Source organism: Gadus chalcogrammus, chromosome 4, assembly GCF_026213295.1.
Source record: "Gadus chalcogrammus isolate NIFS_2021 chromosome 4, NIFS_Gcha_1.0, whole genome shotgun sequence".
In the NCBI taxonomy this organism is placed as follows: domain Eukaryota; kingdom Metazoa; phylum Chordata; class Actinopteri; order Gadiformes; family Gadidae; genus Gadus; species Gadus chalcogrammus.
The window spans coordinates 21,226,421-21,370,599 of record NC_079415.1 but is presented as its reverse complement, the minus strand read 5'-3'; the positions used below and the strand labels follow the sequence as shown (position 1 = coordinate 21,370,599).

At 43.6% G+C, this 144,179-nt stretch overlaps 2 protein-coding genes across 2 annotated transcripts; one reads left to right on the top strand and one right to left on the bottom strand.

The window, feature by feature from the left end:
- The first annotated feature begins 25,918 nt into the window (after window positions 1-25,918).
- fndc4b (fibronectin type III domain containing 4b) lies at window positions 25,919-129,549 on the top strand. Its single transcript, XM_056588701.1, has 8 exons — window positions 25,919-27,240; window positions 99,235-99,450; window positions 116,387-116,502; window positions 120,678-120,779; window positions 122,829-122,931; window positions 123,116-123,205; window positions 123,804-123,976; window positions 128,339-129,549. Exons 2-8 carry the CDS (start codon window positions 99,336-99,338, stop codon window positions 128,378-128,380), a joined length of 741 nt encoding a protein of 246 aa, XP_056444676.1. The 5' UTR covers window positions 25,919-27,240; window positions 99,235-99,335; the 3' UTR covers window positions 128,381-129,549.
- LOC130381218 (poly(rC)-binding protein 3-like) lies at window positions 53,526-62,834 on the bottom strand. The gene is made up of 12 exons (XM_056588697.1): window positions 62,760-62,834; window positions 62,295-62,318; window positions 62,136-62,168; window positions 61,931-62,047; window positions 61,270-61,401; window positions 60,555-60,683; window positions 59,370-59,444; window positions 58,109-58,150; window positions 57,225-57,303; window positions 56,155-56,207; window positions 55,420-55,589; window positions 53,526-53,580 (listed from the first exon to the last, which is right to left on the bottom strand). Exons 1-12 carry the CDS (start codon window positions 62,832-62,834, stop codon window positions 53,526-53,528), a joined length of 984 nt encoding a protein of 327 aa, XP_056444672.1.
- Window positions 129,550-144,179: the final 14,630 nt, after the last annotated feature.

Here is a 144,179-nt window from a genome sequence, read left to right as displayed (position 1 = left end):
GACACCCAAGGTCAGAATACCTCCCTACACACTCAGTAGTAGATTAATGATATTTAAATTATTATGACCATGAAGTCTTTATTTGCATGGGTTTACATTTCGTTGTGTAGCATGGAAAAATCTGAGAAACACTCCCATTCAGAATGCATTGGTTTACACTTCGTTCTTTGGAGCACGGTTATTTTTATTTATTTATTTATTTTCCGTTTTTGAGGAGTTGAGGATTTTTCTGCAATAATCCAAAATCCAATGGAAAACCCGTTGCCTTTTTGTCAAGGGAACCGAGGGCGACGCTCACTTCCGGGTTTGCCAACATACATCATCCCTCCACCACTCTATACTGTAAAAACACATGTTCAAGTTGAATGATAATGCATGAATTTATTCTTTATTCTGCCATAGTAACACGGTAAATAAATGGCAAAAATAGGCTGAGAACGAATTCGTATTTACGATATTGAAGCGACCCTGGGACAGTTAAATAGTTTGTGTGTTAAGGTGCGGCCACACCAGACGCGTATCTCGCGTACTTCGCGTCTCAAATCGCCATTTTCTCCATAGGGAACCATTGGTTTAATACGCGTATTACGCGTATTACGCGTATTAAGCGTATAAGCAACATTGTACGCGCGTATAGCGCGTATGTGGCGCGTATATTTACGCGCAATACGCGCTATACGCGCGTATATCGCGTATATCGCGTACATTTCAAGAGTTCAAAAAATTGAACTTTTTACGCGAAGTACGCGAGATACGCGTCTGACGATTGCCGCCTTGCCCAATCAGCGTTGAGCTTGACCCGACGTCACTGGCAGAGAGTAGTGAGCTTGGACAGAAGCATACGGCCGACATTTTTCTTTATTCTGTGTGGAAATAGTAACATAGTTAAGGCATTAAATGCTTTTATGGAAACATTTCTAGCGAGAAATGTGCATTTTACTTTCATAATATTCGCTCGGTGAATGTGAAGGATGTTTGGTTTGATAGTTATGACGAAGAGGGAACGCTCCGTTCACTTGCATGGACATTGGACTCATCTAGGCGAGTGACGTATGCGCGTATGGCGCGTATTGCGCGTATGTGACCATTTTTGACACAAAATGGTCAAGCAACATTTTACGCGCGTATCTCGCGTAAAAAGTACGCGAGATACGCGTCTGGTGTGGCCGCACCTTTATGTGTTGCATTGTATTTCTTTGTCTGTTATGCCAGTTGTTCTGTGTGCATGTATTGTAATGTTCTTCTTGTCAATCAGTGTGGGGGCGAATCATTAGGTCAGCTGGGGGAGGGCCTTGGAAGAACACGAGGGTGGGGGCCTGCACGTGAGTGAGACCATAGACATCATATAGGTAGACGCCGCCTCCACTGCGTCAGCCCGTTGCCTAGGCGAAACGCGGCGCCGCCATATTGGTACGGGAGCTCTCTGAAGCCGGAGGTCTGTCAGACGCGTCAAAACAAGCGCAAGTTGCCAGGAGCTGCGGTTTATCTGGATAAAAATCACGATAACCTTTTACATTTCGCAACCAATTTCATGGAGTATTCAAGGGTTTATGCTCTACGTGAAGTGTGTGAAAAAGATTTGCCTCTACGTTACTTTGAATCTCGCTAGTTAAATCGCCAGTCATACATGTGCATGGGTCTATGATAAACGCTCACTTTTCTTGCACAGCCCGTGCACTTTGAAAATACTGAGCTCTATGAACTATCGAAATAGTGCTTCTTTAGTTACTACGTATTGACCATCATTAAGAGAAATATATTATATATATTAAGAGAATATATATATATTCTATAGCAGTAGAAATATACACATCTCAATATATACATACACATCTCAATAGTTGAACTGTAATATAAATAACATAGCATATATATAATACAATATAATATAATGACTCAGTATAATGTGCAATGGAATAACATATATATGATATATATAATATGTGAAACAATATAATATATTTTAAGTATAGGTATATATTCATATTATATAATATATATATTTGTACAATTTGACATAATATACAATCATGCTCATAACATTTTCACATCTATGCAGTGCAATTGACACAATATATAATTTCACACAATATATTGTGGCGAGCAGCGCGGGAAGGACGAGACGGGAGCCCAGGTTTAAATGGCGGCGCAACTCTCGTGCCTCAATACACCGCACGACCCCGAGAGCTGCCTTTATTCAAACACGCACACATAACAGAAAACACGGCACACCTGACCGACGGACATACGACTCCGGGTAATGGTTGCCGACAACACTACACACAATAAACACACAAACAATAGAGACCCCAAACCCGTTAACCCCACTTAACCTAATAACATAAACAACTTATCTAAAGACAATAAACCCCCTTTTCCCCAAACAACGTTATGAATACCCCATTACCCAGACTCCCCAGGGGTAGGAGTCGCCACAATATGATATTATATAATAATTTAATCTAGGCTAGAACCCTTTAAAAAGTATAGTCTTGCTGAGCTTTTTTCGACTGTTGCCAGTCTGTAATTGCAGCGTGCTCAGTTTTGCAATGTGGTGCAGCCTGATTTTGTGAAATACAGACACAACCAAGGACAACAGTGCAAAGTGGTGGTTTTCAATGCCAAATTGTGTGTCCTGAATGTGCTCCTTGAGGAGAAACACATCATCTGTCCAGATGTCAGCCCGGACAAACTGCTGGATCACAGACACACTGACAGCTTGCCCTGATGCACGCTGGCGAATGAACCGCTCTGCTGACCTGACCACCTTCACTGTCCCCTCTGAAGGAATCATCAGCCCTCCTTTGTTCTTCAGAGTCAGCAGGTGGTAGCTCTCGTCGAAAGATGCGCGTGCAGCATCTGTCACCAGGCTAGCACGGCACTCACCACAGGACAGCTTTCTCAAAACCTGCCGCACCACAAACCCTGCAATGTAGACCAGTGCGTTTTCCACTAGGCCACCAAAGCGGGTTGGCAAGTAGCTGTGGTCCCCAATCAACGCAGACACATTCACGAAGGGCACCTCAAGCTCTTCCGTTTCAGAGGGAGAGGACATCTCTACAGCCGACAGAGACACGGTCTCATCCTGTGGTGCCACATTCCCTGAAGTGCTCGGTGTGACACCACATCGGACCATGAGCCGGCGGAAGATGCCCTGGAACTGGCCTGCGGAGGGATTGTTGTTCCAGCCCCCTAAAAACCAAAAACACACAACACTTAATACCGATATTTACTCTTTTCAGACGTCAAAGACTTTTTTGGAAAGACAATTTAATTAATTTAGAAACTTCTGAGATCCTTACCTGATGCCCTGATGGAGTTGAAAAGGAGCTCCAAATGATCCTGGCTGAACCGGTAGGTGCAGATATATTGCTGACTCTGAAGCAGCTCAGGACACATCAGCATTAGGGTGTCAATGTTGATGACAAACCCCATGACAGACAGGTACCTTAAAAAGAAAATATTTTGTCAGTTTGAAAGTTGTAGATGGACATTTCATGGACATTTCCACATTCACCTGTATGAACTGAAAAATCGCAGACAGCAAAAAGATCGGAACAAGAGAACAGAGCATCATATGCATGCATAAGCAGAGCATGCACATATGGAAGAGTCACTATTTAAAATACCTCTTTGAACGATGAAGGGGAGTTCCATCCTTCATCACCAAACTGATTAAGTACTCCCGGCCTCTGGACAAGAGTTCCACACTCCTTGTCCAATTCAAAGATCCCAGGGGGGCTTTGAATCCTTTGGCACGGGGATTGCGGCTGTTCATAATGTCAAACAGCCTGTCAATCATCTAAAATAAATTGTTTAGGAAATAGAAAGGAAGAAGATGAAGATGAAGAAGATGGCCAGGACCCTTTGATAAGAAAACAATGTTTGAATCTAGTCTTACTTCAATGAATTCGGCTGTCGCTAGAGAGAGGGTGAAGCGTGGATACCCCAGGTCCCTCAGCGTTCGGAGCGCTACTGCCACAGAGCGACTCAGCGTCTGTGCAGCCAGGGACACCTTCATCTTCTGTGAGTCAAACTGAATGTGCTTTTCAGTGACCCTGTTGGCAGCATGCAGTCCATTCTTTGTTTGAATATCGTTCAAACAAACAACGTAGTCCCAGTTGATGAGGCCAGTTCTGCTACAGATTGGGCTGTACGCTTGCAGCATGTTTCTTGCCAGCTTCAACATGTGGCAAGCGTCCATCATGACAAACACCCTCTCGCCAGTCGCAGGATGGGGGAAAAATGTTTTCAAAGGCTCACAAGGGTTGGCCTTTAGCTGGCACCCCAGCTGGTTGCACATGCTTACGTTTGATGCATGCCCATCCATTGTGAGGGACATGACCCGGATGCCACGCTCATGCAGGGCCTCCAGCGCATGTACCAGCAGGACCTTCTGTGTGTCGGGCGTCAGAGACTTGGTCAGGTAGTAGGCAATTGGAGCCTTCCAATGGCCTTGTAGGCCAACCACCATAAAAACCAGAGCCTCAGTGGCAATATCTGTCTCGTTTAGGCCATCCCCCATGTCCACAAATCCGGTCATTTTCTGGGAATGTGGACTGTACTGGACATGTTTCCTGATGGCCATGCCATCCAGCATGAGCGCCACACGTCCATACTTCACTGGATCTTCCTCTCTTTTTCTTCTCAACATGTCCAGCATCATGGTGTTGAGTCCAGGCTTGGAATCCACAGAGATCATCCACCTTTATCAAATGAAAAAGTAGTTATTATTAAGTAGCAATAATATAATACAAATGTATTTGAACCAGTAATTTCCTATCAATAAAGTGCAATTAAATGTAATGGCAAATACCTTTGCAATGTATGTGGATGTGGTAGGTGGAGGTGGAGAGACTCTCTCAGGTAAGAGTAGGCTTTGGGCCCGTGCAGGTGGAGAGTGAGGGCAAACTCCCTCTGCTCTTTAGTGTACTCGTGGCCCTGTTTGGACAGGAGGCCTAATGGAAGATCTGAAATGCAGATAGCACAGAGTAATTAGTAAGTGACTGAAAGAGTATGAATGTCATTATGAAAACACCAATAGGCTAATGTGTTTATTTCCAGGCAAGGCCATATGAATGAAAAATGTAATCTTGTCGTGGCTGTAGACCAAAGCCAACAATCATTGACTTAATAGCTCTAGCTTAAAGATGCACAAAAGCCAGGAACCATGACTGATTGCTCTAAACAGGTGCCCATAAACACCTGCCAACAAAGGTACCTGGCTATTGTGTGTCTTGAAGCTAGAGCTATCAGACTATGATTGTTGGCTTTTGTCTGTGCCAGATGCTATTCAAACTATGAATGGGGGCATATTACAGACGTCAGGTATTTGGAGTTTAAGTCTGATATATGAAATTCAGACAAGCCAAGCATTTTAACACATTATTGCAGTTGTATTTCTTTGGTTACAGCCCCAAGATATAATTGACATTCAAAGTTTAATTTCAATGTTACCTGAGTATAAGTCAAGCCTCTCGTGCAGCTCTTCATTTATGAGGTTCTTCCCCCTGAGGTCCTCCAGAAGACAACGCACTGTTTTCTTCGCCCTCCACTCTCGGGCCTTTGAGTTCCTCATCTCTTTCTCAAGACTCTCCACCCTAGCCAGGGCTTCACTGAGTCTAGTCTTGAGAAGAGTGGGAGATGGAGGCAATGCATAAGGGTGTTCCTAGTAAAAAAGGACAAAACAGTAGTGAGTAATGTTTATGATGCCATGATGCTCACTGCTGTTTTGGGGCATAGCTAGTGTAAATACTCACAAGGTAGGTAGGTGAAGGTTCAGTGACTTGTAATGATTGTAAAGAACAGTCAATTACAAGGCTCGCTTCAGCCTTCCTTGAGGCTTGTGTAGTCCTGGCTGGCACTTTCTAAAACCGAAGAACAAAATACTTGAACAGGTGTATCTCATTCTCAATCATTCCAAATGAACACACACACACACACACACACACACACACACACACACACACACACACACACACACACACACTAAAACCATTTTCAGCAAGTTTAGTGATGCACTTACTCTTTTGAGATGTGTTGGGAAACTGAACACAGATGGTTTAGTTCCATCCCTGAGCCTGACAATTTGGCCTGTCCGGTCAAAATCCTCCAGCTGAAAGTGCTGGCTACAGAGCATTGACCTCTCATTGGCAGAAAAGTCTTCCCTTTTCACAGCCACTTCCCACTGTCTCCTCAACTGCTTCTCTTTGGGAAACCTTAAAATTGCGAGAAAGGTTAGCTAGCCAGTCAGTCAGATTCATAATACAGATGTATCTTTAAAAAAGAAAAACATTTAAATAGAAATAACGTTTAAAACGTCAATTTCGGCCGGCGACTGACTGCACGTGCATCTCACAGGTGCATGTAGAGTATCGTGACATTTTTTCCGTAGTTTCATTCATTACGTGACACCTTCATATATTGTAGAACCATTACATATACAGTGGCATGTTTTGAGCCTTTGTTTTAATCTAGTCTCTTTTTTAAATACATCACAGAGAGAAATTAAGGCCAGTCGCTCAGCCGAAACGCAGCTTTCCGTCGCGACCATAAATGCTATATAATTACATTATACATACATTGTAATTACTCACAAGCAAGTAGTGGTAGATTATATATATATATATATATATATATGTATACTGTATATCCTATATTTCTTGACAATATTATCTCCTGTTGACGAACGATAGAATAAGGCTTTGCTCACCATGTCCATTTCACGTTAGACTAGCTATAGTCTGATTCTGGCGGCAACTTAGCTGTCTCAACAGCTCTTAGCTCTCAACATAACACATGATCTACGTGACATGACTGAATTTTACAATTACAAATAGAAACAATTGTTTAGTCTTACTTGTGAAAGGTAATTCCTTGCGATCTCGTTTGAATCGTCCTGACGGTAGTGCACCCCCAAGCGGCGCATGAAGTAGGCATCTTCACTCCGAAGACGAAATAACTCCCGTACCAAGATGGCGCCGACGATTTATGCCGCCCAAGGCCGAAGGGGGCGTCTACCTATATGATGTCTATGAGTGAGACCGTGTTGGGGGTTGCCGGGGTAACCGGGGTTTGTTTTGGGTGGGATTACTGCCGTTGGTTACGGGTTTCAGTGACCTGGTTTTGGTTCATTAAAAGTTCCTTCAATTACTAATGACTCGACATCGTTATGTCACCGGCGAGGTCATTACAATATGTTCAATAAAACGTAATCACGGACAAAATACGTTTTTTAGACAAACGTAATTGAGAATGCCGAATAGTTCTCTAGGAACGTAATTTTGATGAGAAAGGGTTGCTCTGTCAGTTGTCAAAAAAAGCGCACGGACGTGGCCTCTATAGCAACGACCTCAGCTACCCAACACTGATCAAAAAACGATTTTTTCTCTCAATCAAAACACAAAACAGGACAACTGATGCCCATAAACTTAACCCATACATGTTTTGTAATTAACAAGGACACGTTGGTGTAGTTGTGTTGAGGAATGTCACAGATTTCACTGTAATGTGGGGAAAAACGGTCTGTCTAGCTACTGGACCAGATAAAATGAGACGGAGAGGTAATAAAGTCTATCGGCACGAGGACCTTGGATTTATTAAGTAAAGTGGCAACGGTTATACAGAGTCATAAAGCGTGAGAAATCGAATATGTCTAAGTCCCTAATCAGCGCTGATGGTTCGTCCGGAGCTTCGCCTCCGTGGAAGGTCTGCTTCAGAAGAAGGGGTGAAGAGTCCCTGTGTGGTACAGTTTTTATGCTGTATCCTCCTCTCGATGAGGTGTGTGCGTTTGAGGTGTGTGTGGTTCTGTGTGTTTTGCTTGGTCTTGGCTCCCAGGCCCTGAGAGAGCTTCGTAACGGGGGTGAGTTCCTCGTGTCTCCGGTGTGATAAATTAAGACGGGGAATGCCCCGCTGAAATGTCTCGTGTGTGATAATTTAATGTGGCTCTCAGGCCCCTGGTGTGGGCAGGGGTATCTTTTGGTTCCTTCTAACGGGGGAGAGCTTCAAAATGTCTCCTGTGTGATAAATTAATGTGGCTCTCCCGTTCTTGAGGATGACTGGTGCATTGTCTGAGTGTCCACCATCTGCCAGCCTGGGAGATGGGGCCTTCAGCTCCGGCCTTGACCTGACTATATATTATCATGTTTGTGTTTGTTGGGTTAGAGCAAGAGTTGACTATATTGTAATGTGTCTGCCATGTGATGTGCTCATCAGGTTATTTTTCCCAACATATCCCCCTCAAGTCGTCGCAAGACGACTTTTACTCATTAGGGGTACGAGGGATAGGACTCCAGCGCGGGACTACCATTAGAAATTACAGAAGGAAGGCAAAATGGTCATAAAAACAAACAACCATGAGCATGGGACTAAAACAACTCGCTGGGCCGGGTGTATGGGGAAACCACGTGGGAGAAACGCTACCCCTGCCTCAGACATGGGTATGCCATACACACCCCACCTAGGGGGTGGCATCCACCCCGGCCTTACATCGCGAGCAGACAATACCAACAATACTGGCAGCAGATGATACACAACAAAACCAACACCAAACCATAACAACAACAACAAAATGCAACAACAAAACTAACAGTAAACAATAACAATATAAACAAAATGCAACAATCACACAAACACTACACAATAACAATCACATGAAAGAAATGTAACCATGAAACGTGTCCCTAAATAATAATAATAATATCAGAAAGGTATGAGGTACACAACGAATGGCAATCCCCCTCAACCCATCCCTAGATGACCACACACTAAGGATGTGAGGAGGAGTTAACCGGTCGTGTAACAATAAGCAATCACACGCATGGGGTATCCAGGGTAGGCCCGGGGCACGGGAACAACGGAATAGTCCTGAGCGTCATCACGGGCAGGTGGACGCAAGGCGCCACCTGAGCATTAGACCCTTTTATTCAACTGCGCTCAGGACCTCATCTGATAAACGGGCAATCAAGGCCCCTGGAATCTCGCCCGTGTGTATCCCCGAGCTCCATCTAGTGGGACAGCGATATAAACAACAACATTTGCATTCCCGGCGTCGGTTGCGTAGACGCGGGCATAGATATGGGAGCGGCTAAAAACAGTGAAGCGTACAGAAGCGAATACAGCCAGGGGCGCCCTCAAGCCTTAAGGGAACGGGCCGCAGCCCCTGGTACCGGAACGCAGATCCCTGGTCCGGGCGACGTGGGTGCAGCAGGTGGGTGGGGGGTGGTGCCGTTGGCGGGGACGGGAATGGGGCAGCCCACCTGGAGAGGTTACTAGCACGTCACAGGCGGGGGGGGAGGGGCGTGGTGGTGGGGTTTCAGCATACGGTGGTGGAAACAGGACGCCGGGGCCGGATGATCTTCATGTATTGGTGCGCTGCATTGCGTGGGGGCTCTTGGACAATGGTGCAGGGGGTCTATTCTATGTTCTCCAGCCAGATCAGGTCGGGCCCCTCTGGTGGTCCCTCGTCCAAAACTCCCCGGTGTATACTCGATCCCCAGGTAAGCCTGGACGGCACCCGCTGCACCTGTAGTGCCCATCGCTCACTGGGCTCTCCATCCATCCCTGCCGAAATCTGATTGCATCATCCTTGGGTAGTTGGTCGGCTCCGGGCGTGTCTGCATCTGGCTCCTCCTCTGGCCCTAGTACTTTGTGTTTCTCTTGCTGGAATTACAAACTTATGTACAACAGTTAGATGTTCAAACATATTTTCCTTAATTCTATTTCTAATTACTCTAATGGAAGTCCCTTTTGGGACCCTCGAATGTTAAGTGAAGGCATGGGTCGACCCTAAAGCATTTCATGCGGGGTTAGATGTGTCGTTCTGTTAGTTTTCACGCGATAACTCATTAGTGTCAGTCGTAGTGCATTAGTCCTTTAATTTAGTACTCTAATTTAATTTTGTTAATCTTTGTCTTAAGCGTCCCATTCCTCTCTCCACCATATCTTGTGGTTTGAGGATTGTAGACACAGACTAGTCTTTATTTGACATGCAGATGTTAAATCACTTGTTTGAGTGTTTTCTGAATAAACGCTGCCCTATCGCCCAAGCTAATTTGTGACGGAATTCCAAACCTTGGCATGACTTCTCTAGTCAGAAACTTGATTACTGTAGCCGCACTTTGGTCTTTTGATGGGACTGCTTCCACCCAGCTGTTGAACACTGTTTTGTTTTGTTTTATATTTCACACTCATTTAGCTGGATGTCAATCATTGTTTGCAAGTATGGTGAAGAAAAACCTTGTTTTCAAAAAATGTCCTAATTCTCCTCAATACCTCCCCCCTTGCGCAATGGTCAAATCCATGCGCATTAAATGATAAGCAAATCCAAGAACGCCGTTGGTGCAACCAACGTCGAAACGTCTAACCTTAAGCATCAGCAAACTGAAACCAATCTTTTGGGAAGGGAAATCGAAACCAGTATGTCCAAATCCAAAGCCCAATATGGGTGGGTTTACCATCAGCCGCCTGAAACCACGCTGTTCCAAAGTCATGCACTAAACCGAAAAAACGTACATGCGTTAGTGGCCTTCTATACCACAAAGGTAGCTCGACAAATGGGGGGGGAAATGTGTTCTCTCTCTCTCACCCTTCCTCACTCCCCTTAGGGTCAAGCAGCAGCTAGGACCGTTAACAGATAAGCCTGGAATGCAACACCCTCAACTCCCCATCATGGAACAAGACCTAATAACTATCTCTCACACACAAAAAGATCCTTCTGTCCCTTCATTCACAATTAACTTTTCACTTTATTATATATAACTTAATACTGCTCCCCCTTTCCAAATTTCTATATACACAAAACTAGAAGCTGACCACCGAAATTGGTACAGGCCTCGTCAGGCCGAACCAAAACACCCTCACAGGTTCTAACTTCCATACAATTCTAGGGAGGGGAACTACAACATGATGTGGAGTAGAGGACTTCAAATATGGTGGACGGGGACCTCAAATGGGAGGACTACACATATGGGAAAGGGGATTACACTCTGGGCCTGAAAACCATACAGAGTCCCTTCTCGTGGTCCTGAAACAACCGTTCATTGTTAGAAAAACACGCACTCTATCGCTACCTCCAACTTTCTAGAGGGAAAATGGTCCCTCTCGATCGTCCTCCGACTTTAGCTCTCCTTGTCTATCTCTCTCGCTCCCTCTCACACACACACCTAAACAGACCTTTCTCACTCTGTCTCCTCTAAACGCACACACAGAGACATATCAACAGACTTCTCTCATTCTGTCTCCCGCAGACGCACACAGAAACATATCAACAGACCTTTCGTTCTGTCTCTCACAGACGCACACAGAAACATAACAACAGACTTTTCATTCTGTCTCTCGCAGACGCACACAGAAACATATCAACGGACCTCTCATTCCGTCTCCCACAGACGCACACAGAAACATAACAACAGACTTTTCATTCTGTCTCTCGCAGATGCACACAGAAACATATCAACAGACTTTTCATTCTGTCTCTCGCAGACGCACACAGAAACATATCAACGGACCTCTCCTTCTGTCTCCCACAGCCTCTTACACACACAGAAACATCACCTCTTGCGTACACGCGCACACACAGAGTCGCTCACAGCCTTTCTCTCACTCTCATGCGCATACACACTGTCTCTCTGTCTCTCTCTTTCACCCATGCTCTCCTATTCTTCCACCCACGCCGACTCTCGTTCTCGACTCCATACACACGCACTTTGGTCGTGAAGGTGGGGGTGAGAGGTCTCTGCTATCCCTAGTCTGCGTCAGTTCAGGTGTCTGTCCGTTAGTCCCCGCATATGCAATGAATATATGGCCAAGAAATCGTTGTGCTTCTTCGGGCGCCTCAGATTCACTTATCAAGGGCGGCGAGCCTTAGTCCTCGAGGGTGTTCTTTCACCACGCAACGAGCCTAGTTTATCTTATTCTCTCTGTGTGTCACTCATGCCCTAGGCACCGTTTACTCTGCAAAGGGACTCTAACCCTGATAAAGGACTCTAACCTTCTTACCACATAGAATTATTTAATACACAAACAAAGAAGGGGACTCTAACCCCCCCCCGAGGGACTCTAACCCCCTTTAAGACATAGGTGGGGACTCTAACCCCCCCCCCCCCGAGGGACTCTAACCCCCTTTAAGACATAGGTGGGGACTCTAACCCCCCCCCCGAGGGACTCTAACCCCCTTTAAGACATAGGTTGGGACTCTAACCCCCCCCCCGAGGGACTCTAACCCCCTTTAAGACATAGGTGGGGACTCTAACCCCCCCCCCCCCCCCCGAGGGACTCTAACCCCCTTAAGACATAGGTGGGGACTCTAACCCCACCCGAGGAACTCTAACCCCCTTAAGACATAAGTGTATTTATTACACATCCATTACTTGGCCATCGGTAGTCTTGTATCACTATGCCCGATTCTTATAGGCCCTATGGTCTCGAGGGTATTCTTCCACCATGCAACGAGCCGATATTCGATGTGTCACGCGTTCAAGGTCAATCGGGTTTATGGGGAAATGCTGGGATGCAGTCCTATTCGTCCCCACGAGATATCCCGTAGCGAACCGCTCTCACAGTCTCACCTCCTAATGTGGTTCCTATATAACTATGCAGAGTTTGGATTTTATCAACAGGTTCTGCCTACCTTTTGTTGGGCGGCCGCGAGGTGAGACTGCAGGAATCGGTCCGGTGCTCCGGGGTCCCGAGGTCGCGCCGCTCTCCGTCTCTCGTTTCCCAGTTGCGGTTCAATTCAACGAAAGGTCACGTCGGGGTCACCAAATTGTGGGGAAAAACGGTCTGTCTAGCTACTGGACCAGATAAAATGAGACGGAGAGGTAATAAAGTCTATCGGCACGAGGACCTTGGATTTATTAAGTAAAGTAGCAACGGTTATACAGAGTCATAAAGCGTGAGAAATCGAATATGTCTAAGTCCCTAATCAGCGCTGATGGTTCGTCCGGAGCTTCGCCTCCGTGGAAGGTCTGCTTCAGAAGAAGGGGTGAAGAGTCCCTGTGTGGTACAGTTTTTATGCTGTATCCTCCTCTCGATGAGGTGTGTGCGTTTGAGGTGTGTGTGGTTCTGTGTGTTTTGCTTGGTCTTGGCTCCCAGGCCCTGAGAGAGCTTCGTAACGGGGGAGAGTTCCTCGTGTCTCCGGTGTGATAAATTAAAACGGGGAGTGCCCCCCTGAAATGTCTCGTGTGTGATAATTTAATGTGGCTCTCAGGCCCCTGGTGTGGGCAGGGGTATCTTTTGGTTCCTTCTAACGGGGGAGAGCTTCAAAATGTCTCCTGTGTGATAAATGAATGTGGCTCTCCCGTTCTTGAGGATGACTGGTGCATTGTCTGAGTGTCCACCATCTGCCAGCCTGGGAGATGGGGCCTTCAGCTCCGGCCTTGACCTGACTATATATTATCATGTTTGTGTTTGTTGGGTTAGAGCAAGAGTTGACTATATTGTAATGTGTCTGCCATGTGATGTGCTCATCAGGTTATTTTTTCCCAACAGTAACTTCGCCGTTAATGTGCAGCCACCGGGTCTTCCGTTAGCCAATGGGATGAATGCTCATAGCTTCATATATTGCCGTGGAGGGATTACATTGCAATGAGTGGAAAACCCCCTACGTCGAAAAAAGAAGCACATGGTCCTCCGTTAGCCAATGGGATGAATGCTCATAGCGTCTCTATGTGCAGCCATCGGCTCTTCCGTTAGCCAATGGGATGAATGCTCATAGCTTCATATATTGCCGTGGAGGGATTACATTGCAATGAGTGGAAAACCCCCTGCGTCGAAAAAAGAAGCGCAAGGTCCACCGTTAGCCAATGGGATGAATGCTCATAGCGTCTCTATGCGCAGCCGTCGGGTCCCCCGTGAAGGGGTTACATTGTAACGAGTTGAAAACCCCATGCGTCGAAAAAAGAAGCACAGGGGTACCCTTTTGCGTCAGAAACTGAAGCCAAAGTCACTGACCGTTCGTCAAAAATCGACGCGTTCGGAGTGAGAATGTGTTTAAGTGATTCCGTCAGACCAGCACGGATTTTGAGTCAAGCCCCCGCCGTGGTCAACTTTGGCACACACACAGATTGAAACGGGAATCTGTGTGTGTGTGCCACGTAATATCAGTGTCATTTACTTGCATTGAAGCAACTTCCGTGGACACATCAAGGAGAATTTAAGTGTTTCAGTGAGACCACCACGGGTTTTGAATTAATCCCCGTGGTCGACTCGCTCGTTGAAACGGGGATCCGTGTGTGAGCCACGGAACATCAGTGTCATTAACTTGCATTGGAGCGAATTCCGTGGACACATCACGGAAATCGGCGTGTTTCCGTGATGTGGCCACGGATTTCGAGTTAAGCGTCCGTAGTCATTACACAGATTCCTGTGAGACCAGGTTGCTCTCAGAGCACACCGCTCTGTGTCGTAGTCCTCACTGCTCAACCTCCCTATCTCCGCCACCGGGTTGCCGGGCAGCGACTTGAGGTAGTCCATGTGGCGCAGGGCGTCCTCCCGGTTGTGGCGCACGTAGCACACCACATAGGAGATCACCATGGAGAACCAGCAGAACATGGCCACGAACGTGGTCCGCCGGTGGAAGTCCGCCGGCGAGGTGCACGCAGGCACGCACGCCGGCACGCACGCCGGCACGCACGCCGGCGGAGGCATCCGCGGGAACCCCGGCCAGCCAGTTGTCGGAGAAGTCCACCGAGCGCAGGGTGTTGGCCACGTCACGGAGGTGCCCACCTCTACTCTCTCCAGGGCGTTTTGCGACAGGGCCAGCTCGAGCAGGCCACCCAGGCCCTGGGGAGGAGAGGGAGTCACATTTTAGGCCTTTTGCAGAGGTTTATGAAATACAAACTTTGGAAGAGTTTATCCACAATTCAAAGAGAATTATTTCATTTTTTGGAAACATTTAATTCAATTCAATTCATTTTTATTTATAAAGCCCTTAATCACAGGTACAGTCTCAAAGGGCTTATCAGGCCATATATGTATGACACCCCCCTGACCCTAGCCCCACAAGGGCAAGAAAAAACTCCCTTAAGTGGAGTTAAAAAAAACACTTAACAGTGTTAAGTGGTTTATAATTTACCCATGTTCAACGTGGCGATTGGTAATCCTTGGAATAGGTCAAACCGAGAGGGGAATACAAAAGCTGTATCGCGGATGCAACCCTACCTTCAAGGCGTCAGCAGGGAGGTGGTGGATCCGATTTGAGGACAGCAGAAGGACGGCCGTATCGACAGGCAGGTCGGTCGGGACGTGCTCCATGTTGCGCGACACGCACTGCACCACGAGTGAGGTGTAGCGCTCTACACAGTGGCAGCTCCGGGGGCAGCCGGCTAGCCGGCCACGAACATCATCATCGCTGTAGTTGTCATCATCATCATCATGGCGGACACCACACAAGGCGTAGCCAGCAGCCAATGAGTGCTCACTGTCGCTCCGGTTGAACTTGAGCTTCACGACAGCTAAAGTTTATTTTCATGCTCCCCGTTGCCCATGGCTCACCATGGGAGATTGAGCAATAATCGATGATGATGACTGACATGACATGACTGATATCGGTCTGCCCAGAAATCATCCGATGTAAATTGAAAATTCCAGGGGTCAGCGGTTTGTATTTCACCTTACCAAGTTCTTACATTGTTGACCGCTATCAAAAAAGATCATATATTTATAGGAGAGATGGAAACGGTCTTCTTTCTTTGTGAGACAAACAGACAGGAGAGACAGACATAAAAAATATAGAACAGAATAGAAAGATAGACCATATCAAGCTACTGAAGTCAATTTTGATAACAACTAATATAATTGTAATGGAGATGTTGATTCAAACCAACACCAGCTCCTTAAAGTGTAATTCAGACGAAAATTTAACCCAAGGTCTTTTTGGGCATGAAAACCCGTAAAATAAGCTCTCCATACACTTTTTTTCGTTGGTCAACGAGTATAGAGCTTGCCCGGAGCTCAGTTCAAAGAGGAAAGTTGTGGAATTGATAATTCCATGGAAATGCATGTTAAACTCAAAATAGGCGTCCCTCTTGATACATGGCTGTTTGTGACAATATCTATCTTGGAATAGATGGAATAAACAAGTTGTGCAAGAACAATTATTGGAGTTTAACATGCGCTTCCATGGAATTACAGATTCCACAATGTTCCTCCTTAAACTGAACCCTGGTACATTCGGTAAACGACTTCTATGGACTTCCTATAAACATGGACCAACCGGTAAGGCAAAGACTTGTAAAACTGTATTTTTTAATAAACACCCGTTACATTAACTAAGTTGTTGATACTTTGTTTCATGTGTAGGGTCCCCTAGTCACGCTACTGGAGAGGCTCGGTGCTATTTTGAGCAATATTAGTAGTTAAAAAATGCAGATTTGGAAGCGTTCACACTGCCCCTAGACAATGCAATGTAAGCCATTTGGGCTGTTAGCGTTGCTCGGGGGAAGGTCTATGCTTGTTGATCAACGAAAAAATGTGTGTCTGGATGGCTTATTTTATGGGGTTTCATTCCAAAAAAGAACCTGGGTTAAATTTTCGCCGGAATTACCCTTTAAGCAAACACCTTTCAATTCCATACACGTCGCCATCTGAGAAGCAAGCACCATGGTCCGACTGATCAGGGCTCCAATCCCTCAGTCTGAGATTACCTTTTTAACCTACATAATTTAAATTAAATTATATTAATATATGTTAAGTTATTGTTTTCTAGTATATTATTGTTATATCCTTATAAATATTATTCTAGAATATTATGTAGCTAGTTGCTGGTGACTGCCGCGTTCTTGAAGAAAGTAGTCCAATCCGGATCGTTTTTAACTCACTTCATTTGTTAAAGTATTTCGGTATGGGAACTATGAAGCAAAAGGAGGGGAATTGTATCGTGCACGCGTGTGAGCGACAAACAGCGGGCCACTATATCTAACTCGCAAGTCTGGACTGCCGGATGTTTCTGAACACCAATCTCACTGTCGCGCTTGTTAGGGTGAAGTGGGCGTGGTCTATGTGAAGTGGGCGTGACCGGTGTGACGTAATGGCTACGCCTTCCTCACCTGTCTAAAGGTGCTGCCATCTGTCGCTGGAGTAGTTATTGCAGCTTATGTGTTCGATCCTGCTTCCTAGTTGCTATGTGGGGGCAGCTTATTTGCTTAAAATACGTAACATAACTTATCTTAAGAATTTAGTTCATCGATCATATTTGATCATATACCCACAATGGTATCTTACCGTTCATTGCTATTTTGGTTATTCATTTTAAACACATTTATTTCGCCTCATAATCATTCCTAAAGAAACTTGATATCCGCTGAGACCAAGATAAGGTAAACATCCTTATACTGGCACCTCTAAAGTTACACACAGTTATCTTCTGCAGGGTATCTGCAGGTTTCAGCAAGTCAAATTTAAGACTTTTTAAGACCTTTTTAATACCACCTTGAATGAAATTTAAGACCTTAAACCCGCGATGGTGGGGGGGATCCCGCTGTATTACAACCCAAGCATAGCATGTGTGTCACTCAATGAGACTCATTCAAGTTTACTTTCTGTCTGTTTATTGAACATAAAGTGATACTCCAGGGCTCCAGACTAACTTTTTCCTTGGGTGCACTGGTGCGCCTACATTTTTAATTTGGGTGCACCAGCACGTATTCATGGTGCACCCAAGTTGTAAGTTGTTGAGAGGGGGGTGACAGCGTCTGGGCCCCCGGGCAGCTGCACCGGTTCAATGCACGTTCACATAAAAGGGACGTTTCTCGCGTCATTTGACTCACCCTTATGCAAAATAAATCGCGCAAGAGCGGTGTATTTCATCCAAGGCGAGCAATGTATTATTATGAACTCCTACGAGGAATTCAAAGTTCAAATCACAGCCAAGGGGAACACGGTTGCCCATAATATGGCTAGGGTGGCGTGCTGGCAAAAATAGCCGACCGTGTTAATTCGTAAGTGAAAAGATTCTGCATATTGTCTAAAAAATATTATGTATCATCATCCCTTTTACCCCCATATATGTGGGGCCCCATGAATTGCGAGCCCAAGTACCGGGAATGCACTCGACCCAATATCGGACGTGCACGTCAAGTTGCTTGCTTTTAGTGGCGTGGTTCAACGTCTCAAATATCAAAACAAAAGCCTTGTAGACGCTGCAGATTCGCTCGTTTCGGATGAAAGGCGCTGGTCCGAAGTGAGTTATATACGCCGTTTTGTCCCTTCCAGCAGTAAAGGTGCTCGCGATTTGAGAGTCAGGGAACATCAAACCGAAGAGATCTCCTATCCCCTCATTCGAGTTGTAGGACTGGTGCTTGACCACTGTGTTTAGAATCCACAACACCTCCGCTTTCAGTGTTGGTGTCGCACCAAATGCTACCCTCAGGTCAGTGCTAGCAGCGCGGACCGTCTGGCAGAGATGCAAAACGTAGAAACGGCTGGGGTCTGTGTGTGGCTCCTGGCAGAGGTTTTATGTTTTTGGCTCTGCATATGGCTGACGACAGCCTTAATCCCCATGGTGCCGCGCTTGAATGTAGGCTACTTTTGCACGGAATGCATCTGGCCTGTTCTGGGTTGGCAACGGACGCTAGCCAACCTCGGAAACGGACGTCTTCCAGCCAACTGACGTTGCATTGCATTTACCCATTGTTGCAGACTAGCTAGCAAGCGCGCAGACATCCGTTTATATATGCAGCTAGCAAGAAAGTAGCCCCTCGTACATCTCCTTCCCGAAAAGTCCCGCGAGAAAAATAAAAAATTAAATAACCCTGCCCCGACCAATTTAAGACCTTCGAGTTATAAATTTAAGACCAGCATATGACATTTTTGACGAATTTAAGACTTTTTAAGGCCTTAAATTTAGAAAAATGAATTTAAGACTTTTTAAGACTTTTAAGACCTCCGCGGACACCCTGTTCTGCTCGGGACGCACGGGATGGAACAAGGTGGAGGTTTACACACTGGATGGAACAAGGTGGAGGTTTACACACGTTATCTTCTGCTCGGTACGCACAGAGTTGAACAAGGTGGAGGTTTACACTAGCCTGGCACCGCCCACCTACCTACTTCCGCTCGATTTTCATTTCACTGCAGTACTAGGTCTGGGTCTGCTTAATGTAAATGTGTTCCATGTAAACCAGTTTTCTGGCGGTCCAATCAGCGAACAGAGGGAGGGGCTGAGAAAGATGACGTCTAGGTCGCGCGCCAGTTTCATTTGTAGTCAGAGGAAGACAATGGAGAAGGATACGAGAGAAGTTATTCGGTCTGTTGTGGGATCGCTGCCGAAAATCGATCAATTAAAGCCGGAGCAAGACCAAGCTTTGCAGAGTTTTGTTGGTGGCAATGATGTTGTGGCGCTTCTCCCCACCGGCTTCGGGAAAAGTTGGATTTTCCAGCTGGCTCCGTTAGTGGTGAAGGAGCCGGTCCCGTCGCATGACATACGTCACGACCAAACGCTATGCGATTGGTTATGGCAGATCCAGAGTGGCACTTGGCAGATCCAATCATTTTAAAACTTCTACAGACACCCACCGCCAAGTGAGTGAACGTTTGTCAATTGAGCAGTTCCAGACCTTCTGTACAAATGAAATGAGGTACGATGGTCTGGTAGGACCAGGCTAGGTTTACACGAGGAGTGGAACAAAGTGGAGGATTACACACGGAGAGGAACATGGTGGAGGTTTACACCATTATCATCTGCTCGGTACGCACAGAGTTGAACAAGTTGTAGGTTTACATGCACCATCAAACCAGCTGCAAAACAGAACTAACAGGCTTTTATACGGTTGTCCTTTGGCATATTGCCGACTAACACTAACGTATATGCCTACTGCAGGCAGTGGGGTAGTGTTCTGCCCTGAATAGGTTTGATATTAAACGACACTTAAAGGCACCCAGTGCAACTTTATGTAAACATTCAATGAAAAATAAACATTCAATTTCTAGTCTTTTTTACACGTAGTAAGTTTCAATAACTCCATACCATTACATATCGACATTCAAGGAGCAAAGATGAGACGTTGCTGTGTGGTGAGAACTGATAGAAAATCGTAAACAACAATCGCCGGTGGGGAGAAGCCATTTTTTTAAGCTTTATTTATTGTAGGTTACAAAAAATAAAGAAAATGGCGGCATTGTTGTTGTTATCGATTTTCTATCAGTTCTCACCACACAACGACATCTCATCTTTGCTGCTTGAATGTCGGTATGTGATGGTATGGAGTTATTGAAACTTACTACGTGTAAAAAAGACTAGAAATTGAATGTTTATTTTTAAGCCTCGAAAGTTGCACTGGGTGCCTTTAAAGTTACTGTTGAAACGTTTTATTGTTGCAAAGGTATTGTGGAGCCTTTATTTTGAAAGCAACCTAGTAACAGGAAGCAGGAAGTAACAGTGTAAGCACAACGAGAGAAGACATGATGGCGTGTTTGTATCACCTCATGGCTGTTAATCCTTGAGTAATCCTTTGTGTGTATCCCTCAGAAAGCAATGACTTTTCACTCCGATTCAATGCTGTCATCCTGACTTACCTGCTGTTTAAGAAGTCAATAAAGGAGCATGCACACTCACTTCCTGGCTCTTGAAAAGGAGTTTGGCTGGCTGTTTATCTATGTTAACACTTTAGAAGTAAAACACATAGAGAGAACAGTACAGGTAGTCTATTTTATTGTAGTGGGTATACTGTAGGGATGAGTCGGTCGCGACCGATTCGTTCACAACGAACGAATCCCGAATTTGAACGACAAGAACTGGTTCCCCAAAACAAGAAGAACTGGTTCTTTGATTCTTTTTTTTTAGCATAAAACAAAAATATTGTCACGTAATTAAAATATACGAATGAACAGAGCTTCGTCTCCCCGCGACCTATTGATTGAGTCTACAACGTTCTCAAAGATTCAGCCAATGATGCCATGGCACCTGGGTAAACAAATGACAAGGTGGTACTGTCGAATTTGCGCGCTTTCTCTGTCTGACGTATCTTGGGTCATACCATTCGACGTTGGGCCACTCATATATCCCCCTACATTTCCGAAAATAGACTTGACCTCCATCTGTTTATTGGATAAACGCATTTCCCAATCCCAGGAGTCTTTGCTCCATTCTACGTCAATTCAAGAACAAACAAAGAAATTAAACTGCAGTTCGTATTTTTTATTTATGACCATGAAAGTTCTGTAGTGCCTGAATAATGAAGAGTTAAAATATAAAATTATAAATATAAAACCATGAATGACATATAGAGAGTAAGCAAGTGGTATAAATTTTGGTGGGACGTTTGGTTATACTATATAGTGTATCTTGTCGATTTTCACGGGGGGGTAGAGCCTAGAAGTCATTTAAATTATGCTCAGGGCCGTCTCGCGGGGGGGGGGGGGGGGGCAGACACCTGTGAGATTCCCTGTCAAATGACATAAACTGACGTAACGAACGAATCAAAACGAACAAATTGTTATAGTGAACTGAACTGAAATAACTAGTTCCCGTAAAAGAATAATTTTGCCCATCCCTAGTATACTGGCCAACCTCTCATCAGCTCCCTCTCTGACTTCACCCCAGTAACAGAACAGACCGTTTCAGAACTCATCCGCAAAGCCAAAACCACCACCTGTCAGCTCGATCCTCTTCCCATCTCCCTTGTCAAAGCATGTCTTCCGTCCATCTCCCCCATGATCACCAACATAATTAACTCCTCCACTGCTGGTACTGTACCCCCCACTCTCAAGCTGGCTGCCATCACTCCCATCCTGAAAAAACCTGGTGCTGACCCAACTGACCTTAACCATTACCGGCCCATCTCCAATCTCCCTTTCATCTCCAAAACATTTGAAAGGGTGGTTGCCACGCAACTACAGTCCCACCTTGATGCAAACAATCTCCACGAACCGTTCCAATCTGGCTTCCGTCCAAAACACAGCACTGAAACAGCCCTAGTCAAAATCACTAACGACCTCCTCCTTGCAGCCGACTCTGGATTACTCACCATTCTCATCCTCCTCGATCTCACCGCAGCATTTGACACCATCTCCCACCCTCTGCTCCTGGACCGCCTGGCTGGCATTGGGATCACTGGTGCTGCACTCTCCTGGTTTACATCCTACCTCACCGGCCGTCAACAATTTATTCAACTAAGCCACCACAAGTCTGGGTGTTCAGGTGTCTCACTGGGTGTCCCCCAGGGGTCAGTCTTGGGTCCACTCCTGTTCACCACTTACCTCCTCCCGCTGGGTACACTCCTCCGTCACCATGGGGTCCATTTTCACTGCTACGCTGACGACACACAGGTCTACATCTCCACCAAACCCACCGCTGCCATCCCCCCCACCTCCCTCATCACGTGCCTGGAAGAGATCCGGAGCTGGTTGAGCAGGAACTTCCTGAAACTCAATGGAAACAAGACCGAGGCCCTGCTCATCGGATCCAAATCCACCCTCACTAAATCACAACACACCCCAGCTCCACTCATAATCATCGATGGATTCCCTGTACCCTTCTCCTCCAAAGTCAAGAGCCTCGGCGTCATCCTGGACAACACCCTCTCATTCGCACCCCATATTCACAACATCACCCGGACTGCATTCTTCCACCTCCGCAACATCGCCAGACTCCGCCCATCACTGACCCAATCCAGCACTGAAATCCTAGTTCACTCATTTGTCACATCACGCATAGACTACTGCAACACCCTCCTCACCGGACTCCCCACCAAACTCATCAACAGACTGCAGATCATTCAGAACTCAGCCGCCCGGATCATCACCCGCACCAAATCATCTGACCACATCACCCCTGTCCTCATCCAACTTCACTGGCTCCCAGTACACTACCGCATCCAATACAAAACCCTACTCCTCACCTACAAAGCTCTCCACAACCTAGCCCCCAGTTACCTCTGCGACCTCCTCCAAGAATACACTCCCTCCCGCTCCCTCCGCTCAACCTCTGCTGGACTACTATGTATCCCCACATCACGACTCACTACAATGGGTGCCCGGTCATTCAGCTGTTCAGCACCCAGGCTCTGGAACTCCCTCCCCCCACACATAAAACTGTCAGACACCATTACAACCTTCAAGTCACAACTCAAAACTCACCTGTTCAAACTCGCACACAACGTCCAACTGATCACTGTTTTGATTTTTTGTTTGTTTTGTCTTGTTGTTTTATTTTTTATTTATTATGTTTATTTATTTATTTATTTTTTCCATAATGTCTTTTTAAGCAATTTATGATGACTATATGCTCTGTAAGGTGACCTTGGGTGTCTTGAAAGGCGCCTCTAAATTAAATGTATTATTATTATTATTTATACTGTGATGATTCCCTCCCAGCCTTGAATACACTAATCCGCCGCGAAATCTACGGGGGCCGCCATCTTTGCCTGTCGCCATTGCTGCGTTGCTGGAATGTTACTTGCCACTGCCCTCTAATGGTTTTTCAGTGAAAAGCATCCTGCTCGTGGAATTTTCGTAGTGACAGGTGGAAACAACATGAACAATTGGGTAGATGATGTCAGGCACTGGCCAAAACTTACAGATGAAGGTAATTTATTGACAGCGTAATGTATAAAGATGTGTATTGATTAATGACAACAATAAAAACTAGCTGCCATTATTAACTCTGTTTGGTAATATGTTCACAAGCTTCACAAGTTGCAAATAGCTAACCATGACCAGTTGTAGCAGTTGTAGGAATAAAATACATGTTCTTACAGGTATTCAGGATTATTTCATTAATCGTCTGGCATGCGATGAGCTGCAGAACTCAAACTTCAGGGCACTGATTGAAGGTCAGAATTATTTGAGCTCTGGATGGATTGGCCAGATACTACACGTCATCGCAGATCAGCTCATCATGTTAAAATGTGTCGTGAGGTTTTCACAGGCAGTGAACTCGTACCATAAGGTATCAGTAACCATACAGAGAGAAGATGGCAAAATTCTTGAATGTGTGTGTGACTGCGTGGCCGGCCGAGGGAAGTGTTGTAGCCATACAGCAGGACTACTGTACAAAATTAAAGATGCAACAGCAAGAGGATTCACAGGCCTGGCCTGCACAGACACAGCATGTGCCTGGAACCGGTCTACCTGTGACAATGTAGTGCCAGAGACTGTGGAAAATATGCAAACAGGTCCCAGAAAATGTATGAGTGTAATTTCTACTGCATTTGAGACAGATGAACATGTTATTGCACATTTATCAGCACCAGACATGGTTGGGTTATGTATGATTCCTGGAACCATTTTGAATCATGTGTTTACTGCTCAAACACAGACTGCACACACTGCAATAGGTCCATCTATTGAGCATACAATGTGTGCAGAACAAAAATGCACCCTTTGCAACACAATATTTGAAACTTCAAAATGTGGGCAGAGAGGCAGAGATTAGAAACGGAGACCAAGGGCCAGAATAGTCAGCTGTGGCTGGACCAAAGACAAGTAAGAAACACCAGTAGTGAGGCATCTGACGTACCAAAAAAGGCAGACCCAACAAACTGGGTTGAAAAAAAACTGAACACTAGGTTGTCTGGAATTGAGGCTACTAGGTACGGTCAACAAGTTGAGCCTTTGGATATACAATGTTTCGAGCCGATAACAGGGTTTACAGTGGAGACTACAGGCCTGGTTGTGCATGATCAAGAAAATTGGCTTGGTGCCAGTCTCGATGGCATAATCACAGATACTGACAGAGATACTATTCTAGAGATGTCCCACAGCAAAAAAGCTTGAAGCACATGGTGGCAGTCTACTGAAAATGATAGATTCCAACAAATACGATGTTAGATTGAGTGATGGAAAGTACATTCTGAGGGAAACAGCATATGGGTTAGGGTACTACTATCAGGTCCAGGTGGCAATGCACTGTGCAAAAAAAAGGAATTGTAAATTTATGGTGTGGACCCCAAATGAAAATGTGATCGTAGATGTACCCTACAACGAAGAGTGGACAATGAACAAAATCTGCCACCTGAAGAGGGTGTACTTTCAGCATCTGCTACCAGCCGTAGCAACAAGAATTGCACACAGGGTCATGAAAGTTTGTGGGCTCAAGTAGCTATTACACTTTAGATTAGAGATTAGATTAGGCTTTATCGATCCTTTTGGGATGACTCCCTCAAGGAAATTGATTGTCCAGTAGTTTACAGAAAGAAACAACACAATATTAAATTATATACAATATAAGATAAACAATACACTCTTAGATAACTATAAAAAGTAAAATAAACAGTAAAAAATAATTATAATAATAATAATATAAGATAAACAATAAACTCTTAACTAACTAACTAACTATAAAAAGTAAACAAAAACAGTAAACAGTAAACAATAAACCCTTAGCTAATATAGAAAGTAGAGATAATAATAGAAGTAAAGCAGGATTCAAGTAAAATAAAAGATAAATGTAGAGAACTGTATAGAGGATTAATATAAATATAAATAAATATAAATAAATAAATTTAAACATATATATACTGACGTGTGTCCCGATAGGACTCACTATATTGGTGCACCTAGCCGTTCCAGAATCACTCCAGAATCATGCTGTGACACCATGCTTTCAACAAGATCACCATATATATTGTGTATCTCATATCTTATGATAAAGAAAATTGGTTTCTTTATAACTTTTTGTGTATCTCTTATGATAAAGTAAATTAATTGCTTTATAACTTATTGTGTATCAAATATATCCTAAGATAAGGTAAATTGATTACCTTATAACTTCTTTAATGCTTGCATATGTTTTATGATAAGGTAAATTGATTACCTTATAACTTCTTTAATGCTTGCATATGTTTTATGATAAGGTAAATTGATTACCTTATAACTTCTTTAATGCTTGCATATGTTTTATGATAAGGTAAATTGATTACCTTATAACTTCTTTGATGCTTACATATGTTTTATGATAAGGTAAATTGATTACCTTATAACTTCCTTAATGCTTACGTATATTTTATGATAAGGTAAATTGTTTACCTTATAACTTCTTCAATGCTTACATATATTTTAGGATAAAGAAAATTGGTTTCTTTATAACTGCTTGTGTGAAAGTAAATTGCTTACTTTAGATTTTCTTATGTGTTAAGATTATGTGCCTTAAAATGTCTTACCATAGGGCTAACTGGTTACATTATATACACTTTTATGTAGTAAATTGAATGCTTAAACATGTCTCCTAGTGGAGAAACATTGGAGGAATACAAAGAACATGTGTCCCTTTAGACCCCATGATGTACGAACACAACTTCAAGCTCCTTGTGTTGCCCCTCGGGCAAAATAAGGGAAACTCTGGAACGTTTATCAAAGGATCTTTTGTTATCAGGAGAGTAAAACAGGGAAATCTGCAGAGAAATCTCGCTCTCTCGTTCTTTTTGGTTCTTCTGCTGCTGGTGTGGTGCCGTGTGTTCTCTGCTCTGCCCTTGCTCTTCTGCTTCCAAAAAACAGCGGCCTTCATAGCAATAGGTTTTTAACTTAAAGACTCCGACACCGTAAGCGCTCGGTTCAGACTCTATTTCTTTTTAGTTTAGATTTAGAAAATCCAACCTCAAGCTCTTCTTGACGAAATGTTGGTAGATTAGTCCTAGGACCATCTTCCCTAAAAGAAAGAGGCAGCTCTCGGGGTCGTGCGTTGTACTGGGGCACGAGAGTTTGCTTCAACGTTAAATTCCTGGGCTCCACTCGGGAAACGTTGGAAGTTTAGTCCTAGGACCATCTTCCCGAAAGAAAAAGGCAGCTCTCGGGGTCGTGCGTTGTACTGGGGCACGAGAGTTTGCTTTAACGTTAAATTCCTGGGCTCCACTCGGGAAACGTTGGTAGTGTAGTCCTAAAAACCCACCTGCCTTGAGCTCCTCTCGAGAATTGTTGGTGGCTTTTTAGTAGGTTTAGTCTTAAAACACCGTCCTCGAGCCGCTCGAGTGCATTTGGTAGTTTTAATAGGATTTCCCTCCCCTCCTTACAAGCGCTGCCTAGTACCCGTCCTGGGGAAAGGCTCAATTAGGATCCCCTCTTAGAATTAGCAATAGTTTAGGTTAAAAGTCCTGTCCACTCTTCATCTATTTTCTTCTTCTTTTTACTGTCTTTTCTTTTCAAATCTATACTCAGTAGTAAAAGTTATTGTGTTTATTGGACCTAAAAATAAATCTACCTGACTACATTTGTAGTAGGTTAACTCAATCGTTCGAGTCCTTTTCCCTGTCGACTCCTCGACACAGGCAAAGCAGAACGACACACGCTCTCCCAGCTGATCCCCTCACGGTAAGTGGCGCATAGTACAAGCAATGGTTGATTGTGACTGACGTATATAGGGGTTGACAAGGCAAAAAAGATACATCATCATTTCGTATTAACTATTATTGTTTCGAGAGACTTTGGTCCAGCCAAACGGACGGGTCTGAATTCGTATTAAAGTAAACTGTTGTGAAGGGACTTAACAGAGTGACCTGGGTCGGACCGGATTAAGACTGAGCCGAGCCGGACCGAGCGCCTCCGTGAAACCGACGATTCACGGAGACAAGTGGGTCTCGACCTAGGTTGGTCCCGGGGAGCGTACGTGCGACACCCAGACTCACACACACACAAAACACCCCCCCGCGGAGCGGTGTGTGTGTGTGTTGTACGCGATCGTTCCCATAAATCACCGCGCGTGCGGTGTCCAACACTCGACAATACATATACACATGCACACACATACACATATACATACATACATACACACATACACATACGGCATTGTGGATAAATATCATATCATATATGAAATGACAGTGAGCAAGGGGTGGCTGACAGTTAAATTAAATAGATTAGCAGTTCAAATTAAGCAGACCTCAGTACAGTCAATGATGCATGTAGCTTTAGGATAATTTTGGTGAAATGACTTGGGCCTGATTCTGTTCAACGCATCCCTGGGCAACCAAGCAATCACCTTTTTCCTCATAAAGCTGGCAAGGATTGGTCTCCAAAATGTAAATATTTCAGATGCCGTGCTTCTACTCACCCCAAATCGTTTACCCAAGTCAGTAAACAATAAACTCAAACGGAGTCTCATTAAAACAAGCAAAAGCTGTTGATGGACGGCCAATTTGGTATTAAGTGGTTGTGAGCAAAAAGTCAACAAGGCTAGCAAAAGTTGCCAGAAACTGTCAGCACATAAACCTGTATAAAATATAAAGTCTTTCTTGTTTAAATCATGTGCTGATACTGACGGTGTTGGATCCGTTTGAGTGCCACAGTCCTTCAGCCGCTTGTTACCGCTGCTGAAACTAGTTGTGATCACATAGATCTGGCCACTGGGTTCCGACATCACAATTCTGCAGAGGCATATTCTCCAAATTCCCAACATCCACATCTGTTTCCATAGCTTCAGGTTCAGCTTCAGGTTCAGTAGTTGAGTTCAGGTGCAATGGCTGAAGACATCTTCTTTTGGGGGGAGGTCTAGCTGGTGTTACCTAAAGGGATAATAAGAAGAGAGATGTGCATTAGTTAAACATGACAATCAAGCATATTTAAATCAATGAAATGCAATGCAATAATATGGCTATCCAAGAGACCTACTTACATGACATTCATAACCCATGATCAACACAGGATAGGGGTTTTCTCTTGTGGGTCGTCCGTCAGGAAAATGTATCCCACAAACCTTAGAGTGATGAAGATAAATACATAATGAGCAATGCATTGGTTGTAAAAGTACTTCTCAAATAAGTGTGAACAAGCAACCCGGTATCACGCAATTGCGTGCTCCTGCGCACGAACGTTAATCTAATGAAGCGTGTTCCCGAGCACGATAGTCCGACTTTTTGCGTGTTACACAAAACGAAATGCAAAACAATGCATTCTGAATGGGAGTGTTCTAAGACAATTAACGTGCTCCACAAAACGGTACGAGAGAGAGAGAAAGAGAGAGCGGGAGGGACAGAGAGAGAGAGAGAGAGAGCGAGAGAGAGAGAGAGAGAGAGAGAGAGAGAGCGAGAGAGAGGCTTCAGAAAGGGTGTGCGCAGATAGTACAGTGCACCCTAGTTATGTTTATGCCAAAACCTATATATATAATTAGGCTGTGGAAATTGCAATAAGTTAAGAACACAACTTCGCACGTTGAGCACACAGCCGTGTGACTCGTTTATTTTGTAAAAAAGAAAACCGGAAAACAAAGCGTGCTGAAGGTAAACAAATCCAGCATTGTCTGTGACGTCATGAGACGCACGTAATCCTTAGGGACCGCGATTCCTGAACCACCAAGAACGCAAATGACATGCAGTAAACAACAACACAATTGAAAGAACAACACATAACGAAATACTGTAGGTGAATTATGTTACGGTCACTACAAGGCTATAATTATATTATTTAGCGTGTAATGAGACAATCTATAGCCAAATTGTCGAAGATGCCCGAGAATCTTTGGGGATATCAGCATGGGAAATCGGCGAATCAGACCCATGAAGGGGGGGGGGGGGGGGGGGACACGTTAGTTGAAGGGGTGGGGGGGGGGGGGGACACGTTTGTTGAGGGGGGGGGAGACACGTTTGTAGGGGGGGGGCACGCTCGACAACGAGAGTTGGTTTTTATTGAACGCTCGACAACAAGAGTTGGTTTTTATTGAACGAGACTTCAACACGGAACAGCTGCACGAAACGATGGTCACGTCACTCTCGGTGACGGTGTCGACAATAATGAACACACGAACAATGTTAATAGAACAACACACAACCACATAACATCCCGAACCCATTAACCCCACTTAATCCTAACAACAAAACAAGTTAACAAAAGCCCCATTTGTCAACTGAGAACCCCAATTCCCAGAATCCCCCGCGGCTCCGGAACACGGCGTAGCTTATATTCATCTTTATTATCTGAATGGGAAATGCAATATTTTAGGACAGATACACCATTAAACGCGTTTCTAATGACATTTCTAGCGAGAAATGTACATTTTCCTTACATAATCTTCAGTCAGTGAATGTGTATGATCTTTATTAATCTTTATTATCTGAATGGGAAATGCAATATTTTAGGACCGATTCACCGTTAAACGTGTTTCTAATAACATTTCTAGCGAGAAATATACTTTTTACTTGCATAATCTTCAGTCAGTGATTGTGTCTGATCTTTAGTTTTATAGTTATTAGGATTTGATCGGCTCGCTCGCATGTTTCAACGACGTCAGGTTGCTTTTGCTAAACTAGCAGCTCACGTGCTTCCTGCGTTTGTGTTATTAAACTGTTACTTTATGTAACTTTTAATGATATCATCTTGTTAGAAACACGTATATCTGAGAGCCAACCCAGTCGCCAAAAGCATATGTTGACAGTGTACTTTTCGTGAACACTGGATTACGTCGCATTTCAACATAAAATAGCGTGTTATACACACACACACACGCACGCACACGCACAGACACACACACACAAGCACACACAAGCACACACAACAACGCACAGACACACAGACACAGACACACACACACACACACACACACACACACACACACGCACACGGTGCATTTCGCTGCTAAAACAACAACAAAAAAATATTCCCTCAAATATTATTACTTTCAAAACGTTGGCCAAAATGGCCAATAATATCATTTTTTATTTGGGATGCTTCTAGGACATTTTGGGTGGATTTTGAACGGTATGTGGGGGGCACGTTTTTTGCAGGACCTGGCAACCCTGCGCTGTTGCCCGAGATCTGGATCCACCCCGGCGTGGTGCCGTCTCCTTTTGACCTTTTGACCCCAGACTTCTGGGGGAATAGCTGAATCAAATCATTAGTCAATCAGAAGCATGTAAATATCTTCCCGGTGGCGTAAGAGGACGAACAAGGTGTCCTTCAACTTCTACGCTTCCAGGAGATTGCAACGGTGCCACACATGAGCATATTCAAACATGTTTAATGGTAGTAATTAGCTGTCGAAATTGGAGGCCTTAATCAATACTGAGCAGCTATTGATTTGCTTCCCGATAAAGATGTGTCACAAATGACATGTTATTTAGCATCTACACGTTGAGCTGAGTCCAATGACACCAAGAACGACACTCTAGCTAATGGTAACATGTATTTTACATGGTACACCTAGGTCTAGGACATGATCTCGGTGTAGCAAGAGGCCGAGCTTGATCTCATTGGACTCAGCTTAACGTGTAGATGCTAATTAACATGTCATTTGTCAAAAATCTCCATCGGGAAGCAAATCTATAGCTGGTCATTATTGATAAAGGCCTCCAAAATCGACAGCTAATTACTACCCCGAAACATATTCAAATATGATGTGTGGCACTGTTGCAATCGTCTCGAAACGTAGATGTCAAAGGACACCTTGTTTGCTCTGTTGCACCACCGGGAAGATATTTTCATACTTCTAATGGATTGATTCATATTTTAAGGTTCTCGGAGTGAGACTTTAAGTGGCTGCAGCAGAAGTGTTGAGACGAAAGATGATGTCAAGAGATTTATAGAATATTCCCATTCACATCATGATTCTTCGTCGTAACATCCGACCAAACATCCTTTACATTCACAGAGCGAAGATTATGAAAGTCCAGCCTCAGCAAGTGCTCCATCTCGTTGCACCTGCACCCAGCGGCTCGCTTGCAAGATTTTGGCCTGAAGTTCTTCCCAGACCTACACCCTAGCCATCCAACATGCATATCTGAGAATCAGGCCTCTCTTTAATAATGACAAAAAGTTATGAGAGAAACACACATTAACTTTTTGTTATCTCATAAGCGGCGTGGTGCCGGCTCCTTTTGACCTTTTGACCCCCGACTTCAAAAACGTGGCCACAGGCCAGCTGTGTCTACACACCTTTAGCCACAAATGTACACCTCCATCCCACAAAAAATGGGGACTAGAAACTAACCTCTGTCTTATGTACATTTACTGTACTGTTGGAGGTCACGCCCCTTTGCCGACCTTTTCGAGATAGCTAGGGATACTAAAATGTTTACACACATTTGCCGGGGCCCCGTGTACGACATAGCCGAGATTTGGAGTTCTAGCCCTTAGAGAAAAAAAGTTTTCCCAAATGGAGTGTCATTTGGACAAAGCCCCTCAGAAGTGTAGCCTGCAAGACCTAATGGTTCAGAATGTGGTGGAAAAACAGTTTTTGAGATAGGAAGGTCCTACCGCCCTGAAATTGTAATACCTTATTCTAGGGCCTAACTGGGACCTCCGCACCGAAACTTGGCCCGGTCGGACCCCGAGGGCAGGAAGGGGGAGCCTGCCCTCGGGGTCTGACTGGGCCAAGTCTCGGGCAGGAAGGGCCCTCCCTTCCTGCCCTCGGGGTCCGTCCATTAGAAGTATGAAAATATCTTCCCGGTGGTGCAACAGAGCAAACAAGGTGTCCTTTGACATCTACGTTTCAAGACGATTGCAACAGTGCCACACGTGATCATATTTGAATATGTTTCGGGGTAGTAATTAGCTGTCGATTTTGGAGGCCTTTATCAATAATGACCAGCTATAGATTTGCTTCCCGATGGAGATTTTTGACAAATGACATGTTAATTAGCATCTACACGTTAAGCTGAGTCCAATGAGATCAAGCTCGGCCTCTTGCTACACCGAGATCATGTCCTAGACCTAGGTGTACCATGTAAAATACATGTTACCATTAGCTAGAGTGTCGTTCTTGGTGTCATTGGACTCAGCTCAACGTGTAGATGCTAAATAACCTGTCATTTGTGACAAATCTTTATCGGGAAGCAAATCAATAGCTGCTCAGTATTGATTAAGGCCTCCAATTTCGACAGCTAATTACTACCATTAAACATGTTCGAATATGCTCATGTGTGGCACCGTTGCAATCTCCTGGAAGCGTAGATGTTGAAGGACACCTTGTTCGTCCTCTTACGCCACCGGGAAGATATTTACATGCTTCTGATTGACTAATGAATTGATTCAGCTATTCCCAGAAGTCTGGGGTCAAAAGGTCAAAAGGAGACGGCACCACGCCGGGGTGGATCCAGATCTCTGGCAACAGCGCAGGGTTGCCAGGTCCTGCAAAAAACGTGCCCCCCACATACCGTTCAAAATCCACCCAAAATGTCCTGGAAGCATCCCAAATAAAAAATGATATTATTGGCCATTTTGGCCAACGTTTTGAAAGTAATAATATTTGAGGGAGTATTTTTGTTGTTGTTGTTTTAGCAGCGAAATGCACCGTGTGCGTGTGTGCGTGTGTGTGTGTGTGTGTCTGTGTCTGTGTCTGTGCGTGCGTGTGTGTGCTTGTGTGCGCTTGTGTGTGTGTGTCTGTGCGTGTGCGTGCGTGTGTGTGTGTGTATAACACGCTATTTTATGAAATGCGACGTAATCCAGTGTTTACGAAAAGTACACTGTCAACGTATGCTTTTGGCGACTGGGTTGGCTCTCAGATATACGTGTTTCTAACAAGATGATATCATTAAAAGTTACATAAAGTAACAGTTTAATAACACAAACGCAGGAAGCACGTGAGCTGCTAGTTTAGCAAAAGCAACCTGACGTCGTTGAAACATGCGAGCGAGCCGATCAAATCCTAATAACTATAAAACTAAAGATCAGACACAATCACTGACTGAAGATTATGCAAGTAAAAAGTATATTTCTCGCTAGAAATGTTATTAGAAACACGTTTAACGGTGAATCGGTCCTAAAATATTGCATTTCCCATTCAGATAATAAAGATTAATAAAGATCATACACATTCACCGACTGAAGATTATGTAAGGAAAATGTACATTTCTCGCTAGAAATGTCATTAGAAACGCGTTTAATGGTGTATCTGTCCTAAAATATTGCATTTCCCATTCAGATAATAAAGATTAATATAAGCTACGCCGTGTTCCGGAGCCGCGGGGGATTCTGGGAATTGGGGTTCTCAGTTGACAAATGGGGCTTTTGTCAACTTGTTTTGTTGTTAGGATTAAGTGGGGTTAATGGGTTCGGGATGTTATGTGGTTGTGTGTTGTTCTATTAACATTGTTCGTGTGTTCATTATTGTCGACACCGTCACCGAGAGTGACGTGACCATCGTTTCGTGCAGCTGTTCCGTGTTGAAGTCTCGTTCAATAAAAACCAACTCTCGTTGTCGAGCGTTCAATAAAAAACAACTGCCCCCCCCCTACAAACGTGTCTCCCCCCCCTCAACAAACGTGTCCCCCCCCCCCTTCAACTAACGTGTCCCCCCCCTTGTCTCATTGTCTCATTACACGCTAAATAATATAATTATAGCCTTGTAGTGACCGTAACATAATTCACCTACAGTATTTCGTTATGTGTTGTTCTTTCAATTGTGTTGTTGTTTACTGCATGTCATCTACGTTTTTGGTGGTTCAGGGATCGCGGTCCCTTTAAGGATTACGTGCGTCTCATGACGTCACAGACCATGCTGGATTTGTTTACCTTCAGCACGCTTTGATTTCCGGTTTTCTTTTTTACAAAATAAACGAGTCACACGGCTGTGTGCTCAACGTGCGAAGTTGTGTTCTTAACTCATTGCATTTCCACAGCCTAATTATATATATAGGTTTTGGCATAAACATAACTAGGGTGCACTGTACTATCTGCGCACACCCTTTCTGAAGCCTCTCTCTCGCTCTCTCTCTCTCTCTGTCCCTCCCGCTCTCTCTTTCTCTCTCTCTCGTACCGTTTTGTGGAGCACGTTAATTGTCTTAGAACACTCCCATTCAGAATGCATTGGTTTACATTTCGTTTTGTGTAACACGCAAAAAGTCGGACTATCGTGCTCGGGAACACGCTTCAATAGATTAACGTTCGTGCGCACGAGAACGCAATCGCGTGATACCGGGTTGAAAATTCTTTACCAGCGTCAGTCTGCAGTTTCTCGGGGATACGCCCTTCGTTGAGAATATCTCCAAAAACTTTACCGACGTCGATATCCCTCTTGGACGGTGATGTACGAACCTAGGCGTGTTTTGAAAACACATCGATACACGTCAACAGAAAATGCACACCATCATTTTCGGGTGCATACTCAGACGCATCCACTAAATCAGCCTGGAACTGTCTATCTACCCCGCTAACCAATACTCTATTTCTATGCAAATGCATCGGTGCAGGTGCATGCAGTGTGTAGGGGTCCTGCTTCAGCAGCCATTTCTTAATATATTTTAGCGGAGGTATTGCCCCCTCACTATGCTTCAGGGCCGTTCGTAGTTTATTAATGCCTCCGTAACCCCCTGGTCCAGCGGGGTCATAATAAGTCTTATGCATCAGTTCATCCATGTCGTATGACTGTGACAAAACGAATACTGAAACACTGATCAGAGTTGTCCCTCCTTTTATTTAAAATGTCTGCCCACTCTCAACAATGCTTAGATATAACTTACAGGCAGTTTTACTTTTCTGTAACATTTTACAAGACATCATTCGAGCAGTCCTAAGACTCTCTACTTTTTCAGCCTTATTCAACTTCAAGACATTCGATACAAATGCACATATACACATGACATGTCCGACGGTAAAACACTCCCCATCTGAGAAATGGTTAAATAGGGCCTATTTCAGCTAGCATTAGATGGGGTCATTCCTATGTTCCCCGGGTCCGACCCTTTTTAAAAAAAAAGGTCCTTTGTTCCCCGTTTTTCCCAAAAAGGGTCCTATGTTCCCCTGTAGCCATACATACCGGGGAGCATAGGACCCTTTTTGGGAAAATCGGGGAACATAGGACCCTTTTCTGGAAAAAGGGTCCTATGTTCCCCGCAATCTATCAATCTTTAAAAATATTTAAACTTTGACGCGACATTCGCGTGATGACAGCCAATCGGCGTTCAACAGCGTGGCCACTGAGTGACATGTGTAACGTAACAGCCGATCAGCGTTCAACCGGCCAACTCAGTGCAGTGCAGTCCGGGGTGAACTGCAGCATCAGCATGGAGGAGAAAGTGATTGTTGCCGTTTGCGACTCCCGGAGCTCTTTATATAATAGTATATAATATAATATAATTGAATAATAATATCACGGCCAAAAGCTCTGTGCGTCTCCGGATGGCCGTAGCGCGGGGAGCTCTCGTAGGGATTGGGCTTCTCTGGGTTTGTTTACTGGTGTATGAATAGACTGCGTCAGGTTCTCCGACGTCTCTCCCTCTTCCAAAAAGGGTAAAGACATGCAATGGTAGTTATCTCGGCCGGAATTTGGCAGTAATGGTGGAAAATGTAACAGACCGGGGAACATAGAACCCTTTTTTTTAAAAAGGGTCCTATGTTCCCCGGTCACATACATATCGGGGAACATAGGACCCTTTTTGGGAAAAGCGGGGAACATAGGACCCTTTTTTTAAAAAAGGGTCCTATGTTCCCGTCTCATACAAAGAGGGGAACATAGGACCCGGGGAACATAGGACCCGGGGAACATAGACATGCTCCCCATTAGATCAGTAGGCTTATCATACGAGAATTTTATTACCAAATCATTCCAATCCTTATACATACATTTGATGGCAGTATATGGCAGTATACATCAAAACGGCTAGCCTATTTGATACAGACTCGCTATCCGCATCATAAGCATAAGAAAACAAAATGCCCATTATAAACGACGGTTGACACCCTGCCATGTACTACCTAACGACAATGTACGACGCCACATTTGTGTGGCTTCATATATCATACTCTGATGTTCAGGGGTCACCCCCTTAATGCTTACCATATCCAGTTCATCCATAACATAGGTGTCGGATAATAAATCACATAGCATAGCATAGAATCTACCACACCAAAGGTTTTTCCAGGGGCCACAGACAGTCCCGTGGTGTTCTTTAAAATAGTTTCTAAAAGTAACTGTAAGGGGTATCTATCCAAAACAACACATATGTCATCGTAATGGGATTCGTAGTGATGCTGTGTCGATCCATACAGGCATGTATGGTGGCGTTGACTTGGACAGTTACACGCACACCCCCAACAGGCTGCTTGGTTCTTCTGGACCAGGGGTCGGCAACCTATGGCACGCGTGCCACGGTTGGCACGCCACAGAATAAACACTGGCACGGCACCTCAGTGTTATTACGATACTCACTTTATCTGTCCCGTTTAAAAAAAACCCCGGCTTTTGTATGCCGGCACTAGGACCCGGAGGACACCACTGGATTTGATGTTGGAGTGTGGCCATTGGTCAGGTTGCAGCGGGAGAATTTCAAATCAAATTGTCTGAAATTCAAGCGCACTGTCCGCTGTCTTCGTGCTGACATAAATTAATGACAGAGCGTGATATTGTGAACAATGGCCACACCCGCTGCAGCTGAAACTAGGCCATTCCAGTGCTGCTGGACACAAGAGTTTGGTTTTGTATTTGTGAAGGACCGTGCTGTGTGCATTTTATGCTGTGAGAATGTTGTGTGGAGAACGTCAAGTGTTAAGGTACGAACACACCAAACGCGTACACGCGTAAGATTTACGTGCGTAACGCAGCTAAAATGTTGCTTGACCATTTTGTGTCAAAAATTGTCCTACGTACGCAGCTACGCGCCTGTGGCTGCGCTGGATTCAGGAGTCCGAGGAAGGAAACCCAAACGCCGCCGTGTTTGGGTGCATGATAGAGCTTGGATCGGGTTAGATTAAATAATCTCGGATATAAATAACAATAATCGGGTTAAATAACTTCACATGGTGTGTCTGGTGTGTTTCCAGCATTCGTAGTGTTGATCAGCAGAGAAATAGTCCGCCAAGACGTTGAGGTTGCTTAGCAACCAGAGACTCTGTCCATGCAAGTGAACGGAGCGTTCACTCTTCGTCATAACTATCAAACCAAACATCCTTCACATTCACCGAGCGAACATTATGAAAGTAAAATGCACATTTCTCGCTAAAAATGTTTCCATAAACGCATTTAATGGCGTAACTATGTTACTATTTCCACCCAGAATAAAGAAAGATGTCGGCCGTATGCTTCTGTGCAAGCGTCACTACTCTCTGCCAGTGACGTCGGGTCAAGCTCTACGCTGATTGGCTATCGCGGCTAAGCATCACGCGTATGAGCGTAAAAAGTTACATTTTTTGAACTCCTCGCGTACGCGCGTATATGTACGCGCGTATATATACGCCGCTAACGCGGGTAAAATGTTGCTTTAGCGCATGTAACGCATGTACGCAGCTCATACGTACGTAAACCAATGGTTCCCTATGGAAAAATTGCAGATTTTATACGCGTCCATACGCGGGGTACGCGTTTGGTGTGTTCGTACCTTAAAGCGTAATTTTGAGACGAAGCACGAGAAGACCTTCAAAGACCAAGCAGACTAATTAAAGTCAATCAAACGTGCTGTGTCCAGATATGAAAAACAAGCTTGCTCCTTCAAGGTTTTTTACCACTGCTAAAGATCACGGGACAGAAGCAAGTTATTGCATTGCGCATTGCATTGCAAAGCATGGGAAGCCGTTTACAGATGGCGAATTTATTAAGGAGGTTAACAATGGAGCACTCTGAGGCATGTTTGCAACTCAAAGTAGGCCTAACTAACTACAAGCCACAGATCACAGAGCTCAGTCAAGCAAAGCAGGGCCAGGGATCACACTGACTGTCTGGTAGGCATCTGATAATTTGATGTTGCTTCAGTTTACACTAGTTTTAGTTCAAATGTGTAGCTGTTTTTCAGTCTTTGAAATGTTGATGTGGCTATTTTGTTAAGAATACAGATACTGTTATTGTTGAGAATCAAATTCCAGGTATATTGGGAAGAAAAATGTATTTTGTGTCATAATTTATCTTTGCGTTATTGTTGATAAAAGCCAGGGATCACACTGACTGTCTGGTAGGCATCTGATAATTTGATGTTGCCTCAGCTTACACTAGTTTTAGTTTAAATGTGTAGCTGTTTTTCAGTCTTTGAAATATTGATGTGGCTATTTTGTTAAGAATACAGATACTTTTATTGTTGAGAATAAAATTCCAGGTATATTGGAAAAAATAGAAAAATTGTGACATAATTTAACTTTGCGTTATTGTTGATAATGGCACACTAGATGAGAAGAAATTTTCAAACTGGCACTCCATGTCACAAAGGTTGCCGACCCCTGTTCTGGACGATGATGGCTACCACGCAGATGCCAATGGTATATCGCAGAACAGCCAGCGACGCAGGGTTTAAACGGATCTGTGTTGATACAGGCCATCCATCATCCCCCATTAACGTGTCCACCTCCAACTCACTGTCCCCTCCTAGGTGAAGGAAGGACAGATTCAATCCAGCCAGATAGACGGCATACTCAAGAAGCCAGTTGTGTCCGGGTTGTACAGCCTTTAAATCACCAGTCTCCATAGCCATGCTCCCACTTTGTACATGCTCATCATAGACCTGTTCTGCATAACGTATCAAAATATACAATTATAATAAAAAATAAAAAAACACAGCACACATAGGCCTAATATTATTATACATAACATATATAAATATACAATAAAAATGAATAAAAAAAACACACCCCCTTAATACTGCTAATATGTCAACCCATTTTTCTACCGCTAAGACATTTCTAATGCTAACATAACCCTAAATATACTCCAACACACCATTTACCCCATCATCAGCCCCAGTTGACTCAAACAGGCACATTCTATGTTCATCAGCAGTTGTGCACCGTGGATCTTCGTACGCCTTAACCATAGGATCAATCTCCGCAGAAATTGCACGTAGTGCAGACAAATCAGCCCACTGAATGAAAAAGACATTGTACTGACTAAGCCCTAAACTTAGTAGTACTGGTTGTTGATTCCGTTTATAGTTTCCGACGTGCGCCCAGAGCGCTCCAATTACCGCAAAAACGAAGACAGTTCAGTTTATTTTGCTGGTTTATTTTCCTTCCAATAATACACAGCCGCAATAATTCTAACTCAAAATACATGTGACAAAACAATAAACCCGAATTCCTCACTAAACTAAGATGCATTAACACACGGGGACACGGGCACACGGGCACAGTCGAAAAACTTTTGCTTCCCCATTAACAACAACCCGGATCAGGTTCAATCAGGTTAAATGCCTCACTCTGCTGACCCGAGGTCAACTGAACCACACAGCCCCCTAGTGGCACGGGATAAAATTACACGAAAATAAAGCACATTTAATATGGCTCCTACAGACATTATCAAAATAATCAGCAGATTTTAAAGCACTGGCTCGTAGAGGGGAGCTACCGCTGCAATGCATGTCATAGCACTGTGGTAGTTCATCTGTATCAACGCTGGGTCTGAAAAAAATTAACTTGTGTGGTCTCTTCGTATGATAGTTGGCATCCATGCGATGGAGCCTCGATTCATACAGAAAAGTCCATTGGAATATATAGGGTCCTGCATTCCATGTTTTCCGGACGCCGTCTAGCATGGGGCATAAATCCTCAAAGAAAAACCCCCACTCGTGAGCGTTCAGCCGCCACTCTGCAGCACAGTCTTTAACTTTTAATATGACCGACCATCGACCCATGATATTACGTACTCAAAGCCATATTCGCCGACGTGTGTGAATGAATCCCTGGCACTCCAGTCTCTTACACCTAAAACAGGCCTCATTCTTTTGAGTGGAGCATTAAGCAATGCCTCATCTCCATTACTATATGCATAGCTAGACACAGGCGTACGAAAGCCGGACGTACCCCCAGGCGACTGATTTTAAACGTCCTCAATGTTCGATGCTGAGCCGACCGTGTTTGGAGAAGACAAGGCAGCCATGGAACGAGGGTCCTTAGCGGCACAACTAGCGCTGTTTGATCCTCGGGTTTCTTCTGATGAGCAGTCCATGTTGAGCAAAAATGAGCATTGCCGACAACAAGAAAACACACCCACCAAAACACACACACACACAAGCACCTACAAGCACACACACGCACGCACATGCACTAATACATTCCTTTCTACAAGCACACTCGCGACAACATTCCTTTGAACAAACAGGCAATAATAATAATACCACTACACACCCGCCTCCCCGCGCCCCCTACAGGCCACCGGATGCAACTTGTTTTGCAAATCGCTATATAGGGAGTATATTATATACTACTCGGGCCTTCTCTACTTTGAGTTCTATTTCCCTCTGAGCGTAGGCAAACTTGGAGCAACTTGCTTCTGCCTTTGCTCGGGCTTTAATGGCGGTCTGGGTTGATGAAGAACTGCTAGATGCTTTTGAGGAACGAGACCGTATTGACTTGTGGTCCTCTTCTTCGAAACGTTCTTCGGGCACTGTGGTATATTCATAACCAGTGTTGTGCAAGTTACTTCCAAAATGTAATATATTTCATATTACTAGTTACTTGCATTTGAAAGTAATACGTTTCTTCACAATATTACCTTCTGTGTAGAGTAATAAGTAATAAGTTACTTATTACTTTCACCAAAATAAACATTCAGGACAAGGCGGAGGGGGGGGGGGGGCAAATATTAAAGTCTAATGAGGTCTATATTGCATCTGCATGTAGTGTACTGTGTACCATGAATAGCTGAATTACAATAATGTTCTGATACAGAATAATTAAACAACCAAAACCTTTACACGACATGACACAAACTCTTTTTCTATGCCTCATTTATTAGCTCCTTAGTTACAAAGTGCAGCCACACATACATTTAACAAAAAAAAGTTGCATTTCCATGAAATCAAACATGTTAATAGTTTATACTATTTCAATAATAAAATAAAGTGCACTTCAAGAATGACGTCTAACAGCCACCAGACAGGGCATGTTTTGTAATTAAGTATTTTAGAACCTGAGCATATATCCTGCCCTGAAATAGCAGTAAATAGCAGTAATAAAAAAGAGCATGAGAACAGCATAAATAATGAAACACATTCAACATTTCAGTCCCACAGAGACTTTACAAGGAACTTATGCTTAGAGCCTATTAATGTTTTGGTTAGGACCAAACAACAAAGTCTTAATAGACAAAATATACAGCCAAACAAGGGCTGGAGTCTGTGTGGCTCGGATTGTAACCAAGCCCCCAGGAACACTGCATACTTCCGCAACCCACCAGTGCTCAGCGGCCAAGCCTGATATTGCAGCTGTTAAGCGGGCTGTGGACGGGTCCCTCAAATCATGGGACCCAGAAGTAGATATCTCCGTTCACTCCAATACAAGTGGGGAACAGGAATGTGTCTCCGCAAAAAATGTCTGGATATCAATCAAAGGCTAATAATTACCTTCATGCCATGTCCTCAAAACGCCACCTCAAGCGTTTTATTAACCCTTATCTCGCTGGGGAAGAGGGGTGTGCAGCTGAAAGGAGTCGGAGTGAAACAAATGGCATCCGATAGGGCCTAGTTCAGTGCTCCGTTAACGTGTTCGATTTTTGGACTGGTTCATCTGCTGCTCAATAACTCTCACGGTCCTCTGCTTGCGATCATTGTGATTCATCATGTATTGATCCATTTATTCAAAAGATCCAAAGACAAAGAACAGGTGCATTACGGTATCATTTTATATTGTTGTTGGACCGGAGTGGGGGGATGGGCACGCATGCGTTCTATATTTCTGCATCCGGTACGTCACGGACTAGGCCACGTGTCTTGGCCCCATAACGCGGAAGCAAATCGCTCCTGTATGTTACCCTGCGCCACTGAGCAGTTTGTATAGGAATGAATTGGCGGCCACTTTCCAGTCCGTGGTCGATCCTTTATTATGTCCATGATTGTAACGCGTTACCGGACTCAGTAACTGTAATAATATTACCCAAATATAGTTAGTAACTCGTTATATTACTCCGTTACTGACTAAATGTAATATATTACGGTAACGCGTTACGCCCAACACTGTTCATAACCCCCTTCTGCCATGGTGAACGGAGGTGTGTGTGTTCACTTTGGTGAAGACGTTGGGGGAGGGTGTCGTGTAGGCTTGCTCGGGGCCTGTATGACGGTCCTTTAGTCTTTCTTCCAGCCGTTCCTTTCTTACAGCTTAATGTTATGCTGTTTTTTCTAGGGATGCACCGAAATGAAAATTCTTGGCCAAAACCGAAACCGAACATACTGTAACAGTTGGCCGAATACCGAATACCGAATGTGGCTTTTGCTGTTTTTCATTCATTTTGCTTTAATTTTTCACCATTGCATAAATCAAACAATTAAATGTCCTTTATAAACTTTTTTCAATAAAAAAAATCAATTACAAATTTGATACAAAATATTTATTTAATACTGCAATAACATTCCAGCAGAAGAATTTAAGAACAATATAACTTTTAAATAAATGAGTAAAACAAAATATTTTTATTTGGCCATCTTTGAGCCCCCCTAAAATTGGCCTTAAACAAGAAATTAATTGTATTTGCTTTGTATGCACACAACAAAAAAAGTGCATTAACAACTGCTTGGAAAAAATAAAAATGGGGTGGGGGCTGGGGATGCAGTGCCCTATTTCTGACAGTGAATTTAAATAACAGGCAACTTAAATAAACTAAATTAAGTCTACTTCAGGAAAAGTGGCAGGTTCTTCTTGATGAAAAGGAGCTTCTCTGCTTTGTCACATGAAAGTCTGTTCCTCTTCCATTCGATGACATGAGAAGCAGCGCTAAACAGCCTCTCGCTATCGGTGCTTGTGCATGGACCAGACAAGTATCTAGGATGGGAACGGAGAATCGAAAAAAATTATCTCATAGCATCGACATTGTAGGCTATCCGTTTTTGTAGTTTTCTTTTTTTTTTTATAGATGACGCCATGTTTTTCTTTTCTGCTTAAGAAATAATTACATTTTTGAATGCTGGTATATGCCTTCTATTTTTCCACACTCAGTATAGTATAATAGTTGAAAATATATAGCCTAACAAGAACTTTATGAATAACATATTAAATTCCATTTCCTAAATAGCTAACCTGCGTGCCATCTGTGCCAGGTCGGGAAAGCGGCCTTGATTGGCCCTCCAATATCCGAGAGGGTTATTGCTCCTGGGGATGGGGACGTCTGATAGAAAAGCATCCAGCTGTTGAGCTGTTGAGCTTGTCGTCTGACTGGTTTTTGGATTGCTCTCTTGGAGAATCTCTTCGAACATGTCAGACAGTAAGCGTTTGCGCAGCTGATCATCTGTGTGTGCCCTTTTTTTCTCAACGCAATCTCCCCGTTCTGCTGCGCTGTGCGTCGCGCGACCGTCTCCATCACACAGCGGCTTTTGCAAATCCAACTCAGCCTGTATCATGTCCCTTGTGCGCTGCTTTTTCCCCACATCCAAGTAATGATCCTTATATCTTGGATCAAGTACTGTTGCGATGCAGTACAGCGGTTTGGAATCTGCCTGGCTAAAACGAGTGTTCACAGCATCTAAGAGCGCACTTTTTGTTGTTCTCACTCCGTGGTCTGTTTCAGCCTCTTTGCCTAAAAGACGCTTTAATGCTGCAAGTAAGGGGATAACGTCTGCCACAGATGCACCCGATGAGCTTATCTCCTTCGTTATGCTCAAAGGGGGCAAGGAGAGAGAGAATGTTCTCTATTAAAACCCACTGGTATGCGCTGAATGTCGCGGAGAGATCATGATCGGCAATGTATGTAGCCAGGACTCGCTTATGTGCAAAAAGGCTTTCCAGCATGTAATACGTACTGTTCCACCTTGTGCACACATCTTGTTGGAAACGTTTTGGTGGCATTCCCAATTGCTCTTGGATTGCTTGTAGGCGCCCATAGGCAAGCGGAGAATGCTTAAAATGGCCCAAAATTTTCCTGCCGGTCGCAATTACATCTGCTATACTGCGCTGACTCAACACTCCCTCGTTGACGGCCAGTTGAAGCGTGTGGGCCATGCACCGTATACCTTTAAGGTTGCTGTCTTCCATGGCTTTGGTCATATTTCTTGCGTTGTCACTCACTATTGCATGTACTTTGGATGGGTCGATACGCCAAGTGTCAAACATTTTGGCAAATGCATCGGAGATGGCTGCAGCTGTATGGGACCCTCTGAACTCTTGCGAGTGAAGAACAACCTTTTGTAGGTTGAACTCAGTGTCTATCCACTGTGCCGTTAAACTCAGCATGCTGGTGGGATTGACATCCGAGCTCCATATATCTGTGGTGAAGCTAAAGGTTGAAATATCTGTAGCCAAGAGCTCGTGGACATGAGTTGACACAACGTTATATATTTCGGGTAAGCATACATCCGAGAAATACCGTCTACTTGGGACGGTGTAACAGGGCTCAACATGTTCCATTAGCCTACGGAATCCTACGTCCTCTACAACTGAGAATGGTTGGTCATCCAAGGCAATGAATTCCATTATTTTAGTAGTTATGCCCTTAGCTTTAGCACCGTCACTGGCAAACTTTTTTGCCTTTTCAAATACGTCAGCCACAGATGGAATGTGTGAGCTGGGTAGGCATGCTTTTCTTTTCGTTGCTGCCACCGCGGTGTCTCTCTCGTGCTCCGCATGTTGTCCGGGGTGTTTTGACTTTAGGTGATGGATCAAGCTTGTTGTGCTGAAAGTCTTCGCAGATGTTCCCCCTCTAGAAAGTTCAACAGAACACTGTCTGCAAACGGCCTTATTCACTTCGTTTTCCGAAACTTTAAAATGCTTCCACACTGCTGACATGTTTGCTGCATGAAGTGTGCGCAGATTTGTTTCTGCGCAGTGCGCACACTTTATTCATTTTTTTTGAAACACGGGACGATTGAAACACAGCGATTTCCTCGGAAACCACGCAAGGCTTCCACGTCAAATTTCGTGACTACGTTCAGCACGCAAGACTGACCAACCTCGGGAAATTTCGTGTAATGACGTCCCACCTTCAAATGTTATCCCCCGAACAGCTGTTTTCGAGAGCGCTAAGTAAAATCCTTCCTGCGGTAGTTTTTTTGTAATAAATAGTTGTGTTTTTTGTTTCATGCCATAATAATATGACTATACAACAGATGAATTAGTACTTAAACCTAAATGTTCGTTTTATTTTATTCAGCCTTTTTACTCCTTCGGCCGAAACCGAAAATTATGTTTTGGGCCATTTTCGGCCGAACATGTTCGGTGGCTGAATATTCGGTGCATCCCTAGTTTTTTCACTGTACTGGTCTGGGTGGATTTGAGCAGCAATCCCACTATCAAGTTCAGCTAAACTAATTGATAATGAATAACTCCAAGAAGCGTGGTGCCGATTAGGAAGGTTTACTCAAATTCAAAGAGTGAAACTGAAACACAAACATAAATATATATCAGTTACAAAACGGGATGCACTCAAAATGCAAAAACACAATATAACATATTGCAATAACTAAGTGCACGATAGTTGGAGCTTTACTGTATCTCTCCACAGGCAATAAACAGATATGGAAAACGTAGCTGGCGCCATATAAAATGGTACAAATCGATGATCCAACAACCAAAATAATGCTGCTAAGGACCTACAAGCTGCAGTACTTACAAACATTGCGATCATACAGCTAGCAAGACTAAGAAGGAGGGAGATGCGATTTCTCTAGTGTTAACGCAAGTAGTAGTCAGCGGAATCACTTCCGGAATGGCCACTTCCGACCAACCGGAAGTACCGTATTGGTCCGAATATAAGACGACCCTAATTATAAGACGACCCCCGTTTTTCAACACAAACATTTAGAAAAAAAGATTTGCAGACCAGATTTGCAGAACAAAGAACTTAATTTTATTTTAAAAACACAGTGAATTAAACACTTGTTATATTAATGATAATAATAATAATGCCAGTAAAGGCCACGGCACTTTCAAGGCAAAATATGTACAGTATGATTCAAAATTAATATCAAGCGATAATCAAGCAACATTGTGAAATTTTTTATATAACAGAGAAAATACAGGCCACATATTTAATTAAACTTAACTAAAATTTGCCAAATTTCTCCTCCGATGTCTCTCTATCCCTCACACACGTCCTCTGCCCCGCTGTGTTCGCTCTCGCTGTCATCGCTCCCCAGCTGCTCCGCTTCCAGCGGCTCCTCCCAAAGCGTGTTTTCTCTGACGTATTCAAAAACTCTCCGGTCAACCTCACTCAAATGACCAATTTGAGGACCATGGTAGGATTTGCGCTGACTGTTGGCATCTTTGAGACGTTGTTTTGGTGCTCGCCATCTTCTTACGTTACACTCCGTGACCCCGAACTTCTTGGCAGCTTGGCATATCTTACTTGACTCTGCCTTATTGACGACCATTATTTAAAAATTGGCATCATAGCTCCTCCGCTGTTGTTGATTGACCTAACCCACAGATATTTTGGAACTGTAATCTACATATGCAAGTCCTTTAATTTACGTGTCAACACTTGCTATATATTTATAAATATAAATTATAAATTCCAAAACTTTCCTTGTTGAACTGAACTCCGGCGCATTTCGGTCACTCTATGCGTCGAACTTCTGTCAGCAACGTGCCATGCTTGATTGTAGCAAACAAATATTTTGTAACAGTAACTAACAGATGCACGTCCTTTAATTTACGTGTCAACACTTGCTATATATTATTTAGAAATATAAATTATAAATTCCAAAACGGATTAGTTTCCGTGACCCAGTTCGCGTGAGTCAGTTCGCCAAGAGGAGTCGTTCGCGAATCGTTTGTTTGTTCGTTCAGTCGAGTTTCCGGTAGCACTGAGTCTGACTGACTCAGCTGAGAACCGTGTAATGGCGTGCATTCCATGATGCGATTTACCGCTACCGGAAACCAGGCTGAACGAACAAACAATTCGCAAACGACTCCTCCCAGTTCAGTCGAGTTTCCGGTGAATCTATTCACCGGAAAATCGACTGAACTGGGAGGAGTCGTACGCGAATCAGCCTAGTTTCCGGTAACGGTGAATCGCATCATGGAATGCACGCCATTGCAAGGTTCTCGGCTGAGTCAGTCAGACTCAGTGCTACCGGAAACTCGACTGAACTGGGAGGAGTTGTTCGCGAATCGTTTGTTCGTTCAGCCTGGTTTCCGGTAGCGGTAAATCGCATCATGGAATGCCCGCCATTGCACGGTTCTCAGCTGTGTCAGTCAAGTCAGTGGAGTTTCCGGTGAATCGAATGGTGAACGAGACGAACGAGAGAAACAAACCGGTTCGGTTTGTTCGTCCTAAAGACTCATTCATTCGAACCGGTTCGCGAACGAACGAGTCAACACTACTGAACACTGTCTTTTTAAATAAACTCTGGGTTTGCAAACTAAGTTGTTGGTGCTTCGTTTTATGTGTAGGGACCCTAGTCATGCTACTGCAGAGGTTTGGTGCTATTTTTAGCAATATTAGTGGTTAAAAAATGCAGATTTGTAAGCGAAACTCAATGCCCCAATCCAATAACATGGACGCCAAACATTGCGCCGGGCAAATTCTAATGCTTGATTTTCAATGAAAAAGGTATCTGGAGGGCTTATTTTATGGGTTTTCATGCCAAAACAAAGACCCTGGGTTAAATTTGCGCCGGAATTACGTTTTAATATGGGAGGACTGGACACAAACGCACACACACGAACAAACACACACACACACACACACACACACACTTTTCTGTTGTGTCTTTGCTAGTCTCCATAGCTCTGGGAGTGGCATCTGCTGCTGCAGGTTCAACCGAAGCGGCAGCAGTAGATATTGGGCCAGGCTTATAACTAACTAAAACACTGAAATAGTCTAGTTTGCTTTTCATATTGTAATGTTCAATGCTATTGTAGCATGTAGCCTGGGACTCTTTAAGTGTTTGTGTTGCGTTTTTTTTTTTTATCGTTGTAACCAGTTGTTTTAACTGTTAACTTTCAATCTGTGTGGGTGACCAATCACAGCGCGAGAGGGAGGGGCTTGGCCCGCCAACTAACATGCAGAGATGCAGGGGCAGCTTCGCGCTTCGTAACAGAGACAGGGCCGAATTTTATGTATGGTGAATGTAGGAGATAACTGCCCCTGCTAAAAGTAGTTTAATGCAGTTATACCCAACCGGTATTTGCGAATAATAAACACAGAAGTGAAAGTTCTGTCACATAACGATTGAAACCTATCCATGCACATTTTTAAGTGGGTAGGCCTATACTGAAATCCTGGAGCATTCCTAGTGGGTAAACGGCGTATACCTGCGTATCACGTAGACTACACCACTGACTGCAAGTATAGTTTCGAAAATACTAGCGAGTATATACCAGGCTATATAATCGTGGACGTGGTAGGCTATCTATATAGACAGGAATGTGGAAATAGATGGAAAGTGGAAACCAACATTGCAACAACAATTTAATTTCAAAGAGAATGTCTCCTTACCTTATCAGAAACGGAGCGCAGATGCCGAACAAGTCCAAATCCCCACCAACTTTCTCCTTTTGGTGAAGAAAAGTGCAGTCTGGACTATTTCCACCTTTATTTAGCGCAGCGGACACACAGGTGTGTCATCGGGCTCCAATGGGAACACAGGATCCTGGCTCAGGATCTCAGGCTGCCTGCTTATCTTCCCTCCCTTGGTAAAGCAATAGTTGTTTATTTCAAGCAACTAGTTTTCTTTCTTTCTTTTGTAATTTTTTGTTGCATTATATTTAGTTTCTTTATTTTATTTTATTATAAATGTTTTTAAACCAAACAAGAAAAATCAAAACAAATTATTTTCTACAATGGTGGCCTGTTTGCTTGTGTTGGTGTCGTTCGAGTGAAGGTTACGTTTCTAAGCATAACGCCAAGGTACGTGGCACATTTTATGTACAACGTTGCCCATTAGAACGCAATGTGTTTTGGGCTGAGGGTTCAAGGAAATAGGAGGGCTTTCATGAGCTTTATAATGGGCGACGTTGTACATAAAATGTGCCACGTACCTTGGCGTTATGGGGGAATAGCCGGCTATTCCCCACTATTCACGGAGCCTGAGGTAAATATTTGTTTTAGTATATACTACACTTGTTATAAGCGTTTTATTGATTTTTTATTAGCGTGACGAGACAACCGTCACATAGGCGATAACAATATCCCGAGTTAGAGATCTCAATCATGGGATATTGCCCAATATCCCATGCATAATATATAGATAGCGAACCAATCAAATTGCGTCATCTTAGGAGGTTCACATGTAGCATATACTAAATGATAGTATGACACACTACAAGCAGACAAGTTGATAAATATGCGATTTGTGCTTAGTATTTCTACTTATTTTGCATTGCTTGAGATATGCTGACTTTACAAGAGTGAATTAAAGGATATGGCTTGCTTTTGGGTGGGGCAGTGGTATTGTGTTCTGTTCCTTATTACTATTTATAATTTACCTTTTATCCTAAACTGAGACCCAGTGCATTGAGATACAAGTAAGTTAGGGGCAAGAGGTTAAGGGTTACCCTGCTCACAGATGCCTAGGTAAGGCTGCAAATTGGGGGGCCAGTGCCAGTGCCGCAGCCCAGGAATGATGCGAATGAAAGACCAAAACCCAAAAGGTCACAGAAAGAAACAAATCTTTATTTTTTTTGCATAATTACCAACAATTTTTAAATGTAAAACTATGTAATTACTTAATTACTCACAACTAATATAGATCTGCACATTCCAAGCAAATAAAATAAATTTAGTTACCCAGCTCTAGTACTTTTTTCCCCAAACTGCAATGCACAAAAAAACATCAGTAAGTCTGATTTCGTATTAATTTGCTGCCATATAAACCAGTAAACCGTTTTTTGTCTTGAAAAAAATGTTTGATTAACAACACGATTTCCCAGCAATCTAAGCTAATAATAAATAAACAACAATAAATAATTGCACATTGCACCCTATTATTGCATTTGTTGCAGTTCATTTTTAAGCTGTATACTCAGGCATATACAAGTGTTTTCAAACACTGAGCAACACATTAACATGAGTGTTTCCTTCAGAATAACACCGTCATCAATCCCAGATGTACATTATATCCATGCTTAGCCTAGATAGATCAAATGTGAGTTACGAATGGTTTTGCTTGTTAGCAGAGTTTTAGTTTACAAATGTTCTTGTTTACTTAACATTTTTTCAGAGGCCTTGTTTTATGTCACCCAAAATGTTTATATTAGATTATATTAAACATATTTAATTAAGTGGATGACTCCAGGTTAACAAAGTAAAAGTTCTGATACATTTTTTAATCCATCCATGCAGTTATCCAGACATCACACATTAGTTGTTGTTGTTAGGATTACTATAAAATAAAAGTCTTGACTTTGTTTTTGAACAATGTTTCATGTTTGAGTCAGTGTTTTATATGCAAACCTTGTTCCACACTGCTTTCCTATTAACAAAGTTAAGATTGGTATAACTGATGTATATTGTGATTGGTTCCCAGAAGAAATGCTAAATTATCCCCAAAAAAACCAGTTTAATCTGGCTCATATGACAAATATCTCATAAAAGTACAAGCTATTACAATGTCTTTGATAAATGAAACAGATAACACAAAACCATAATTTCACCGCTAAGCACTACTTCAGTTTTACATCAAAATGTTATTGCAGAATAAATCGTCGGCTATGCATCGTTCGGTATATCATTAGTACAGCGTTTTGGTCCTTTAATGTATCCCTCTGTCAATATCATCAAAACTCTTAAGACCCCACTGTCAGCTTGGTATACAGAAAATATTGACTTATGTGTGAACAAATTTAGACACATACATCCAAACTATAGCACTACTATATCGTTACTTTAGCACTATGTTGAAAATGCAGGAATGTTTTCTGTGTTGGGAAAAAAAAGAAGGGTGTAACGACGTGTAAATAGACAATAACATTCAACAGCTGTTTGTTTGTGTCCATGCCAACCACACCCAACCATGTTTAGCTGATGCTAAGAAGTACCGAATACTTAGGCGCCTAGTGTTTTTGTAATTTTGCCTCGCAAATTCCCTCACTAAATCCCATTGCCCGAGATTTGTAGTCAAACTAAATCCCTCTAAAAACCAATACTGTACATCGCAACGGACGAAAGTCCATTAAGTCACATTAACCCACAAACAACAGTCTTGTGCGCACAACTGTACCATGATTAAATATATACAGGTTTTGCCACTGTGTGCCACTTTTGCCAGCGACGCAGGAAATTTTCATTAAACCTGTCTGTTTTTCTTCTAAAAACAAAAACATGTACGTTCCCAACATAGCCGCGACAATGAAAGACATTCAAACCGAAAAGTATTAAAATCGACGGCATGACGGAAATTAAAAATAACGAACATAACCGATGAACAATCGTGAAAAAAGAGACTGAGTGGTCACGTCCGCCCAGATCCCACGGGTTCGAACCCAGAACATTCTACGGCCTGGAAGGAAATACTGTTTGGCTTTGTCCAAATGGTTCAGGCCTCACTGCTTCTTCTTTCTCTCCTTTTTGACACCCATTTGAAACAACCACAACAACACCAACAATGTACATTTTGAATGCACTTTCTAGAAGTAAGAAGCAGCCTTTCCGCCATTTTGAAATGATTACTTCTGGGTCTTCCAGAGAAAAATGAGAGAAAGAAGAGCAGCTCTAGGAAATTTTTGGTCCAACTTTTTCCTCCCACTTCAGAGGCTGGAATTATAAAGTCAAGTATACTCTTACTATACTCTACTAGTAAAGTAAAGTAGTAGTACTAGTAAAGTAAAGAGTAAAGTAAAGTCCTTCGTCATGTATTGCATGAATGCCGCGTAGTTGACTATCGTGTGGAGCCACAGTAGTATGAGCACAAATCAAAATCATATAATACGTTAGCGAACAATCATTTCAATTCTTCAATCAATTGCGGATAGTAGTGCTTTTTCTGAGCAAATTTCATTCATGCATCTATACTAAGAATCGGTATCGATACAGGGACTCTATGCCGGAAAGTTATTTTTACATCGGGCAGTGAGTAGGATGAGACGTGAATGGTTCAAATGGTTGAAAAGTATGTGGAAAAAGTAATGGAACAATTCAATAAACTTCAAAGGAACACAGATACAGAGCAGGTATACGCAAAACTACACAGCATTACTTCACAGAATACATGCAATATAATTAATTATGTAAATAGTAAGGAAATGAACATGAGAAAGGAGGCTCTAGGAGCGGTACAATTGGCCTAAAAGGGATGCAGCAAAGCATTAAGGGTAGAAATTGGATGAAAGCATGAAAACTAGAATGGAAGCAGAACATTTTCTTTCCCAACAGACCACTGCACAATTCAATCAAAATAATCTGCTGTGTTGTGCATTTATCTATATATTCTACGAAGAAATCCACTTTATGCCATTACTTATTTTATTTTAAATGGATACTGATGTTCTATATGAAGCAGCACTGAAAGAGAGTAACATAAATAGGAGTAAAATAAAAAGTAAGATCAGCGATCAGAAACTTTGTTCCTATAAAACATTCAACATGCTTTGACAGTTCTCTAAAAGAAGAAGAAAAAAAATACAACCAAAAATTTAACTGGCTCCCTGAAAGTAAAAGTTTACCCCCAGCCCTCCCCGATAAAGACTGGACAATGTCGGGAGAGAAAGGGCTGTGTAAGGAGAGAATGGGGTGTATTCAAGTGTTTTTCTTATTTTTTTCTTATTTTTTTTAACGTTCATTTTCAGAGAGCCAAAGTGCCAGTGTCCGCCGGGCTGAATCAGGGTGGTCCGCTGGGTGGTCGGTTAAACATTGGAGGGGGCCGAAACGGAGACGCCAGCCAGGGATCTCAGGAAGTGGTCATGGAGGAAGGGTCATTCCACATGGCCGCCACATCTCTGAACCTATGATGGGTGAGGGGCATGAGGGCAATTTGAGTGGTGGGGGAGAAATCGAGGAGGTGGTTTAGGTTAAAGGTCCCATGGCATGCTACTTTATGGATGCCTTAATATAGATATTAGTTGGCCCCTATCACAGTATTTCAAGACGTTCCCGACATTCAGCTGTGGTGCAGAGTTACAGCCACTACGAGCCAGTGGCACATTGAGCTTTCCCCAAACGCGCTGTTTCAGTGTCCGTAGCTTTAATGCAAATTAGGAGGAGAGAGGCGGGTCAAGGAGGCGGGTGGTGGTGTGGCCCTGAGCAGCTTGCGGCCATGGTACCATGCGCTCTGTTTACAGTGGATGTATTGCAATGGCGAGGCGCACACAGCCTTTGGCCGTGTTCTGTTATATTCTAGAATACTCCGGGTGCTCCGGCGGGAGTCCTGAAGCTCTGTATCTAAATAATATCATATTATACATAGATATCTATATCATATAATATATATTATCACGGCCAAAAGCTGTGCGCCTCCAGACGATATTATGAATCTCAAACGACTGCGTCGGGTTCTCCGACGTCTCTGATTCTTCCACGTCCGCATCAATATGAAGTAGACTGAACCACGACATGGAGGAGAAAGGGATTGTTGCCCCCGATTGCTTCCCGCTTGAGCCCTTCTTCTCGCTGCCAAGGGACCACAGCCTCGGCAGCGGGCAGCACTTAGGCACCACCGCCTCCTGCAGCGGGCAGCGCCGAGGTGGTGGTCCCTCGGCAGCGGGGAGCAGGAAGCTGGGCTCAAGCGGGAGACAATCGCTAGCAACAATCCCTTTCTCCTCCATGTCGGGTTCATGTACTTCAGGGAGTCAAAGCCAAAGTTCCTTTCCCCCAATTTCTTCTCAACCATGGCTGAGATAACCCCACTATGAGTCTTGTTGTGGAAATACCAGAGGCGAGAGTCCGACGTGTTATGCTCCATAACACCAACAGCAGAACAGTTATCCAAATAACAAGGAAGTGTACAACACTTGCGTTACAGTCCTGGAGCTCTGTATCTAAATAATATCACATATATATATCTATATCATATGATACATTTTATCACGGCCAAAAGCTGTGTACGCCTCCAGACGATATTATGAATCACAAACGACTGCGTCGGGTTCTCCGACGTCTCTGGTTCTTCCACATCCACATCATTCTGAAGTAGACTGAACCGCACGCTGCGCGGGCTGCCGGGTGGTGGCGCTTTGTGGTGGTGGTGCCACGCGGCAGCGGGCAGCGGGAATCTGGAGGGAGACAACCGCGGGCAACAATCCCTTTCTCCTCTCCTCCATGTCGCAGTTCATGTATTTCAGGGAGTCAAAGCCAAAGTTCCTTTCCCACAATTCCTTCTCCACCATGGCTGAGATAAGCCCAACTACAGTCAGGTTGTGGAAGTACCAGAGACGTAAAAGTGGTTGTCTGATTTTGACCACTGCAGTTGTTTTTGACAAGATCGAGTAAATTAAGGCATAGTCAAGTCTATTTTATTTTCTATATCTGCTAATCACAGTTACAGTCTCACACACACGTTGAGAAAAAATATACAATAACACCAACTCTGTTTCCATGAAAATATGCTTGAAAAGTTTGACTATTTCGTGTCACTGGTCTGGGATTTGTGTACTCCAAATGCGACCAATAATGTCAAAGGTTCAAAAATGTCAAGGTTTCTTCCCCGAAAATAGAGTTGGTCGTTGCAGACCAAAATTCTTCCCAACAGACTTAGGAAGGAGATCTCTCTAATATTAGATCAAAGCCAAGCTTCAACACAGTTGGAAAATCTGTTTTTATTTTTTTAGATTTTTTTGTTTTCTCACCTGGCGTTGATGAGGTACTGTGCCAGGCTGATGTTGGCGGGGGTTCCTGTGATGGTGATCTGGCGCTCCGATGACCCTTCCATGGCGTTAGCAATTTTGATCTGTGCCCCAGACATCTGGCGGATCTCGTTGATTTTGGTGCCCTGGCGCCCGATTATGCAGCCTATTAGCTGGGAAGGAAACGGTGGCTGGACTTAGTATGGAGGAATGTCTGACAGGAGAATGAGAATGTGGCATCACACCCAACTCAAAAATTGTTTGGTCAAATCCTCAAATTCCTGGGTCAATCATTTTTTATTGATCCATTTGTATCGGTTGCTATGGTAGCATCTATTCACATCCATACATTTGGATACATGTATTTATTGGCTTATATTATTTGATATATACATTGATATATGAACAGGCTGTAATATAACTTAAGAAATATGACCTTCCCCGACTCTCTTTCTGTTATATTAGAACGCCCCGGTTTGGCCAGGAAAATGGAAGGAAGTGATGCCCAAACATGGATAATGGATGTAATGTTCTTTCTGTGCTTTCATAACTTTTCCTTTTTAGAATGTTTATTCATGATTATAACTAACATTCATTCATGATGTTAACTGTATCATTCATCTGAGCTCACACTTCCTTACTGAATCCCAGAACAAATGATTTCCACCACGAGTTACAATGTTATAGTGAGTATTGACGCACCTCATAAAGGAGATGAGCACACGTGTTACTACTCACATCATTGGGAATGGAGAGTTCATGACTACTGGTCTGGTTACTGGCATCCAGACCTGCTGCTGTGCGAGAGAGACATGGAGACGGAGAGAGAGATGGACAGAGAGAAGAGGAGAGAGAGAGACAAAAGAGAGAGAAAGACATAGAGATACAGATAGAATGAGTGGGTGGCATAAAATAGGGTTTGGAAAATTGACGGATGATCCAGCGACAAAGAACTTGAAACCTTTTATTTTGAAATAAATGAGGCTCAAACTTTCTGTTCTGTGATACAGAAGAAAAGCATCTGTGTCCAGCCTAATAAACCGAACAGACATGATTTTGGCATCATTAGTTCACCAAAAATAAGTACAGTTCTAGAAGCAACTCATACAATTTTGAATCTCGGAACCTCAGTTTTATTTGTAACTATTTTTTCTACAGCTGCAGTACACCGGCTAACTATCAATTCTCACCAGGGAAAATGTATTTTATATAAGACCTGAGTTCCCTGTCTGGAATCATGAAGAAACATCTCATATCTATAAATTATTCTATTTTTGGGAGAACTGTTTCCCTTCCCCAAAAACAAATAAACATACAAACAAAACAAAACAAAAAAATATATCAATACACATATATATATATAAAAAAAATATATTAAAAAAAATAAAGTGGATCCTATTTTTGGGCGAACTGCATCCTTTCCCCAAAAATAAATAAACATACAAACTAAACAAAAAGAAAAATCTATAAACACACAAAGGAAAGGAAACCTCAAGGCGAATCAGAGCAGACCACCAGGAGGCCTTCTTGTGACGAGCAACAGAAAACAGAAAATAAAGAGAGAGAAAACGCAAGAGAGGACAGGGAATAACGACGCAGAAGATAGAGAAATCGAAAGAGAAAGACAGAGAGAGAGAGAGAGAGAGAGAGAGAGAGAGAGAGAGAGAGAGAGAGAGAGAGAGAGAGAAAGAGCGTGTCTGCCTCTAAAGGTAAAAAAACTAAAACAAACAAAGAGAAGTGAAGGATTGTGGGTGAAGAGAGGGTGGTGGTGGTGGTGGTGGTGGAGTGTCGAGGTGGCGGGTACGTACCGGGGAAAGCAGGGGTGGTCTGTCCGAGAGGGGTAAAGGGGGTTTGCTGCATAGCCAACTGGTGGAGCTTGCTCAACTGCTGAGGTGGGGAGGACGGGGGCAGGGAGGCGGAGGAGGAGGTGGGGAGGAAGGGAGGTGGGGGGAGGGAGGTGGGAGGAGGAGGAGGAGGACAGTAGAGCTATGAGGTCATCGCTTAAAAACAGAGGCAAACACACGCATAGGCACACGCGTGCAAGACACGCATATATGCCATGATCTGGGCTCGCAGAAATACTGAGAGAGAGAGAGAGAGAGAGAGAGAGAGAGAGAGAGAGAGAGAGAGAGAGAGAGAGAGAGAGAAAGGACGTGGTGGAGATGTGCTGGTAGAAGTCAACGTGGACTCAGAGAGAGATGGGCCAAGGGGCTTCTTAAGGAGCAAGTACGGGGCATCTCGGCCCAAGGATCCATGTCTGCAGACACTAGGGGGATGAATCCCGGAACCTTTAGGTCGGGAATCAAACCCTAAGCAGAATATCCTTACCCCTGGACGCTCTGGTCAAAAGAGGACAGTGGGATGGAACCCAGAACCTCTTGGCTCAGAGCCCCCACACGGTCCTCTTTTATATTAACGGGATTTCCACAGCACGGGGCCAAACCCCGGGCGGACCGGTGCCAAACTAAGAGACAGAAGATAGATATATCTATCTTCCTATTAATATAAAGTTTGATACAGACTACAGATAGAGGAAGGAAATGGAACGGTATTTAGAAAAATACGTAGATAGATAGACAGATTGAGGAGGGTGATAGAGGAAGGGATTTGGGAAGTTGGGATATGTGGCGGACATAGAAGAAAGAAGAGATATAGATCTAGAAAGTGTTCAGATTTGGAGGAGAGCACTCACATCTGGATGGGGGATGGCGTACTGTCCCTGAATGGTATAAGCCTTTAAACAAAAAACAATAGCATGTCAATAGCACGTATGGAAATATACAACATTGCAAGTGAACACCTCATAAGGTAGACCTATCTGATTGACACCGAATCGTCAACTAACATGCCATTTGAGTTGTTCAATCGTTTTTCATGTCGAGCGATGCTTTAGCATTGACATCTGGTTAAGATAACGTCAAATCTAATTGATTAAACCCAGAGAAGAAGTCATACAATGAAAGCAATGGGAAATTTTGAAAACACTGCAAAAATGAAAGTCAATGCAGAAACTAAATGTGAATATACGTTTGGTTTTTCTATTTGATGTTCATTTTCAGGGCCCCAGTTGTGTGTCTTAATCGCTACGCTTGAGTCAACACAACGTCACAAGCAATCGGCGTCCATCTTGACATCATCCGTCAGATACGATCGATAGGAAACAGAAGGAGACGGACAGTGGGAGAATGGCAGGGATGTGATGAGTGGAGATGGTTCGGATCCCAGATGTCGTTGGCATGTACGGTATACGGGAGACGCAAATGTCACTGCAATACCTGGCTGGCTTTGATGGAAAGATATTTTGATTGTGTTTCCTCATGTGCAAAGACATGTTACGAGTTTGAAATATGATCTAAATCCTTTCATTGTTTTTCCTCTTCTCTTCCAATGCCCCTGTTCAAATACATCATTAAACCATTAAATATATACCTCCTGGGTTCTTATTAATCGTTCTTGTTGCGTTGCTTTAATGTTTCCTGACCAAAAGCATGTTATTATCCTTTGTGTGACGCATTTTTTAAAAAGTTCGATTTAAACAACTAAGATTGGGTTTGAAACAACATCAGTCGTTGTGTGTAAAGGTAATCAATGGTGAAACGGTTAACTATATGTCCTACAATATACCTTACACAATGGTTATTAGTGGGTGGTGTTGAGTGGATGTGTGTTGATAAGTGGGGGTGTGTGTGGTGATGAGTGGGTGGTGTTGAGTGGGTGGGTGGTGGTGGGTAGGTGGTGGTGGGTAGGTGGTGTTGGGTAGGTGGTAGTGGGTGGGTGGGTGGTGATGACCGGGGGGGGGGCTACAGTCGGGGATGGGAGTGATTAAATGGAGAGGGACGGCGATAGACAGCGACAGTAAAACCTGGCGGCAGTAAGACACTAACAGGAAGTGGCTGGTGCTGCAACAGCAGGCTGAGGTTGGCAGTGGAGGCCCCCAGCGGGTCAGCCCTCACCTGGCCCCCCGAGAAGATGACGGGGGCGGAGGCGGGCTTGGGGCGGTAGGGGATGGTGGCGCCTTTAGGTGGGGACTGGAGGGGTGGGGGCGGTAAAGGGTGAGGAGGGGGTGGGAGTGGGGGGAGGTGGGGGTGGAGAAAAAAAAAGGCAGAGGTGAGTTTCGTGAAGTGTGCGGAAAGAAAGGTCTGATAACGAAGGAAGATAGATTGAGGATCAATAGACCGATAGAGATATCCAAACCTATCCACAGAGATCTGTCTCTCTCTCATGTATAAAAAGAAAGAGACGGATAGAGATCTCTCTGTATCACATATATAGACAGATAGATAGAGATCTCTTTTTCTCTCTCTTGCTCATATATATAGACAGATAGATAGAGATCTCGCTCTCTCATATATAGACTTTATCTCTAGATAAAGATTGACAGATATATTGTTTTATAGAAAGAGAGAGATAGAGAGATAGAGATACATAGTGAGAAAGAGAGAGCAGTATAGATAATGATCAGTAGACAGATACAACTAAGATATAGGGAGGAAGAGGGTAGGAGAGAAAATCTTGAGTGCCAGATCAGAAGCAAGGGAGAGAGTAAGAAAATAAGAATGCAAGGCAGAAGATTTCCTGAAGGGAGACAATAAGAGCCATTAAGGTCAGATTCAAAGGAGAATGAACGGGAGAGAGGGAGAGTGGGACAGTGCTTTAGGATAGAAACCATCAGGGGCGGTCACTACTAACACTGCAGAGATACATGTGTGCATCCCTTGATTACATGCGGCAAAGCACACGTGACGGTTAGATGCAATTTGTCAAAGGGTGGCGTTTATTCACGTTGTCAACTCGACCCCAACGCTGATCGCTCAAGACTTCTAGCAGGAATATATGAATGCACACTTTGTTTAATCATATTGCTATTGTTTATGCTATCCCAAACCCTAGCCATCTTCACCCCCAAAACCTAGCTATACTCACCCCGAAACCCTAGCCATCCACACCCCCAAAACCCAGCCATCCTCACCCCCAAAACCAAGTCATCCTCACCCCCAAGACCCAGCCATCTCACCACAAAAACACAGTCAATCTCAGCCCCCATTAGCCAAACCTCCCCCTGTCCTCCCTCTGCCCCATACCCATCCATCCCCATCCCCCCCCCCCACACACACTCCTCCCATCCCCAGGGCCCTTACCTCAAGCATCACCACACATATCTGCTTCACACACTGTATGATGGCCTCCGGAGCTCCGGAGATGGTGACGGCCCTCTCGGTGGAGTTGGGCAGCATGTCCCCTGCCACCTGTACCTGGGCACCAGTCGACTGGAAGGTGAGCAGGGAGGAAGGAGAACGAGGGAGAGATGTTGGTCAGTTTGACGGCAATTTTTGGATTGTCTAGCCCGAGATGTCCCCTTGTTCTGACCGCTGTGCTGGCAGAACGCTCGTTAAAGCTTTTAGTTTTCAGAGAACTTAGGAAACAATGTATTATGATAAGAAGTTTTGACTGTACTTGACGAATTGGCAGGATGCTAATCAAGGCTTTTTGCTTTGTAGAATGACAATGCAAAAAGCTGTGAATTGAAGTGCCATTTCTTTTCAGATGGTGGATTTTTAGAACACACATTCATGTTTTGATTTTCCTCACATTGCACCACCTCTATGGTGGTGCAATGTGAGGAAACATTGCACCACCTCTATGGTGGTGCAATGTGGTGGGGCGTGAATTCAAAGCATTGGAACATTGAATTTATTCTGTTTTAGAATAAAATAGATTTATTAAGTATAATTCCCCAGATGGATTGACTTGCAGATGGGCACGTTCCATTCTTGAGAAGCTTTCCTCCTTCAAATATGTTAAACGGAGAACATAGACGAGGTAGAAGAGCGACACCATGGACGTTCTAGGTACCTCTCGCATCTCTTTGATCTTGGAGCCCCCCTTCCCGATGAGGGAGCCACACTGGCTGGCCGGGACCACCAGCCTCAGGGTCACGGGGGGCTTGCTGGTCGCTGGGCTGTTGCTCATAGAGTTGATGATGTCCTGGTGGACAGTAAAAAGACACAGAAAGAGGGGGAGGGGGGGAGAGAGAGGGTGAGAGAGGGAGAGAGAGGGGGGAGCAGGAGAGAGTGGGGAGAGAGAGGGGGGTGGAGGAGGAGAGAGTGGGGAGAGAGAGATAGAGTAAGAGGGGACGAGGAAGAGGGGGAGAGAGGTGGGTGGAGGAGGAGAGACAGGTGAGAGTGAGGGAGATAGATAGAGTGTGGAAGAGAGGGTTGGGGGAGGAGAGAGGGGTGGAGAAAGAGGAGGAGAGAGAGGGGTTGAGGAGGAGAGAGGAGGGGGGGGCGATCCGTTAGCAGAACATATTTTCCACATCCCACATCCTTTGCTGTCCCTGCTACTGTTGACTCTGTAATAGATATAAATATATCACATTTGGTGGACACTTTAATCCAAAGAATCCTTATCCAAACAACTCCATCGGTATGTACATGTCTAGTGAGGGCTACCTCTAGTGGGAATCAAACCCCTGACCCCTGACCCCTAACTGGAGCAGTGCCATAGCGACCCTCACCTCTTCAAACTTGTAGGCGATCATGGCAAAGGCCTTGAAGATGGCGTCGGTGGGTCCTGTGATGGTAACGATACGTTCCGGGCAGTTTCCCTCCGAGATGTTGATGCGTGCCCCGCTCTGGCGCCATAAAAAGAAGAGTTAGTTTGTTTTATTAGTTAGTGAGCCTGCCAGGTATTTACTCAAAAGAGTTTGGAAACAAACATACTTCCTCGCGCATCTTCTTCACCGTTTCTCCTTTCTGAAAGGCAGAAGGATACATGTGGGTCAGTTCAGAGCTGTAATGTGTGCGCCATTATACATTTTCTTCTGGTGTTATTTTTTTATTCAATTTGCAATTAATTAGTATTTATTTGTTTATAAATACCTTTCCGATGATGCTGCCGACCTCCTGGAAAAACATAAATCAATCGTTGATTGATTGAAATTGAAACATTTCAAAGAAGGTCTTTACTTGGGTTCTGTTTTTGAGCGCGTTTCCTTAATTACTTTGAATAAAACAACCTTCTTCTCTGGGTTTGAACGTTGTTTGATTCAGTGGGGATAATGTAAGCACACAATATATAACATTGGTCTAGTGGTTTTTAGATATTTTAATGTGGCAATGTAACATAGTATACTTTGCATAGTATACATTAAGTCAACTTAATGTGTATGCCCTCCATATGAAAAAGAGAATTGACAAAGTCGAAAGCTGTGGTATTTGTGTCACTGTACCAAATAAAAAGGTTTAACCATTGAAAATCAGAAGAGTTTTGTTCCACTGAGCCTTGAAACTGTGATGGAGGGTTGAACTAATAATGTGGACCAGACAGAACACAAACACCCGTACCTTTCCATGCATCAGCAGGCGGATGGTGAGGGTGACGTTGAGTCCGCCCTCTGATTGGACCTTAATGGGTTCCATGTTGAGATTGGATGTTAAGGAAGGGGCGTGGTCTCGTGAAAGAGGAGTTCCAAGGGCCAATGAGAAGCGGCGAGGGTAGAGTCAACAGCCAACCTGAAGAGAGGGAGAGAACGGAAACATAAGCCACGCCCCCTTTCTTTTCCCAGTGTCTAAAAGTCTTATATGTTATGTGTAGAAATTAAGAAGAGTCCAAATTCCAAAGCATTACAGGATTACTGCAGAAATGTTTGACAACTTGCATTGTCAGCTCCATTTTCGTTATGACCTAATTTTGTCTAAATTCTCACCGTGAACACTAGAGGGCACAACAGCCTTTTGTAGGGTGGATGTTAAGCAAATCTAATGAGAATGAGGGAGGAGAGGGAGGGTGAGGGAGCGAGGGAGACTTTGGAGACTTTGGATGAGGTAATGTAATGTCTGCCATTATCTATCTATCTGTATATATTTATATATATATATATATATATATATATATATATATATATATATATATATATATATAATATATAATGATATCTGTTTTCCTACTCTTTACTGGCTTTATTTCATTACACCTACTCCCTACCTTACTTCCTCTAGAACAGTTCAGAAACCCACAAAATTACGATAATTGTAAAAAATGTAATCAGATAGGCCTACTATGAGTTGGGGTTTTCCCAAACCTGAGGGGGAACCACCTGACAGAAGAAAGACAGTGAGGACCTTGAACAAGACATTTTGGATTGGAATGTAGGTGTGTGAAAGCCAGCAGAGAAAACTGACCGATCCATTTGCTAATTACCTTTTTAATAAATAAAACAAATGAGCATTAGATCCTAGCATTAGTTCTTGCTCAGTTAACATGGAAGGTGGAATCGTTCCCTGGAATTGTTTTTGCCAAAGGGCACAGCAGGGGTCGTCTGGTATGCTAGGTCATTCGTAGCTGCAGTGCTAATAGTTCTCCTTTGGCTTGGACACCCATGACCTTGCATACCAAATCTAATGCTTATTGAGCCGGGGCCAGACCTTGATGGCTATCGGGTTTGAATAATTGGGACGCACACCAAAACAATATATATAGTGATGTTTAACTGGAGGGACAGAATGAGAATAGCTGAGAAAGGAGATACACCTTTATCTGGTTTTTATTTGAAAGAATTACTGCTACAGGAACTGAACGATATCGTTGGACGATATTTAATTCATCCATTCATTTCGGTCACTCATGAGTTCATAAAAAATACAAGTTTCTGGTTCCAGGACCGCAGCCAGGGTTTGAGAAATAGTGAGATCCAGGGGGATCTAAATTTAGATGCTCTCATCTCGGAGGAGCACTATAGCCTTGATTTTTTTACAGTTGAATTTAGTATGTCCAATTTCATATTCAGCCCTGTAGAAATGACTTTTGGTTTGGTTGCTGATTAATTTGTTCGATATAATATCTTCATAGTGTTTGAATCTCAAAGAGGGTCATGAAATAATTACATTTAATTGATTAAAAAAAAAAAAATCTTGATGATTTCCAGAGAGGCCTGTTTGAGTAGTGGGCTTTTGAGCACATTCTCAAATTAAATATGGGTATTTATATGTTGCCAACATCAAAGGACATATTAGACGACCGATTTATCGAGTACTATGAATATCATGTAAGTATATAAATACAGATAATACCAATGGTGGTAGCACGTCAATTAATTCCAACAGATGTTAAAAAATGAAATGAGATGAGACATAATCGATTTAAATTTGAAAAATAAAATGAAAATTTCCTCCGAAATTGCAAGAATACATTTGTGAAAAGATGAAAGCCTTAAGGTAGGGGGGGAGAGGAGAATAAGAAGTGAAGGAGAGCGGTGGGGGAAGAGGAGGTGGAAGGTGATGAGAGAGGAGGTGTTAGAGGAGGATGGAGGATGAAGAGAGAGGAGGAGGAGGGAAGTGGGAAGGAGGAGAAGGAGGAGGAGAAGGATGAAGAAATGGTTTGTCAGCCGGCCAGGGTAGATTCTGGAGATAAGAAGCAGGGATTCAGTCACCAGCTGTCTCCCACCAATCACCCAGCAGAGCCCAGATTACATAAAAAGCTTTAATCTAATAATCTAATCTAGCTTTAAAATCCAGGGCCAGCGGTGTAGGGTGCCACCAACAGAGAGAGAGTGAGAGAGAGAGAGAGAGAGAGAGAGAGAGAGAGAGAGAGAGAGAGAGAGAGAGAGAGAGAGAGAGAGAGAGAGAGTGTTGTGTGTGTGTGTGTGTGTGTGTGTGTGTGTGTGTGTGTGTGTGTGTGTGTGTGTGTGTGTGTGTGTGTGTGTGTGTGTGTGTGTGTGTGTGTGTGTGTGTGAGAGTAACAATCAAGTTCTATCTTTTATTTTATTTTATGTACTTCTGATTTAAATCTAGAAGAAGATATTTTGTGATGTTACATTTTTACAGAGTAAATATTTTTTAACAAACAGAATGATTATTGAGATGTCTTGAGGGAGTCAAAAACAGGGGACTCTCTGGATTTAGGTCAACAACAATAAAAGATGGACAAACGGGGTCAGAGATAAGAGCCTGGGTCTGAATAGACTCACACCGAGGTTTGATTTTGCTCATACAAGCTCACAGCCATAATAGAACAAGGTCATGGCCCAGTGAATCATGCGGCAGACTGCAACAAAACATTAAGCAAATTAGACTTATTTTCAGGGCTCTATGTGGCAGATATCGAGGTTTTCTAATTTTTCGGCCAAAACCTTGTTGGATGTTTAATAACGCTAAGAACGACGCAACGTTACTAATGAATTGACTGTCCATTCCTCAAAAACATAGATTTTTAAACTGCTTTGGCAATGTAAATGTTTATTTTCCATCCCAATTAAGCTCTTTGAATTGATTTGAATGAAATAGAAGACCCACACACCCTTCATTATAGCTAATCATGAATTGCACCAATCAGACTCAAATATAAGTTCATTTTGAACTTCCAGGTGCAAATGCTTTGTTTAAAACACAAACTCTGGGGGCATCAGGGCGGCATAGTTGGGGTGTTGGGCAGGGTGGGGGTTGAGAGAGAGAGACAAAGCGAGGGAGAGAGAGTGGGCGCTACAGAGATGACATCCGACGGGGAAAGTGGGTCAGGCCTGCCGTTGCAACGCTCCTAGCCCTCTCTTCTACGGGCGGCTATTGAATTAATCACGCTTTACGCATGGCTGGACAACACAGCCAACAAAATGGCTACCTCCATCTCAAACACCAACACAAATACATGCATACGCACTCCTCTCCCTCCTTCCTTCCTTCCCTCCCTCCCTCCCTCCCTCCCTCCCTCCCTCACTATGTCTGGCCATCGCCTGCCAGAGAGCTCAACTTAAATCAAGACTCTCGGTTTTCTCTCTCTGTCACTCTCTCTCTCAGTCTCTCTCTCACTCTCTTACTCTCTCTCTCTCTGTCCTTCACCCTTTATCCCTATCCCTCTCTGCCCCCCCCCCCCCCCACACACACACACACACACACACACACACACACACACACACACACACACACACACACACACACACACACACACACACACACACACTCCCAGTCAAACAATGCAGAGATGCTCCTGTTATGCACAGTCGCTGGTCTGTGAATGATGGAAAAACACTCACAGAGGAGGACAGTGAAATTGAAAGGTGGTTTGGCGAAAGGGAAGTGCATTTCCTGAGACGGATGGGCTAAGGGGAAGGATTTTTTTTCTTCTGTTGTCCAGGGGGCTTTGACTGTAGAGTGGGCTTTTTGAGTTTTAAAACATCCCTCGCCCATACACATCTATGCATTGTAAAATGATAAATATGGGATTTCATTTGAGAAATTTGGTATCGAGGGGTGAGTCTCCCATGAAGGCATAGATCTCCTGTCTGACTTTAAAAAAAATGGATGAATTAAGAAGAACAGAAAATATATGTTTTACAATTTGTCGAACCAATATTCCCGATTAATATTTTGAATTTTGTTGTATGAACCAGAAATCTCCTGCCAGTCTGTTCTATTTATTTTCTAATCTGCTCTTACAGCAGTCTAGCAAATAAGGTTAATGAGGGGGTGGACATAACCATAGTGGACATTTGGACATTCACTTAATGGATTATATGCGTGTTTGTTTGTTTGGACACATTGAGAGGCCGGCCTGAGATCCGTAATGTTAGACAAATCTCAGGTCTTTAAGCTATCGCTTCAAGTTTACCACAGTGTGCCAGCTTTGTGAATCTGGACCTAGTTTGGCTAGAGGACTGCATTAAGAAATTTGGGAGATGGCACTTTTGGTGCAATTGTATAACATCATTAAATGGGATGGTTCAACAACTTTAAGTCTATAGCTATCTATGTTTTATTTCATATTTTAGGAAATGTTTTAATTATTTTATTACAAATAGGTTATTTATTATTTTGTATTTCAATTCTTGGAATATTGGGAATGACATTTCAATAATTTCCGTTGATCACATGCCATAAAATACATAATTGGGGATATAGGCTTTCTCCAGCGAGCATCTCCAGGCATTTGGCAAACATAATTATCATTAATATAGCCCAAACACCATCATCTGTGTCTGGAAGCTAACTAGCTAGCCGCAGCTTACACAGATAACGGCTAATGCAGTAACATTGTGGATGGTCCATGTCGGGCTCAGTCAGTGAATGATTGAGGATATCTGTAAAATACTTATATAATATATAATATCAAGAAGAACTCCATTTTCTAAGGCTCAATTTGTTCCCTTCTAAAATTGAGTATTTTTCCATAATCGTTCTCTCGTCATTAGAAATGTACTAAGTCATTAATTTTAGAAAATGTATATGCCATTGAGTCAATTGAAACAAACAGCATGCAACAGGAATCTGTAATGAGTCCAATGCAATTTTTGAGATGGCATTTAGGTTAATCAATTTGGATCCTGTCACAGTGGACTCTGTGACGGGATGAGCAAAATGTATTGGTAGATACACTCTCTCTCTCTCTCTCTCTCTCTCTCTCTCTCTCTCTCTCTCTCTCTCTCTCTCTCTCTCTCTCTCTCTCTCTCTCTCTCTCTCTCTCTCTCTCTCTCTCTCTCTCTCTCTCTCTCTCTCACTTAAAAATCTATCGCTCTGGGTGGTTCACCTTCACCAACTGCAAAGTCATCCATCTTACCAGTGGTAAACTTAGTTTGCGTTTGTCAGTTTGCCAGTGGGCGACAAACACAACCGCCAATAGTGTTTGGCATATCAACTAAAATATCTACTTTAGCTATTTCTGATTAAGTCTCTCAAATAATTTGAATAACGACAAGCAATCAAGTAAAAAGAGTATATTATAACAACAAAGTTCAAACTCAATCATATTAACAGTTAACGGATATTTGATAGAAACATGATGAAAAATAGATAATCAAATGGTGATTTAGTGATATAATCTAGGCCACAGCATCATCTGCTCCTCTTTAATCCACGTATCCATGGACATGTTATTACCACAGTTTGATATAAACCTGCATCTTAACCGGATGGCATAACAACAGACTGAGAGGCAAGGCCATGCATAGAGCTCTGAAGCATACAATTTTGCAGAAGGACTCTGATGGTTTTTAGGGAATTCTTCACTATTTTATGAGATCTGTTTTATTACGCAAATACTGTTGAGATAATACAAAGGGCTAAATATAATATTTTCGATTGACAACCTACATTTCCCACCTTTAACATTTCTCATGCTGAATGCTTTTATTATGAGATTTAACAAAACAAACATAATTTTTCCAGTTAGACGATATATTTAATGTGAGAAGAAAACAACAAATCATAATTTTGTATATTTTCCCCTATTCCCAATATATCTTTTTGTAAAAGCTTAATGAGATTGGTCCTATTTGAAACACTGCATACCACTGAACAGAAAAAACAGCATCTCTACGTGTTTTTCGTTCTATGGATCGTACTCGTACAATCAAAAGTCCCACGGGGTATTTCCACCGCAACATAAATGGACGCAATGGCCACGAGTTGATCAACTAAGGCCAGCATCTAATCTCCTTTTACAGATTCAGACATAATTGATTCTCTCTTTGCGGTTGGCCCATCAGCACAATTATCACGTGGGTGTTATGTTACCAATATTCATGTATAAGCCTTCCATCACACAAAATTTGCTTGATTTAATTGCTATTTAAAAAAAATAAATAAACATTATTTGATTGTAGTCATAAACTACTAGTCATAAACTACATATAGGATAGTTTGACTCATGTGATAAAGTTCAAGTAAACTTCATAAAATAAATTTAAGCCTGCCATCTTTCGGGGGCTTGGAACATCATATAAAACTTTTCGATAGAGTTGTTTTTGTAACACAGACGTTGCTTTCCAATAGGGCTTTTTCACCAACTGCCCATCCCGCAACAAACTCCTTTTGACCTTTCACCTATTTCTCATGAGGTAATGTCTAACACCTTGTAGTAGAAAGTGTTTACTACTGCATGGAATGTCCGAGCATGTCAACATCACCAATACCGACGGCTGAAAATGATTGTATTTTGCAAAGCAGTAGCTTCAATATATCCTCAAACTGCTTAATTACTTTTTCATACTGCAATATTTCATAAGGCGTGCAAAATAGTTAATAAGTGAGTCCATCCCAAACTGCTAATTACAAAGCATTCAATGATAGGCCTATATCCAATGTAACTCTGATCGCCAGTCATCATTATCCAGCCACTAAAACCGGGGAAGTCGGTTACAGGAGGTGACCTAATTCAACCATATGTTTTCCTTTAAAGGCTCGTTCAAAGCATTTACTTTACGCATGGAGGAACCTGTCACAATCCTGTTCATCGTGCTCCGGAGCCTCCCCTTTCATAATTTCAAGCCAAAAAACTAAATCGCAAAGCAACCGACCACATTGAGGAAGTAGAGACGGCATCAATGGATGGACTGAAGTGATTGGATGCTGCCACTGCGGTGACTTAAATCTGAATATCTTTGGGGAGGAGCGAGGAGCTTACAGACCTCTATGATTATCTGAATATGAGCCGCTTACTTCTCGTCATTCCGCTACTGCAGATCAGGGTGATGCAGAGGAGCGAAGAATGTGGTTGGGGTGTTGGGAGAGCGGGGGCTACATCAGTATGACTGTACATTCAAAACCTGTCAGGCCAAATCAACGGCCCCTCATCCCGGCAGCTCAGCCTAGATCACAATCAAAGACTGCCGCGAATCAAATCGACGCTCGGAACCAGCCGGAGAGGCCATGGAACTGTTGCAAACGATGGTGGACCCCGGCTACTACGAAGCGCACCCTGATGCATTGGTCCAAATATAAATCCAATGTTAAATATATACAGCATACATGAGATTACGCTACAAAGAAATGCTAACATAAGTCACGTCAAAGAATTGCAAAAAGGGGGGGCCACATACAGCAAAGGTTTGCAATAGAAATCCTACATGAAAAAATAAATAATAATATATATAATATATATATATATATATATATATATATATATATATATATATATATATATATATATATAATTTGTGTACATGAAGGCCCTGCAAACAAATTGCATTTGAAGTTAATATGCAGCCACTGGAGTAGGGGAGGGTCTATTGCGCCACAGCTGGCCTCATAGCAGTGAGAAGCCTTGTACAACTTGAGCACACATACACCATGTTGCACTGCAAACGCGGGCGCTAAGAACTGACCGTCAAGTCGGCCATTTTAGAATTGCCACAAATTGAAATGTGAGATCCCTGCTTGTCACAAAGTCATGGCCATATGCAAAGGGGGCTTTCATTGACCGGTCATGTTGCAACAGAACCAGAGCCCACACTTTCCGATGTTCGTCTCGCACAAGCTGCCGTCTATGACAAGCTAGCAGACAAAATATTTCTTTCAACTGTAATGCATTATAATAGTATTTCGAGTGTATAATGTATTCCACCACATTTCAGCCGCAAGGTATGACACAAAATTCCCTCACTAGCCAAATCCACGGAATGGAACAAAAGAGATAAGCTAGTTCCATGGCTAGCTTATGAGGTAATGACAAGTGACATTATTGGACTTGACAAAAATAGGGCTAGCCTGGGCGTAATTTCTATGGTGATAATAATTGGTGTAACGACATTGAAGGCATTCGGTAGATGACCCTGTGTATATCAATGTCCCTCGCTATCCTCTTTAGTTGTCGTTCCTAAATTGAATCAGGTCATCTTCACTCTCTATATTTTAAATGAACGTTGGCAGTATTTCTGATACGTTTTTATCCTTGCCTGAGTTTTCATTGTTGTAATTATCAAACAATTGAAACACAATGGTAATCGCTCACTCAAGACGACCAGCTTCACAAAGACAATCGGCCGGCCTCTCTTAAAAATTATCTCCACTCACCATGAAATTAGCCATTCTTTATAGAATACTGGCCGTCTTGTTTTTACACCACATGCAGGCGTCACATTTTGAATTTGTCAATTAAGTTTGAAAGAGCTAAACTGGACATAACGTGTGAAATTGAGTGTTAGGTCAGTAGGTCGTCATTTTACCCGATATAGTCGGTATAATGTTGAAGCTTTGGAGGGGGGAAGTTCATTAATTATTGACGTTTGTTGCTCAACTCATCCTGCAGTAAAAGTTTTTCACAGATCTTTCCAATTATTATGACATTAATCAGGCCTGAGACCATTATTCGATATTTCTATCTGAAAATACAGATACTGTTTGTGTAAATAATAATATCAGACATAGTGCCCTGTAGCAATCTCAAAGTCTCACACACACATGGTTCATATCCCGATAAATAAAAAAGAAGATTTACCTTCACCGGTAATTGTGCAGGACTATCTCGATGGCGACCACTTTGGACGATGTGCAAAAGATCAAAAATTGCAGAGAGGAAGGTGATTTTTTTCCCTGCCGTTTTCCTTTTGGTCTGCCTAGCACAAACGGTGGCGTTCTATTGGTCGTGGCAACAGAGTCACGTGACAGACACGATGACCATGTGAGCTTATCTTGGAACTATACGACGAAATGACCCTGGCCGTCTAACATCCACAAGCTTAACAAATTAAAATCTCGCTTTTTTGCTTGTTGCGGTGCGATAGAAAGCAAACTCCCGAATGTACCAATAGCATCCGGATGCTTTGTAAATAGGCCGTAGGATGAGGTTGTGGGTGGAGGGGCATCACCCAACACCCCCCAATCAGAACAATAGGGGTTGGAGGGTAAAGGGGGGGTGTATCGGTAAACTCAGTCAGGCAAGCGGGCAATATGGGGGCACGTCTATTGGGATAGGGTGGCCTGGATCAGAGCTGGGAACCCTCTAGGGCATTCATCTGTCTGGGGAGTCGGTTGAAACAAGCCCCAACCGCCCTGCACCCCCAGCCCGCCAGGCTAGGTCGGGAGAAAGGGAAGAACGGGAATCAGGACTTGTGGTCATTTGACATTTAACGTTTGATAAAAATCTTCATTAACCGAGATAGAGCGAGCATATTCTCTGAGGGTCGACGTGGTTGCTCATTAAATGTGTGTCTGGGTTGCGGATGTGTTGGGTGGTAGTGAATGTGGCTGGATGGTGCAGACCCTTAAGGCGAAGGGGGTCATAGAAAGGAGATGATGATGCGCACACACATACACACTACACATGTAACACACTAGCACCGCCACCGCCAACACTTGGCCTTCACATCCTCTCTAGCATCACTAGCTGCCGCAGCTTTTTAATCTGCATGTGTGTGTTTATGTGTGTGTTGACGTTTGTGTGTCAATGTGCATGTTGATCCGGCTTGCATTTATGTGTGTGTGTGTGTGTGTGTGTGTGCGTGTGTGTGTGTGCATGTTTGGTGTTTTTTGTGCGTTACGAAGAGCTTAGGCACTTCATCCAATCCAGTTTTTCCAATCCAGCGCAAATCCAGCCGCCCGCAAGTCAGATGGACAGTTGTGCAGAGATTTTAATCTCCCGTCATTAATGGGGGATGCAGCCACAACAGCAGCAGCAGCAGCAGAGTGCTGAGGTGGGGTTTAGGGAGAGGCTGAGGGTGGGTGTGGGAGGAGTGGTGGAGCCGTCTATGGATGTACCGTTTGGATTAGGGCAACCAAAGACAAAGGCTGTCCGCAGCCACTGTGGATTGTTCTCCTTGAGCACAGATGCTTGGCTAGCATCACGTATTATCCTAATCAGAGAAGAAAAACGCAAAACAGAGACGAACATGGCGAAGCATGATGCAAACAGAGTTTTAATGAGGCTGGATAAAAACGTGGCTTTCCTTGATTTTGCACCTGCTCATTGTCGAAATAGCAAACCCTGCCATTACCTATCCACCCGACTGTGAAAATAGCCCATGGGATGAACTACAAATAGAGCATTAAATGTGCTCCACATTGAATCATAAGAGGCGAGAGAATGCGAAAACGGGGGGTGGCTCGTCAACGAGAACACTTTGATAGTCTCCCTTGTTTTGAAGGTGGAATGGCGTCAACCAGACCATATTTGCTTTCTCTTCAATTCCTTGGTTGTAGCACCATTCAATGCTGAATGTCAATGCCTTTGTGAGATTGTCTCACAGATCAGACGTTAGGATAATCTAAAGACAAGCTTAAATCTGGGTAAACGGGGAGCTTCATATTTGTGTCCACCAATCATATTGCTAGAGGCCGTGATATGTAAGGAGGGTTATTGGTGAACACAATCACGGCCAGCAATAGTCAACCTTAAAACCTCATTACTTAGAATAGAATAGAATATAATCTTTAATTGCCACACAACAATGTTGGTGGTATTTTTATAATTTATTATTATTATAATTGTTATTATTACTTATTACCACTGTTTTAGTTTCTCTACCTATTAGTACTTACTTAATTACCATATATTTTTATTATTATTATTTATTATCGTGATCTATTGATACTGCTACTTATTTTTACATATTTAATTTATACTTATCTTTATTTACTTTATCTTGTATTTTTGCTGCGGCTGTTGAGGAAATAAGCCTCAGAATTCTACTCTTGTGTACTAATAAGATGTAATAAAAGTAACTCTAATTCTGATTCTGGTGTCATTGCTCTAGCCTACTGTCACTGAAACGCTTAGAAGAATGCTTTCTTTCACTTCATAATTGTTTCAACCTATCATGTTCGATCTGTCAGTGTCTCATACAGAATAACTATGTTACGAAACAGGAAACCAGGTGTAACTCCGCCCCTTTCAGTCGTTGGTAACCAGCTCAGGCTCTGTGCTGTCGCTCCGCTATAATATAGCTGCACTGCTGGATCCTAGATCACTATACAGATACCTTGAATACATGACTTATAATTTGGCTCTTGCACTGCTCTGATAGGGCTCAACTGCTGGTTCTTGGCAGGTTATGATGAACCTGAGCCAGAGGATATCAATGGGAATGCTTTGCGGTCCACTGGAGGAACACACAATGTCCAGGAGTTCTGCAGAGCAGATGTAGAAAGAGAGAGGTTTTATTTAAACAAACAGGCTGCCATATTGGTACACTGCACCCAGTGCTCATTACCCGCAATCAAAGGCCCGATGGGGGATGTGTGTGTGTGTGTGTGTGTGTGTGTGTGTGTGTGTGTGTGTGTGTGTGTGTGTGTGTGTGTGTGTGTGTGTGTGTGTGTGTCTGTGTGTGTGTGTGTGTGTGTTTATACAAGCCAAGCTTGCATAAACACAACCCCCACTCTATAACAACCCATCACCCACACACACAAAGATATTAACCACTCTCCCCCACTAGATTATACTCAACCCATACCGGGGCCAGGCCCTAATTGAGGCAGAGAGGCGTGAAGGAGAGAGAGGACAGGGGGACGCGGGACAGACCCTCCCTGCTGACTGTCATACGGACACTGAAGGTAGCCACAAATCAGTTACATTACTTGACAATATTTTACATGGCATAACATTATATGACTTACATCACATTGGATCAGATGTGACATTGCATGACATTCGATGAAACTAACTCCACCATTCAATTTGGTAACATTACATTCAATTTGATTGCCTTATATTACATTATAATAGATGTCATCACCTGACATTACTTAACGTTAAATTATATAACATTACTTTAAATTGCATGACATAACATGTAATCATTGGGACCGTTTTACCTGACATAAGTGTACGAGAGTGAGCATGTATGTGTGTGTGTGTGTGTGTGTGTGTGTGTGTGTGTGTGTGTGTGTGTGTGTGTGTGTGTGTGTGTGTGTGTGTGTTTGTGTGTGTGTGTGTGTGTGTGTGTGTGTGGAGGAGGAAAGATATTACATGGTACCTGTTTCTGTTTCCGTTTTCAACAATCAACAATCAAGTTGTTGATTAGCCTTTGTTGATTATCCCACCAAGGAAAATGTTCTTGACTGTACTGTGTGTGCACACAACAGTACATGTTTTAACTCACAACACTCAGATGTTTTAACTCACAACACGCAATTACACACTCAAACAGAACAATGACAATGTTTTCATATGGCGAGTGTCTCGCCATATGAAAACAAGGGAAACGCATGGGTGAATTAAAGTGAACCAGCTCAAAGCCTACAGGGTGAGCCTCTAGCTGCTTGTCTGTCTGCCAGTCTGTCTGTGTGCATGTCTGTCTGCCTGTCTGTCTGTCTATCTGCATGTCTATCTGTCTGTCTGCCTGTCTGTCTTTCTGCCTGCCTATCTGTCTGTCTGCCTGCATCTGTCTGTCAAACTGTTTGTCTGTCGGTCTATCTGTCTGTTTGTTTGTCTGTCTGACTGCATGTCTGTCTGTCTGCCTATCTGTAATTCTGCCTGTTTGTCTCTCCGTCTGTCGGCGCCATGGTTTATCTCTGTTATGTAAGACCAGCTCTGTGGTCCTGGTGAAATCAGTTCTGACGGTCAATGCTCCACCGAGCTCGGCCTCACTCCCTTGTTTAGCCCATCCCTTCAATCGTCTGCTTTGTGGACAATTTGATTTGACCAAATGAGGTTGAATAATACAATTCATATTATTTGTCTTTCCTGGTTTTGACCTTGGATCTAAGCCCTTGATGCGTTTGTGCATTACTCACTCCCTCCAGGATTTCGCGGGCCTTTTTTGAGATTGTTGCGGCCTAAAATGCCTGATGTTGCGTGAGCTTTTCCAAAAAGTTGCGATGAAAATTGCAGGTTTTTGTTGCGATTACAGTGCGAGAGGAAGTGAAAGTTGCGATAAAAGTTGCGAAAGTTTCGATTTTCCTGATGTTAAATATTAAGTTATTACAGCAATTTTCCCCGACTAATTTGTTAAGTATTAAGTAATTACTGAAAAAAACATTAATTACAGTTTTTCTCAGTCGCTTTGGTACATTTCTCAGATCAGAATTGAAATTCTCAAAAATACCTGCTCAATCTTCACATCAGTGTGTCACTTGTCCACATCAAAAAAGCAGTTTCTCATTTCTTTGAACACGTTGCAAATGCTTTGGTACATCCATGCAAATGATTATGTACAATGTGTACTCTTATGTACTCTTTCCTACATTATCAATTGCTTATGTCATGTTGATCAAAATGTATTGTAATGGGTCTCTATTGAATAGTCACACCCCCACAACATTTAGGCATTAGTTCATTGCATAGGTCTTTACATAAAAAAATGGTTGAACAAGTTGTCATAATATGTCAACCATATTTCTATACATTTCCATTAGACTTTTTTTCTAAATCTGTCCTGAATTGGTAAATTGCTCCCGGGTGAATCTTGACTTTCTCTAATGAAGGGAAATGTATGAAGCGTTAGATCAATAATGATCAACCAGTTTACTGAAGCAGCTTAAAGGTGCATCTCATGAACCATCAAGTATATATATAGCTGGAGCACAACACAATGTTTGACAATGGAAGGACCAGGAATTGGACAGGCTCAACAGCCAGAGAGAAGAGGAAGAGGATTAAGGCTGCGTGCCGGAGGAGCTGGGGGGCACAACAGAGGAAGAGGCAGAATGCACGTTCCTGATGAGATAAGAGCCACACTTGTAGATCATGTTCTCAATCATGGGCTTACAATGGCCGAGGCTGGTCGAGGAGCCAAATTTTGGGAGAACAACTGTGTCCTCAATCATTCTGACTTTTCGTTGACAGAAAAGGTATGTAACGATAAGCAATGTACTGTATACTTTCTGTAATTCTTCATACAATATTACAGTATTCCACTTGCATTTTACAATATACAGTAAGTATACTTTTACTGTACTGTATTTTTTTCCCCAAGGCAACCTCACAGGGCTGGCAGAGGGCCCCCTTTCACACCTGAACAGGAGCAGGCTATTTGCACCATGGTTGTAGAAAACAAGGCCATAAGTCTAAGGGAGACAAAGAGTGCCATTATAGAGGACAACAACATTTAAAGGGGACTTATTATACCACCAGGTGTGAGTGTGATTAGCCTTACAAGCCGTTTCGAAAATCTGCCTAATATGACATCACTAGTGGGTGTGTCCACCTAGATCTATTCTGGATAGATGAGCAATGTTTACTTCAGTCCACTGGGTAGGCTGGTAGATAGATCTATCCAGCACAGATCTAGGTGGACACACCCACTAGTGATGTCATATTAGGCAGATTTTCGAAACGGCTTGTAAGGCTAATCACACTCACACCTGGTGGTATAATAAGTCCCCTTTAAAACATCCAAACAGTCAGCATCTCAACCATTGACAGGGTGCTGAAGAGACACCAAATGAATATGAAGCAGCTGTACAATGTTCCATTTGAAAGAAATGGTGAAATAGTGGAGGAGCTGTGCTACCAGTATGTACAGGTAAAGCATGTATGAGCATGCAGTAACTTTACCTCACAGTAAACATTACAACATTGTATAGTGATATACAGTACTGTAAGTGTGACCCTTACACATTTGCTATGGCTGAAGAAAAGAAGATGCAATATTATGTGCTGTATACATTTGATGTAACTTTTTATGGTCTAAAATGAAAATGCATGTAATTCATAAAACTAATTTTGTGTCTTCTGGATATAGCGTATAATGGAACTTGAAGCAAGTGAACCAACGCACAACTTCATCTACTGTAGATGAGGCTGGATTCAACCTAACCAAACACACGACTGGGTCGAAATATCATCGGCTACAGAGCCACAGTTGATGTGCCAGGCCAACGGGGCGGGAAAATAACTATAGGTGCTGCTATCTCTGAGAATGGTGTGCTAACGCATATTCCCATTATTTGGGCCATACAATACAGAGCGTCTTGTCACCTTTTTAGACACTCTCTACAGGGATCTCATCTCTGAACCAGAGAGGGGTCAGATCGGAGATGACTTGCCAAAGTACGTGATAATTTGGGACAATGTCAGTTTCCATCGCTTCAACATCATCAGGCAATGGTTTGTGACCCACAACAGGATGCTGATGGAGTTCCTCGCACCCTACTCCCCATTCCTTAACCCCATTGGGATCAGCATGGCGATGGAAAGTATATGATCGCCAGCCACATACACAGATGACCCTTCTGGCTGCCATGGATGCAGCGTGTGATGACATAACAGCAGACGCCTGCAGAGGCTGGATAAGACACTCTAAAATATTCTTTCCACACTGCATCGCAAGACTAGATATTCGTTGTGATGCGGATGAGAATTTGTGGCCCAACAGACAGGAACGTCAGGAGGTGTAGGAAGACTGCACTGTAATTCCTACTGTACGGCATGTACAGTTTTCCATAAGGAGATTATCCTATGTTCACATTTCTAATATTGTTTTTTTATTTTACAGTTTTATCTTTTCCTTTCTGTATCACAATGACATGGACTGTCAATAAATTGCAGTACAAACAGTAAAAGCTTAAATGTGAATCTTGTACAGTCTCTTGCAATGAAATCTCCCACATACACTAAGGTGTAACTTACAATTTACAATAATTGTCTTAAAAACTTTAGCCATAGTTTACATCAGAACATCCCTCCAGAGTAAACTGTTATATTGACAACATGACTAAGCAATTTGACTGTCTTATCCGTACACATGAAACAAGGACCAGCCATTCTGATGACACTGACATGTTCATTGACACAGATATTTAATTTTGAGAAACAAACTAAGACTTTTGAGCACGAGACTGGCTTTTGCATGAAATGCATGGTGTTTTGCTATTTGTACAAACTGTATTGAGAAATGCACTTACTGCTTTGCAAATTTCAATTCTGATCTGAGAAATGTACGAAAGCGACTTGTCTTCTTTCCACGCTGGCAATTGACTTGGATGCAACAGCCTGTCTCATAGTGATCTGCCTCGTCTTCTGACGTCCTGCCTGCAGTTCTGCAGTTCTGTAGTTATTTTTCGCGGTGGCAAAAACGCTTATCAATGGAAGATTTATGTTTATGTTCCACCACAATGTTGCATGCAGTGCAAAATAATTCCCCCCCGCTTTCATGTAGAATACAAATATACTGCTTTTCTCGATCTTTCGCAGTTATTTTGGCCGGCAAGTGTGAAACGTTGGACGCGCACATGCTGCATGAACGCTGGAACCGCTTGAACGTAGTGAACACTAGTGTTGGCTCGTTCGTTCGCGAACCGGTTCGAATGAACGAGTCTTTAGGACGAACGAACCGAACCGATTCTCTCGTTTGTCTCGTTCACCATTCGATTCACCGGAAACTTGACTGAACGAACAAACAAAATCCACCACTAGTGAATAATAATAATAATAATAATAATAATAATAATAAATGAAATTGATATAGCGCTTAATATGGTACTCTAAGACGCTTTACATATTGCCCTATCAAAACTATGTAAGACAGATTAGGAATAAAAGAAAGACAGAGGTTAAACATGAAGAATAAGGTGGGAGTTAGGTGGGGAAGGTAAGTGTAAAAAGGTATGTTTTGAGTGCAGATTTGAAAGAAGAGAGGGTTGGAGAGACTTTGATGGGGGAGGGGAGTGAATTCCAAAGGGTTGGGGCAGCAACTGAGAAGGCCCGATCACCCCAAGTCCGTCGCTCAGTCCATGGAACTTATAGCAGGTTGGCAGAGATGGACCTGAGCCTGAGGAATCGGGAGGGGGCGTGGTGATGGGGGAGGTTGGCAAGGTAGGGGGGGGCTAGGCTGTTGAGGGCCTTGTAGGTGATGAGTAAGATTTCGAAGTTGATTCGGTGTTTAATTGGAAGCCAATGGAGTTCACGGAGGACAGGTGTGATGTGTTCTCTGGAGCGGGTACCAGTGAGAAGGCTTGCAGCTGAGTTCTGGACATATTGAAGTTTTTTGAGGACTTTGTAGGTGGTGCCGTAGAGAAGACCATTGCAGTAGTCAAGCCTGGATGAAATGAAAGCGTGGATGAGTGTCGCAGCAGCGGTAGTTGACAGGCTGGGGCGGAGGCGGGCGATGTTTCGGAGGTGGAAAAAGGCAGTTTTGGTAATATGGTTAACATGGGGGAGGAAGGAGAGAGTGCGGTCCAGGACAACTCCAAGGTTACGGATTTTGGTGGAGGGGGTGATGGTGGAGCCGTCAATGTTAAGGGTGAAGTTCTGAGTGGAGTGAGTGAGGGTGTCAGGACCAATGAGGAGGATTTCGGATTTGTTGGAGTTGAGTTTGAGAAAGCTGTTTTGCATCCAGGTCTTGATGTCAGTCAAACAGTTGGAGAGGGTTTAGAGGGTAGAAGGACTGATGGTTTTGGAGGGGAGGTAAAGCTGTGTGTCATCGGCGTAACAGTGGAACCGGAGTCCATGGTGACGGAGGATCTGACCAAGAGGAAGCATGTACAGAATGAAGAGGAGTGGACCAATCACAGAACCCTGGGGGACACCGTGGATGAGAGGAGTAGTGGCTGATTGACAGTTGTTGATGGCGATGAATTGAGGTCTGTCGGAGAGATAGGATCCGAGCCAGGAGAGGGCGGTGCGAGTGATGCCAAGGGTGGATTGGAGACGGGAGAGGAGAATGGAGTGATTGATCGTGTCAAAGGCAGCACTGAGGTCATGGAGGATGAGGATATTGAGGGAGCCAGTGTGGGCAGAGGACAGCAGAAGGTCATTGGTCACTTTGAGGAGGGCAGTTTCTGTACTGTGTTTGGAGCGGAAACCGGATTGGAAGAGTTCAAAGAGGTCGTTGGTGTCAAGGTAGGTGATGAGTTGTTTGGCAACAACACGTTCCAGGATTTTAGACAGAAAAGGTAGATTGGAGATGGGGCGGTAGTTGTTAGGGGAATCAGGATCCAGGGCGGGTTTCTTTCAGGTTGCAGGTTGTTGATTTCATGGTTGAGACGATGGAGGAAAGATCAGAGGAGGTGATGGTAGCAAATGTGGAGAAGGATTGACCGGTGGTTAGGGGGGGATCCGGTTTGGGACGTAGGGCGGGGTCGATGGTCAACTGGCTGTGGATTGTGCTGATTTTATCATTGAAGAAGGATAGGAAGTTATTGCATTTTTCAACTGAGAAGGAGTGAGAGATGGTGTCCAATGGCTTGAGGAGTGTGTTAATGGTGTAGCAATCCTTGGATTGCTACTGCCAGACTGGATGATTCCTGAGTAGTAGGAGGAGCGGGCTGAGTTCATGGTGTCGTTGTATAGCTGGAGGTGCTGTTTGTACATTTCCTGGTGGACGGTAAGACCTGTTTTGTGGGCAAGCCGTTCCAGTTGGCGTCGTTTTGATTTGAGATGGCAGAGTTTGTCAGTGTACCATGGGGCAGAGTGGGAGAATGAGACCAATTTAGACTGAACAGGTGCAAGCTGGTCAAGGCAGGATGAGAGGGATGAGTTATAGCAGTTAACCAGGTAGTCGGGGGAGTTGTTGTGGGTGATGGGGAGTTTAGCGATGGACTCGGAAAGACATGTGGAAAGAGAGGATGGGTTGATGGATTTGAGGTTGCGGAAAGTGATGGTGCGTTTTTGCTTCTCATGGGGGGAGGGAGTGTGAGTTTGAAAAGTTATGGCCTGATGGTCGGAGATGTGGAGGTTGTTACTGGCCAGGGGACTGATTGTGATGCCAGTGGAACAGACCAGATCCAGGGTGTGGCCTTTGTTATGAGTTGGAAAATCGATATGTTGAGTGATGTTGAAGAATGAAAAGATTTCCAGAAGTTCGATTGCGGGTTTGCAGACAGAGGAGTCCACATGAATGTTGAAATCGCCCAGGAGGAGAACGGATGGAGATATAGCACAGAGCTGGGTAAGGAATGCAGATAGATCAGAGGGAAAGGCAGGGTCGGGCTTAGGGGGACGGTAAATGACTGCAATGACCAGGGGCTTGGGACCAGACAGTTTAAAAGAAAGGGATTCAAATGAAGAAGCGGTTGGGATGGATGTTTCACTGGTTTTAAAGTCATGGCGATGGATGATGGCAATTCCACCGCCAGAATGACCATCCAGACGAGGTTTGTCAATGTAAGAGTATCCAGGGGGCGTGGCTTGATTGAGTGAATAATAGTCCATGGGTTTTTGCCAGGTTTCAGTGAGACAGAGAAAATCCAGTGCTGAATCAGAAATAAATACACTGAGGAGTCCTTTTTTATTAAGTGAACGGGTGTTGAGAAGTGCACATTTCAGATGTGATGAGTTTTTGTTGGTGACGGGTTGAGGAGCTCTGGGTAGCGGAGTGAGATAAACAATGCGCACGGTGTGGTTGTAATGTTGATGACGTCGCGTCTTTGGCGGTTGCCGATTGGCCCGCAGTGAGGAAATGGAATTTTCTGAGCCGGAGTAAACAAACGTCCTCCGGCTGCCTCTGTGGACATATTGTGGCCGACGAAGGAGTCCGAGTTCTTTGATTGTGTTGGATATAATGTGTCCGGGAGGAGTGCATGATGAAGAGCGTAGTTGGAGGAGCTCGGAGATGGAATACCAGTGTTTAAGCAGGGGACGATGACGGAGGGCAGGGTTGTAGCAGCCAGCTAGCATGTAGTCACCCCGCAATGGCTCACCCGGCAGCCAGCTAATCAATGGCCCAGCGCGGCAGGCAGGTCCCGGACAGCTGACAGCAGTGGCACGGACAGGTAGCATCCAGCTAGTCACCAGCTGGCTAGCTAGCGACCAGTTTCCAGGGGTAGAAGGGGAGAATTGTAGTCCGATCCGAGGTCCAGAAGGGTTTCAGACAGAAGGTGTTGAAAGTAAGCAAAAGAAACCTAATAAAAAGTTAAAAGACTAGTAAGATAAAGAAAATAATGTTCAGAATGATGTTCAGAGCGAGAAGCGGCAACCGGTCAGCAGCAGCGTTCAAAAGGCAACAGCGTCCACCAACTGTCAAGCAACTGTACGACTCCACACATAAAACACGTAAAAATATAGAAAACTGGCGCACTTACAATAGCAAAGTGACTATATATAACTAGTAAACTTAGCTAAACTACTAAAGACCAAAAAAAAAAAAAAAAGTTCAATGCATTCGTGAGAAATATTAGAAATACTGAATAAAAACAAGCCATAAAGAGCGGCGTTAGACTCGCCAGCGTCCCCGTTACTAGGCCGTTAATCAACACGTTAACACGGAAGTAAGGCGGAAGGTAGTTGGTCGACGTCAGTTCAAGACGACGCCACTGATTGGTCAAATTTGTGGGAAAATTGTGACACCGCCCTGAATTCGCAGTGATTGGTTGATGTTGCATTGAACTTGCAAATCGCAACATCGCGAAACCCTGGAGGGTCTGATTACTGGTAAAAATCATCAGAAATGACCCATTCAATGTGTATGAGTTTAAATAGCAAGTTACAGAGGTTGTAAAGACGAGGAGTTTAGGGGGAATTATTAACTCTGATGATCTGTGAGAGTGTTCTTAATCTTTATTAATAACTTTGAGCTCATAGGAAAGATGATAAGACGAATTCAGGCTTTAAGGCGAACCGTCTTATGCTGCTTTTTTATTCCATTTCCTGAAACCAGGCAAAAGTTTACAATTATGATTACAAATCCTTGACCAATGATGTCAATAGTCGTTTTTTAATGGAAACTGAGTTGATACATTATAAACGCATATGATGCAGTATTCTCCAATATTACAAAATAGCTGAGCGTGACAATTCCCCTTTAATACCAGGATAATTATAAGCTTGAAAGTTACAGTGAGAAGGACTGTTTCAAATCCCCCCTGTGCCTTTTTAAAACATGTGAAGCATTATAAAAGCATTCCCCTGTGCCCATGCGTCACGATTTGATGCGAGCTGTTCTCTTCTCTATCTCGGATAAAAGTACTTTCTAGGCACGTTTTTTTTTTTTTTAAAGCTGTCACAGACAAAGCAAGTCTTTGTCCCTAATGGAAAAAAGCGCCTGACCTCCTCTGGTGAACAAGTCAATACAACCAGTAATGCACGCACACACACACACACGCATGCACATGCACACACGCACACGCACGCACACACACACACACACACACAGGCCCTCAAGCAAAAAACGATCACACCAACACACACACACGCCTTTTGTTACAAATGAAACTTTGCATTTGACTTCTCTACCGAGTAACAGACACAGACAAGCACGTACACATGCACACACACACACACACAAACAAAGAAACAGACACACACACACACACACACACACAAGAACGTACGCATGGACACACAAACACAGACACACACACAAACACAGATAGACAAGCATGCATGCTGTGGCAACCCCAGTGGTCGGTGGCTGGGATTCCCAATAAAGGACGCTCAAGCCCGGTGTCGGAACAAGGGTTTTATTTCAGGTCCGCTCAGGGGAATAAGGAAAATCCTAAATTAACTAAGTCAAATTCCACTATGGGGAATAGGGGTGGGGGATCTCCGGCCAGGCCCGTCTTGGTGTCCAGCTCGAATGTTGCTCAAGGTGTCCTTCAGCTATTCCTAGGGGAAAGTATTCCACACGTTAGGGCGAAAGCATGTCGTCTCGCCTCTGCGTCTCTCTCCCTTGACTGCCGTGTGCTAGGCCTTTAATACTCCTCTGCCGCCGCCTTCCCCCAGGTGATCTCAATCCCCATGATTGTCTGTGCCTGCTTGATTGGTGGGCGGTAACAGCCGTGTTGAAGGGGATGTATCTCCCTGGGACTACTTTTCCATAGAGGGGGCGCTGTTCAGAGCGTTGACGAGTTTCCTCCAGGTCCGCCGGCGTGGGGTTGCCACAATGCACACACATGCACGTGTGTGTGGGCATGCACACACACACACACATTCAGGCACATGCACACACACAAACACGCGTTCAGGCTTTATGTTGTGTGTGTGTGTGCTTGCAGTGTGCAGTGTTGTGCCTTATGTTGTGTTGTCCCTTGTGATTGTGTGTATGGCACTATGAGTGCAGCAGCAGACATAAAACAAGTTGATGTGCGACAGCAAATCACAGGACCCAGAAACCTTTTGTGTTCGCAAATAGAAATCAGAATGATGATATACCGTCGAGGGCCAGAGAAGAAGCATACATTTGAGAGGAAAGCAGCATAGAACAGATTATTACACTGAACCATGAACACATGGATAGTGTAAATGGATAAACAATTACAGCTAACAGCTTTAAAATATTGTACACAACATTATGTCGAAGGATGTGCCTTACTGCTTTATATTATCAGGGTTAAAGCACAGTGCAAGGCAACCTATTGAAGTTGTTAAAGGGGAACTATGCCATTTTTTGGCTTAATTTACCTTAATATAACAGGTTAAGAGTCATTGTGATGGTTCTATTACACTTTTTTGTTCGCTGTTTCGACTCCCCCTAGAGCATCTTGGTGGAGAAAGGAAATATGCAAGTTTCTGCCGGTGACCCGTTGCCCACTCTCGCGGGAGTGTCGGGTCTCGCGAAGTATTGAATTGCTTTACGGCAGTACAGACCCACAAACACTGAACCGGCTCAATATAAACACAAGTAGAGAAGGGATTTCATCATGGATCAGCCGACTAAAAAGAAACAGGGAAACCCAATTTGAGGAACAGAAGGAGGAACAGAAGGAGAGAAAATGGAGACTTACCGACAGAGAGGCCAGACTTGAGTGAACGTTGGGGAAGCTTTTCAGGAATAGCATGAAATGAAAGAGAAAGAAGACTGCAAATTGGACGCCGACTTGTCCGTGCTGCTTTTGAAATTGTAAGTACCCTTGGGTGAACTTTGTCCTCATGGCTTTCTTGATGTTGATAGTCACTGTAAAAATGTGTTTGCCCGACCGTATTGTTGTGAGCCCTGTATGTTTCCAGCTTGCTTGCTTGCTGGGGTGCTAGCATACTTGCTACCCAACACCTTTGTTTCCATGGTTGCTGTTCGCCTGTCTCGTCCCCCAGATACAGGCTAAATCCCCGAATCCAGGTTCTTGTTTATTTAGATCGTAGACCACTATTCGAATGCCTACGATTTTCCTAAGAGTGTAGCCTATATCATGTGATATGTGCGGCTGGCCAAATAATGCAGTACCCTGCACGAGAGCTGCTAGTTAGCACATATTTGTCTGTAACAGTACTGTTACATTTTATGAGACATGAACCTCCATTATAGCTTTTGCCATGTTATACCTTTGGTGTAGTTCCCCGCGTGTAAACATGTTTGTAAAAAGATTGCTTTGTATTTGTTACAAGCGTTGGCAAACAGCATTGTTATGAGTCATCGTTACGAGGCTTGATGACCCAAGACGGCTCGGCCTGCTTGCCCTGGTACAGCCACCACCCACATCCAAACTTGTGCGGGTACAAGTGTCACGAGGAAATCCAGAGAACCATCAAGAAGATGCTACACAACTGTCACTGTCACATTTTTTAAACAAAAAGTGTGTTTTATTGAACAAATGAAATACAGGTTGTGCAAACATCTGTTATATTAAAAAAAGGTAAACATTTAAAAAACATATACAATAATATTTTTATTTGCAAACATTTACACGTAAACATAAATGTGTCCCTAATCGTCCACACACAGCATCTGGCTATGACAACTCTCCTGCGGGGCCTGGTGAAAGCATACCCTCTCGATGTCTGAATCCAACTCCTTGCAATTTCGTACACAAGTGACGTACTTGAGCAGATACATAAATATACGATTGCTGCGTAAATTGTTCATGCTATCGTTTTGTATTATGTTGGCCAACACTCTTACACTAGGTGCGTTTCCATCCCCCTGATTTTATGCAAACTTTTAAGTATCGAATCAGTAAACGGTGATGGAAACACCAAAATGTGCATAAAAATCCTCTAATCGCAAAAAGGTTTATCCGCTCGCTTGAGGTGGTTTTTGAGAAATGCGAAAGAGAGTAAATTCGCAAAATGGGAGATGGAAACACACTTTTCGAAACAGCTGTGACGTAGCGAACTTTGAACACGAAGGACTGACAGTCTTTCCAATTTCCTTATAACGACCGGCCATAGCAACCCTGCCGACATCAACGTGTAACGTCATCACCCTATTCCGCTCCAACCACTTGATGGAAACGCACCTAATTCAAATTACTTTTTTGCAAACTTTCTAAAGATTCGCATCACCTTTTAGATGGAAACGCAGCTACTGATCGTTCTGTTCAACCAAAGATAAAACAATTCTAATCTAGGATATAAATCTCCCCATCAACTATATAAAAGGATGGGTTTATGTTTATTGTAACACAAATACACCATTTAAAAATGTATAACCTTTGGCCTGTACTACGAACCTCGATTAGTGGTTTAGCGAGGTATGTTGCGCTCAAAGCTTGGGTTAGTGGGGACACGAAAGTCGATCTCTTTTAGCTTCGCTGTATCACCATGGTGATTTATGCTCTCAACCAAACCTGGTCGGGAGAGGTTTTCAGCTAAATCTATCGGGTTAGATCGGCGTGCGCAGCTTCCGAGCCCCTCCTTTGACAATGGCGTCACTATTACAGGGTGTTCCCGTGGATCTCCGAACCCGTATCGTACAGGGGTCTCTCCGACAGAGGCTCTTTTGGGACCGATCCCTTGGCATTGCCTGAGAATATTCTTTATGAGAGATAGGCTACAGGTCCTCATTAGAGGGTATTCGCTATTTGATCATTCTTGTTGGACCTTATGTAGACAATGCTTACTGTTGCGCATTGTGTCTGGGCCCTGGCATTTTTCCATCTACACCGTCAGACACAACCCAGCTACAACAGTGTTGACTGTGCACATAACTGAATCAAAGATTCTCCGGATTCAAAAATTGTAAAAAAAATGTATAGGGAGAACAAAGGCAGAGGCAGTGGTTAAGATGTCCTGCTCCAAAGGCAGTGGTGATGTTTTAAGGCCCTAACATCAGTAAACCCCCCCATTTTCCATTCAGACAGATGCATCAAATAAAGGCAACAGGAAGATGTTCCCCTTGCTGTTCAATACTTCAGTCCAGAATGCGGGGTCACCAACAAATGCTGGATTCATGAAATGCAGATGAGTCCGCTGCTGGGATTGTAGCTCTCATTGAGCAGTCGCTGACAAATTTGGCTTATCGTTGGATCATGTGACAGCATTTAGTGCACTGCAGACAACACAATGTGAATTATGGAATTCAAGACTCTGTCTTACCAACTGGAAGAAGTAATAAAAGATCTGCTGCAGGAAACGCATGCCCATATTTGCACAACTCAGGAAGCATGCTCTTGACCAGCTCACTGTAGATGTGGAAATGTTGTGCTGAAGGTCTATGCCTTCTTTTCCACATCTGCCAAACGAAGAGAATCACTCAAAGAGTTTGTAGGTTTTGTGATGTTGCGTTCCAGGAAATTCTGCGACATGTCACAACCAGGTGGCTCTCCCTTAATCCAGCCATCACCCGCTAATGCAACCTGGATTGCACTGAATCGTACTTCATCAGCCTGGGGGAGGAGTGTCCCAAACAACTTCGAGCATTGTTAATTCAGTGAGACTCAACTGAGGAAGATGGAGACATTGTGGAGGTTTACCTTCTTTTCTGCAAAATATCCCTTCTCTTGAGAACTTGTAAAGAAGCTGGAGAGTGATGAAACCACCTGTGTTGAGTTATATTCCATCATGGAAAACTTCAAGCAAAAGCTCCACAGAGACGAGATTAACAGTTCTATGGCTACTTAACTAAATTGAAGCTGCAGCGTCTCCGTCACTTGATGCTGACATGGCAGGGCAGATTTTACTGTATTCCTCAACACAGCACTCTCATATGTTGAGAAATGGTTCAACTTTTCGGAAGACTACTGGTTGTTCTCACTGCAACCTCTCTCTCTGCACCATGACCTTTACTGACATTGAGAGGGTGACCACCAAGCTCAACGTCATCCATAAAGTCAACATGGAGAACTTTATGATGAATGCTCACAGCAAAACCATTCTGAAGAGGCTCAAAGAAGTGCTGAGATGAATGGAAGTCCAAAGGTGTGGCTGCAGGTGGTGGCTCTCTCGAGTAGCTGACTGCCAAACATGCTGTCTATCACCAGACACATCCTGAGCATCCCAGCATCCACTGGATTGTGGAAAGGATCTTCTCCAGATGGCCAACAAATGGAGTGACTGCAGGAATAGGTGCTCCACAGAGCTCATGAGAAGTGAGCTGCTGATCACTCTCAACTTTGAGCAGTCCGTTCAGAGTTTTACAACAGCGCTTGAAAGACAAAGAGTTAATCATGCGTTAAGGAGTAACAAGAAGTACACCTGAAAATAAGTAACAGTTTGAGGGGAGGGTAATGTTGAGGGAGGAGTAATGTTTGCACTTTCTTTTTTTACATAAGTTTATAGTGTTTTGTGTTTTTTGTACTGTTTTTTTTTGTAAAATGTTCAAAGAGAGTCCCTATAGTTATGCACTTAAAAAGTAACATGAGTTCTCAGTTATTTAGTTTATTTTAAAAGTTCATTGCTGCACACGCCCCAAAGAGATTTCATTCAAGATTTAATTGACTGCCTTATAAGAGAATTTTATGTGATAATAAAGCATTTCAGCTTTAAGTATGACTAATTCTTTCTTGATCAACCCTTTAAAAAAACACCAGCACAAAATAAAACATACCACTGCTGCGGGCGCCCCGCCCCACAGGAGTCGGGCCCGTGGTGAGCGTCCCTTATTTTAATTTCTGAAAGTTGGCAACCCTACCTGCCGCTGTCATTGCTACAAACGCAGAGTACAGTGAACGAAGGAATTCTACAAGCGTATTAAATTAACAAGATATGGCCACGTTTGGAGGAGTTAGCGATGCATCTGCTTTTGAAGACGATTATGAGGAATTTGTTGTATCCAACTAACCATACATGTACGAGCCGGTGTTTTGATGTCAAAGCCAGCAGCAACAAGCCACAGTTGAGTCCTTTCTGGATCTCGCACTTGAAATTGGTGGAAACTTTGTGGTGCCCATCTGTACCGTTTATTTTTACAATTTCTAAAAGCACACTGAACCATCATGTTGCCTAGTCGTTCAATTGCGCTTCTGTCCCACGCTTCTCTGTTTACGTTCTTCTGTCGTGATTCGGTTACAAACCTAACCAGCGCATAGTAGAATTCCGCTTCTGCTGAGAAAGTAGTCCCTCGATGATTCATGCGATGCAAGGTTAGTTTTATTTCTAACATTATTCTATCAACACAGACATTTCAATCTATAGTCTGGCGTTATAATTGATTTACCTCGGGTGTACTGTGGAGTGGGTATGACTGTTTTTAATAGCAGGCTAGCATTGCCCGTTGACGTGCGCTAGCCTAGCACGAGCGAACTCTGCAACTAGAAGGACTGAATGAAATGTGTTAAACTGTCTCCAGTGATATAGAATACCAATGCTCACTTCGGAATCAGGCCCTATGTCCAAAATTCCGAACTACCCCTTTAAGAAAGACCTGTAAACCGAATTCAACATGTCGCGGTGGGCACAATTAAAAACCAAACGGCCTACCTTGACGCTGTCTTGATCGCGGGGCTTCTTGCAAGTTGCAATTATTCCACATTAATCCACACGGTTTAACATACCCGGACAGTCCTGCTAGCAAGCAATGGATTATGTTAGGTTGTAGCAGCAGGGACGTCGGGGGCACTAGCAGCAACGGTTGAAGCACTGGCCACAGCAAACAAGCGATCTATTTTAAAACATCCAGACGCCTCAGCTTGTAGAGATTTCTGCCTTTTGTCCCGAATCTTCTCCGCTCCCCCTTTCTTCTTTTTGCCAACTCTTTCCATGATTTTTAGCCCATCCACTGAAATTAAAATATAAGCGAAGCAACATCCGCAGCATCCATGGACCGTTAACGTTCGCTGTTAGATGTATAATCCCATCGTGCACCGCAACATATTTTTGCAAAATATTCGAGCATAAATTCGCCAAATATAAGAAGAAAATTGTAGTTTAGTTTAAAGAAAGCATTTTAGTTTTATTTTAATTTAGTTTGTTGCAATGATTGTACAGTTTGAAGAAACAGGATTTTACAGTTTGAAGAAATAGAAAATTATACCATATACCAACCGTCACATAGACAAGGAAGCGCTATATATACTGGATGCACCATTGCAACAATTTGACGTTAGGTTCTTTCTTGGGCTCTTTGAGTTATCCGTATTGTCAGGTAAGTAAGGCGGTCGTATAATCAGTATTGGGGCCGGTATGATTGAAGGAGGGCCGGCCCTCGCACGCCGAAATGTGGACCGGCCCTTCTGGCAAATGCCCGGTATCACAGATTACCAGTCCGAGCCTGGAGTGGAGGATGTAGCGCGTCAGTCTTGAATTTCTGCGTGCGGGGCTCATCTCCCAAATGACGTGCATTTATGTGAAGCTTAAAAAGTCCCAATTCTCATGCATATGGAATACTTACTCACTAAATGTTCAGTGAGCTTCGTAGAATACCCAACTGTTATACTCTTTATGAACATCTACCTCGGACATGGCACGTATTCCCCTGTTTCTTTGAAAACAAATGCACATGGCCAGCACAGAAGGGTCGTCAACGAGTTGTTACGAGTCACGACCGTGTTGTAAAATATCTACTACCAAGTTGTAGGGAGAGCTGTGTAGAGAAAAGTGCAAGCGCAAAGAGAACAGCGAAGAAAGGGCCGATCCTGCATAGAGTGGCGAAGTCACGCCCCTTCTGGAAGAGCCCATGGGACCTATGACATCGAAAAATATGAATGGGTTTCAATGGAGAGAAAGTAATTATTTTCTGGTCCCAGTCTTTATATGCCCTGGATTACACATATGTTGTGGATTTAAATGATAATTTTTCATGTCAAGAGTTTGCCCGTTGATTGTGCAATTGTTCAGTTAAAGGATGTAGAGAAAACAAAATCAGAAAGACTACATGTCTCGTATGTGCCGTCATGCTCCCTGCGACTGGCGTGGACAAGACCGACAATCTCCACATCGGCATAACTGAAACTCTCCACATGCCCCGATTTATAATGGTTTTCACCTCTTTCGATGCTTTTATCCTCCCCTTGGAAAAAACCTAACATTATCAAACTTCTTCACGAAAAGGTTTAGTTTTCTTTGCATGAAAAATTATCATTTAAATCCACAAACAACATATGTGTCTCTCCATTACAACCCATTCATATTTTTCGATCACATAGGCCCTATGGGCTCTACCGGAAGGGGCGTGACTTTGCCACTCTATAGTGGGCCTTTAATATTAATATTATTCAGCCAGCATGACCTACACAGCAAAAACTCCTGTGTCGCTTTTTCTGAAACTTTCTTCAGCTGTATAGGCTTACTAAATATCAACAGAGAAGAAAAATTACACATGATTGGCCCAAAGGGGGCGCTATGGCAATCGTCCAAAATAGCAAACTTTGAACCAACATATCTCGTAACCCCTTTGACTTACAGTCATGAGACCTTGCCGACGCATGCATCTCCTCATGGGGATCAAATCTGCCTCAAGAACATATGACTTCCGTCTTGATAGATTTTCATTCATATGGAATTTTGTGAAAAACACTAAATTCCATAAGGATCTCATAAAAAGTCTGTACACAAAAATTAATGGTCTGAGTCAGGGTCTTAATGGTCTGTCTCTGCATCAGGGTCTTAATGGTCTCCCTCAGGGTCTTAAGGGTCTGTCGGGGTCTTAATGGTCAATGGTCTGTCAGGGTCTTAATGGTCTCTCAAGTTCTTAATGGTCCGTCAGGGTCTTGATGGTCTGTCAGGGTTGCAGACCATTAAGAGTCTGTTAATGGCCTGTCAGGGTCTTGATGGTCTGTCAGGGTCTTGTTGGTCTGTCAGGGTCTTGATGGTCTGTCAGGGTCTTAATGGTCTGTCTGGGTCTTAATGGTCTTCCTCAGGGTCTTAATGGTCTAGGTCAGGGTCTTAATGGTCTGCGTCAGGGCCTTGATGGTCTGTCAGGGTCTTAATGGTCTGTCTGGGTCTTGATGGTCTGTCAGGGTCTTAATGGTCTGCCTCAGGGTCTTAATGGTCTATGTCAGGGTCTTAATGGTCTGCGTCTTAATGGTCTGTCAGGGTCCTAATGGTCTGTCAGGGTCTTAATGGTCTGCGTCAGGGTCTTGATGGTCTGTCAGGGTCTTAATGGTCTGTCTGGGTCTTGATGGTCTGTCAGGGTCTTAATGGTCTGCCTCAGGGTCTTAATGGTCTATGTCAGGGTCTTAATGGTCTGCGTCTTAATGGTCTGTCAGGGTCCTAATGGTCTGTCAGGGTCTTAATGGTCTGCGTCAGGGTCTTGATGGTCTGTCAGGGTCCTAAGGGTCTGTCAGGTTCTTAAGGGTCTATCTCTGCGTCAGGGTCTTAATGGTCTGTCAGGGTCTTGATGGTCTTTCAGGGATTTAATGGTCTGTCAGGGTCTTGATGGTCTGTCACGGTCTTAAAGGTCTGTCAGGGTCTTGATGGTCTGTCAGGGTCTTGATGGTCTGTCAGGGTCTTAATGGTCTGCGTCAGCGTCTTGATGGTCTGTCAGGGTCTTAAGGGTCTGTCAGGTTCTTAAGGGTCTGTCTCTGCGTCAGGGTCTTAATGGTCTGTCAGGGTCTTAATGGTCTTTCAGGGACTTAATGGTCTGTCAGGGTCTTGATGATCCGTCACGGTCTTGATGGTCTGTCAGGGTCTTGATGGTCTGTCAGGGTCTTAATGGTCTGTCAGGGTCTTCGTTGTCTCTGTAAGGGTCTCAATGGTCTGTCAGGGTCTTAATGGTCTATCAGGGTCTTACTGGTCTGCGTCAGGCTGGCCCCCTGTAAATGCTATTTGCAGCTTTAATTATTATTGACTCTGATATGGGTGATGAGAGCAGATTCAAATACGGGGCCGTCATACATGTTGTCTATATGTTTATATTTATTAGCAAGTTATTATTAGTTTGCTTTTAATTACATTTTGTCGAAACCCCTTCTCTTACCCTTCAGTTGTGTTTTCAGTCAATCAGCTGGAAATGGAATGCTAATTACTGTAAACAGGTCCTTGAAATACTACCCTTGGGAGACCATCCGCGTCGCACCAGTACATAGTCTGTTCCCCTCTGCATACCAGTCTGGCCTCAATCCCTTTGAAAGCCTTTTCCAAAAATGTAAAGATTCTAAGACTAATCAGTGTTTGGGAGAGGGAATTTCAGTTCATGTTGTACAGGGAGCTCCAGAGTCAGCCAAATTCTAAAAAGAAATGGAGGTGCAAGGAAAGTGCAGCAATCAAAACTGTCTTTTTAAAAAATGGTAGCAGTGATGAAGTTAAAAGTCTTGTCTCAGGTATGCATGTGTAGCGGTTTTTTTAACAACTAAAGGCTGTCCCCAGATAAGGAAAGTAATGGCTTCCCAGCCCAAGCCAGACTTCTATTCATTGCATAACACTACTTTGAATATCAGGATGATCTCAAAAGGCCTATAAAATCACCAATATGTTGCAATGAATATCTAGCTATTCATCCACCTATGTATCCAGCCAATGCATGAACCACCATCAAGCTGTTATAGGTCCTCCCTTAAGGATTAGAGTCATGCTCTGCAAAACATTGTGATCCTATATCCTATACGCTAAGATCCATATCTATAGCATTAGGACAGAAATGGATATCACGGGTCGCTACGTTTCTAAGCTATAGGGATGCGAACGCTAACAATTATCAATGAGATGCGAAACTTAGAGCAGGGAATAACAAAAGAGTTCACAAGCACATCTGGATGGGAGGTTATATTTAGCAACAGAGGTGGAGGATCCGAACACTGGGGCTGATTCGTGGATAAGTTAATGAAATAATGAGTGGGTGAACGAATGGATGGACGAGCAAGAGATAAATGCTGAATTAAGAAGGGAACAGGAGCAGCAGACATAAGGAAATCTCAAACACGTCTGGAAACAAAAGGTCATGTTTAGAAACAGAGGTAGAGGAGCTCAGTGGATGATTCAGTTTACAAATTAATGGCTGAATGAATTAATCGATAAGCCAGAAGGATACACTAGGGAATGTATGGCAAAGGGATGATAGATGGTATCAGAGGGAGAGGAAGTGACTGAATGAATGAATGTTTGAATGAATAGGTGAATGAATGTCTTCAGGAGCCAGATAAATGAACGAGTGCATTTGGCAAAGGGATTATTCGATGGTAACAGGAGAGGAGAAGGCTGGATGAATGGAAGGATTAGGGGTAAATGGAGAAATAACTGCATGAACCAATCTAGCGCAGGAGGGTAGGAAAGGGAGGGGATAGGAGGGGAGGGGAGGGGGCGAAGGCCTGCTTGGCCTTGAGTGCACATTGATAGAAACACAAGTTGACCATGCCAAGGGACCTTTGTCACACTCACACTCCCATACAAGGAGCATCATCTCAGACTCGCATGTTAGGGTTTCTATCAGGATTAATGTTGCTACGAAAGCGACATTAATCTAAATCATGAATTGTGGTTATAATATTAGTCATAATACACACACACAAACACAAATGCACGTGCACATTTTGCATACACCCAATCACACATCCTGCAGAATACAATGAGTAATACTCTCACTCATGCAGAATCTGCACTCTCTCACTCTCTCTCTCTCGCTTGCTCGCTCGCTCGCTCAATCACACACACACACACACACACACACACACACACACACACACACACACACACACACACACACACACACACACACACACACACACACACACACACACACACACACACACACACACTCACACACACACAGCAGAACACAATATTGTGAATAATATTTTCTCATATCCACACAATTACGCACGCGCTCACACAAACAGACACACAGAGAGACACACACACACACACACACACACACACACACACACACACACACACACACACACACACACACACATGGCTGCCTGTGGGTGCCAGGGTGACAGAACTAGTTGCGTTGACAAAGGACACGGGTTCCCCTGGGTGTCAGGCGCACCCACGCCTCCCTGCCCTGTATTTACTGTAAGGGTCTGAGAGGGTGTGTGTGTGTGTCAATGTGTGTGTGTGTGTGTGTGTGCGTGTGCGTGTGCGTGTGTGTATGTGTGCGTGTGTGTGTGTGTGTGTGTGTGTGTGTGTGTGTGTGTGTGTGTGTGTGTGTGTGTGTGTGTGTGTGTGTGTGTTTAAGTCTGCATGAAAAGTGCAGACTATGGCTTGGGCGAAATATAAGTCACTCTATTGAGTTTTGCCGGGAGTACGTGTGTGTGTGTGTGGGTGCGTGTTATAACATACAGACTTTAATACGGTAAAACAAAATTATCACTATGTTTTGTCCATTTTTTAGTATTAACCCCAAGAGCTGGTGATTAAAAATCGGTCTGAAACCTGTGGAAAAACAGCCAAAATCGGTATAGCATTAAATACGTAGGCCTACGCTACAAAAGGTTAAAGAAACCCACCCGCTCAACAAAGCAGAAATATGTCAAATTATAAATGTTTAAAGGACCAGCCATGGGCTGACATAGCGTAGCCTAGCAAACCAAAAGCCACATTACTCATGGCTGCAGTACACACAGCGCCATATGGGGACCTAGCCTGTTAGCATATGCATGGTTAACATTCATCATTAGCACAAAAATGTGGCATCGTACATATTTAAAGAATTAGTTTGTCTCCTAGCTTAGAAACATCTCTGTGTGTACTTGATCTCTTTGCTTTATCATATATGGTTCAGTCGCATTAAAACTAAACACAATTTCTAAAGTAAGACACGATTAGAATCAGGTAACGGTCAGTTTTGTTTTGTAGGCAAATAGAAGGAATATTGCATAGAGCACTTAGAAAAAAAGCTTATTTTATGTCATTCAAAGAAAATTATTATTTTAGGAGGAACAAAGGTGAACAAGATCACTATCTAACATGCAAATCATCACAAAACAGACGGTCAAAATGGTGGCTGCCGTTTTCTGTTGGACTTGTTTTTGGTCCATGTAAAAAGAAAGAAAAACATTGAACAATTAATTTTTTTCCTTCTAGGAAAGGTTAATAATAAAATTAATCTGTCAACCTTGTCCCGTCTTTCAAAATAAGAGCCCACTCGTATCTCTGAATTTCTCAATCAATTATCTACAAAATAATGTTCAGAGTCAAGGGCCACTGTGTATAAACAGCTATTTTATTTGGTACTGTTTTTTCTCCTCACTACATCCGTTTTAGTCAACGATATTGGTACAGTCCTAAATAATTGTTGTTTTTCAGCTGAATGCTTTTACCATCTCGGAAATGGATTAAAACATAATGATAACACACTTTTGGTGTTCTTTTCGTTACTATGATTGCTTTAGTTTTCCCAATAAGTGTGGCCCCCGATTCAATCGTTTGAATCCAATGCTAGTTGTTATGTTCACTGTTTGGTCATTCAAAAGCACGGGAATGTCTTGTATGTTGGTGTGGGGTACAAAGAGCCAGGGGATGACATCTATGAAGGAACACATAGGCCTACAGTGTGCAGTTGACGCCCACTGGTGGACCATAGTGGTAGTATAAAACTTTATAGTAACAATGCCAGTAGGCTATTACCATCATTATTATTAGGAGTAGGCATAGTACTAGTATAGTAGCAGTATAACTAGTAGTGTTTGAACTGATTGAACATTTGACCATCTATCCATCCATCGTTCCCTCAATGTCTGTCTGTCATCATATCTAAATACATTAAATATGTATGTCAGAATGCCACCCGTACCCCCTGTGTGATATTGACTTGGATGTTCAACATGGCCAGATGTTCCCTAATTTTTTACGGTTAGGGTGACGCATTATACTTCATTTAAATTCCATCATCATTAGACCTATTGACGTTTATTGGTTGAATCGGTTCAGTTTTTAATTCCTAATTTAAGCTGAACAGATAAATTCCTCTGCGTGGTAATTAATAACCGTTGCGGAGAGCCCGGAGCCAATTAGTGGCGCCATCTTCTAATTTACTCTCCGGCTTGCCGCAGCACCACGTGACCCATAGCAGAAAAAACGCGAAAATATTGTACAGGCACCTGTTGAATATGCACCTCAGACAGTCATTGTGCTCTCATCACATCATTACCTCTCAGATCACGGTGTTCTTAGTTGAAGATCATAGTTAGTGAATCTTAGTTGCACAAGACATCTGAATCAGTCGACGATGACGCGGACGCCTGTTGGTGCTGGCAACAGGTCTGAGCTCACGGACATACACACGCGCGCGCACACTCTCACACACGCGCAAGCACCACACACAAACACTCACACTCAAACGCGCCCGCATACTATCACGCGCGCGGACACTCAGACACGACCGCAAACTCTCACACGAGCGCAAGCACACACTCGCGCGCGCGCGCACGCACATATTCCTCCTCGTCCTCCCACTCTCGGCTAAGTCATCCCAGTGCGGGGCTGGCGTGTGTCTCTCCCGTCAGTAACTGGCAGCAGCTCTGCAGTCCGTCTGCATTACCGGAGATCGTTTTTTATTCCGGACCTTTATCGTGTTTTTGGCGACGTAACGGACGCGCGTTAGCCGCGAAACAAACAACGTTCCGTTCCAGACCCGGTGGACCCAGAACTGGTCTGGTGCTGGTCTACAGGACCAGGTGGACCCCGGACTGGTCTGCTGCTGGTCTCGCTAATCTGGTCTGCATTTCCCGTCTCGGATCTCCCGGATCCTCCTGAAGATGTCTGGTTGCTTGGCCAGAGACATCCCTCCCTCCTGATCCATCTCTAGGAGGACGATGCCGGACTGAACAGCGGCTGTTCCGGCGACGACTGAAACCTCTGGTGCCAGGCGTGTGGGTCACGTCCAGTGGGAACTCAACTCTCGTGTAGAGCATGTAGGCCTGCACAGCTCGGTACAGAGTCCGGGGTCCGGGAGGCTACCTGTTACCCGTCTGTGTTCAGACTCTACCGGGGTCTGTGTTCAGATTCTACTCGGGTCTTGACTACCTGTGACCCGCTGGGTTCAGACTTCACCGGGTTCTGGACCACCTGTTACCCGCTTGGTTCAGTTCTCCACGTCCAGGCATCCGTTTTCAGGGGGCTACAGGTTGGCTACCTAAGCCGCTTTTGGGAAGTTAGATCGCCCATTTCCCACTTTAATTAATTAATTTATTATTCTTTTCAAATTGGTTGTTTCCACTCGTCTGCGCCTGCGGTAACTGACTACTATTGATCCCGATTTATCCGGGAAAGGTGTCGGAAGAACCGTGGTTGGGACTCAGGTACCAGGCCGGTGTCTGCATCGGGAGCGGAGGGGTGGAGTGGAGGACATAATCATCTAGTCTGCAGTCCTGATGGACCAAGTGAAGGTCATGACACCCGTCCGGGCCTGGCTCCACCTCGACCTGGCCCTGCTGCTCTGCTCCCTCCTGGCGTCCTGCTGTCGAGGACCGGCGGCCGTGGGAGCAGGTAGGCCCCCGTTTTCCTTACTTTGTTTAACTTCTGGCTTCATGTCCTACACATGCATCAAGGCTTGCCTATAGGCGTGCCCTATAGTCAAGACATGTTATATATTGGATCACACTTTAAAATCAGGGTACATCATTAATTAACATGAGTTGTGTCCGTAATAAGCATTATTAATACCATTAGTATTACCACATGACATCATTTGTAAATTAATGACTTGAACACCATGGCCTTAGTTAAAATCAAATTCAAAACAACTTTATCAATGACAGCTTGCATCCAGCTGACCACAGCAACATTCAACAGCATGAACTCCATCAGTAAATGATTACATTCCTCTCTTAAAGATCCCACGCCGTTCTATTTTATGATGCTTTAATATAGGTATTAGTGGGCCACAAACACAGTATTCAAAGACGTCCCCGAAATTCAGCCGTGGTGCAGAGTTACAGTCACTCCGAAACAGTCGCACATTGAGCTTCCCCCAAACGCGCTGTTTCGGTGGGCGTGTCAAGGCAGGTCAAGGAGGGGGGTGGGGGTGTGGCCCTGAGCAGCATGTAGCCACTACCATGCGCTCTGTATACGGTGGGCGTGTCAAGGCAGGTCAAGGAGGGGGGTGGGGGTGTGGCCCTGAGCAGCTTGTAGCCACTGACAGTACCATGCGCTCTGTTTACGGTGGATGTATCCAATGGCTTGTAGAAACCCATATTATGCATAGATATCTATATCATATAATATATAATATATATTATCACCTGGCCCTGAGCAGCTTGTAGCGACGGTACCATGCGCTCTGTTTACGGTGGATGTATCGCAATGGCTCTTAGAAACCCATATTATACATAGATATCTATAACTTATAATATATAATATATATTATCACGGCCAAAAGCTGTGTGAGCCTCCAGACGATAGGTTATTATGAATCTCAAACGACCGCGTCTACTTCAGATTGATGTGGAAGTGGAAGAACCAGAGACGTCGGAGAACCCGACGAAGTACTTTGTGATTCATTATATCGTCTGGACGCGCACACAGCTTTTGGCCGTGATAATATGTATTATTTGATATAGATATCTATGTATTATATGATATTATTTAGATATAGAGCAGAGCTCCAGGACTGTAACGCAAGTGTTGTACACTTCCTTGTTATTTGGATAACCGTTCTGCTGTTGGTGTGATGGCGCATAACACGTCGGACTCTCGTCTCTGGTATTTCTACAACGAGACTCGTAGTGGGGGTTATCTCAGCCATGGTTGAGAATGAATTGGGGGAAAGGAACTTTGGCTTTGACTCCCTGAAGTAGGCTACATGAACCACGACATGGAGGAGAACTCGTCTAAAAATGTGATTTTAATGGCATGGGCTCTTTAAAGAGCCCATGCCATTAAAATCACATTTTTCCTATTGTTTGTTAAATAACATAGGTCTGAATAAGTTTGTGAGCTGTGGTAAGTTTGAAATCTATGCAGTTTGTCTGCTGAATGCAATAGGCAATGAAAGGAAAAAGGCAGAAGAAATGAGCCGATCTGGATAAGGTGACACTGTGACGTAGCGTTGTCAAATTATTATTCATGGCCCTGCCCACTTGGTTGGTTCGTAACCACCCACAAGAATTCTGAAGGAGTCGTGATTGAGTTAGTGCTAAATGCTAATACGTGTACGGTAGTTGCTTAGTTCGTAGTTGTAACGCCCATTGAAATACTCGAGGCTCCGGCTCCTTTTACTGATGGTTTAATCACACCGTAGAACTACAATACAATACAGACATGACATTAGTTTAACACACAAACAATTACCCAAGAGTACGAATCATTCACGGCAAACAAAAGGTAACAAAAACACAACACTAACCACTTTGCCTGCTTGTAGCCAATGGGGTTAAATTAAATCTTTCTTGGTGCCTGCTTGAAACATAAAACCTTAGAACGTTTATAGAACGTGACTTGTCTTCAGCTGTGACACTAGCTTCTCGAAGCTTCTCGACAAAAACCCACGAACAAGAAATAACACGGATACATTTACGAGAAATAACACGAGTCCACCTTGAGGTCAAAGACCGAATTACATATAATACCCCACAGAGCAGGAAAACACTGCCTGCAGTTACACTCCCACCATCAGACAACGTATGATTTCTAACAAACTTAACATAGTGAACAGCGTCTTTCCCAAAACAAAACATTGTATATTCTGACAATGTGGTTACATCACTTTCGCAAATGAATTTAACTTTTACTCAGCTTCAAGCAAAAGTACCGTTTTATGTATGGACCTTTCCAAATAAAATGGTCTAGTTGTGTATGTGCCTTTACTGTCTCGTGTTGTGTCACTAAGCAGTAGTTTGAGCTTTCTGACTTTCCCATCAACTCCTGGGAAAACTTAGGTAACCTTTGCCATCTTCCACTGATTTCTGGATGTGGCATCATCTTGCAGCAGGACTATGTCATTCACTTTAGCATTTCTCCTGTCCTTCCATTTACTTCTCTGTTGCAGACTCAGCAAATACTCCTTTTCTCCACCTGTTCCAGAACTCATGTTGCCAGGATCCTGATCCCTTGGCTGTGCCTGGACGCCCTCAGCATAGAGGTCACGTGCCACCGGGCGATCCCCTTTGGGCTTGTTCTCCTTCTTGTCCTTGTCTCCATAACCACTTGGTCCTGCAACCTCGTCACCAGCAACAGAAACAACAGCGACATTCTCCTCGTCTTCCTGCTGACCGCCCTCCTTCTCCCCCTTCTTCTTGTCTTTCTTCTTATCTTTCTTCTTATCCTTCTTTTTATCCTTGTCGCTGTCAGATGAACTTGAACTGGAGTCCTTCTTCTGCTTCTTCTTCTTTTTCTTCTTGTCATCCTCTCTGTCAGATGGGTCCTTCTGTTCAAGGCCAGCATTGCTGTAGCCAATGATGCTCCAACCCAACGTAGACTTGAGCGCGTATGGCTGGTCCTCACTGCCACTAATGACGTCTCTGGGAAGAAGGGCTTGGGGGCAGTTATAGCCTAACAATCCTACTTCACAGTCAAGCTCCGGAGACATTTCATGCTCTAGATGTTCCAAGTGAGGCCATAACTTTGCAGTAGTACTTGTGGGTATATGAGATCTATTTGCTGGTATATAATCCCTGGTATAAGTTGTTGGTAGTTTGATTATATTTTCAGAGTTAATGCCTCTTACTCGTAGACCGCTCACCCTTTGGCTGGATACGATCTTTGCGATTGATGTGATTGTTGACACTGTCAGTTTCACAGGCTCCTTCTTGACATTCAATGCCTCGGCTGTATCCTTTAATATGAAGGTGGTGTCACTCTGAGTGTCGAGCAAGGCATACACTAGAACTTCTTTGTCTGGTTCAGCTGATGTGGAGACATAAACTGGGACAACAGTAGATGTATGAGTGGTACCTTTCTCTTGAACGACTCTGTTGGAGGTAGCTTGCATTGACTCTTGGGTACGTGACAGTGTGGACCCTTTAATTTGAGCTTCCGTGGTTTCGTTAGATTGTCCACGTTCGGTTTCTCTTCTTTCTCCTTGGTTATACACCCATCGATCCTGATGCAAGCATGTAGGGTGGTTTCGTCCACATGAGTCACATATGCTTCTAGATGTACAGTCTTTGGAGTTGTGGCCAGTCTTAAGGCAGCCAAAACACAACTTCTCCAGTTGTACAAATTTAACCCTTTCTTCAACTGTCCTTTCCATCATTTTGAAACATGTATGGAGAGTATGACCTTGCCTCTTACAGAAAATGCACATGATGCTCGTCTTCTCACTTGAGCTAGTGGTGAAAGCCCTAGCACTGGGTTTCTGACTTTGTGGATATTCCCTTTCCTTTTGCTTTGCTTCTTGTGCTATTAGCTGTATTGCTGAAAAGGATGTGACTGGATTGCATGCAATTCGAGCCTCAAGGTTGAGAAACTGCATGAAGCAACTGAAATCAGGGAACAGTTTGTGTTCATCTTGGTACATAGTGACTTTTCTGTTCCAACTTGCACTTAACCAATCAGGTAATTTGGCAGCTATTTTTTGGTTTTCCACACAGTCGTTAAGAGCTTGTAAACCTTGAACATAAGGCATTGCTGATTCAACACTGCTTAGAAAATCCGCAAACTCACGAAGATCTTCGCTGTCCTTGTGACCAATTTTATGCCATGCGTGTATCTTGTCGCGGTATGCCTTACCAATTACAAACTGATTGCCGTATCTGTCCTCAAGTTTGTCCCAGGCGGTTTTGTAAGCCGTTTCTGTTGCTACTAGGAAATGTCCTTCAATAGCTCTTTTGGCTGGGCCACCAACGTACTTGCGCAAAAAGAAGAGTTTTTCTTGAGTTGGCAGGTTCTTACGATCAATCAGAGTACAGAATGAAAGCTTCCAATCATTATACTTGAGAGGATCTCCTACGAAGACAGCCGGTTCTGGGATTGGGATACGATTGGCTGTAATCGCTTCAGCGAGTGTTCTCACAAGATCATTGGAGGCTTCATGAGAGGTGGTGAATGTGGGTGAGTGAGTAGTGGGAACCTTGGTAAATGGGACTTGTTGAATGGTAAGAGGTTGATTGGGGATGGCTTGCTGAACCATTGGAGATTGAGGGAAACTGGCTGGTTGAGGTGTGTATTTGGATGTGAACATTGAGGGATGTGGGGGAGAGGTCTTAGTGATGGCAGCTAGGTGTGGATGATAAGATGGATCAGGTATGGTTTGCTGAGCAGGGCTAGCTTGGGGAGGCGGTGCTTGTTGAGCAGGATAGAAGGGGTTGCTTACAGGGTTGAGCGTGGATGGTTGGTAGAGGGAAACTGGAACCTTTAGTGAGGATGGATAGATGTCTTGACTCTGTTCAGTCAAAATGGCTGACTGGTGCGCTACCTCGTCATAATGATCTTCTGAGAAAATATTCAGCCTGGCTTGTGCTGCATTGTGCTTTTTTATTTCCTCCAACCGTTCCACTTCTCACCTTTTCTTTTCCAGCTCCGTTTTTCTAGCAGCGCTTTCTGAAATAAACTGAGTTCGTTTTCCAGCATTCTCCGCTTCAATTTCCTTTTCTTCAGCTTCTCTTTTAGCCATTAACATTTGTTCCTCCACCTCAAGTTTCCGAATCTCTTCTTCTCGTTGATGTTGTTCTTTCATTATTTTGAGAACTTCTTGTGTAGCTGCAACTTCGGCCACTGCTTGTAGTTTATTGTACCGTGACAGACTGGAAGAGGCGTTTGACTTACAGCTGGGTTTAAGCGAGCTTGCACTGGATACTGTGTTGTCAAACACTGACTCAGCTTCAGGCCAGGGTACAGCTTCTGAATCTTCATTACCACTGAGGTATTGTTGAGCCCTTTTATTTGCAGTCACAGTGAGTACATGTGTCATTTATTCTCCGGATTTCAGGTTCAGGAGTTGCAATATCTCTTATTTTGAGGTAAGTTTCGTCAATCTGATCTTGGATAGAGTTGATTGTGCTTGCAACATCCTCAATCAGATCCACAGCATCATTTTCCCTAATGGTTCGTCTTAAGCCATTAATGTGATATTTCCACTTTCCATATTGCTTCACAAAATGTGCGTTCAGTTCACACAACCTTTCATCCAGCTGAGCCTTTCCTTTTTCAGTTAGCGTTCGTGGACGTTCGCTTCTTCTCATGTCTGGAGGCTGTTGTGTGATATATGCACCAACCTGGGATTGTGCGTCTTGTGCTGTCGCTTCAGCTTGCTCACCCGAGTCAGCTTGAGCTGGGGTATTTTCACCATCTTCTTGTGGGTCTCCAAGCTTGGCTTCTTTAGTTGCCTGTGTAGCACTTACGCTTGTTTGTGACATGTTAAATGTTTATGAATGTGTTGACATTTAAATGAAATGTACTTCTCAAATGCGCTGATATGAATTAAAATCTATATGAAACCCAAAATAAATGTTTCACTTTCTAAATGCACAATATAGGCAATATACTGTATAAGGCCTTTGGGATTGCCTTAGCTTAAACTTGTTTAACTACACATCAAGGCAACACACTGCTGTAAAACCTGTTTAGAATGGCAATGTAAGGCAAATAATAATTGCTATGAAATCTTAGGTAGTCTTAATATGAAAAACCCACTTGTATGATATCACATGCAATAATACGATTTTAAACTTAAAACATCTTACACTTAATTCACTTCAAAACACTGTATTTACTTAGTCACTTTGATTCTTAGAACCAACCGCAAATTAAATATCCACTGTTACTTTAAGGCAGCACACAAATTAAATGTCCACAACGCAGCTTAAATGGCAGATTACTTGTGCTACTTTCAAGATGCGATCTTCAGCATTCTTGCTTATTTAGCCTTTAACGTCTTCTCCTTGTGATTCAAGCGCGACAGTTCTTTGCGGTACCTCCTTCTAGCAGTGTGCGGTGACGTCGTCTTCTGTCCGCGCGCAGCTCCGTGTTAAGGCCATCTGCGCGCAGCTCCGTGTTACGTCCATCTTGGAGTCTTCACGATGCAGTGTAGTGTTCTACTGTAACGCCCATTGAAATACTCGAGGCTCCGGCTCCTTTTACTGATGGTTTAATCACACCGTAGAACTACAATACAATACAGACATGACATTAGTTTAACACACAAACAATTACCCAAGAGTACGAATCATTCACGGCAAACAAAAGGTAACAAAAACACAACACTAACCACTTTGCCTGCTTGTAGCCAATGGGGTTAAATTAAATCTTTCTTGGTGCCTGCTTGAAACATAAAACCTTAGAACGTTTATAGAACGTGACTTGTCTTCAGCTGTGACACTAGCTTCTCGAAGCTTCTCGACAAAAACCCACGAACAAGAAATAACACGGATACATTTACGAGAAATAACACAAGTCCACCTTGAGGTGAAAGACCGAATTACATATAATACCCCACAGAGCAGGAAAACACTGCCTGCATTTACAGTAGTATCAGGCTAGTTACAGAATTTTGAATGCAATGGCAGAACGACATCGAACTACATGAACTGCGACATGCTGCCTGCCGCCGGTTGCCGCGAGGCACCACCGCCGCGAAGCACCACCGCCCCGGCAGCGGGCAGCCGGGCGGTGGTGCCTCGCGCCGGCAGCAGGCAGCAGGCTGCGCACGGTTCTGTCTACTACAGATTGATGTTGAAGTGGAAGAACCAGAGACGTCGGAGAACCCGACGAAGTCCTTTGTGATTCATTATATCGTCTCGACGTGCACACAGCTTTTGGCCGTGATAATATGTATTATTTGATATAGATATCTATGTATTATATGATATTATTTAGATATAGAGCTCCAGGACTGTAACGCAAGTGTTGTACACTTCCTTGTTATTTGGATAACCGTTCTGCTGTTGGTGTGATGGCGCATAACACGTCGGACTCTCGTCTATGGTATTTCTACAACTAGACCCGTAGTGGGGGTTATCTCAGCCATGGTTGAGAATGAATTGGGGGAAAGGAACTTTGGCTTTGACTCCCTGAAGTCATGAACCACGACATGGAGGAGAAAGGGATTGTTGACCGCGGTCGTCTCCCGCCGGAGCCTCGCTGCAGATGGACCACCGCCTCGGCTTCAGGATGCGGTGATTAGCGCTGACCGCTGCCGAGGCGGCGGGAAGCAGGGCTCAAGCGGGATACATTCGCGGCCAACAATCCCTTTCTCCTCCATGTCGTGGTCCGTTCATGTAGCCTACTTCAGGGAGTCAAAGCCAAAGTTCCTTTCCCCCAATTCATTCTCAACCATGGCTGAGATAACCCCCACTACGAGTCTCGTTGTAGAAATACCAGAGACGAGTGTCCGACGTGTTATGCGCCATCACACCAACAGCAGAACGGTTATCCAAATAACAAGGAAGTGTACAACACTTGCGTTACAGTCCTGGAGCTCTGCTCTATATCTAAATAATATCATATAATACATAGATATCTATATCAAATAATACATATTATCACGGCCAAAAGCTGTGTGCGCGTCCAGACGATATAATGAATCACAAAGGACTTCGTCGGGTTCTCCGACGTCTCTGGTTCTTCCACTTCCACATCAATCTGAAGTAGACGCGGTCATTTAAGATTCATAATAACCTATCGTCTGGAGGCTCACACAGCTTTTGGCCGTGATAATATATATTATAGATTATATGATATAAATATCAATGTATAATATGGGTTTCTAAGAGCCATTGCGATACATCCACCGTAAACAGAGCGCATGGTACCGTGGCTACAAGCTGCTCAGGGCCAGGTGATAATATATATTATATATTATATGATATAGATATGTATAATATGGGTTTCTACGAGCCATTGCGATACATCCACCGTAAACAGAGCGCATGTTACTGTCAGTGGCTACAAGCTGCTCAGGGCCACACCCCCACCCCCCTCCTTGACCTGCCTTGACACGCCCACCGTATACAGAGCGCATGGTAGTGGCTACAAGCTGCTCAGGGCCACACCCCCACCCCCCTCCTTGACCTGCCTTGACACGCCCACCGAAACAGCGCGTTTGGGGGAAGCTCAATGTGCGACTGTTTCGGAGTGACTGTAACTCTGCACCACGGCTGAATTTCGGGGACGTCTTTGAATACTGTGTTTGTGGCCCACTAATACCTATATTAAAGCATCATAAAATAGAATGGCATGGGATCTTTAAAGGCCCACTATGCAGGATAGGGGTTTTCTTGGGTTGGCACGCACATTTCTCTACACAGCGCCCCCTACAGCTTCGTAGTAGATATTTTACAACACTGTCGTAACAACTCGTTGACGACCCTTCCCCATGCACTTCTACGCGAGCCATGTGCGAAGTAGATGTTCATAAAGTGTAGGCAAGGTTATACATTTTTAAAATTGTGTATTTGTATTGCAATAAACATAAATCCATCCTTCTTTATCGACGGGGAGAATTTATATCCTAGATTATAATTGTTTTATCTTAGGTTGAACAGAACCATCAGTGTAAGAGTGTTGGCCAACATAATAATCTAAATAAACAAGAACCTGGATTCAGGGATTCAGCCTGTATCTGGGGGACGAGACAGACGAACAGCAAAACACCCATGGAAACAAAGGTGCTTGCTTGGTTGCAACCAAGCAAGCTAGAAACATACAGGGCTCACAACAAAACAGTCGAGAAAATACATTTTTACAGGGCTCACAACAATATGGAGACTATCAACATCAAGAATACCACGAAGACAAAGTTCACCCAAGGGTACTTTCAATTTCAAAAGCAACACGGCCAAGTCGGCGTCTGATTTGCAGTCTTCTTTTTCTTTCAGTTCACGCTATTCCTGAAAAGCTTGCCCAACGTTCACTCGTGTCTGGCCTCTCTGTCGGTCAGTCTCCCTTTTCTCTTCTTCTGTTCCTCCGACATTGGGTTTCTCTGTCTCTTTTTAGTCGGCTGATCTATGATGAATGTAACAACCCCTTAGTTACTTGTGTTTATATCGAGCCGGTTCCGTGTTTGGGGGTCTGTGACGTAAAGCAATTCGTTACTTTGTGAGAGCCGAGACTCCCGCGAGAGTGGGCGGCGGGTCGCCGGCAGAAACATTCCCTTTCTCCGCCAAGATGCGTCGGGGGGAGTCGAGACAACGAACAATCGAACAAAAATGTATAATAGAACCATCGCAATGACTCTTAGCCTATTATATTAAGGTAAATCAAGCCAAAAAAGTTGCATAGTTCCCCTTTTACTCGTGTCTGGTCCCTTTTCTGGTCCATTCTTCTTTTGTTCCACCGACAGTCGCCTCTCGGGTCCCTTATCAGTCGACTGATCCATGATGAATGCAACAATTGCCTCGCAACTTGGTGTTTATATCTAGCCGGTGCCATGTTTGGGGGTGTGTCTGTGCCGTAAAGCATTTTCGAAACTACAATCTGACTACATTTTCGAGGCGCGATTGGATACTTCCGCTGCGTCACATCCGGATTGTGTCGGTCCGAACAGAGCAAGTTGCATATGCGCTTTTTCCTTGGAGAGGCGACAAGGGGCAATGACACACCCACCAAACGACCCAGAAATGGTTGCAGAACCATCAGAATAACTCTCAACCTGCATAATTAATGTAATATTGGCTAAAAAAGTTGCATAGTGGGCCTTTATTGCTATACTGCATTAACTAATGTAAAATAATGGTTAATTAATTTACACATGTTGTAAAGTGTATAGTTTAGTTTAGTAGTAATCATTGAACTTTGGGATTCAAATCAATTCCCCAAAATACACCCTATTTAGAGTGATCCCTTAGAATACTAGAATACCTCAGTAGCTGTGTGACTGAGAACCTCTATTTCCCATTGACTCTCTCTCTCTCTCTCTTTCTCTCCAACCATCCACTCCTCTGTCTCCCCTACTCTCGCCCCATCTATCACTCCATTATCTGTAAGAGTAAAATCACCAGTATCTGTTTAATAAACTTTTATATACGCTAGCCGGGAATCTATAAACCAATAAAACGGTTTTAAATGTTTTATGGTTTAAGCGTTTCACGACCTGCGTGTGTCTTTGTGGCGGTGGCGGTGCCTTCACTGGCAATACCTCAGTTTACTAAATTCTCTCTCACCAAATCCCGATAAAGGTAATCTTTCAGTTTATTATAGTAGCTGCAGTGACAGAGATACGATTGCTGTAGTAAGGCTATTCTGGATTGCATTGTACAATGTGCATAGTTGTGCACATTGTACATTATTTTGTACTCAATACTTCAGAGTACCCAGAACAAAGAACTCAGAAGTATACCGTACCTCTTAAAATTGTTGTCAAAAATATGAATACTGAATATTTGAATTTTTTTCAATGCTCATTTTCAGTAGTGTGGACACACTAGTACAGGCTGCACCTTCTCACTCTTCTCTCTGACAGCGAGTTGACGCACACAGTACTACAGTGCCCACATAGACCCTTCCCTCCCAGCCAATCGCAGCACTGTCTCTCGCAGTAATTCGTAGCTTCACCTTCGGTCTTGTATCGAAGTCGGAAAATCCAGTATCGTGACAATAATACTTCTTGTACAGTATCAATTTGTATTCAGACCATCCCTGAAGGTCTCTTATCTTGTTTCATGCATAATGTAGTCAGGTAGTATTGCCTATTTCACAACTGAAAGGTCACAGCATATTTATATGGAATGATGACTGAGGAATATATTTTCATCAAAGATTTATCAGCGGTTAGAGACACCCGTTTTTGTCATATGGCTGGAAGCACCCATCTTACTTGATCCATGACGTTTTATTTTCTTTTGTGTCTATTTCCCGGAGCTAGACCAAGTGCCGAATTAATCTGTAAAGCGAAGAAGTTCATCAAAAGAAGGACTATAATGTTGGTACTAGTTTCGTAGGAATACCAAACCATTGAACAATTGCTGCTCATACCTTAGAATGCTTCTCAGGATTTAGTTACTATGCAACAAATAGCTGGAATAAACTCCCAGAGGATTTAAGACTTGCCCCAACTCTGAGCACCTTTAAAACAAGACTGAAGACTTTTATGTTTGCTATAGCTTTCTGCTAAAATCTTAAATCTAAAAAGCTTTTTTAACTTTGCCTTTATTTTCTATTTTAATACTAAAATGCCTTTTTCTATTTTACCCATTTCTTTGCATATGTTTTTCTTATCTATTATTTTATTTTATTGTATGACAATGTTTATATGTGAAGCACTTTGTGTCTGCCTTGTGTATGAAAAGTGCTATATAAATAAAGTTGCCTTGCCTTGCCTTGCCTTGCCTTCTCTGGGTGTTCAAAATTGAAAGAATAAGTACATAGTTATATTTGGGCTTAGAGTCAGACACAGAGAGAACATATGTTTAACTCTGAAGTCACAATCAAACAAACAAAACCCAAGAGTTTACCTTTCAACCATTTTGTAAAACATAACCTGAATGATTTAAGAGGTTTTCCTCTCAGCCTGTCCTCCAACCTAAACAACAGAAAAGGTTGTTTGTGTAGATCGTCCAAAATGATCCGTATTCTCAGTGGACCCGTGTTCTCAGTGGGAAATGCAACATTAAGAAAGATTCAGCATTCAAATGCGTTTTGATAACGTTTTCTATTGTTGCCATGGTGATTCATACGGATGCTGCTATCCCTGAAACAACTCAGCTTGTTGTTTGAGTCATGTTTTTTGCGTAGGTCAGTAGTCTGAGCTTTGGTGCTATTTTATGACGATGTTTCAAATAAAACATTTCAAATGACCCACGGACGACATGTCTTCTTCTTTGCAATGGACTGTCACTAGACAGACGTGTTTTTGTGGGGCAACCCTGAAGTTTATGCTCGCTTTGCTTCTTCCCGAAAATCCATTCCAAAGCTTAATTTTATGAAAACGTTTTGTTTATCAAGATAATCATGACAAATAAATGCCACTTTGAATGTTTTTGAAGCGTAGCTGCAATCAATAAATTAAAAGGCAGATGAAAAACCTTCTAAAAGGCTACAAAAAGGATCAACATTGTCATAGAAATACAATAAGTGACACAAACACTTACTGTGTGTGGGGACACAAAATGACTTGGGAGTGGGGTAGAGACGACTGGTCTCTTATATGAATCAGGGCATTAAGGTTTACTACAATTTGCAGATAATATACAAGCCGTTTCTCAATTCGCGTACTTGTGCGTGCTCGTGTGCTCGCGGACTCGTGAAACGTCATCAGTCGTTGCCCGAGCACTGTTCCAATTCGAAGCACGCATCGAGCGAGTACTGTCGTAAAACCCGGAAGTGTTCTGGATGCGTGCTCGATATCGCCGTTTCACCGAGCATGCATCGGAGGTGGCTCGTGTGTGCTTGCTCCCGCTATAAATCCCAGGATGCATTTCGCACTCGCAGCAGTACGAGGGCGGACAATATGGAGAAGACGCACAAGTTACAACTGTAGCTTAAGTTACTCTTAACTTATATATATATTTATATAATATATAATATATAATATAATAATAATAATAATATATAAATATATATATGTAAGGTCGTGTGTGTATAGCTTATACACATGACAGGACACTCATATCTTTTCAATTGTTATTCGTTCAGAATATTTACATACTATTTGAAAATGAAAGAGGCTGGGATTTTGTTTTGTATCATTTGTTTATATTGTTCAGTAGTATATGCCTAAATGAGGCCGTAGCACAGTTAACGGACGAGCAGAGGTGGTGACGTCATCGAGTCCGCTGCTGTTCCAATTGCAGGTACGTACTCGCGTGCTCGCAAGTATGTGCTTGAAGTACAGACTTGCCAAGTACGTGCTTGCAAGTCATCGAGTCCGTAGTACGCGTGCTACGAATTGAGAAACGGCCACAGTGAATCTAGCTCTACAGGAAGTGATGTCATAAGTAGGGGACGAAGCCCCCCTGATTGCCGACACGATCAAAGCGTTCGACCAATCACGACAGAGTGGGCGTGTTGACCAATCAAAGCACACTGGGCTACTCGGGAGGCGGGCCTTAAAGCGACATACTGAAATTGGTTTTGCAGAAATGAACAGTGAGAATAATAATATATGTTAGAATATAATAATAAATCTTCATTCAGACTAACCATATTCTAGTAGTACCCCCAAATGCAATTCTTGACTCTTAGTGCAATCTACTGTCTCACTTGTCTCTCTTGCACCTCTCCCTCCCTTTCTCTCTTCCTCTATGCCTCTCTATGTCTCTCTCTCACTCGGTGTACCCTCCTCTCTCCCTCTCAATCTCGTTTTCTCTCTCTGTCTTCAAGGTCATCAAGAACTCAGTGGATTTAAAACATTATCCAAGTCTTACTCTCATCGTTTCACTCCCCTGCTCGCCTCCCACTCTCTCATCCTCTTTCTCTCTCCCACTCTGTCTTTCATTCACACTCTGTTGTCTTCATCTGGTTCTCTGTATGTCTGCGTGACTGCGTCAAATCTCTCACTGTGTCGTCAGTAGGAGATTTTGTTAAGCCACTTGTACTTGTCTCTGTCTGTCCCCACTGTCTGTAAAACGTCTTTAACCAATCACGACTAGGAACAAGCCCGCTGTTCTGGATGAAGAATTCAGATGAGGCAGTGGCAGAAGTTGGATCTCTCTCTCTCTCTCGCTCTTGTGCTCCATCTCTCCGTCTCTCTCTGCAGCTCTCTTGCTCTGTCTCTCTCTTCTCTTCTCTCTCTCTCTCTCTCTCTCTCTCTCTCTCTCTCTCTCTCTCTCTCTCTCTCTCTCTCTCTCTCTATCCCTCCTGCTCTACTCTGTTCATCTGACTTTCTCTCCCCTCTCTCTATCTCTTTCCTTCTCTCTCTCTTGGTGACAGGCAACAAGGAGAATAGCTTTGAACATATTTCTGGTTGGCATCGCTGTGTAACACCTCTCCTCCCATTGTGTCTGTGTGTGTGTCCCCCTCTCTCTTTTCCTGACAGCCAAGAGGTACATTGCTTTAAATATATGATGTACGTGTTGATAGATACACGGACTCAATCACACGTATGATGGGATGATGTGAGTGTGTGTGTGTGTGTGTGTGTTTGGATTAGATCTAGAGGCATGGCATCTATTATAACCTCTACGTTATGGTATGTGATTGTGTTTATGCTCCTTAGAAAACCAGCAATGGAAGCTGTCATTTCACAGCCTGGCCGACTGCTACCACCTATCGAGCCAGTGTCCTTACTATATTTCTTTGCCCTGGTTACATGACGTACAGAATCTTCATTTGTGTTTTTGGGAATTGGAAACCTTTGCTGTATCTGCCCATTTATTGTCCAGTTTGACTGGAAAACGTCCCACTGATATGATATCATATACTGTAATAAGTCATGCAAGTACTAATAACCTCCTTTGCACAGGAGGTGAAATATTTTGGGTTAAAACTTCTTCCTTCCATCTATTCATCATTGTAGAATATTACAAAGTCACAAATAAAATAAGACGACTGGCACCTCCTCATCTCTGCGGACACACCTGTCGGCTCCCTCCAATCAAGTTAATCATCCTGTCTCCCTCTGTCTCCCCCTCTCACCATATTGCCCTTTCTGTCCTTGCCCCTCTCCCCCTCCCCCTCTGTTTCTCTCTCTCCCTGCCCTCTATCTTCCCCTAGCTCTCCCCCTCTCTCTCTTCCCTCTTCCCTCTCCCATCTATACCTCTGTCCCTCTCTCTCCTACCCCCTCTCTCCCGCCTCTCTCCCCCCCCTCTCTCCCCCTCCTCTCTCTCATCTCTTCCTCCTATCTCTCTCCCTCCTATCTCTTCCTCCTGTCACACACACATAGTGAGCATGACTTGTAAATATGGGTATTAGCCGAATTGTCCGTTAGCTGAATTGGGTTTTGATTGCAGAGCACTAATGGGAGGTAATCAATTATTACAACTCTGCTTTATACGCTTTATGCTGATTTGTGATCGCGCGTGTGTCTGTGTGTGTGTTTGTGTGGGTGGGTGTGTTTGTGTCTCTGTAAGAGAGTGTGTTTTTATCTGTGTGTATATGTGCAGGAGTAGGTTTATGGGTGTGTGTATGCGTGTGTGTGTGTGTGTGTGTGTGTGTGTGTGTGTGTGTGTGTGTGTGTGTGTGTGTGTGTGTGTGTGTGTGTGTGTGTGTGTTTGTGTGTGTTTGTTTGTGTGTGTGTGTCTGCACGCAGGAGGGACTGGCAAACTGATGGCGCTCATTTGCATAATCACCACATACAGCATCATGGTCGGGGAGATCTCTGCTGGTCTGCTTGTTTGAACATTAATAATAGCAGGGTCCACTGCTGTTCCATTAGCTTCCCGCTGCAAATTGACTTAATGGTGTTGACAGGCCTACATCCTAATGCCTAGATCAGTTCTGAGAATGAGCTCTTAGCTGGGTCACCGACACGTTCTCATACTTCTTCTACTAGAGTACCCCTAAGATTATTTTTCAGCCCCTTCACCTGTGTATTCTATTTCACATTTTAAACATGAAAATGAAAAGGGCTACTTTTTTAGCTTTTTTTGTATATTTTTTTATTTCCCTAGTACCCCCTGCAGAACTCCAAGTACCCCCATTTGAGAACCAATGGCCTATATGACCCAGCCTTGGCAATACCCAGGCTGGTTTATATTTAAGGGAGGCTGGTTTATATTTAAGGCCGGCCCCGACGCTGCGCGTCGGGGCCGGACAACGCCCCTTAACAGTGGTATAATGAGCACATGCCACTGACTGAAGTGATCTATTGCTTTTATACAACGGTTACTATTATGGCGAAACGAAAGTCATAGACACACTACATTTAAAAAGAAACCAAAAAAGTCAAAATAGCCGTTTAATTAAAGAATACAAAAAAGTAGTCCCTCCTGGCTGCCGCTATGCATCGACGGTCGCTATGCAACACACTTTAGCGTCCCTCCGAGAGAAGGCTCCGATAGAGCGGTTCGCCGGCAATTTATCCTATGGAGCAGTTCACTCGCCGTGTGCCTAAGCTTTCGTTAGTCTCTCCATCGCCTTGCTCACTCCCGGAGTAACAACATTTACACACTCTCCATCATCCAACATATGTTTTACTTTGTAACTGTTTCTACTTCCAGGCGCGGAGTGATATGCAAACTTTCACAAAATGATCGGGCGTCATAGCAGTTATGTATACGCTCATTATACAACAGTTGGGAACCAATCAGATCGCTGGATTTAGGTCCCCCGTATAAATGTAGCATAATTGATTTAATACAATATATTGTATTGTGTTTGTGTATGTATACGATAATGTGCTCCAACAGTGTTTATCTGAAGTCGATTAACTGTGTGTGTGTGTGTGTGTGTGTGTGTGTGTGTGTGTGTGTGTGTGTGTGTGTGTGTGTGTGTGTGTGTGTGTGTGTGTGTGCACGTGTACATGTGTGTGTGTGTGTGTGTGTGTGTGTGTGTGTGTGTGTGTGTGTGTGTGTGTGTGTGTGTGTGTTTGCATGTGTGTGTGTGTGTGTGTGTGTGTGTGTGAGTGTGTGTATGCGTGTGTGTGTGTGTGTGTGTGTGCATGCATGTGTAGTGGTGCCGGCGGCCCCGGTCAACGTGTCGGTGACCCAGCTAAGAGCTCATTCTGCCATGGTGACCTGGAGCGTCCCACAGGGAGACACCGTCATCGGCTACGCCATCTCACAGCAGGTACACACACACGCGCACACACACACACACACACACACACACACACACACACACACACACACACACACACACACACACACACACACACACACACACACACACACAGCAGGGACGCACACACACACACACAGCAGGGACACACACACACACACACATAAAGCAGGTACACACACACATACACACACACACACACACACACACACAGCAGGTACACACACACACACTCACAAACGCACACACACACACACACACACACACACACACACACACACACACACACACACACACACACACACACACACACACACACACACACACACACACACACACACACTTAAGGCCCCGAGGCCATCGTCTGGAGCTGGAGCTGCTCCATGACGTGTGAGAAGAGGTTCAAAGCACGAGCATGTGGCACAAAAGGTGCCACATGCAGGTCGCACAGGAGTGAAGACACGGGGTACATTGTAAAATAAGCGGAGGGGATTAAAAAGGACTCCCATCTGGACACTGAGCAGCCTTCCCTTTCCCGCTCATGTTGGTCCTCTCTTCTGGAGTTCGGGCACCTCGACCTTCTCATGCAGACCGTTTGGGTAGCTCCTCCATACGCTGCTCCTCAGTAACTTCCTGGACCATATCCATCAGATCAGGGAAGTCCTGGTCGGTCTTCTGCCTCATTGGCAGCTTCTCTTTTTTGGGGTTATTCTGGTGTGACTCCGGTTCCTTCTTTCCTCCAGCCTCAGTACAGATCAAAACACCTGAGATATCTGTGACCCAAGATCAAATTGTCTGTGACCGGTTTGTTTGGTTTCATGACAATGCATCCCTCATCCTCTTCAATGTCTGCCAGGGTTGTTACTGGTTTATTCAGGGTCGGGGTGCAGGAGAATCATCCGTCGTTTTTTGATGGGGACGAACAATAGTAGTGTGGTGTTCGTTATTCTCTTGGCTGTCATCACAGGAGATCTCAAGGTCTTTAGTATCATTCATTGGTGTCTTCACCAAAACAACACACAGTCGCACAGCTCATCACCATCCCCTGACATCTCTGCTGGTGACGTTTTCTAGAAGGCAAATTTTACTCTCAGAAGCATTACGTAGCATTAAATAAAATGAAATAATTAAGGGCAACTCAAAGTACCAAACATTGTACTTATTGCAAAAAAAAACCTGGCTGGACTGAGTTTAATTCCGCCAAATGTAGAAAGATTGTAAACAGCATTTCCGCCGCTCAGTTCTCAAAGTTATAAAAATATGTATTTTAACCATTATTATAAGCTGCATACAATTACCTATGTAGTGTCAAAATGTGTGTAAAAAATAAGACTGGCACATCCTCGTCTCCACGGACACACCTGTCTGCTCCCTCCAGTCAATTTAATCATCCTCTCTCACCCTCCGTCTCCCCCTCTCACCATGTTTCTCTTTCTGTCGTTGCCCCAACCCCCTCCCCCTCTATTTCTCTCTCTCCCTACCCTCTATCTTCCCCTAGCCCTCCCTTCTCTGTCCCCCCCTCTCTCCCCTCTCTCTCCTCCCCCTCTCTCTATCCCTCCCTCCCTCTCTCTATCCCCTCTCTTCTCCTCTCTTTCTTAACCCCTCTGCAATCTCCCCCTCTATCTCTCTCCCATCTATACTCTCCCTTCCTCTCTCTCTCCACTCTTTCCCCCTCCCCCCCTTTCTCTTTCCCCATTCTCTCCCCTCTTTCCCCCCTCTCTCTCACACCTCCCCTCTCTATCTCTCCCTCTCTCTTCCCCCCCCCCCTTTTCTCTCTTCCCTCCTCTTCTCTCTTCCCTCCTCTTCTCTCCCCCCTCCCTCCCTCTCCCCCCCCACCCCCCAGTGTAGTTTCCCCTTATTTGTTTCAGACCCAGTCTTGCCCTGACAGCCACAACATCTGTCGTCAGCCCCGTTGCCAAACGAACACTAACGCAGCTCGTTTCACGTACGCAATGTTGGATGTCAGCCGCTGGGGATTTATAAACGCAGAGAAATGGAGAGGCAGCCCTTCTTGTGTAGTGGGTTTATTCAGTCCAGAAGCATATATATAAATATTATTTATTTATTTATTATTAATTCTCTGATTTTTCTAGAAGTACTGTTCCGGGCGTATCGTCCAAGATTGATCGAGGTTGCATATCAATCAAGACCTCTTCCTGACCAGTAGGCGGTTCTCTGTAGGCCCACTGATTTGCCGCTGTGTCCCTGACTATCTGCACTGCGAGGCGATGTGGCCGCTCTCAGCCAGCCACCCATGCCATGCTCAAGCACTGGTGCCTTGGGGGGGAATTAATTCAGAAACATCTTTGGTTTGTTTTGTTTTTCCAGCCAGAGTTCTGACCACGGAGAACAGCGGTCACTAGTGCCCCCGACTCAAGAGGGGAGTGGGTGGGGTAGATGGGAGGGAAGAGAGAGGAGTGCGGGGGAGAGAGGCAGGGAAGAGAAAGGCAGGAAGAGTGGATGGGGGAGAGAGTCAGGGAGAGAGAGGGAGGGAGAGAGGAGTGGGGAGAGAGAGAGGGAAGAGAGAGGAGTGGTGGGGAGAGGAGGGGAAGAGAGAGGAGTGGGGGGTAGATAGGAGGGAAGACAGAGGAGTGGGGGGGAGAGAGGGAGGGAGGAGAGGGGAGTGAGGGGGAGAGAGGGAGGGAAGAGAGGGGAGTTGGGGGGAAAGAGGAAGGGAAGAGAGGGGAGTGGGGGGGAGAGACGGGGGAAGAGAAGAGCAGGGAGATGGGGGGGGGAGAGAGAGAGGCAGGGAGAGAGGGAGGGGAGCGATAATTGTCAGATTCATCTCTCAGATGTAAGTAAAATCCACTCAATTCTAACCGAGTCCAAATGCTCTTAAAAAAAAAAATCATTCATCCCCATAGCTATACACACACAGAACACTCATTCCTCAAAGAACTCACACAAATAACACACACACACACACACACACACACACACACGCACGCACGCACGCACACACACACACACACACACACACACACACACACACACACACACACACACACACACACACACACACACACACACACACACACACACACACACACACACCTCCAAGCCTTCAGTCAAAAGACAATTTTCTAGTATGGCAACATACTAGACAATAAAGCTTTTTGAATCTTGAATCTTGAATCTTGAATCTTGAATCTTATTCATCTAAGAAACACAAGAACCCGTGAGCAGGGCTCCGTGGAAGGTGTCCTCCGCTCCTCAGTGGAGGAAAGTGGGAGGACATCTCCGCAACACAACTGCTGCTCTCAACACCTCCCTGGCACCGCAAAGGGACGGACGGACCGACAGAGGAACAGACGTTCCGACAGAGGGACGGACGTACTGACAGAGGAACCGAGAGTACTTCTTGGTTGCAAAAGGTGTGCGAGAGAAAGAGAGAGAGTGATGCCAGAATTCATGGATTGTCGTTCCACGCTGCTTTGTCTTCTTTTCGCGGTTGGCATGGAAACCGTCGTCATGTGTTTGTGTTCTGGGGATGAATCGAGAAAGTGGAGGAGGAGAATGCAGGATTAGGATTAGGGCTGGGTGGATTACAGTGAGGGGGTTCGGTTTGGAATGTAAACAAAAGCAAAATAGAGTATGCTTTGTGTTGAGTGTTGGACTGTCCAGAGTGACTTGGTGATGGAAAGTGTGCGATTCACAAGGTGTTTTATCCCACAGATGTCACGCCTTCAAGACCACAGCACCCATAAACCTTCACAATGAGACACACACACACATCGACCCACACACCCTGACACTTTCACACACAGGCGCGCATGCCGAGGACAACCAAACAATTACATCAAAATTACTGAGATCATGCAACTCCCTCGTTTAAAACGGCACGACTGTGCGAGCCAATAATGGATGACACGTCCAAAGTGCCTGACCACAAGGTCTGTGAAAAACACTTGTTAGTTGCAATTGAATGTCATATGTCATTTTGTAACAATTAATTACAATAATTATAATTTGTACAGCCCAGACTTTCAGGCTGATAGACTGATCTGTCTGTCACACACCTGGTGGAAAATCCCATTTGTGATATAACAGTCTGCATTCCAGTAGATTAATCATATGTCTTTGTTGTGCGTGTGTTTGTTCATGCGTGTTCATCGTGTGTGTATGTGTGTGTGTGTGTGTGTGTGTGTGTGCCTGTGTGGGTTTGTGTGTGTGTGTCCACACAGAGGCAGGATGGGCTGATGCAGCGGTTTATCCGAGAGGTGAACACTTCCAGCCACTGGTGTGTGTTGTGGGACTTGGACGAGGACACGCACTACAGTGTCCAGGTGAGAGGAGCCTGTCCCAGCCCAAGCCCCACCCAGACTAATTTATGCTGCTATCCATTTGGATGGTACGCTGGTACGAACGACGAGCTTCAGCGAGAACGTGACGTATTTCCCTTGCTCCAGCCTTCCAGTTTGCCATTTGTGTTTCTGTCGAGCCACGAGGGGGAGTAGTAGCAGGCTAGTCATCATTAGCAACATAGCCTCTTTAGCAAACCAGCTTCAAAACAAAACTTCACATTGAATTGCACACAAAGCAAGACCGTGCAATGCATACATTGTTGACCGGATTAAAGCAGCAATGAAATCAAGTGTGTAAGAGGTTTTAACAACGACCTTAAAACCACCAACGTGGTACAAATTGAAAGAAAATACATCTCATCCCCCATTAACTATGGGCGCAGCCATCTTCTTTGCGAGTTGTACAGCTCTGCTCGCTCTACTTTGAAAGCGACGAGATACTACGACCAAAAGGGGGTGTGCCTCAGGCCCCGTTTACACGAAGGGAAAACGCAGATATTTTCACACGGTTTGGCCTCTCATTTACACGAAAACGCCGTTTTTGTCACAGAAAACGATCATTTCTAAAAACTCCGGCCAAAGTGGAGATTTCTGAAAACGCCGGTTACGTGTTGTCGTGTCAACGGGTAGAAACGGGGATTTAGGTTCTGAAACGTCACATTATGCACCAGGAAATGCTTAACGTCATATGAGCGCCCTATGTTTACAGTTTGTTTGTTACAGGAAGACGCTCGTGTTATTCGTTGTTGTTGATTCTGAGGATTCTGATTGGCTTGCATGGCTTTATCCTTCTCCCTACACTGCCGCCCATAGGTTTGGCATAGTTATAATGTCCCAACGGCGTATTTATCCGTTTTGATGTAAACGAAAACTTTTTTGAAAACGATGTTGTGTGCACAATGTTATTTTTGAAAACGGAGGGGGGGAAATATTCGTTTCTATAAATACCCTGCTACGTATAAACGTGGCCTCAGTGAAATGCCGCAAGAAAGCTGGGAGATTTGCGACTTTACCACTTCGTAAATCCAAATGGATAGCAGCATTAGTCCCAGGCTCCCTAAAGGCTAATTACTAAAATATTGAAGCCTGTTGCAATCGTTTGGTGCCTGTGAAATATGTCTGAATTAAGGTATTAAGCTTTCTAGCCGCCGGGACCCGGATTTGTCCAACACAGAACATGCACAAAAACAGTTAATTTCGAATTTCCATAAGCAACATACTGGATGGATTCATGGAGAAAGTAAGTCTAGCAATGCCTGTGCCACACTCCACCTAGCTGCCTGTAAACTGTTAAACCAGTGATGGCTAGCTTGGCCTGTGTACATTGATTGCTCAATGCACCACAGGTGTGCAGCCTCACCAGCCCCAGGGTTCAGTCTGAGGCTGCTTTAACCAGCCATCATCCACACACACGCTCCACAGTAGTCCACAGTAATTTGTTTTTCATGTTGTTCACACATATCCTTTCGGAGCAGGTAGGTTACAGGTGGAATCAGGTTGCACTGCAGGCATCAAGCTTCCAACCCAGAACCTTTGGGCTGGGATTTGAACCCCTCACCATTACATAACCCTGCCTCAGTACCCCATGCCAGCAGGACCCAGCTGGGTCTTGTGACCTGTTGATCTGCAAAATCACCTATTAAAAAACCAAGAGACATCAACCTGTTTCTCCCCACTAACATGACATTATTTTAGAAGAATGCAGCCTCAGAACCTATTTATATCAGTGACTACAGCAAACTCGATAACCCCCACCTCTTTCCAAAGTGTCTCAGTAATGGAGTAGAGCTGCTGGCCATCCTTGAGATCAATGTCATCACTATTATCTATATTATTCCTGGTCTACTAACACTCTTCCCTGTCATACATTAGTCAGCCCTCCCCCATCCTACTCTTTACAGCCTCATCTAATCATTCTGAACTCTCCTCAAAACTCTGGTGTGGCGTACGTGCGAGCGTGTGTGTGTCTGTGCATGCGTCTGAGCGTGTGTGTGTGTGTGTGTGTGTGTGTGTGTGTGTGCGTGTCTGCAGGTCCAGTCAGTGGGTCTGCAGGATGACAGCCAGCCCAGCAGAACCATTCAGTTTAGAACCCTGGAGAGAACCGACCACTACCCTGCCGGAGTCCTTGACCATCGTAAACACACGCACACACACACACACGCACACGCACACGCACACACACACACACACACACACACACACACACACACACACACACACACACAAGAACACTAGTATTATTTTTATATTGTTCCGATCACAAAAAACCTGACTACAAATGAGCTCCATGGAGTTGTGAAACATCTCTGTGTGTCCAGATGAACCTGCCATGGAGGGTCTGGACATGACCCCCCAGCTGCAGACCGGGGAGCTGCTCATCATCACCACCGTGTTGCTGCTCTGGGCTGGTATGTCTGAGAGAGACAGTGTGTGTGTGTGTGTGTGTGTGTGTGTGTGTGTGTGTGTGTGTGTGTGTGTGTGTGTGTGTGTGTGTGTGTGTGTGTGTGTGTGTGTGTATCAATTTGGCACAAGTTAATAATTTTTTTATTTCACTGACCACAGAGTGTCGCTGGTTAGGGTCGTGTGTTACGGTTGGGTTAGGGTTATGCAAACAACTAATAATAATTTATCAACGATGAAAAAACTTTTAACTTGTGCCTAATAGATATTTTAGTAACAATTAACAAATATTAACAAAGGATTAGGTAATGACTAGTTTGCTATTTATTATGGCACATTATTATAAAGTGTTGCCTATACATATATTTGGTCCTGATTTGACCATATTTCTTACACTCTGTAGTCATTAAGTGTGTGTGTGTGTGTGTCTGTGCGTCAGTGTGTGTGTGTGTGTGTTTGTGCGTCTTTGTCACTGTGTGTGTGTGTGTGTGTCTTTGCAACTGTGTGTGTGTGTGTGTGTGTGTGTGTGTGTCTGTGTGTGTGTGTGTGTGTGTGTGTGTGTGTGTGTGTGTGTGTGTGTGTGTTTTTGTATGTGCGGCTGGGCAGCCGTGATCGCGCTGTTCTGCCGTCAGTATGACATCATCAAGGACAACGACTCCGCCGGTGGCGGGCGGGACAAGAACAAGCGGCCCTCGGTCCGGGCCCCCGCCGTACCCTACTACCACCCCTCAGCCTCCAGCTCGCCCCTTTATCACAACGGCTCCGTGCACACCGGCAAGGTACCTCAGAGAGGACCTCCTTATCCCCTTGACGATCCCCAGCATCACCCCGATCACATGCTATAACATCACCATGGCAACCACCCTCATCACTGCCTCCAGCGCGGCGACCGTCCCTGCCATCGTGGCGGACACTGCCGCCACCATGACGACCATCACCTACACGACCATTGGCGTTAGTGTCAGCATGACGACAGCCACCACGACAACCACCATCAGCGTCAACCCGACAACCACCAACAATGTCCCTACCGACAAATATATTTGCTCTCGCCCATTAGACTTGACATCTTTTGCATTTACACTGCTATGTTGGTATTTATGTATGCTAGGGTAACACATGCTATGTTTTCCGTGCTATGGTAACACATCCCACGGTTACCAATGCTATCGTTACACATGCTATAGTAACACATGCTATGGTAACACATGCTACAGTTATCCATGCTGTGGTTACCAGTGTTGCCACAGTTACCTTGAAAAAGTAATCTGATTACTGATTACTAGTTACTCCTTAAAATAGTAACTTAGTTACTTTACTGATTACTTGATTTTAAAAGTAACTAAGTTAGATTACAAGTTACTTTACCAATTACATTTAGCTGCAAAAACACCCCCTGCCGCCTCAAAATAAAAAATGACCACCGGTTTTGCCAAAACGTACTTTCTTTTTCGTTGGTTAACTTAAAGTTGTTGATTTAACCCGGAGCTTGGAGTAATCAATTAAACACTAACAGAGGAGGCAAAACTACAAAAAGAAAAGGACCATTGGGTGCTGTCCAAATCAAAGAAATGACTATAACCAAAGAGAAGCTCCCAAAATACACGTCCGCCTAGTGTTTATTAACAAAGGTGTAACTGTGTGTCGGTTTTCGATAACCTTCAACAACCTTACCCTGGCCCGGTTCCCTGGTAGCTAACAAGAGCCTCAATCAAGTAACAAACTAAGCATTTGAAGACCTAAATGGCAAGCTGCAAATCAGATACAAGGTGCCGCCAATGTTGAGCCCGCCCGTATTTTGTCTTCCTGGATCCTCGGCTTTCCGATGCAGCAACCAATCACGTCCGGGGAAAGGCACATCAAAACTAACATAATTGTAAACAAATCACATGCATGGAAAAACACATGGTCATTTGCATGGCCATCGACAAACGGAGGGTTTTACCCATGAGGGCGGGGCGTCGGTCCGCAACCGTAACAGAGACTTACGCTTCACACGCACACGCACTCTCACACAAACAGGCAGACAGACAGACAGACAGACGGACAGATAGACACACACACACACACACCACTCCATCGCTCCCAATCCAATCGGCGATCCGGTAAAAAAATTAACGCGTTACTAATTAACGCGTTACTGGCATCACTGGTGGTTGCACATGCTATGTTAACACATTCTATAGTAACACATGCTACGGTTACCCATGCTATGGTTACACATGCTATGGTATCACATTGGTTAAACATGCTATTGTAACACATGCTATGGTTACACATGCTATTGTAACAATTGCTTTGGTTACAATGCTATGGTTACACATGCAGTAATAACACATGCAACAGTTACCCATGCTATGGTTACACATACTATGGTAACACATTGTGCGTTTACCCAAGGTATGGTTACACATGCTGTAAAAACAGAAATTCTATGTTACACATGCTATGGTAACACATGCTATGTTACCAATGCTACAGTTACACATGCTGTAGTAACACAGGCTATGTAACACATCGTATGGTATACATGCTACAGTTACACATGCTATGGTAACACATGCTATGGTTACCGATGCTAAGGTTACCCATGCTACAATAACAAATGCTAGGGTTACACATGCTGCAGTTACAAATGCTAGGGTAACCCATGCTGTAGTAACAAATGCTAATGGCACTACGGCATGGGACCCCCACCCCTTGATGGGGGTGAGAGGAAGCCTGATTGAGTGATAGGCTGTTGGGCGTAGTGTCTACTCAGCATACCGCAGGATGGTTCAACAGGCCGCGGGTTATAGGGGACATCATGGTATGGATTTTAGTGCAGCGTTTGAAACCATGTGGGGGGTCAGCTCAATAACTTAAGATGATGGATAACATCAATGGAGATGATGAAGGACATGTGATGATAATAAATGCACACACCCGCTTGCACACAGATACACACACACACACACACACACACACACACACACACACACACACACACACACACACACACACACACACACACACACAGACAAATGCAAGTGCGTACCCCTTACAAGTACATGCGCATACACATAAATACACACACATAGCACTGCAAATGCACATAGATGAAGCTTCCCATATGTCACATGCCAATACAAACACACACACGTATACTTACGCACACAAGCACACGCGCGCATATAATCACACACACACTTACACACAATTTACATAGTATTGACTTGTTCATAAATCCAAATAGCTGCAGTGCTGATTTATGGCACGTGTTGGTGCATGAGAGTATGCTCACCCACACACAGACAAACACTGCATGCGAGGATCCACACACATACTGCGCACAAGATGACAAGATTATGAGTCATCAATTTCTTTATATACCTTTTGCTCCATCCTTTTCTCTGCTTATTGTTTTTTTTGAAACTCTATTACTTAATCTCTGTCTCTCACTCTCTCCCTCTCTATGTGTCTCTCTCTCACTCTCTCTCTCTCTCTCTCTCTCTCTCTCTCTCTCCCTCTCCCTCTCCCTCTCCCTCTCTCCCTCTCTCTCTCCCTCTCTCTCTCTCTCTCTCTCTCTCTCTCTCTCTCTCTCTCTCTCTCTCTCTCTCTGTGGGCCCTATTTTAACGGTCTGAAACGCAAGTGGGAAGCGCAAAGCGCAAGTAGCTTTGTGGGCGGTTCTACGGCGCTATCCCTATTTTACAGGCGGATAAATGACACTTGCGTCGCGGCGCAAGTGTCAAAAGGGTTGGTCTGAAGCAGCCTAGTTACCCGTAGGTGTGGTTTGGGCGTAACGTCCAACAAACCAATGAGAGTGCCAGCTCCCATCCCCTTTAAGAGCCATGAGCGCATTTGAATCAGACAAGTTGATATTTTGACAGCGCGTCTGCAGTCTCCGATGAGACAGATGCACAAGAATTTCAAACTGCAAATGGCTCAGTTTATTGCCAAATAATATGGCCTAATTCACAAATGGAATAAGGGGTTTTCTTCCACAACTTCAGAAATACTTCAGAGTCCTCAAATAAATTTCGGCAAAGAAAACGTATATGATATAACATATGATATGCGGTAACTGTGGTTCTATTTAATGATATACGCAATACATTATAAACATTGTTTCTTATCAGTATTGTATGCTATCCTAATATGCATGTGTCCCGCGGTAATAGACATTGCCATTGATTGTATTATGCGTTACGTGTTTAGTTTGCTTGTGTTTAAACAGAGCACACACGCGCGCCCGCATTCATTCATTCTTTTTAACACTCACTCGCGGTAAAACAATGTTTTTCACGATCAAATACTCATCAATCCTAAAAGTTATGGGCATGTAGGCCTACACCATGTCTCTGTCAAGAAAATATGTGTTTGCTGTATGATGCATTGATTTAAAAGTACAACTTATTACCGCTGCATCAGCTGTTCTTTCCCAAATAATTTACCAAGAATGTGCGGCTAGGTAGATGGGAGAAGCAAAGTGTATGCGCGAGGTGCACAAGCAATCCGTATGCATCGCATGCGCATGTATGCATGCGCCCTTAAAATAGCATCTGAACAACGCGCCACTGACTTTAAACCAGCTATTTCCTGGTCAGTAGCGCAATGGTATTCAGAAACGGCAAAATACCGTTTGCGCCAGAACACGCCTCCTCCTTCCGCCGAACCGCCCCTTGGGGCGCATGATCAATCCCTAATTTACCGGCGAGTGGCGGTGGTGGGAAAAGAACGCTCTGCGTCAGTTGTAAACTAGCAACGACACATGCGCCAGTGACTAAGTCACTTGCGCCGGATGCAAGATAGGGCCCTGTGTCTCTCTCTCTGTCTCTCTCCTCTCAAAGCAGTCTAGTGAGCTCCATACTGATTTATCTGACCTTGTTTTACCTTACAGGAAAGTTGTTGCCAAAACGGGAACATCAGCGGACAAAATGTATTTCAATGAGCAGCGTGTGGGTAAAAGTCGAAGTGGGTAAACTAATGATTCAAGGAAAATTGTCAGTGATCTGTAGAAAGATAAACACCATTGATTATTGTCGGGAATTCATCAAGTCGTCATGTCAATTAACTCTTAATGCTTTGTTTCTTTGGAAAGAGGTCAGGATGATGTAAAAGCTCACGTGTTCACCTGAGTTTTCTACATTTTTCTCCTCAGCTCCACAGGGGGTCCTCTTCGATCAGCATAATCAGGGTGTGAGCGTTTGGATGTGTGATCACAGCTCGGCCCACCCACGGCTAAAGTCTACTTTACAGGCTCTTCCTGGAAGGCTTTCTACTGATGAACATTTTATGAACCTAGTGTGGCAGTTTTAACTGCCGCTGAAGCTAAATTCCACCACCACCCTAAATAAGATGGAGGGTCGTTTATTGTCATACTGCAGAACATGAAGAAACTGATGAATAGTGCTGCAGTGGAATGGGATTTCCCTCCAGATCAAGGGTGTTTGTGATTGATCTCACCTTGGAATAAAGAACGACGATACACCGCCTTCTAGCGGCGGACGTCGGTACTGAATATTGACGATGAGCTTCTGGGCAGCAGGTATGGACGGACGGAGAAAGTGCTTCAGACATTCGCTGCAGTTTACAGATTTTATATTTCACCGACATGGATGTACGAAGGACCACTATCTGTTCTCTGCTTGTAAAAAAAATATAAACCAAACAACAAACCCTCAGTGTTGTGGCATCAGTAGCTAAACACTGCCCTCTAGTGTCCGTCTCACAGCAGCTCAGTTATTTTGGCTTCTCCAATCCGCATAAACTGACCTCTCCTACTGGAGGAGCTCTGTTGTTATAGCTGGTTCAATGTTGATAGATTCCTGCACTGCAATATAAAGAACTTGATGCGTATTGTGTGTGTTTGCATATGAGGATTGTGCTGCTTCCAGATGATGTATAGATTACAATTTCATACCAAAGGCCTAAAGCCTCCAAAACATAGATGACATCGGCCTCCAACCAGATTTTTAGAGGACATTGTGACATTTCTGTTGGATATTCTTATAGAAGGTCATTTTCAGGATGTCAAAAAATAAATTGTTTATGAAAATTTAGTTTTAATTACTAGGGCATTGATTTAAGATGTAAAAGACAAGTGTGTTGTTGCGTGTGTATGGATTGTGGTATTTCCACCACTAAACAAACCACAATGTGAATAAACAATGTATGCTATTGTTTATTATTTTGTAATGAATTCCTGCTTTATCATTTGGAGACACTAACAACCATTGGGTCCACTGCAACATGTATTGTACTGTATGTGATATGGACGTGCAAATGAAGTATAGATTAGCAATTGGAAAATTAGATTGTTAGAATTATTTCTGTGGTAACGAAATAATGAACATTAAAATGGCAATGGTAACGCAGATAACCTGAGTCAGGTGTGCCTTGTATTAATGCCATTACAATTTCATCCAGCGGTCCACTCAGTTCACAGGAAAAACAGTTTCAGATCCTTGATATCACCCACATTCATCCAAAATAATAAATAGCGCTTGGTTGATGGTAATAGAAACACACAAACACAATAGAGCGCAACACAGTGGTTGCGGAAGTAAAAATCCCATTAATTTTCATCATAGAGATTTTGATTAAAAGCCTTAATGTCATAACCATCCAAATTATACTTACCCTGCGCCGTTACATTGTGAATCTATGGCATTTGCTCCTGTAGAAGCCACAAGTTAAACGGGGCAATATCTACCACTACACCACCCATAAATCGTGAAGTGTGACATGAGGTCTTTGATTGGTGGAGCTCGCCGTTACAAGTGCCGTGTTCCAATACCCGTACTATCCGTACTTACTAGCCAAATTTTGAGTACGTAGTACGTTCCAATTCAGATCCGGCGAAAATAAGTATACTTCAAGGACCGGATGTCGTACTCAAAAAGGGCTAATCGTGAAGTGTGGATCGAAGGACACTTTCCGTACTCAACGGCAGCCATCTTAGCTACGTAGCGGAAGAGGCGGAGCCAGGCTGAGCCAAAGTCTGCGCATTTTCCACATAGCATGCATTAATAGTCATTTTGTAGTTTTTATAGCTTTTTATAGCTGATAGGGGTAAAGAGTTCACCGTTCAAAGCGGGATGTTTATTGCGGGGGAGGAGCCGCGGCGGCAGTCGTGATCGGAATTTCCGGTTAGTGCACCACAGAGTACCCGATTTGGAACAGCACTCATATCTGAAATATTACGGATAGTATACTTCCTTTAAGTATACTCATGGAAGTACGGGTATCGGAACACGGCACAGGAAACGCTTACTGCACCCCAGAGCCAAGAGTTGCGACACTCTCTGATCTCGCCTGCAGGGTGGTCACGTGGTTCATGTAAGCCTGTATAGTTCCAAAACACGCCGCGCTGCCATGTTCTTCAATGGGACTGACAGCAGCGATTGCAATATTGAATGGTAAATCTAAATTAAAAAACACATACTCAAGAACTTTTCTGACTATTGCTGCATATTTGCAAACCCTAGTTTTTAAAGGCCCACTTTGCAAAAAAATTAGCCAAAATAACCTTAATTATGCAGGTTGAGAGTCGTTCTAATCGTTCTACAACCATTTCTGGGTCGTTCGGCGGGTGTTTCATGCCCCAAGTCACTTCTCCAAGGAAAAAGCTAATGCGCAACTTGCTTTGTTCAGACCGACACAATCCGGATGTGACACAGTGGAAGTATCCAATCGCGCCTTGAAAATGTGGTCAGATTGTATTTTCGAAAATGCTTTACGGCACAGACACACCCCCAAACATGGCACCGGCTAGATATAAACAGCCAGTTGCAAGGCAATTGTTCCATTCATCATGGATCAATCGACTGATAAGGGACCCAAGAGGCGACTGTCGGTGGAACAAAAGAAGAATAAAAAGAAGTTGGACCAGAAAAGAGACCAGACACGAGTGAAAGGGGAACTATGCAACTTTTTTGGCTTGATTTACCTTAATATAACAGGTTAAAAGTCATTGCGATGGTTCTATTATACATTTTTGTTCGATTGTTCGTTGTTTCGACTCCCCCCTACGCATCTTGGCGGAGAAAGGGAATGTTTCTGCCGCCGACCCGCCGCCCACTCTCGCGGGAGTCTCGGCTCTCGCGAAGTAACGAATTGCTTTACGTCACAGACCCCCAAACACGGAACCGGCTCGATATAAACACAAGTAACTAAGGGGTTGTTACATTCATCATAGATCAGCCGACTAAAAAGAGACAGAGAAACCCAATGTCGGAGGAACAGAAGAAGAGAAAAGGGAGACTGACTGACAGAGAGGCCAGACACGAGTAAACGTTGGACGAGTTTTTCAGGAATAGTGTGAACTGAAAGAAAAAGAAGACTGCAAATCAGACGCCGACTTGGCTTGCTTTTGAAATTGAAAGTACCCTTGGGTGAACTTTGTCTTCGTGGTATTCTTGATGTTGAGTCTCTGTAAAAATGTGTTTGCTCGACCATTTTGTGGTGAGCCCTGTAAAAATGTGTTTTCTCGACCGTTTTGTTGTGAGCCCTGTATGTTTCTAGCTTGCTTGGGTGCAACCATGGAAACACCTTTGTTTCCATGGGTTATTTTTGCTGTTCGTCTGTCTCGTTCCCCAGATACAGGCTGAATCCCTGAATCCAGGTTGTTGTTTATTTAGATTATTATGTTGGCCAACACTCTTACACTGATTGTTCTGTTCAACCAAAGATAAAACAATTAGAGGTCCTAGATGCGCAATAATGACACACTTCCTGTAAACGCTTTCTTTTTAATGCGCATGCACGTTTCATTCATTCCCATGTTATTCCCAAGTATTAACGATCTCCTTTTGTTTTCTTATCTATGAATAATTGCATTTACTTGGGTTATTGAGAAAGCAGAGTAGCAACAGTCCATTTAGCATTTAGTTTCCAGGCAACTTCTTCTGATGAGGCCGGAGCTGACCACACAACCATGATACTTTTAAGACTAAGCCAGAATGTGTGTGTCTTGAAAAACAAGAACAAAGTGAAGGAAGGATGAATATTGAATATTGTATAAATAAGTGTTAACAAGAGAGGAATACGGTGAGGAAAGGAGACAATTAAAAAAGCAATACAAGTAAAATGGACCACTGGTTATAAAACCCTCCAGCAAATGCAGATTCCACTGCCTAACATCTGCACGCTGCAAAAGAGGATGTACCATGTAAGGCCACGTTCACATTTAGCGTTTTTTGTAATAGGGAAAAGTTGAGCCCACCGTTTTTTCAACAAAAAGAAAAGCTGGCATTGTTTTTGGCCCTAAAAGCACAGAGAGTGTTTTTTATATCGCCTAGCAACGAATCCATTCTAGACCCGACGTTACTCGCCTACTACGTATCCAGGCTAGAGCCCATTAGACATGATGTAGATCTCGACGTGTTCTGTAATTAGTGTCAATGTTCCGCTTGTGATTGGTCAGTTGCCCAAAAGACGCCTGACGTCGGCCGCTTTCTGCCAGCGCTTGTGAACGCGATTGTGCCAGCGCTTGTGAACGCGTACACCATCAAGCAGCAGCCGCCGCCACCAGCAGCAGCAGCCACCACCTGCAGGAGAGTGAAAATAATCAGAAGACCTTGAATAGCCTTTAGGTCAATGAGTTTCCCCACACATGGCCAAATTGCTGCCAAGTTGGGGAAGGGGTAGACAGAAGCTTACATTATGAAAAAAAAAGAATGACACTACTGTCTGTGTAATAACATTTGAAAGCTTGTCATTATGGCTTATTTTTTGTGTGGAATCATTTCTATTAATTTATGTAATCCAACTGCCTTTTTTGTTTTATAATTAAACAAAAGCAACCTTATTTCTACTAGCTAAAGCATCAGACACACAGTACTCCAACACCGTAGCTAACACCGTCAGGTTCAGCAGATTAAACCCGTCGTTAATCAACCTTACTGATCCTAGTAATCCTATATCAATAACTAACTAAATAAAAGTTGTCAGAGATTCACTACTTAACTACTGGTGCAGTGATACCTTCACAGCTGGCGAAATCGAGCTTACTAACTAGCAAGCAATGACTGAAAATCGGTCGTCTACCAAGATAAAAAATATATATAATTGTGTTGTCCTCACTGCAGTGTAGCAACTGCAGCTATACAACTAGTTAACCTCTTCCTTATAAATGACGACGTGAGTCGTAGTAAGCTTTATGTCAACCCGGTATCACACGATTTCGTGCTCATGCGCACAAACGTTAATCTGTGCGCATCGTGTCCCAGATCACGATTGTCCGACTTTTTTAGTACTGCACAGAACGAAATGTAAACGAATGCATTCTGAATGGGAGTGTTCTCCGAAAATTAACATTGTTTTTGAGGAGGTCTGCTTACAAATCAGAAATGTTGACATATATATAACTAGATAATAATATATACAAATATATAACTAGAGGGTGCACTGTACTATCTGCCCTCACCCCTTCTGAAGCTTCTCTCTCTCGCTCTCTCTCTCTGTCCCTCCCTTTCTCTCTTTCTCTCTCTCGTTTCGTTTTGTGGAGCAGGTCAATTGTCGGAGAACACTTCCATTCAGAATGCATTGGTTTACATTTCGTTCTGTGTAGCACAAAAAAAGTCGAACAATCGTAATCTGGTACACGATTCAATAGATTAATAACGTTTGTGCGCATGAGCACGAAATCGCGTGATACCGGGTTGTTTATGTGGAGGTATAGGTTTACATCAGTCATACTCAAGTAGCGGCCCGCGGGCCTTTTGTGGCCCGCGGGGTGTCTATTAATGGCCCTCGAGCTGTTCTGAAAAGTTTTTTTAATTATCAAAAAAAAAAAAAAAAAAGGTGCTGGGCGCTCTTATTTTGAAACCGCGCGCCGCGATCTCAATACGAGGCTGGGGGTTGCAACGATAAACAGATAGCACTCCAGCCCACAGACCGCTCCAGCCCTCCCAAACTCGAGGCAGACAGTCCATCTCAGCAGCAGTCAAGGCCGATTTAGGGTCGTTTTCGACGCAGAGACGTAAGCACGTAATTTACACAAGGGACTTGTTTTAGACAAGTTTTGATTTACGGTTCCTTTAAGGTTCCTTAAGGATTGTGCGTGTTGCAAGGGGATTCTCCGCCAGAACAGTAGGGGGAGCAATGAACGAATCTGTGGGCGTGGAAGTGGAAATCGCTGGCTTGTTTATATTTATAATTATCATAATACGTTCTTGTGTTTTCTTCTTCTCCTTCTTCAAAATTCTTCATTCGCTTCTGTCACAGCCTTTTAAAAATGGCGCTATTATGCTGTAAAACCGGAAATGTGAGACTCCTGAAAGGATGTGGTTAGCTGGCCAATCACAGTCTTTGCGAGCTGCGTAGGGCCGTAGTGTTTTAGTCGCATAGTCAGGAATTTTGGCCGACGCACTTAAGCACGTAAGGGGGGATATTTTACCGCGCAAGGGGGGGTTATGTATCTTACGTGCTTACGCGTTACGTCTAAAACAGAGCATATATCGGCCTCAGTCACACGTATACCGACCGGCCCCTTGAGTCACTGAAAAAAAAAATTGTGGCCCCTCATCATTTCTACTTGAGTACCCCTGGTTTACATCGTCAAAACTGTATTCATTTAGTTTTTGTGGGCAATGTAGACGGTTAATTCAGAGCCCCCCAAGTTATTTAATATATGTTCTATAATTGTATAATTGAGTTTTCCTGTTTCATGCCAATTCACATTCTAAGGTGTAATGACTAAGTTCCGCCAGTAAGCGATGCTATTGAAGTACTGAGGAGGTTTGGAGCAGAAGAAGAAAGCTCCGTTGTGGATGTGTTTTTATCATGGACACATTATAAAATGGACAACGGATTAAAAAATGGCGCCTATTCATTCCTATGTAAACTGCTCAGTGGTGCAGGGCAACATCAAGGAGAGATATGCTTCCGCATCATGGGTCTATGGCTACGCCCTAATTCATGACGTACCGGATGCAGAAATATTCTTGTTTTTTAGCATTGTAGCATCATAAGCGAGAGGTCTGAGCGATAGCAGTCGCACCGTTTACCGACCATGGAAGTAATCCCCCGATGATTCTCTATGGGCCAGTTTCGGAGACAGGGCTTAAATCAAGACTGGCGTAGGCCTAAGTCAGACTAGTTAATCCTGGCTATTTAAGTGGCTTGCATGAACATGGCATAAATTTGGCTTAGTTAGTCTGAGACTATGGAGTCCTGGAGTAAGCTTAATGAGAACACATTGGACTAAGTGGAAGCACAGGCTGTTGGTCCAATTGTGCTCATGAAAACCTGAAATGGAGTATGAAACACCATTGTTGCAGTGAACACAATGGCAGAGGCAAAGAGAATTCGCTCCAAAAATTATAGTGAGCATGATAAAACACTACTAAAACTAATTGTATCGAACCATCCAGTCATTGAAAGCAAAATCCATACTGCTGGTATTGAACAGAAGAAAAGAAGTGCTTGGACTGCAATTGGCAATGCATTCAATGCAAATGAAGATGTCCCCACAAGAACAGTACAACAACTGCAGGTGAGTTAATCTTCATTATTAGGCACAAAAATATGTGTTTGTTTCCTGTTGCCTATACCCTGCTTATTTATGGCCTACCCAAAAACAATACTCCTGCTGCTTGTAGCATTCACATTGAATGAATATCCTGTTTAAAAGGATAGTAACCTATTTTAAAGGGGCATATGCATGTTAAACATGGTGGTAGAGTAAGATATGTTGCACAAAGGAAAATCCATACCTATATGTGAGGGGGAAAGAAATATAAAATAAAATCATTTCTCCACCATGACCTAAATTATCAGGAGACAAACTTATTTTTATTATGCCTTATCAGTACCAGTATTTCAGATTTCCCATATTACTATTTTTGTGACATCAAAAAAGAAAACTAATGAATGATATCTGCCTTCATAGGTTCTATGGAAGAACATTAAACTGGGATTAAAAAAAGAGAATGCAGCAAGCAGAAGAGAGCGATTTATTACAGGTGGTGGACCACCAATAAAGGACACATGTGATGAATTGGGTGACTTGCTGTCTGGTATAATAGAGCACCAGCAACCTCTGGATGGTATTCCAGACAATGACCATTTGGACAGTGAACATGGAGAACTGAGCAAAATGGTAAATATACCTTAGGAAGTAAATTGGTTACAGGACCATATTAGTTGATTTGAGTTTGGAACAGTGGTCTTTTTTTCCAGAGGAAACCAATCAAGAGCCAGTTCACAACGAGCCTGAACCCTCCACATCTGCTATGGCACCCCTGGGAGATGAAGCTGCTACCATCCAACAGAGACCAAAAAAGATAACTATGCATGAAAAGTTAGCCAGAGAATTTCATGAGCGTAAAATTGAATATTTAAAAGAAGAATATGAAATGAAAATGAGAATTCTAGAGGTTGAACAGGATATGAAATTGGGAGAGAGGGCTATGCTCCAAAAAAGAATTCTGCATACCAGTAGCCATGGTTAATATGAGGAATTGTGAAAAATAAAAATAAATGTATTGTCATTTGGCACGTGAGTGTGAGTGAGTATTAATCATCACAAACTACATTTTAACCAGCCTTGGTTCACTCGTTTAATTTTGCTACATTATTGTAATTTTGTACAGAAACAGTATGCAAGCAAAACTATACCATAATGAATACATTCCATATTTAAATGCTGAAGTGCTGCACTGTGAAAGCAGCTCTGTGTGCAAGTCCTCGCTGGTCATTGGCTGCCTCTGCCACCATGGGCACATCTGCATCATCCTGATCTTCCATTGGCAGATCAGGACAGCCATGCTGCTTCAGGTAGTTGTGCAGCACAGCTGTAGCAATGATCACTTTGCAGCATCTTCTTGGCTTGAAACGAAGTGTATTTCGTAAGCACTGGAATCGAGTTTTCCATACTCCAAACATACGCTCGATCATCCCTCTAGTACGGATATGAGCTCTGTTGTACCTTTGCTGCTCAGCTGTTGTGGGATTTAGATGTGGTGTGAATAAATAGTTACTCTGACCATATCCACTATCACCAAGTAGTAGTCCACTATGTTGTCCTCTCTCAAATTGTGCACACAATGAAGAGTTGAGAAAAATCCTTGAATCATGGGTTGCACCTTTCCAACGGGCAACAATGTTTGAAAACTCCAAATTAGGAGTGCATACACCCTGAACATTGATTGAAAAACAGTTCTTACGATTCCTGTATTCCTCTGCATCAGGAGTTGATGGACACTTGATGGGAACATGACATCCGTCTATACAGCCAATCACTCCTGGGAAGTGCCCATATTCATAGAATTGCACTTTATAGTTGGCTTGCCCAGCAGCATCAGGGAACTTGATGTAAAGACTCCTCAGTTCACAAATGGCACTGCAGACTTTGTGAACTATTCTACATACAGTTGGTTCACTGACACCACACAAATCACCAGTTTCACGATGAAAGATTCCACATGCCAAGAACCTCAAAGTGATCAGAACTTGCAGTTGATTGGACACAGGCCTTCCTCTTTGAGACAGAGAGGAAAGTCTAGGCTCAAGCAAAGTAATTATCTTCAATGCATTTTCCTTGTGCATACGAAAGCGGTCTCGAAAAGTTATTTCATCAAACTGATTCAATGGATCACTCCTATCCAGCAGTATTCGTCTGGCTGGCCTTTGTCGTGCATGTTGGTCCTCATTTAGATATTCCAAATAGTCCATGCTCCCAAACAATCCAAGCTCAGTTTCACAAACAGTAGCCTAGCCTACTAAGCGGGAGTTAAACCTGCCTCCTTGGCAGATTAGTTTAAGCTTCAATTCAGTCCAATTTAGTCCTGGAGTAGCTCTAATGCTCAATTTTGCAATCGGCTTTGTTTAATCCAGAACAGGCTTAATCCACGACTATTTTAAGATACGTCTGTGCAAGTGAATTTCAGTTAAGCCAGCTCAAACAGCATTTTAGTCTGGGACTAGGCTTAAGCCTTGTCTCCGAAACCGGCCCTAAATGTTTAACAATTATTATTTTAGATTAGTTTGCCACTTTTTGACTTGACAAGAAAAGCACCTTGTATATACCTTTTTGAATGTTAAAACAGAAATAATTACCACTCGTTTTTTAATATATTTCGGTTTCTGAAACGAGAATCAAATGCCCAATATATACAAAGACCCATCAGCTGGTGTACCCAGGGAACTCACAAGGCGTTAGGAAGCAAAGGAGTCTGAAATGACCCCACATGGTATCATGGACCTATTATGTGTGGGTGCAATAAATAAGACAGATATGATGGTGGCGGTGCCAGCCCCATGTCAGGTTTCAAAAACAAGTAATACTGAAACTGAATCTCAAACTTGATCCTGAAATGTATAACATGAAATATTTTACAGGGAGAGGGCTGTGGCCGCAATCAATGGAGGAGGCAGTCAGGTGTGCAGGAAGACAACAACAGGAGTATGATGGACAGGGATCTGACATGGACAGGGAATTTTTTTATTTAAACATTCAGAGGAAATCAGGCCTACTGTAGGCCTATGTAAATAAGTTTAAAGATGTCTAGGATAGCATAAATGATAACTGTAAATGGCAGGTGTACTTTGCTTTTGATGGAGCCATAATGTTATATTAATAAGCATTTTATTGATGGGCACCTTCCAGGCCACTTAAGCACACCTTACATGCATAATTAATAAATTATTAAAAACACTTGGGTGAGTAGCATAAACTGAAATGTGTCTTTGTAAATGAACACAACAGTTGGTATTTAACGTTAGGTCTATAGACCTAACGTTAAATACCAACTGACGTTAGGTCTATAGACCTAACGTTAATTACCAACTGTACCAATTTAGTTTTACTTTTTATTTAGTTGACTCAACTCCTGTTTATGTCTAAACAATATATAGCCTATATTGTTTAGACATAAACAGGAGTTGAGTCAACTAAATAGCGAGTCTGTCTGAGGTGAGTAGCATAAACTGAAATGTGTCTTTGTAAATGAACACAACAGTTGGTATTTAACGTTAGGTCTATAGACCTAACGTTAAATACCAACTGACGTTAGGTCGATAGGAGTTAACAGGAGTTAACGGTTTGGCTTCTTATTAATTCAATAAATTAAATTAATTAAAAGTTTTCATATTTAATTAATAAGAAGGCAAACCTTTATTAGCAGCTGTGCAGTTCTTTTTTGTTTTCTAATTAACTGAAGATAATGTAGGCTATCTTTGTTTATGTTGCAGGTACCTGTCAACTGGAGACTCCTACAGGTCCATAGCCTTCAGCTACAGGGTGGGGTTCTGCACTGTGGCGAGGATCGTGAAGAGTGTGTGTGAGGCCATATGGCAGTGTATGGTCTCCACATACATGCCTGTGCCAGGGGCAGAGGACTGGAGGAAGATAGCTGGGGACTACGAGAAGCTGGCAGACTTCCCCAACTGCCTCGGCGCCATAGACGGCAAACATGTGGTTATACAGGCCCCACCGTCTACTGGCAGCCAGTATTTTAATTATAAGGGGGCATTCTCCATCGTCCTTTTGGCGGTGGTGGATGCCCGCTATCGCTTTAGGGTCGTGGATGTGGGGGCCTACGGCAGGAGCAGTGATGGAGGCACGCTCTCGTCTTCGGCCTTTGGCACTGCTCTGCGGCTGGGGAACCTGGACCTTCCACCTGATCGACCCCTACCTGGAGCAGACCATCTGGGACCCCAGCCGCATGTATTCATTGGGGATGAGGCTTTTCCTCTGCGGAGGAACCTCCTGCGGCCCTACCCTGGCCAAAACCTGGGGGGAGAGCGGAGGATTTTCAATTTTCGGCTGTCCCACGCCCGGAGGATTGTGGAGTGCGCCTTTGGCATCCTCGCCAACCAGTGGAGGCTCTACAGGAGGGTTCTCGGCGTGTCTCCAGAGGTGGCAGAGAGCGCCGTGAAAGCCACCTGTATCCTCCACAACTACATGCGTTGGGATGGTGAGGGAGAGGATGGCCCCCGCACTCCAACTGTGCCATCACAGGGTGCAGTGCAGAGAATCCCCAGGGTCGGCAGCAACAACGCCTCCAGGGAAGCGGTCGCAGTGAGGGAGACCTTCAACTGCTATTTTTCATCTCTGCCTGGTCGAGTGACATGGCAGGATGGAATTTAGTTTATCATTTTGTATATATAATGATATGTTTTTTATCATTTTGTATATATTTAAATCAAAAAAGGCGAAAAACCAAAACTAATAATAAAATTTCTTAAATCAATCTAACATTCATGTTGTATGCTGGATTACTTCTGAAGACAAACACACCTTTAACACCTTCATCATCATCAGAGCATTCATTATGTATCTACTACCTAATGTAATGAAAACAAAACAACATTGTCTTAGCATTAAAATGTTTAATTAACTGATTCATTAGAAAATGATTCCAAGATAGTATGTACACATTTGAAACATTTCTTATAGCTTGTACTAAAGCTAAATAGAAAATGATTCCAAGATAGTATGTACACATTTGAAACATTTCTTATAGCTTGTACTAAATCTAAATAGAAAATTATTCCAAAATATTATGTACACATTTGAAACATTTCTTATAGCTTGTACTAAATCTAAATAGAAAATTATTCCAAGATAGTATGTACACATTTAAAAAAAATCTTAAAGCTTAAACTAAATCTAAATAGAAACTGATTACAAATTTTATTGACACATTTAAAAATATCTTAAGGCTTAAACTAAATCTAAATAGAAACTGATTGCAAATTTTATTTACACATTTAAAAAAATCTTAAAACTAAATCTAAATAGAAAATGATTACAAATTAATTACTCTCCAAACTCCACATCATAAAGGACCTGCTGCATCCTCATGCGCGCCCGGGCCTTTTTCTGGTTGGACAGCCTCCTCAATGATGGGACGAGGCTGAGCATAAAATGCTCATCCTCCTCCAGAGCCGGTGTATTCTCCTTTTCTTTTTCGAGGGAGGACAGGATTGATTGCTGGAACACAGACAGCGGCTGCTCCAGCTGTCTCCTGCGTGGTGGTGGAGGTACAGGACGCAGCGGTGTGACCAGAGTCACCGTAGAGGTAGTGGGAGGAGATGGAGGAGAGGTGTCCACAGCGGACTCTGATAGGCTGGGAGAGGGAGGAGATATCTCCTCTTCACTTTGAGCCACCACCTGTGGCTCAAAGTGGCATCATTTTCATCACAAGAGCCACCAGCATACATTTGTTTGTTTAAAATGTGCAAATTAAAATGGTGAATACTTATAAATATCTCTGCATCTGGCTTCACCCAAGAAAAACCTTAAGAACACTAGTATGTTAGGGTATGTTTTTAGCATATGTTTTAGGCTACTATAGCTTTTGTTATAGGCCTACCTCTCGTTGGGGAGACATACTGGGCGCTAGCAGGGCCAAGATCTCCGGTGCTATTTCCTGCCGGCTATAATCTCCCTGCTCCATATTACTAGAAGATACCCTCTCCTTCACATGGAGCTCCAGGAAGCCCATGATCGCCATATACTTCCACCTCTTGAAAGAGGTGGCACCGGCCCCACTTTTCTTCCTGTCCCTCTCTGCCTTCCTCTCCCTCAAATATTTATCCCGTAAAGTACTTCCATTTCTTGCGGGACACTTCAGCTGTTGATACAAGATTATGTCTCTACAATTAGCAATTCACACAACCTACAAGGTTAATATCAAGCCTACCTATCAGTAACGTTAATACGAACTGCCAAGTTAACGTTAATACTAACTGCCAAGTAAACGTTAATACTAACTGCCAAGTAAACGTTAATACTAACTGCCAAGTACGGGTGGCAGTTTGTACCTAACGGCTAATAGTTAAATGCGATAATATCATTATTAAACATGATAATAATATAAATAATTAATAAATAATTCTCACCTGTAACGCCCAGCATAGATGAAATGTCTCGCCAGGCCTGGTTGCGTTTTGTTAGGTCGTGGTAGGCCTTCAACGTGAGGTCGTACAGGACCGGACACTCGCTCACAGCTGTTATCAAGCTTTCGTCCGACATGTTTCAGTTTGTTTCAGTTTGAGTTCGGTTTATACTTTTAGCCTTGCCTCATCCTCGATTTTGATTGGTCGTTCAAAAAAAGCGCCGATGACGTGAAGCGCTTTTCTTCAAAAGTTCAACTTTTTTCAACGGGGGCGCGCGTCTAAAAGCGCGAGGCGCGTGGAGCGTTTAAACGCTCCGGCCGGCTTTTTAAAAGGCGCGCTGCTTGCGCGTCCTGCCATAGAGAATGCATTGCAGACCGGCGCTCCGTCTTTTAAAAACGCTTTTGGTGGACACAGGCCCTGAGGCGTGTTTGTCACTTATGGGAAAGAGCTGGAGTAAGGGAATAAGATGCAGCTGGGCAGGGTGCTGGGAAGTGATGCATGAGGCATGATGGTGGCACGGCAGGCAAGGGGAGCATGATGGACTGGGATCTGATGAGGAAACAAAGATTTTCTAACTTAAGATAAAATACACTCTGTTTCCATTTTCTGCAAACAGAAGAGAAGGGGTTTAGTTAAGGCCTTGTATCATTAATAAGCTAGACTGTGACAATCAATAATAAACAAAAAAATAAAACTAAGTCTTAGTTTAAAGCCCTCTCACCACATCAAGGTGCAGGCCAAGAGTGGGAACATAGAACAAAGACTCACATCACAAACTCAGTCACAACATGAACAAAACACATAAATACATGAAACGTGTACATAACTACGAGACCATAGACCCCACATCAAACTCAGACAGTCACATGTAAAAAACATATAAATACATGAAACATTTACATAAATACGAGACCATAAGATATGTTTGGGTTTCTCTTGTTTTATCTTAAAAACGAAATACACATAACATTAAGAAAAGGGAAGAAAATAAAAGTAATAATAGATAAAGCTAAACTCAGTTAGTTATGGGCATACATTTAAATGTAAAAAAAATACAGAGGTCATGGATCGGATGTGCTGTTCAAAAATAAATGCACTTTATTTTATTTATTTAACCTTTATTTTTCCAGATAAAACATTAAGAACAGTTTCTTATTTACAATATTGATCTGGTCCAAGAGGCCCCACCAGGAATAAAAGGTACAAATAACAAAAACACAAGCATGACTAATTTAGACAAATATAAAACGGATATACAAATACATAACCTATGTACAGAAAGAAAATAGAAAACACCAATGCACTATAAATAATAATAATAATTAAGATGGGTCAATGTTATATTGTGTGTGAAGGGTGTAATGCAAATGAGAAACAGTGAAATCAACAGGAGCAGGGGGGGTCTACTAAGACATAGTTAAGTTTCTGCTTGAAGGCAGACTGTGATATGAAAGCTGTAAGTTTGAGGGTGTCTTGAATTTTGTTCCAGTCAAAAGCTGCTGCAAAATGAAAGGAGTTTCGGCCGAAGGTAGTCCTGGTGAGTGGGTTGATGAGTTTGATAAGCTCAGATGATCTTGTGCGGTAAGTGCTTCTAGAGAGATGGAGAAGGGAGGAAAGGTAATACGGGGTCTTGCCCAGGAGTGTCTTATAAATAAACTGAAGCCAATGTCGGAGTCGACGGGTTTGGAGCGAGGGCCAGTCCACCAGTTTGAAAAGTTCACAGTGGTGTGTATTAAAGGGAGCATTTGTGGCAAAGCGGATAGCTGAATGGTGAAGAACGTCCAGTTTGTGTAGCGCTGTTTTTGAAGCCATTTTATAGATTGTATCACCATAGTCAACAATGGGCAGAATGGTCATTTTTACAAGTGTAAGTTTAGCAGAGCGTGTGAAGGATGCATTGTTACGGAAGAGAAAGGCCAATCTGGCTTTCACTTTAATCTGAATATTATTAATATGGGTGGAGAATGAAAGGGAAGAGTCCAGCCAAAGCCCTAGATATTTATAGGACTTGACAAACTCCAGTTTGGAGTTGTCAGCGCAAACGATCTTGGGGGGGCTGGAGGTGTTGTTTTTTCGATTGAAAAGTATGCATTTTGTCTTTTTAGAGTTGAGCCGTAGGTGAAGGTTGTGGAAAGAGTGCTCAATAGAAGTGA

Coding starts and splice junctions, on each gene's coding strand:
- LOC130381218 (XM_056588697.1), bottom strand. CDS start 62,834: ATGGAACCCATTAAGGTCCAATCAGAGGGCGGACTCAACGTCACCCTC. Junction 62,169..62,294: donor TCGGCAGCATCATCGGAAAG/GTATTTATAAAC, acceptor TCTGCCTTTCAG/AAAGGAGAAACGGTGAAGAA. Junction 53,581..55,419: donor CAGTACCTCATCAACGCCAG/GTGAGAAAACAA, acceptor CACCCATCATAG/GTTCAGAGATGTGGCGGCCA.
- fndc4b (XM_056588701.1), top strand. CDS start 99,336: ATGGACCAAGTGAAGGTCATGACACCCGTCCGGGCCTGGCTCCACCTC. Junction 123,206..123,803: donor CGTGTTGCTGCTCTGGGCTG/GTATGTCTGAGA, acceptor GCGGCTGGGCAG/CCGTGATCGCGCTGTTCTGC. Junction 123,977..128,338: donor GCTCCGTGCACACCGGCAAG/GTACCTCAGAGA, acceptor TTTTCTCCTCAG/CTCCACAGGGGGTCCTCTTC.